Source organism: Ahaetulla prasina, chromosome 3, assembly GCF_028640845.1.
Source record: "Ahaetulla prasina isolate Xishuangbanna chromosome 3, ASM2864084v1, whole genome shotgun sequence".
Classification (NCBI taxonomy): domain Eukaryota; kingdom Metazoa; phylum Chordata; class Lepidosauria; order Squamata; family Colubridae; genus Ahaetulla; species Ahaetulla prasina.
The window spans coordinates 143,461,147-143,605,325 of record NC_080541.1 but is presented as its reverse complement, the minus strand read 5'-3'; the positions used below and the strand labels follow the sequence as shown (position 1 = coordinate 143,605,325).

Genomic DNA, 144,179 nt, shown 5'->3' with positions numbered 1-144,179 from the left:
TACTGTAATTATACCTCCCTCCCATCTTCCCTCCAAGAAGCTCAAGACATTATATGATTATTCCCCAATGTCAAAATGAGAATGTGACTTGTTTTCTTCATGTTCGGCCATAAATTGGCTTACAATCCTTAGTAGCTAAGCCCAAACCAAGCAAAGCACAATAGAGCTGAGCAGTTGGGGAAGTTACAAGTTGCAGCAGCAGCATTATTATCTATAAGAAATGAAGAACTAAGTCCCCAAATGTTTCTTTGCACTAATAGTAGGTCTAGAATCTGAAAAGTTTCAATATCCCAGCTCAAAAGAGGATTTGTAGAACATACTGCTTGGAGCACCTTTAATTTTACTTATGATTTATTGAATAAGCCTTAATAGCTGAGTTTACACAATACCCTAAGATCTGTATTGATACTTGACTTAGATAGACAATAAAAACATACACCTGCTGCCATATTTGCCTCCTGCACTTTCAATCTCAATCACAGACAGATTTTTCTAAGGCTTAGTTTGTTGTCCGGCAGTCATTCTAGCAAATAATCTGCTTTATTTTAGGAGAGCCACAGATCATGTTTAGAAAATAACATGAGGTAAGTGGTTTAGCATGTTGTACAAACTTGTTCTATGCCAAAACAAACTTACTAATTTTATAACTTATTATATACTGTACATGCACAACTGAAGGACACGTCTATATGTGGCTCCCAAACCTTTCAATGAAAAAGTTGTCACCAAACTGTAATGGTCAGAGTAGAAACGGATATAAATGATTAAATGATTGGTTTGAGAATAATCATATCAATTGTATTTAATCATAAATTTTAAATGAAATGATTTTTTCCTTCCTGTGTCACCCACTTATGACTTCCAGGATATCCTTCAAATATGAGATGAGACTGTACAACTGGAAAAATTATAAATTGCTGAGTCAGCTCCATATAATGAACTGGTCAATGACGGCTAATCTTGGTTTAAAGCAGCAGAAAAAGCTGTAGAACCTCATGGAGAATAAATGGATTATAGATGTTTCCAAAAAGGAACTGCAAAAAACATTCTGCAACTGTTTTTTTCTCTTTTAACTTTTTCTGAGAAAAGAAGCAGCAATCATGGTGAAAATGCACTGGAAGTTTGCAATCATCTTTACAAGTTTGGGACTGAGGCAGGATATTCCACAATAAAAATTTATCTAAAAGTACCTTTAAGCATACTTGGGACTGTGTATTTAGATGGCCAAAATATTGCAACAAAGATCTGAGCTCCACCGCTAAAGTAAATCTTAAGTAGATGTAAGATTTTGATTGGTAGGTATCTGTGGAATTAAATGTAATATTGGAAATCATCAAAGTGAATCTAATCATGTAACAGTCAAGCTGGATCTTGTGTAGCATGTTTTCACAGTGGTCCACTATCTCTAGTTGACTTAGAGGAAAACTTAGAGGACTTGTTTTTTCAACTGTGGAGTAAAAACACAGATTAATTTTAATCCTATTATTAACTTGTCTTCATGTTCAATCTGGTGGTGGAAACAAATTAACCTTGGTATCTTTATTAAAAATTCATCCTCATGTTTCCTAACAGTGGCGTGAAAATGTCCCACTAGGCCTTTCTAAAGGACGTATCCTCATGACATTGTGTTTCTTTTATCCCTACCTGATCACAAAGGCAACCTTCCACTGTTCCAGCTCAAAGTATTAATAATGTTTTCCCTCTTCTCCCTATACAGTGTTGGCCATGGATCTAGGATGCTTCAACAATGATGTAGTTGATAATCGGCTCAAGGACTGGAAACTGTCCAGTTCTGTTGCTCCTTTCAGACTGCTATGAGTTCCTGTTCTCTGGGCTTTGTTTTTGGGACTATTCTGTTTTTGTCAAATAAAGATCAGTTCTTTCAACCAGGTTATCCAGGGGTGAAATGCTACCGGTTCGCACCAGTTCAGGCAAACCAGTAGTGATAAAAACTACCGGTTCAGGTGAACAGGTAGTAAAAAAAAAAGCTACCAGTTTGGGCGAACCAGTAGTTAAAAAGCTATTGGTTCAGGTGAACCAATAGTTAAAAAAATGTACTGGTTCATCCAAACCAGTATTTCCGACAATCAGCTGTGCCGCACTGTTTATATTTGCTAGAAAGCAGGAAATCCTGCTTTCTAGTGAAGCTAAATCGCGCGGCATAGCTGTTCTCCCACCTTGCTGTTCTACTTACCTTTCCCAGCCTCCTCTGCGCAAAGCACATGTTTGGCGCGCACTGTACATACATGCGCAACATGCTTTTGGTGTGCATTACGCATGTGCGGGCAGAGAACTGGTGGCAATCTGCGGAGGATTTTACCACTGAGATTATCACCAGTATTTATCAGGTCTCCTACTGCTTGGAGCTACTGATGGGACTGGAGACCTGTGAACATAGAGCTGTAGGGCAGAGTAGGTAGAGTAAGTGGAGTAGCCAGTAGGGCAGAGTAGGTAGAGCTGGGGGCAGAGTCAAGAGAATAATCAGCTTAGAATTGTAAGGTTCCCACAATGGTCTAAGTCCAACCCCTCCTGAATTCCATTGACTCTTATCTAGCGCCAATTTAGTGATGATTGTTAGTTGAGTAGATTCTTGTCAATAAATCACTTTAACTGGAACTTAATGTGTGGTCCCGATTCTTCATACCTGACAGCTGGGGATAATGAGATAAAGGCAGGGGTGAAATGCTCCCAGTTCAGACTGGCTTGCGCAATCCGATAGCGATGGCGGCGGCTGGTTCGGAGGACCAGTAGCAAAAATCCCTGGTCCCGCCCCCCCTGGCTTTGCTGAGCTGCACCATCAGCACAGGTTTTTTTTTTACTTTTAAAAGCCAGCTTTTCTTCAGCCGAAACATGCCTTTAAAAGTAAAAAAAAGCCTTTGATCAGCTGAGATCAGCAGAGCTTTTAAACTTAAAAAAATTTTTAAAGTCTCTTCTGGCGATCTCACCTGAGTTCCTCATCAGCAGAACCTTACTTGTACTCTTACTTGTAGAAAACATGTTTTCTACAAGTAAGAGTAGAGATTCTAAGGCACTTACCTGATTACTGATGAACGCATGTCTCTTTTTCCAGCCCGAAAGCCCCAGTTTCATTTTCAGCCAGACAGAATCAATTGCTTAGCTAATCTATTTCCTTGGTGATCAACTAATGCTGGGTGGCTTTGCTGGCTGAGGAACTCTGGGAACTGAAGTCCACAATAAAATAAAATAAAATAATAAAATATTTGTGCAGCTTTCTGAGATTTGGTGTGTTTCTGTAGTGTTTCACTCTAACTACACAAACACAAAATCTCAGCTGTATGTGGCATTTTGTGTGAGTGTGTGTGTCAGTTGTGTGTTGTAAAGTATGAAAGTTGGTTTTTGAGCTTTTTGTGGCTGTGTGAAGTGCAGCTGCTTTTACATTGTGTGTGAGTCAGTTGTGTTGTGTTGTGTTGTGTGTGTGTAAAGTGTGAAAGTTGGTTTTTGGTACCTCTTATTGTTTTTTATACTTTGTTTATTATTTTTATTATTTATTGTTATTGGCCATGCCCACCCAGTCATTTGACCACCAAGCCACACCCACCATTAAGCCACGGCCACAGAACCGGTAGGGAAAATTTTTAGATTTCACCCCTGGATAAAGGCCCATGTCCAATCACCAGATGTCCAGGCTGCCAAAGGTCAAAGGGGTGGCAACAGAAGTAGAAGGAGGAATCACCAGAGCACAAATAACCTAGAACTGCTCCAAAGGATTGGAGACTTTCCTCACCACACAGCCAACTCAACAGCATCCAGCCCAGGGGTGAAATCTAAATTTTTTTGCTACCAGTTCTGTGGGTGTGGCTTGGTGGGCATGGCTTGATGGGGGGGGTCATGTGACTGGGTGGGTGTGGCTATGTAAACATGTGATTGGGGGATCAAAAAACAGAAACTCATAATGTCCTGCTGGACAGGGTTGGACTAGATGACCTCCAGGTCCCTTCCCGCCCTGGATTATCCTCTGAAGCTGCATCTAGTGCCTTCTTCCTTGCTCTCCTCCTTCCTTCCTTCCTTCCCTGCCTCCCTCCCTCCTTTCTCCCTCTCTCTCTCTCTCTCTCTCTCAAAAACGAACCCCCCCACACCCCGTTTTTCCTCCCAGCCTACATGAAGCCTGCTAGCCAAACCAAAAAAATGGAGGGGAGTCCGTTTTTCTTCCCTTCCTCCCTTTTGGCTAGCACCCAGCTGAGCCGCGCGATCATCTGAGGGTTTTTTTTTCTTTTAAAAGCTTTTTTTCGGCCGAAGAAAAAATATTTTTAAAAGTAAAAAAAAAACAACCCTCTGATGATCGCGCGGCTCAGCTGGGCATTGGGGGTGGCGGGGATTTTTGCTACCGGTTTTCCGAACCACCCGCCGCCATCGCTAGGGGATCAGGCGATCTAGTCCGAGCTGGGAGCATTTCACCCCTAATCCAGCACTTTGGGGAGATATTTAAATACATATATTTACATTGCTGTAAAACAGCAGGAAACAGCACTTGCAAAGTGACATAGGAAGAAACTCCTCATTTCACTTACAACTGATTCTTGATATCAGGTTTTTTTTTAGAATTATTTTTAAATGTGAGTTTAGCGCTCTTATGAAAGAACACTAAATCTGTGTTTATGAGTAGCCTGAAAAGCCAAAGTTCCTTTATTTTTTAAAAAGCTTTTTAAATTACTGTATCCACTTAGTGCAATTAATGCTTTTTAATTCTCCGTTTCAGAATTTTTTTCTTATATAGCTGTTTTCTTCTATGAAAATACATTCTTTAAAAACTTCATATTCTATTCAGTTTTCTAGCATTACAGCTTTGGTAATATTCAAGCAGTTGAAGTCTGATTGCATTTTGGCTAACCTAGTAACTGATATCTTAATTTGCTACACACAATATTGCAGGGTATCAAAATAAATTTACTGTTTTAGTCTAAGATAGATAAATTCCCATTTATACTCAGTAAGTGCACTGTCTTCAAACCACTAGTGGGTTATAAAGCATGGCAGAGTTATAAATATCAGGAAGTATTTTATACACCTGCATATGAGTGAATTCTAGGTTGTAAAGGTTGTTTTTGGTAGCATGATAAATAAGGTAGTGGTTTGTCATTACATGCATATTTATTTTACTGAATTAAAATGTTGATTATTATTACTGAATCTTACCCAAGCTGCCCTGAAAATATTAAATTTCACCAATGATGGCAAAGTAGCATTAAAAAAGAAGGTAAAGGAGTCCCTGCAGATTTCACTCTGCTAGTTATTGCCCATTGTAGGGGGTGATGCTCATCTCCGTTTCAAGGCCATTGAGCCAGTGCTGTTCAAAGACACTTCCGTGATCATATGGCCACCATGACATCATTAAACATTGTTGTCTTCCCATCGCAGTGGTACCTATTTATTTACTTGCGTTTGCATGCTTTCAAACTGCTAGGTTGGCAGGAGCTGAGGTGAGGACGGGAGCTCACCCCGTCACTTGAGCTTGGGTCTTGAACCTGGGCCAAGCCAAGCATCTTAACTGCTGAGTCACTGCGCCACCCTAGCAAAGTTGCATAGGTTGTATAATTATAATCAGCAGATATTCTGTTAGGCTTCATCCAACAGGTAGAACCTGAACCACTTAGACAAGCTTAGAAGATATCTAAGAACTTATGATCAATAATATTTATTGAAAAAGGTTAAGCCAAAATGATTTCAATAAACGCTGTGATTCAAGAAAAGCCCTCTGACTAGAAATTTTATTCAAACCCTCTTGAAACTTTTTTCCTTCCCATCCTGTGAAATGGCTTTTTTGCATCCTCTTTTGCATCTTTCTATCTCTTTTTGGTATGGTCAAATTCGCTTTTACCTTATTTTTCACTCACTGTGTGATAACTAGAGTAACATTTACACATGACATATACCACCGTACTGGATTTGTGCATTTTCCTGAGGTGCATGTATATGGTTGGTTGCTCAGATTCACATTTAAAAGTTACACGTGGAAGGTGGGGGGAATCCTGTGAATTTTTTTATTTTATTTACATTTATATCCCGCCCTTCTCCGAAGACTCAGGGAGGCTTACAGTGTGTAAGGCAATAGTCTCATTCTATTTGTATATTTACAAAGTCAACTTATTGCCCCCCCAACAATCTGGGTCCTCATTTTACCTACCTTATAAAGGATGGAAGGCTGAGTCAACCTTGGGCCTGGTGGGGCTTGAACCTGCAGTAATTGCAGGCTGCTGTGTTTTAATAACAGGCTTCTTACAGCCTGAGCCACCACGGCCCTGGTAATTGCTAATTTTACATTACCAATGTCAGGAAAGAGGAAGAAATCTCAGACATAGAAAAGTAGTCCTGTTAATAGTCTCATATTTTTCAACATTGGTGACATTTTTTTCCTAAGGAACAGGAACATATCCTTCAACCTGGGAATGTTATCAATGGGAAATCTTGAGTCACATTAATAAGGATTTCTGACTTCTAGCTGTGTAACATTAACAGAAACAAAATTATTATTTTTTCCCTGAATTATATTGCTGACATGAAGAACAGTAATGGTTCACAATGTAAAAGGACTGAATGGCCTTCCGCCTTTGGAACTAAAAGCATTTTTTTGTCATCCAAATTGTTTAATTAGAACAATTAATTGCCTCTGATTTCAGCTGGTAGGTTCTAGGATTCTACAAACAGGAAGCTTTCTGAAGCTTTTATACCATTATTATAATGAGAAGAATTTGTGCTGGATATCTTGGATGGGAAAAACAGAGAGACACAATCAACATCCTAGAGAAACCTTGACTTTTATTTGCAGGTTTTAATCAAGTTTCTTTTATGTCAGTTAATGGAAATTATATTTTGTATTACTGTTCCAGTGAATTGCACAAATATTGCTATATTAAAGGATCTGCTCAACCATCCCTCCTCTAAAATGAGTTCTTCCCCAGGGTCCAGGCAACCAGACTGAAGCACTGAAAATCGTGCTTTCACAGAACTAGGAAAATTAAGATTTGTCTCTTTATTAGTGTGTTGGGCCAAGATGGTAGCTCTTCCTCTCCAGTTGAGAGAATGCAAATTTGTTATTCAGTTATGTTTTGGAGTATGCATTTATTTGTTTGTCAATTTTGAATCCTGGCAACTACCTGAATTACTCCCTGCAATTTTCTTGGCAACATATTTGAAAGTGGTTTATGTATGAATACAGTTTGTTAATTTAGTTTTATATTATTTTTTATCTGGTTGGATTGTTTTTGATTTTTACAGAAGTCATAAATTATGAGTTGGATGGCCTTAAACATGGAAGGAAGGAAGGAAGGAAGGAAGGATTAAACAAATAAATACTCTATTTTTATTTTTAGAACTGCAGTACTAGAATTTAGTAGAAACCCACTTTGGATTATTTTAACTCCAATGTCAGTATCCTGAGTTTGCTTTCTTTGCTTCTCAGTAGACAGACTTAACAACTATATCTTTCTATCAGTGCTTGAATGTTTCAGTTTCTTCCAGAGTTCCTTCATCCTGTAATTGCATTTGAATGTATTAACATGAGAGTCACCATACCTGTTCAACTCTTGGCTTAGTTCTCTAGACCATCCACAAGGATCATGGTTTACATTCCCAACAAGATTCTTTATTACCACAATATTCCAGAAAAGATGAGGGACACACTGCCAGGAAAACAAGGCAGTAAGACAAATAAGGTAGTGATTCCATACAAGCTTCCTGGAGGGGAGAAAAAAGAAAAGGTCTTAAAAAGTTTTGTTCCAAAATGTAAACCAAGACTTTAGATTTGGTCCATTCCCATCCCCCTGCCCGAATGCCTGCATTGCATTTCCCTAAAACCACTGGTTGGGAAAATTAGATAACGTCATGAACCACACTATAACTTTGTCATAGACGTAACTTTATCTTAGGATAATTTACAGCCTTTCATCCAAATACCTGATTCTTTCTACTGTATATGTAGATAATAATGGGTTTTATTTACTTAATTACAAACTGAAAAGGAAATGTTTAATTAAAATAAACAAATTAAATCAAATCTTTTCTGCAACCCATTGTTTGGAAATATTTGAGATGTCATACACTATCAAACAATTTACTACACTGTCAAACTATTTACTAAGTCTGCACTACTATTAATCTTCTCATTGTTCCTATCACCCCTCTCCTCCCACTTATGACTGTATGACTGTAACCTTGTTGCTGGTATCCTTACAATTTATATTGACTGTTTCCTAATATGATTTGATTGCTTATTTGTACCCTATGACTATCATTAAGTGTTGTACCTTATGATTCTTGACGAATGAATTTTCTTTTAACTACACTGAGAGCATATGTACCAAGACAAATTCCTTGTGTGTCCAATCACACCTGGCCAATAAAGAATTTTATTTTATGTCTATCTTATTTTGCTTCTTTTGAATTGGCATGCTCCAGGTCCCATCAGTTAACCTCAGAGGCAGGGATTTTTCCTGTCATGGCTCCTACACTGCCCAAAATTTGTATGATCTTTATCCTGACCTTATTTGAGCAAGCTCTTAAAACTTGGTCCTGCATTAGAATGTGTTGTAGATCCTTTGTGGGATATCTGGATTGTTTGATTATTGTTTTTCTCCAGACTTTCTTTGCCGATTATATATTCTGTTTCTATTGTTTTTACTATTGTATCCTGAAAGCTTCCAAAATTGTACAGGTTGGGAGAGCCTATAATTCTATAAAATAAAATAATACTTCAGCTCCATAAAACTCTCAATTTCTGAACTTTTTTTATGGATTAGCAATCACTTCTCGGCAGAAAACAATGTACATGAACCAGAAATGGATATATAATTAATGGCTGTTTACATCACTTACTAAGGAGAGGCAGAATTTTTTAATTTATACTTATTTATTAGATTATATTATTATTTTATTTATATATTAGATTGGTTTAATCCTACCTTTATTACTTTTATAAGTAGTTTAAGGCAGTGAACACACATAATACTCCTTCCTCCTTCTCTTTCCCCAGTACAATAACCCTGTGAGACTGGTTACGCCGAGAGAGAGTGACTGGCTGAAAGTCACCCAGCCAGCTTTCAGGCCTAAAGTGGGATTACAATTCACAGTCTTCTGGCTTCTAGGCCAGCATCTTATCTGCTATAGCAATCTGGCTTTCATCAAATTAATTATTATCTTTAAAAATAAAAGCATTGTTTGCTTTGTTTCATGAAACTTACAGTTTTAGAGTCAAAAACTAGGAATGTGACAATTATAGCTTATGTGAGGAGGGACAATTGTTCTATTCTTCCCATGCATAACCACGGATGTAATATAAATAAATTGTATGGCCTTTAGAACGGGGGGGGGTTTCCCAACCCCCAGGACGCAGCCCACTACCGGGCCATGGCCTATTCGGAACTGGGCCAAGCGAGCAACTTGTGTGAGCAGCCACTCACAGCTCGACTTGCGCGAGTGGCAGGCTGGCGCTCACATGCCTGCATGCACATGCCGACTTGCACAGGTGATGGGCAAATGCACGTGCACACATGCATACAGCTCAACTTGTACTGCATGTGCATGCCCACCCACCACTTGCACAAGTTGAGCTGTGTGTGCACTGGCCCTCCAGTCGCACGAATCTGGTTCTCCTCCCCCAGCCGGGCTGCCAAGCTGCAATGGTTGGGGATCGCTGCTTTAGAATACAGAAGCAAAAAGGACAGGAAGTGAACTTCCCATTAACCTTAGAAGATTCAGATGATTGATGATTTGTTTAAAATCATACAATATTTCAGTTACATATATTAATTGTAGATCTGCCTCTTATGAAGGAACAATATCAGATTACAGATTCAATAACTATTGATCAAGCCTTAAGCAAGTAAGGCTAGAATTGAAAGTCCACAATATCTCAGATCTTGGTCTATGTAGGTGTTTTTTTTAGAATAGCTTGGTGCACATCCTATGTAATGAGAAGTACCAATGAGGCTCCTCAAATAATTTATTTTGCTCAGAATTTTAGCCAACAAATGAAGTCTCAAATGACTGGTAGAATGTAAGCAGAGGATATGGGACATTCAATTTTCATATTTCTCATACAGATGAAGTCCTCTCTCTCCCTGAAGGTGTTACCTAGTTTGGATAATGAAATGTCTACAAGAAAACAACAAGCTCAGGAAGCACTAAGGACCCCTCATTTTAACCCTGAGCTACAAATATTCTTCTTTATTGGAACTAGTTAAATCTTTAACATTCAATCAATCATATTTATATAGCCATTCATTTCCCAGAATGTGACTCTTGGCAATATACAATAAAATCATAAAATAACAGTATTAAAACACACTACCGTTATAAACATTGATCTAATATTTTAAAAGGTTGGGTGAAACTATTTGATATTATGAATAGTGGAGCCATCTCCTCAGATCACCATTCCCTTGAGATCTTCAGGCCTGTTGACACAGCCAAGTTTTGAGGAATTTCTGGAAGGATGTCAGAGAAAGTGACAATCTCATCTCAGGAAGGATGATGTTCCAATGGCAGCTCCCATGCCTCCTGGGTTCTGCTAGATCAGGGGTGTCAAACTCAAGGCCCGGGGGCCAGATCTGGCCCATGGGGTGCTTAGATCTGGCCTGCGGGGCTGCCCTGGAAACAGCAAAGGACCGGCCTGCGGTGCTTCTGCCAGTGAAAACGGGCTCCTGAGCTCCATTTTTGGCTGCCACAGCCTTCTGCAACCCTCTGCCAGTGAAAAGGGAGCTTGGGAGGGCCGCATGCCCGTTTTCACTGGCAGAAGGTTGTAGGAGGCCATGGCAGCTGAAAACGGAACTCAGGAGCCTGTTTCCACTGGCAGAGTGCTCGGGCCACCACAAGCACGCCCGACAGGAGTGACATCAAGCTGGCCATGACTACCCTGGCCCCCTGAGGTCAAACACAACCCTAACGCGTCCCTCAATGAAATCGAGTTTGACACCCCTGTTCTAGATGTAACACCTTAGTAGATAGGACCTGCAACACACTTCTGCCTGATCTGATGGGATGGGCAGATGTAATCAGGAAAAGTTTCTCAAGTAACCCAGCCCCATGCCAAGACGTTGAATTGGATTTGGAAGTAAACTGATAATATACTTGTGGAACAGACATATAAGGTATGCGATTTTAGGAGCATAGTGCTAGAATTGCTCATACCACTGCATATTGCATCTGCTGAAGCTTTCAGATACTCTTCTAGGGTAGCTCCATGTAGACTGCATTGCAATAGTTCAATAGTTCAATAGTCAAACTGGCAGCCCGCACCCACACCCATGCCCGGTTTAGCAAAGAGGTGGGGAGTCGCTATACGTCACGTGACGACGTCGTGATGTTTTGAGTTTGACACCCCTGGCCTAGGAGAAGAGCAGGGCATGAATGATCAGAGCCTCCCAATCAAGGAACAGGAACAATTGGCACACAACAGAACTGTGCAAAAGCCCCCCTAGGCCCTCCCTTTTCAAGCAGGAATCGCAGGTTTAGGAAGACCCCCAGGTTGTGAGGTGCATAAAAATGATCTCAAAAAGAGCACACACCACTGTTCTCGCATCTCTATGGTACAGCAAACGCTAAGCTGTGGTAAGTTATCCAAGAACTGGTCAGGCTCATTTCCTTCCTGTATTCTGAATCCTAGATTTTTCCACAAGAGGTGCTTCAAGTGTTGGATGGATTGTGATAGAAGGTTTTCCACTCTCCATTTTCTCTACTTGTAATCTCCTCTCCTGCTGTCTGCACCTTCAGTCTTTTAAGTGCCAGTTCCAGTTTCAAAGGGTTTCCTCCATTTTTTAAAAGATGTGTCTCCAGTTCTATTTTTTTTTCATTGTTCTACAGTTCCATTCTTTTCTTACTGCAACTACAGTATATCTCCATTTTTTTTAGTTCAAGAGAGGCAGTAAGTCCAACTGAATGACAGTCTCAGAGTTGGACATATATTGGCCCTCGAGATGCCTTCTGCTAACTGGGCATGCAAAGATTTTCTCATTCCCAACAGCATAAAGGACAACTATCTAAAGTTTTAAACACTAAACTAGTTATCTTGCCAAACCTAGAAGTTACAAAAAAAAAAAGAAGAAGAAGAAGAAGAAGCAAGTCTGCTAAAAACAATTTAGAAGAACGATAGCGAAAGCGGAGAAAGGCTGCCAAACTCTTTAAGGTCATTTAATAATATTTAATATAATAACAGAGTTGGAAGGGACCTTGGAGGGCTTCTAGTCCAACCCCCTGCCCAGGCAGGAAACCCTACACCATCTCAGACAGATGGTCATCCAACATTTTCTTAAAAATTTCCAGTGTTGGAGCATTCACAACTTCTGTAGACAAGTCGTTCCACTTATTAATTGTTCTAAATGTCAGGAAATTTCTCCTTATTTCTAAGTTGCTTCTCTCCTTGATTAGTTTCCACCCATTGCTTCTTGTTCTACCCTCAGGTGCTTTGGAGAACAGCCCGACTCCCTCTTCTTTGTGGCAACCCCTGAGATATTGGAACACTGCTATCATGTCTCCCCTAGTCCTTCTTTTTATTAAACTAGACATACCCAGTTCCTGCAACCGTTCTTCATATGTTTTAGCCTCCAGTCCCCTAATCATCTTTGTTGCTCTCCTCTGCACTCTTTCTAGAGTCTCAGCATCTTTTTTACATCACGGCGACCAAAACTGAATACAGTATTCCAAGTGTGGCCTTACCAAGGCATTATAAAGTGGCACTAACACTTCACGTGATCTTGATTCTGTCCCTCTGTTTATGCAGCCCAGAACTGTGTTGGCTTTTTTAGCAGCTGCTGCACATTGCTGGCTCATATCTAAATGGTTGTCTACTAGGACTCCAAGATCCCTCTCACAGGTACTACTATTGAGCAAGGTACCACATATATGGTACCTGTGCATTTTGTTTTTTTGCCTAAATGTAGAACCTATCTCTATCCTATGTAGAACCTACCTCTATTTACCTACCTCTATCCCAGGCACAAAACAACAGGTGCTTTGAAAAACATTTGAAGGAAAGATATTTTTTTTAAACTCTGGAATGTCTTATGTTGTTCACATAGTTTACCTTTGCCACCACGTAGTAGACCAGCTGAGCTCAGAAAAGAGAAGATGTTTAAAACATCCGCTCCCCAAAGACCTCTAGGCTACAAACCAGGTCGCTATCTCCTGCTTTGAGATAGTTAATTGCTAGTATCTGCTATCACATTTTTTCCCTGAAGCATTTCCCTTGGGATCCTTTCCATAAGCCCAGTGTGGGAAATAAGGCTTTTGCAGCCTAAGTCATTTTATATAACTAAAAAAATAAACATCAAAAAACCGGGGGGAGGGTCCCCTCCCAAATGCAATCTTCTATCCATATAATATACAGTCATATTGTATGTCCCTTCTTTCTCTCCCCCCCCCATATCACGGGAGTTCAATGAAATCTATTTTTAAAAACGATAAAAGCTTTTTATCCTTTGATTTCTAATATGCAAGCATTCAGTCTTGAAGGAGATATATACAGAGCCGCCTTAATAAAAGTGCTACTTCCGAATTAACTGAAAAAGAAAATAAGATGCAATGCTGCAATCATACCACAAGATGGTATCACATTAAATAATTTTTTAAAAAAGGAACTCGCTGTAAAAACTTTGCTGCAGGAATTCAGGTTTAGTCCAAATCGAGATTTTAAAGAGAAATAATTTACTTCTGCAGAAACTTAAATGTACATAAAGAGCTGGAATACACACACACTATAAAGGAATGTGGAGCTCACCTTGATGAAAGAATGGAGGAGCCATTAAAAGAAGAGAAACAATACTGTCTTGGGAAAGGGGAAAGTGTGAGAAACAGACTTAAAATAACCCCATCCTGATTCTGTTTGATACAAGAAGGAACAAAGGGAAATTTTCAGGGGTGCTATTCAGCAGGTTCTGACAGGTTCTGGAGAACTGGTAGCGGAAATGTTGAATAGTTTGGAGAACCGGCAAATACCACCTCTGGTTGGCCCCAGAGTGGGGTGGGAATGGAGATTTGGCAGTATCCTTCCCCTGCCACGCCCACCAAGCCACATCATGCCCACCAAGCCACAGAACCGGTAGTAAAAAAAATTAAATTCCACCGCTGGAAATTCTACACGCTTTCAAGACTTGTTATGATAGCAATCCTAAGAAGACTGAGCAGCTTTGGGTATTTGGACCAAATCTGGAGATAATTTCAAGTTTGACTTGGAGATGTGGCACATTCTCATTAAAGAGTGGTACACAATGTGGAGGTCTTCCGAGACACACACCTTCTACTGGATGGGCATGTGGCAGCTGTAGCCAGGATAGCCTGTGCCGAGCTTTTATTTGGTACACCAGTTGCTCCTCTTAAATTAGGGGGCCCTTCATTCAGTAACTCACACCCTGGTCACCTGGCTGCTACATGCACTCTACATGGGACTGCCTTTGTGAACCACCTGGAAGCTTCAGCTGATGCAGAATGCAGCAGCAAGAGCAGTGGCTTTTTACTAACACAAGTTTTTTGCTAAGTTGGAGAAAAAGTGCATTTGGATTAGTTGGGTGATTGGATCTCTGCGCAAGGAATACACATGGCTCCTGGAAAAGTACAATCCACACTTTCATGAAAGGTGTTGTCCCCAATTCAGGTCTGAGCCTGGTGCCAAGGCCAATGAAGGACGCCAGACACAAGGTGCAGGTTTTTGTTTCCTTTTATTGAAACACTCCAAGAAAAAGGTTCCTGGCCAAAATGCCAAGGAACCTCAAGCAATAGAATTTAAAAAGCTTTAAAAAGCAGAAGGTGGGATAAGGCGGGATATATGAGAAATTTTAGTAATGATCTAACAGTTATTCTATTGGTCTCTAAAGGTAAAGGTTCCTCTCGCACATACGTGCTAGTCGTTCCCGACTCTAGGGGGCGATGCTCATCTCCATTTCTAAGCCGAAGAGCCAGCACTGTCTGATGACAGTTCTGTGGTAATGTGCCGGCATAATTAAACACCGCTGTTACCTTCCCACCAAGGTGGTCCCTATTTTTCTACTTGCATTTTTACAACCTTTCGAACTGCTAGCTTGGCAGAAGCTGGGGCAAGTAATGGGAGCTAACTCCGTTACACGGCGCTAGGGATTTGAACTGCCGAACTGCCGACCTTTCTGATCGACAAGTTCAGCATCTTAGCCACTGAGCCACTGCTCATTGGTCTCTAACCGTCCCTATTCCTAAGCCTTGGCTAATAAATGCTATCTAATACACATTCTATTTGCTCCAGGCCATCACTATTCCTAACTTCTAACTAAGGTCTGAAAGATGCCTAACTCTTCGTTACTTTTATCAACTTTCTAACCACCCAGGATTGTTACAAGCATTGAACAAAGAATGTGAATAAGCATTCTTTGTTCTTGCCAGACAGATTCCACAATTACAGTGTTCCCAAGCCTCCGTCTTCTTTCAAGTGTATGCCATAACCTTGCTTTGTTTTAGCAGACAGACTATGAAAGGTACTGATAAATATAAAAGATATCAACGCAAATCCTCTCTCTCGACTTCTAAAAAAAGGACACAAATTCGGAGTGTCTACTAAAGAGCAATCAATTTTTCAGAACTTGAAAATCCTTCTACCTTCCTAGCCAATGCTCAGATGTGCAAACCCCACTTGTTTTGCAAATGGGTAACTTGTCCTTGGGAGCAGTGGTGAAATCCAATATTTTTTTACTACCAGTTCTGTGGGTGTGGCTTGGTGGGCATGGCAGGGGAAGGATACTGCAAAATCTGCATTCCGACCCCACTCCAGGGGAAGGATATTGCAACATCTCCATTCCCACCCCATTCTAGGGCTAGTCAGAAGTGGTATTTGCCAATTCTCTGAACTACTCAAAATTTCCACTACAGGTTCTCTAAACTGCTCAAAACTTACGCTACCGATTCTCCAGAACCTGTCAGAACCTGCCGGATTTTACCCCTGCTTTGGAGTCATTTTCTTCCAAAGGGTGAAAAGAATGGAAGACCTGCTTTGTGCATTTAATTTCAGACTTTATCTCCCAGCTGGAAAGGAGCTAGGACACCTTATGCAGCACAGTTGCATAATAAAAGTTCTAATAGCATCTCCAAGCACTCTTATTATATTCTAATTTTTTCCTAACCTATCTTGCTCATCATTTAGTACTGCAATAGACAAATCTAGGTTTATACCCAGCATGATGCTTCCTCTCCATTAAAAATGGTAGTATATACAGCTGGAATTCCATATTAAATTTACATGTTTATATTCTCCATTTTCCCCTTTATTTATATTCTACAAATACTGTAATTGTATCCCAATTCTTCAGTAGTTTAATGTAACTTCAGAATTCCAAATATAAACAACTATGAATGAAAAAATCTAAAATATCTTATTTTTAAAAATGTGTCCTGATTCTGTGGTAGCAAGAGTACATTACAATTAAAAATTACCCACAACTTTATAAAACAACTGAAAAAGCTCACTATCTTGTAATATCAGAATAGCTGAAATTATTACGCATTATGTGAGTTTAATAAAATGTTAAATGAAGCAAACAATGGAAAAATCAGCATGTTTTGCATAGTTAAAGGAATCTATTACCTACCAGAGATAAAACTGCTATAAAATATATGTACATCGTATAGAAAGATGATGTTTATTAAGTCTGGCTGGACAAATGAGAACTTCAAATTTCAATTTAAAAAAAGCAAAGTAGGTAGAAAATTTTACAACAATGTTGATGATAATGGTGATAATTATAACTCCATATGAATAATCTTTCAAGACATGCTAAACTAAAATAAGTTAATACGCTGAAGTAGTTGAGCAGTATTTCAACTGTCATGTTCAGAATGTGTTATAGAAAAATTCACCTAAGAAACACCATCAACTGGAAAGGATCCAATTAATTTTATTTTCCAAAGCTAGTACATTACAGTGACTAACTGCATTCTTGCAGGAAGACAAGTCAAGAACAATAGGATTATGTTACATAGGTCATATATAAAATGTTGATTGTGGACAGTTTGAGCATGTCTATTTGGGAATAGGAAATTCCATTAGAAAAAAATTGCTTTACAACTGCTAAGGAAAGAAGATAACTACAAAAGCGGACATGAGTATCCTTCACATAATACAGGTAGTCCTCAACTTAAAACCTATTGGTTAGTGTCCAAAGTTACAATGGACCCTTCCAAAGGTAAATTATTATTATTATTATTTATTTATTTATTATTTTATTAAATTTTTATACCGCCCTTCTCCCGAAGGACTCAGGGCGGTGTACAGCCAAGATAAAACACAAAACATATACAAGTTAAAACATTTAAAACCTAGCAAATTACAAAAAGGCTGAATATTAAAATTTAGTTTTAAAAATTTAAAAATATTAATAAAACCCCAAATTAAAATTTGACACTATTATGCCAGTCCCGCTTGAATAAATAGTTGTGTTTTGAGCTCACGACAGAAGGTCCGAAGATCAGGCACTTGACGTAAGCCAGGGGGAAGTTCGTTCCAGAGCGTCGGTGCCCCCACAGAGAAGGCCCTGCTCCTGGGGGCCGCCAGCCGACACTGTTTGGCAGACGGCACCCTGAGGAGACCCTCTCTGTGAGAGCGTACGGGTCGGTGGGAGGCATAAGGTAACAGCAGGCGGTCTTGTAAGTACCCGGGTCCTAAGCCATGGAGCGCTTTAAAGGTGGTAACCAAAATCTTGAAGCGCACCCGGAAAACCACAGGAAGCCAGTGCAGGCTACGGAGTAGTGGTGTTACGTGGGGGCCACGGCTCCCGTTACCACTGCGCAGCCGCATTCTGACTAACTGTAGCCTCCGGTGCACCTCAAGGGCAGCCCCATGTAGAGAGCATTGCAGTAATCCAACCTAGATGTAACCAGAGCGTGAGTGACTGTGCATAAGGCATCCCGGTCAAGGAAGGGACGAACTGGCGGACCAAGCGAACTTGGTAAAAGCCCTCCTGGAGACGGCCGCCAGATGTTCATCAAAGGACAGCCGTCCATCCAGGAGGACGCCAAGTTGCGAACCACCTCCTTTGGGGCCACTAACTCGCCCCCAACAGTCAGCCGCGGATGCAGCTGACTGTACCGGGGTGCCGGCATCCACAGCCACTCCGTCTTGGAGGGATTGAGCTTGAGTCTGTTTCTCCCCATCCAGACCCGTACAGCTTCCAGGCACCGGGACAGCACTTCGACCGCTTCGTTGGGGTGGTCCGGGGTGGAAAGGTACAGCTGAGTATCATCAGCGTACAGATGATAACTCACCCCGAAACCACTGATGACCTCACCCAGCGGCTTCATATAGATGTTGAACAGGGTAGGCGAGAGAATCGACCCCTGAGGCACCCCACAAGTGAGGCGCCTCGAGGACGACCTCTGCCCCCCCGTCAACACCGTCTGCGACCGGTCAGAGAGATAGGAGGAGAACCACCGATAAACGGTGCCCCCCACTCCCAATCCCTCCAACCGGCGCAGCAGGATACCATGGTCGATGGTATCAAAAGCCGCTGAGAGGTCTAATAGGACCAAGGCAGAGGAACAACCCCTGTCCCTGGCCCTCCAGAGGTCATCCACCAACGCGACCAAAGCCGTCTCCGTGCTATAACCGGGTCGGAAGCCGGACTGGAACGGGTCTAGATAGACAGTTTCCTCCAGGTGCTGAGGGAGCTGCCAAGCAACCATTATTTTCTACAACCTTCCCCACAAAGCGAAGGTTGGAGACTGGACGATAATTTCCCAAAATAGCTGGGTCCAGGGAAGGCTTCTTGAGGAGGGGTCTCACCACCGCCTCTTTCAAGGCGGCGGGGAAAACCCCTTCCACCAAAGAAGCATTTATAATCCCCTGGAGCCAGCCTCGTGTCACTTCCTGAGCAGCCAGCACTAACCAGGAAGGACACGGGTCCAGTAAACATGTAGTTGCATGTAACCTCCCCAGCAACCTGTCCACGTCCTCGAGAGCCACAGAATCAAACTCATCCCAAATAACATCAGCAAGACGTGTCTCTGTCATCTCAGTTGGATCGCCGCAGTCTTGGTCCAAACTATCCCGAAGCTGAACGATTTTATCGTATAGATAACCGTTAAACTCCTCAGCTCGTCCCTGTAAGGGGTCATCCCGTCCCTCTTGATGAAGGAGGAACGGGTCACCCAAACAAGGCGGCCGGGCGGTTATCTGCCGATACACTGTAAGCCGCCCTGAGTCTTCGGAGAAGGGCGGGGTATAAATGTAAACAAAAACAAAAAAAGTTTGACTTGGAGATGTGGCACATCCTCATTAAAGAGTGGTACACAATGTGGAGGTCTTCCTAGACACACACCTTCTACTGGATGGGCATGTGGCAGCTGTAGCCAGGATAGCCTGTGCTGAGCTTTTATTTGGTGCACCAGTTGCTCCTCTTAAATTAGGGGGCCCTTCATTCAGTGACTCACACCCTGGTCACCTGGCTGCTACATGCACTCTACATGGGACTGCCTTTGTGGACCACCTGGAAGCTTCAGCTGATGCAGAATGCAGCAGCAAGAGCAGTGGCTTTTTACTAACACAAGTTTTTTGCTAAGTTGGAGAAAAAGTGCATTTGGATTAGTTGGGTGATTGGATCTCTGCGCAAGGAATACACATGGCTCCTGGAAAAGTACAATCCACACTTTCATGAAAGGTGTTGCCCCCAATTCAGGTCTGAGCCTGGTGCCAAGGCCGATGAAGGACGCCAGACACAAAGGTGCAGGTTTTTGGTTCCTTTTATTGAAACACTCCAAGAAAAAGGTTCCTGGCCAAAATGCCAAGGAACCTCAAGCAATAGAATTTAAAAAGCTTTAAAAAGCAGAAGGTGGGATAAGGCGGGATATATGAGAAATTTTAGTAATGATCTAACAGTTATTCTATTGGTCTCTAAAGGTAAAGGTTCCTCTCGCACATACGTGCTAGTCGTTCCCGACTCTAGGGGGCGATGCTCATCTCCATTTCTAAGCCGAAGAGCCAGCACTGTCTGATGACAGTTCTGTGGTAATGTGCCGGCATAATTAAACACCGCTGTTACCTTCCCACCAAAGTGGTCCCTATTTTTCTACTTGCATTTTTACAATCTTTCGAACTGCTAGCTTGGCAGAAGCTGGGGCAAGTAATGGGAGCTAACTCCGTTACACGGCGCTAGGGATTTGAACTGCCGAATTGCCGACCTTTCTGATCGACAAGTTCAGCATCTTAGCTCAGCATCTTAGCCACTGAGCCACTGCTCATTGGTCTCTAACCGTCCCTATTCCTAAGCCTTGGCTAATAAATGCTATCTAATACACATTCTATTTGCTCCAGGCCATCACTATTCCTAACTTCTAACTAAGGTCTGAAAGATGCCTAACTCTTCGTTACTTTTATCAACTTTCTAACCACCCAGGATTGTTACAAGCATTGAACAAAGAATGTGAATAAGCATTCTTTGTTCTTGCCAGACAGATTCCACAATTACAGTGTTCCCAAGCCTCCGTCTTCTTTCAAGTGTATGCCATAACCTTGCTTTGTTTTAGCAGACAGACTATGAAAGGTACTGATAAATATAAAAGATATCAACGCAAATCCTCTCTCTCGACTTCTAAAAAAAGGACACAAATTCGGAGTGTCTACTAAAGAGCAATCAATTTTTCAGAACTTGAAAATCCTTCTACCTTCCTAGCCAATGCTCAGATGTGCAAACCCCGTTTGTTTTGCAAATGGGTAACTTGTCCTTGGGAGCAGTGGTGAAATCCAATATTTTTTTACTACCGGTTCTGTGGGTGTGGCTTGGTGGGCATGGCAGGGGAAGGATACTGCAAAATCTGCATTCCCACCCCACTCCAGGGGAAGGATATTGCAACATCTCCATTCCCACCCCATTCTGGGGCTAGTCAGAAGTGGTATTTGCCAATTCTCTGAACTACTCAAAATTTCCACTACAGGTTCTCTAAACTGCTCAAAACTTCCGCTACCGATTCTCCAGAACCTGTCAGAACCTGCTGGATTTTACCCCTGCTTGGGAGTCATTTTCTTCCAAAGGGTGAAAAGAATGGAAGACCTGCTTTGTGCATTTAATTTCAGACTTTATCTCCCAGCTGGAAAGGAGCTAGGACACCTTATGCAGCACAGTTGCATAATAAAAGTTCTAATAGCATCTCCAAGCACTCTTATTATATTCTAATTTTTTCCTAACCTATCTTGCTCATCATTTAGTACTGCAATAGACAAATCTAGGTTTATACCCAGCATGATGCTTCCTCTCCATTAAAAATGGTAGTATATACAGCTGGAATTCCATATTAAATTTACATGTTTATATTCTCCATTTTCCCCTTTATTTATATTCTACAAATACTGTAATTGTATCCCAATTCTTCAGTAGTTTAATGTAACTTCAGAATTCCAAATATAAACAACAATGAATGGAAAAATCTAAAATACCTTATTTTTAAAAATGTGTCCTGATTCTGTGGTAGCAAGAGTACATTACAATTAAAAATTACCCACAACTTTATAAAACAACTGAAAAAGCTCACTATCTTGTAACATCAGAATAGCTGAAATTATTACGCATTATGTGAGTTTAATAAAATGTTAAATGAAGCAAACAATGGAAAAATCAGCATGTTTTGCATAGTTAAAGGAATCTATTACCTACCAGAGATAAAACTGCTATAAAATATATGTACATCGTATAGAAAGATGATGTTTGTTAAGTCTGGCTGGACAAATGAGAACTTCAAATTTCAATTTAAAAAAAGCAAAGTAGGTAGAAAATTTTACAACAATGTTGATGATAATGGTGATAATTATAACTCCATATGAATAATCTTTCAAGACATGCTAAACTAAAATAACTTAATACGCTGAAGTAGTTGAACAGTATTTCAACTGTCATGTTCAGAATGTGTTATAGAAAAATTCACCTAAGAAACACCATCAACTGGAAAGGATCCAATTAATTTTATTTTCCAAAGCTAGTACATTACAGTGACTAACTGCATTCTTGCAAGAAGACAAGTCAAGAACAATAGGATTATGTTACATAGGTCATATATAAAATGTTGATTGTGGACAGTTTGAGCATGTCTATTTGGGAATAGGAAATTCCATTAGAAAAAAATTGCTTTACAACTGCTAAGGAAAGAAGATAACTACAAAAGCGGACATGAGTATCCTTCACATAATACAGGTAGTCCTCAACTTAAAACCTATTGGTTACTGTCCAAAGTTACAATGGACTCTTCCAAAGGTAAATTATTATTATTATTATTTATTTATTTTATTATTTATTTTATTATTTTATACCGCCTTCTCCCGAAGGACTCAGGGCGTGTACAGCCAAGATAAAACACAAAATATATACAATTAAAACATTTAAAACCTAGCAAATTACAAAAGGCTGATAATTAAAATTTAGTTTAAAAATTTAAAAATATTAATAAAACCCCAAATTAAAATTTGACACTATTATGCCAGTCCCGCTTGAATAAATAGGTGTGTTTTGAGCTCACGACGGAAGGTCCGAAGATCAGGCACTTGACGTAAGCCAGGGGGAAGTTCGTTCCAGAGCGTCGGTGCCCCCACAGAGAAGGCCCTGCTCCTGGGGGCCGCCAGCCGACACTGTTTGGCGGACGGCACCCTGAGGAGACCCTCTCTGTGAGAGCGTACGGGTCGGTGGGAGGCATAAGGTAACAGCAGGCGGTCTCGTAAGTACCCGGGTCCTAAGCCATGGAGCGCTTTAAAGGTGGTAACCAAAATCTTGAAGCGCACCCGGAAAACCACAGGAAGCCAGTGCAGGCTACGGAGTAGTGGTGTTACGTGGGAGCCACGAGCGGCTCCCGTTACCAGAATGCGGACTAACTGTAGCCTCCGGGTGCACCTCAAGGGCAGCCCCATGTAGACAGCATTGCAGTAATCCAACCTAGATATAACCAGAGCGTGAGTGACCGTGCATAAGGCATCCCGGTCAAGGAAGGGACGCAACTGGCGGACCAAGCGAACTTGGTAAAAGGCCCTCCTGGAGACGGCCGCCAGATGTTCATCAAAGGACAGCCGTCCATCCAGGAGGACGCCCAAGTTGCGAACCACCTCCTTTGGGGCCACTAACCATTAAATCCAGCTGACTGTACCGGGGTGCCGGCATCCACAGCCACTCCGTCTTGGAGGGATTGAGCTTGAGTCTGTTTCTCCCCATCCAGTCCCGTACAGCTTCCAGGCACCGGGACAGCACTTGACCGCTTCGTTGGGGTGGTCCGGGTGGAAAGTACAGCTGAGTATCATCAGCGTACAGATGATAACTCACCCGAAACCACTGATGACCTCACCCAGCGGCTTCATATAGATGTTGAACAGGGTAGGCGAGAGAATCGACCCTGAGGCACCCCACAAGTGAGGCGCCTCGAGGACGACCTCTGCCCCCGTCAACACCGTCTGCGACCGTCAGAGAGATAGGAGGAGAACCACCGATAAACGGTGCCCCCACTCCCAATCCCTCCAACCGGCGCAGCAGGATACCATGGTCGATGGTATCAAAAGCCGCTGAGAGGTCTAATAGGACCAAGGCAGAGGAACAACCCTGTCCCTGGCCCTCCAGAGGTCATCCACCAACGCGACCAAAGCCGTCTCCGTGCTATAACCGGGTCGGAAGCCGGACTGGAACGGGTCTAGATAGACAGTTTCCTCCAGGTGCTGGGGAGCTGCCATGCAACCATTATTTCTACAACCTTTGCCACAAAGCGAAGGTTGGAGACTGGACGATAATTTCCCAAAATAGCTGGGTCCAGGGAAGGCTTCTTGAGGAGGGGCCTCACCACCGCCTCTTTCAAGGCGGCGGGGAAAACCCCTTCCACCAAAGAAGCATTTATAACCCCCTGGAGCCAGCCTCGTGTCACTTCCTGAGCAGCCAGCACTAACCAGGAAGGACACGGGTCCAGTAAACATGTAGTCGCATGTAACCTCCCCAGCAACCTGTCCACGTCCTCGAGAGCCACAGAATCAAACTCATCCCAAATAACATCAGCAAGACGTGTCTCTGTCATCTCAGTTGGATCGCCGCAGTCTTGGTCCAAACTATCCCGAAGCTGAACGATTTTATCGTATAGATAACCGTTAAACTCCTCAGCTCGTCCCTGTAAGGGGTCATCCCGTCCCTCTTGATGGAGGAGGGAACGGGTCACCCGAAACAAGGCGGCCGGGCGGTTATCTGCCGATGCAATGAGGGTGGAAACGTAAGAACGTTTCGCCTCCTTCATTGCCACTAGGTAGGTCTTAGTAAAAGACCTCACTAGTGTCCGATCAGCCTCGGAACGGCTGGACCTCCAGGTGCTCTCTAGGCGTCTTCTCCGGCGTTTCATCTCTCTCAGCTCCTCGGAGAACCAGGGAGCCAATTGAGATCTACGCCGGGTCAGAGGCCGCAAAGGCACGACACGGTCCAAAGCCCCAGCCGCGGCCCGTTCCCAGGCCGCAACCAGTTCTTCAGTCGTGCCGTGGGTAAGATCCTCAGGAAACGGCCCAAGCTCCGTCAGGAACCTCTCCGGGTCCATCAGGCGCCTGGGACGGAACCAACGCATTGGTTCCGTCTCCCTGCGGTGGTGGGCGGCGGTCTGAAAGTCTAGGCGAAGAAGAAAATGATCTGACCATGACACCGGTTCCTTCACTATATCTCCTAAAACCAGATCATTAACCCACTGACCAGAGATAAAAATCAAATCTAGCGCCTCCCCCACTGTGTGTAGGGCCATCAGTTACTTGAATCAGGTCCAAGGCCGTCATGAAGGCCTGGAACTCCTGAACCACCGTTGATGACAAGCCGGCCGATGGCAAGTTGAAATCCCCGAAGACCATAAGTCTGGGAATCTCAACCGCCACGCCAGCAAGCACCTCTAGTAGCTCAGGTAGGGCTGTAGTCACGCAGCAAGGAGCCAGGTACGTGATCAACAGTCCCATCTGATTCCGATGGCCCCACTTCACAAGGAGGGATTCACAACCAGCTATCTGAGGAACAGTGGACTCCTCGGCTCCAGACTTTCTTTAATCACAACCGCCACCCCCCCACCCCTACCTTGGGCCCTCGGCTGATGAAATGCCCGGAAACCCGGAGGGCACAGTTCAACCAGGGGTACACCCCCTTCTGTGCCCAACCAGGTCTCCGTAATGCCCATAAAGTCCGCGGACTCCCTCTGAATGAGATCACAAATCAGGGGAGCCTTGTTAACCACGGACCGGGCATTGCAAAGCATCAGCCGAAGACCCAAACTCTGAGGGTCTTGACCATCCGGGGAACGAGTGAGGACTGGGGGGCCGGAGCACGTGATCGCTTTTAAACATCGAACACATGCTCCCAAAGAACGATACGGCCCCCTGCCTCCGCCATATCTGCCTCTCCCACTTACCGTACAGATGGAAAAACACTCTCTGCTCTGCACAATCCCCTCCCCCCTGTCTTCGGACCAACTAAAATAATGTCGTGAGCGCGCGCTGGGACTGGACATACTCTCGCCGACGGGTTCCCCACCCTCCCCCCCAACCCCTCCAACCCAAACCCGTCAGTTCCCACCCTCCCCTTAAAATTTCCATTAAAACTCCCCTTAAAAAACCAATTAAAACAATTAGTTAAAAATCCCCTGAGTCTCCTATTTTTGGCATGCCATCTCTCGGGGTTCCAAAACCCGTCCTCAAGATGGGCCCTCGATAATATGGGAGGCCAAACCCGCGAGAGAGGGGAATCTCGCAGGGCAAGAAGGTCAGCCGCTGTAAATGTCCGCATGATAAAAGTCCGGCAAGCAGACCCATCCTGGACCTGTCAAGATGAAAACTGACACACCAGTAATTCCGGGTGAAAGACAGACAAGATATAGTTCTTAGGCGGTGGATGAAAAACCGCCATTAATTAAGTCAGAGCACCAACCCCTCATATCCAATCCCGGGGGGTGGTCTATGGACAAAGGGAGGGGGAAAAGGATGAAGTCCTACAATAGTCAAGCTAGGATTGTCCAGGACCATCCTCAGTTCACCCAACTGGGGGCCAAAGATCTTCAGAGGGTCCCCTTGCAGCCAGCCCATGGGCGTCCTCTAAGATGATAAAAAGGCGCCCACATGGCCCGTGGTCGTCCTTCAAGTTGACAAAGAGGCCGAAGCACGCGCCTAATGGGCCGAGCCGCTCCACCGACGAGGCGTCTCTCTCCCAAAGTCCGAGGGGGGGGGCAAAGGACTCAAAAATTACAACTCAATTTCACAGTTATGACGGCCATACATTGCATTTTGGGTACTTGGCACCTGGCTCAGTTTTACGGCATCCTACAGTGACATGACTGCGATTTTTGATGTTTCTTTGAGAGTTTCAGGCATTTATTTCTAGCTTCTAGCAAAAAAGGCCCATTAGATAAAATTGATTTGATAATAAGTGCAGTATTCATTAAGTGACTTCTGTGAAAAATTAGGTGTGATCATGTGGTGACCCACAGAGCAACTGCAATGATTTATGACCATATTTCTCAGCTGTTATGGCCATAAGTCAAGGATTATCTATAAAAAGCATTATAGATCCATTCCTTGAAAGGCAACATACTGTAGTAGTTTTGATATAGAAGTTATACCAAGTCTTTATGTGTTATTCCCAAAAATAATCCCTGTATGGAAAGAGGCAGGAAAAATATTATTCCTATTGCCAAGACAGTCTTTCTTTTGGAATGTAAATAAAGATATGAAACAATTTATTGTTATTATGGAAAAAGAGTAAATTTCATCCTCCTCAGTCATAATACCTCTTCCCTTCCTTAAAGAAAAAAGTGACAAGTCACACTTTAAAAAACAAACAAACTGCATGATGTGTGTCTCTAGAATACAGGTCCCCAAACTCTTCTGCTCATCAACCCCGTCAAGAAGCTTCAAATTGTTCATTGACTCCCAAACATTTATTATAGGAAAATATTTAATAAGCACGTTAATTCATAGAATTATTATCAATCATTGCACAGTCAACCAGATGTTCAGACTGGGTTTGGCATTTTTGTCTTCCTATCGAGTTCTTACCAAGGTCCTGGGACAGGCAAATCTGGATGTTTGACAGTGTTACATATGATTGCAACATGGAAGCAGTTCCAAATAAAGACACTTTCTGCAATTGACTAATGGCAAATTGTTAATGCCTATGGTGTTCAAGTGGTGCGCCAGTTCAATGGTTCAATTGCTCCCGGTTCGGTTCAGTTCTATAGAACTGGTAGTAAAATTGGCGGGAGGCTCAGCCCACCTGCCATGATGTCATCATGGATGATCTGCGCATGCGCAGAAGCTTCTGTGCATGTGCGCTCACATTGTGAACCAATAGTAAAGGTAAGTAGAACCCACCCCTGCTCCAGTTGTTTTGGGACTGCACACAAGGCACCTATTACTATTGGTACTACCCTTGCTTGCCTTCGCCATAGTCATTCTATTTCTGTTTATAAGTCTTAGTATTTTGTTATCTTCTCCAGTTCTTTCTCTTCTATTCTGCTGTCTCCAGGGGCTTACCATATTATTATATTGTTGTTGTTGTTGTTGTTGTTGTTGTTGTTATTCATTAAACATGAAACTTAGTCAACTGAACATTTAAAAATGTATCACAAATATCATTGACTGGTGCTGATGATTGATACGGGTTGCTGCCAGCATCCTAGGTATCAACCAAGTATCTTCTTAAAATGTACGATTATTGTAGTATTATTATTATTATTATTATTATTATTATTATTATTATTATTATTATTATTATTATTATTATTATCAGATAGTCCAATCAATTCTTGGTGGTCAACGGATAGTTCAATCAACTCTTGGTGGTAACGGATAGTTCAATCAACTCTTGGTGGTCCAATCACTTTGGAGAACCCTGCTCAAGATAGAGGAGGAGAGGGCATTGGAAGTTGCCAGGAGAGCTTAAAGTTGGAAACAGAAAAGAATGGGGAAAGAAACACTCGAGCTGCGTGAAGTTGAAACAGCCTGGCTGTGATTACTGTAGTGCCTTGTGATATCAATTGTGATAATTTATTTATTTTATTTATTTATTTATTTTGTCACACAGTATATATAAGCATAAGCATGAAATAATTATACAATATATAAGCATATATATGAGTATGAGTATGTAATAACTATATTAATTGGATATAACGAAAGGAAACAATAGGACAGGAATGGTAGGTACGCTTGTGCTCTTATGCACGCCCCTTACAGACCTCTTAGGAATGGGGTGAGATCAATGGTAGATAGTTTTTGGTTGAAGCTTTGGGGATTTTGGGAAGAGACCACAGAGTCAGGTAGTATATTCCAAGCATTAACAACTCTGTTACTGAAGTCATATTTTCTGCAATCAAGATTGGAGTGGTTCACATTAAGCTTAAATCTATTGTGTGCTCGTGTATTGTTGCAATTGAAGCTGAAGTAGTCTTCAAGAGGAAGGACATTGTAATAGATGATTCTATGAGTTAAACTCAGGTCATGTCGAAGGTAGCGTAGTTCTAAATTTTCTAAACCCAGGATTTCAAGTCTGGTGGCATAAGGTATTTTGTTGTATTCGAAGGAGTGGAGTACTCTTCTTGTAAAATATTTCTGGACACGTTCAATTGTATTGATGTCAGAAATGTGGTATGGGTTCCAAACAGTCAAGCTGTATTCAAGAATTGGTCTAGCAAATGTTTTATATGCTCTGGTTAGTAGTGTAGTGTTTTTGGAGAAGAAGCTACGCAAGATTAGGTTTACAACTTTTAAGGCCTTTTTTGCGATGTAGTTACATTGGACTTTGTATTTTAGAAATATCGTACATATTTATAAGTATGTTGGGAGGATTAGTTATAGGCACAAACCTCCCAGTCAAGCAAAGAGACAAAGACAACTGATCTACTACTTCAAGTAGAGTCACACCAGGTTGTCATACCAGCTGACTATTTTATTCAATCAGCATAGGCAACCCTGATGCAAAGGCAGCCTTCCAGGGAGCCTGTGCTTGAGAGTTCACAACAGTCTCAGGCAGAGTTGTTGCAAGGCTGAGATCTGAAAAGGGGAAAGGAGATATTGATCCAGCAGCTCACAGCCAGGAATGGAAAATGTTTGAACCTAAGATCTAAGAACCCAGCCAGAGGTAAACCTGCAGGACATTTGGGGGGCTTTTGCAAGATCATATATGTAAGGAAGGCAATACACACAAGAAGACTTTTCTTACAGTTTGGGAATCCTGATTTCAGCTTCTTCTTCTTCTTTTTTTATCTGAACGTAATTCAGCTGGTAGATGCTAAGCTTATAGGGCTGAACTCAGCTTCCTCCCTAGAATCAAAGAGGCCAAGGTTTTTCTTGTCTTGAGAAGACAACTATTAGAATGTTTTTGCAGCTTTGGAATCTGAACCCAGAAGTGGTTGAGCAAAATAATAATAATAATAATAATAATAATAATAATAATAATAATAATAATAATAATAATAATAATAATAATAATAATAATAATAATAATACAGTTTATTGATATCGGTGTACCAGGAGATGCCAGAGTCAAAGAAAAAGAACTGGAAAAAATCATGAAATACCACGACCTGGCCATCGAAAGTATACGGCTATGGATGAAAATGTAACAGTGATACCCAGTGTCATCGGGGCACTTGGTACCATATCCAAGAATTTTATAAGATACATCAACAAATTGCAGCTTCCTGCAATAACACCAGCAGAACTGCAAAAAATTGTGCTACTTGGAACATCATACATCTTAAGAAGGTACTTGGCTGATACCTAGGATGCTGGCAGCAACCCATATCAAACATTAGCACCAGTCAATGGTATTTGTGATGTATTTTTGAATGTTCAGTTGATTGAGTTTCATTTTTAATGAATAAAGTAAATTATTATACACAGCAAACAAGATAACTATGCTGGATTTCATATCACAGATCACTAGTCGAACACTTCAATAATAATAATAACAACAACAACAACAACAACAACAAAACAACAACTATTATTATTATTATTATTATTATTATTATTATTATTATTATTATTATTATTATTATTATTATTATTATTTATTATTATTCCAGGGATCTCCAAATATTCCAGAAAGTAGAGTGTGATCAGTAGTCAGGATTTGGACAGGACAGGTAGGTTATAGCAAGGTTGAGACATCAGGAACTTACAGTATAAGAAAAATGGATATGAGAATATGCCAGCACTCAGAAAAGTATTTTCTGACTAAAAATATATATATATTACATTTTCCATTCAAAAGACAGCATTAGTCTAGACAAAGCCTGACCTTCTGACAAGCAAAGTCAATGGGGAAGCCAGACAATATAATATAATATAATATAATATAATATAATATAATATAATATAATATAATATAATATAATATAATAATAACAACAGAGTTGGAAGGACCTTGAGGCCTTCTAGTCCAACCCCCTGCCCAGGCAGGAAACCCTACACCATCTCAGTCAGATGGTTATCCAACATTTTCTTAAAAATTTCCAGCGTTGGAGCATTCACAACTTCTGCAGGCAAGTCGTTCCACTTATTAATTGTTCTAACTTTCAGGAAATTTCTCCTTAGTTCTAAGTTGCTTCTTTCCTTGATCAGTTTCCACCCATTGCTTCTTGTTCTACCCTCAGGTGCTTTGGAGAACAGCCCAACTCCCTCTTCTTTGTGGCAACCCCTGAGATATTGGAACACTGCTATCATGTCTCCCCTAGTCCTTCTTTTTTTATCTGAACGTAATTCAGCTGGTAGATGCTAAGCTTGTAGGGCTGAACTCAGCTTCCTCCCTGGAATCAAAGAGGCCAAGGTTTTTCTTGTCTTGAGAAGACTATTAGAATGTCTTTGCAGCTTTGGAATCTGAACCCAGAAGTGGTTGAGCAAAGTAATAATAATAATAATAATAATAATAATAATAATAATAATAATAATAATAATAATAATAATAATACAGTTTATTGATATCGGTGTACCAGGAGATGCCAAAGTCAAAGAAAAAGAACTTGAAAAAATCATGAAATATCGTGACCTGGTCATCAAAACTACACGGCTGTGGATGAAACATGTAACAACGATACCCATTGTCATCAGGGCACTTGGTACCATGTCCAAGAATTTTATAAGATACATCAACAAATTGCAGCATCCTGCAATAATACCAGCGGAACTGCAAAAAACTGTGCTACTTGGAACATCATACATCTTAAGAAGGTACTTGGCTGATACCTAGGATGCTGGCAGCAACCCGTATCAACCATTAGCCCCAGTCAATGACAATTGTGATGCATTTTTGAATGTTCAGTTGACTGAGTTTCACGTTTAATGAATAAAGTAAATTTATTATTATTATTTTATTTACACAAAATGACAGTATACACAGTAAATGAGATAACTATGCTGGATTTCGTATCACAGATCACTAGTCGAACACTTCAATAATAATAATAATAATAATAATAATAATAATAATAATAATAATAATAATAATAATAATAATATAATATTATTATTATTATTATTATTCCAGGGATCTCCAAATATTCCAGAAAGTAGAGTGTGATAAGTAGTCAGGATTTGGACAGGACAGGACAGGTAGGTTATAGCAAGGTTGAGACATCAGGAACTTACAGTATAAGAAAAATGGATATGAGAATATGCCAGCACTCAGAAAAGTATTTTCTGACTAAAAAATATATATATTACATTTTCCACTCAAAAGACAGCATTAGTCTAGACAAAGCCTGACCTTCTGACAAGCAAAGTCAATGGGGAAGCCAGACAATATAATATAATATAATATAATATAATATAATATAATATAATATAATATAATATAATATAATATAATATAATAATAACAACAGAGTTGGAAGGGACCTTGGAGGCCTTCTAGTCCAACCCCCTGCCCAGGCAGGAAACCCTACACCATCTCAGTCAGATGGTTATCCAACATTTTCTTAAAAATTTCCAGTGTTGGAGCATTCACAACTTCTGCAGGCAAGTCGTTCCACTTATTAATTGTTCTAACTGTCAGGAAATTTCTCCTTAGTTCTAAGTTGCTTCTTTCCTTGATCAGTTTCCACCCATTGCTTCTTGTTCTACCCTCAGGTGCTTTGGAGAACAGCCCAACTCCCTCTTCTTTGTGGCAACCTCTGAGATATTGGAACACTGCTATCATGTCTCCCCTAGTCCTTCTTTTTATTAAACTAGACATACCCAGTTCCTGCAACCGTTCTTCATATGTTTTAGCCTCCAGTCCCCTAATCATCTTTGTTGCTCTTCTCTGCACTCTTTCTAGAGTCTCAACATCTTTTTTACATCATGGCGACCAAAACTGGATGCAATATTCCAAGTGTGGCCTTACCAAGGCATTATAAAGTGGCACTAACACTTCACGTGATCTTGATTCTATCCCTCTGTTTATGCAGCCCAGAACTGTGTTGGCTTTTTTAGCAGCTGCTGCACACTGCTGGCTCATATCTAAATGGTTATCCACTAGGACTCCAAGATCCCTCTCACAGGTACTACTATTGAGCAAGGTACCACATATACGGTACCTGTGCATTTTGGTTTTTTTTGCCTAAATGTAGAACCTTACTTTTTTCACTGTTGAATTTCATTTTGTTAGATAGCGCCCAAAGTTCAAGTCTGTCAAGATCTTTCTGTAACTTGAGCCTATCTTCTGGAGTGTTGGCTATTCCTGCCAGCTTGGTGTCATCTGCAAATTTGATGAGTTCCCCATCTATCCCCTCGTCCAAGTCATTGATGAAGATGTTGAAGAGTACTGGGCCTAAAACAGAGCCTTGGGGTATTCCACTGCATACTTCCCTCCATGTTCATTTAACAACTGTGTTATTAACTTAACAGCTGCAATGATTCACTTAAGAACTGTGGCCAGAAAGGTTGCTAAACAGAGGCAACCCCCCCCACTTAACTATTGTCTTGCTTAGCAACAACATTTTGGGCTTAACGGTGGTCAAAAGTCGAGCACTGCCTATAATGTTGTCCTAAACATTATGTAGGATTGGACTAGATGAGTGTTTCTTGAAACTTGACAACTTTAAGATATGTTGATTTCAGTTCTCAGAATTCCATAGCCAAGATGTCCCTATGGGGCCCTTTAGGTCCAAAATTCCATGCCCCTATGCATCTCTTGATGGAAGCTATCTGTGGTCCCTTTTTTGCATCATCAAGCACATATATACAACAGCTTGTTTTAAAGCAATACATAAAATCTGAAGAAGATACACAAAATATAGGCTGATGCCTAAGGCACAATTACTGTACTGCAAAGCCTTATAACCTACTTTATGGATCAGAGATTTTGCCAACTCTCATTAAAACAATTGGAAAAACAACAACAAAAGCAAACGAGATCTGGATGTGTGTTTGAGAGGCAAAATCAGAGAACAATATAGTCTCAGGTTCATGAATGTTAAATGATTTATAATTGGGCTTGATTACTAGGCACAAACATCCTGGTACCGGAAAAAATTAAATCCACCAGATGGTCAATAAGTGAGTACATACACGTTTTAATTACCAAAGATGTTGAAAGAGGCTGGTGAATTTGTAGCACAGATAAAGAAAGAAGCAGAGCAGCAGAAGCCCGGTCTTAGGTCTGATGCAGAAAAGCAGGAGCAGAGGAACTGGCTGAAAGAACAGCCTACTCATATTTCTCTACAAATAACATGCCAGGTCTGAAGGAACAGATCACTTCAAAAGATGAGGAGCATTCTCATCCATCATTTATCAATGCTGCTTGCTGTCAGGGAGCTGTGGGTACCATTAAAGCTCTGTACTGTTAAAACTACTGTTGCTCTGTCTATCACAATCCAATGAAATCTATGGATAGGAATCAAAGTTAATGCAGTGGGCAGGGAGGGTGCTGAATTCAGATCAGAACTACCTTTAGAAGTATCAATCACATCCTGCATATTCGGTTTGATCAAACATGTTAACTAGCAGAGGTACTAAGGTAGCTTTTAATCAATTTGAACGAGGAAAAAGAGAGAAGAATCAGAAGAACCCCCGGCTGGATGCTAGTTTTCCTTTTAATTACATTATAATTTCCATGGATTATACCATATCTGAGCATGTACACACAGATTTGTGGCAAAGCCTACCTACTGCTATAGCAGAGGTGGGTTTCAGTGGGTTCTGACCAGTTCTGGAGAACCGGTAGCAGAAATTTTGAGTAGTTCGGAGAACCGGTGGTAAAAATTCTGATGGCCCCGCCCCCATCTATTCTCTGCCTCCAAGTCCCAGCTGATCAGGAAGAAATGGGGATTTTGCAGGAACCTTCCCCTGGATTGGGGAGGGAATGGAGATTTTACAGTATCTTTCCCCTGGAGTGGGGTGGGAATGGAAACTTTACAGTATCCTTTCCCTGCCACGCCTACCAAGCCACACCCACAGAACCGGTAGTAAAAAAAATTGAAACTCACCACCACGCTATAGGTAATTGCACTATCAAGCAGATAACAAAATGAAAAAGAAAAGTCAAAATAGTGGATAAATAATAACATTCCCCTATTTCAAGATCTGAAATGTTGTTACTGCTATCATAAAACAATAATAAAATACCTGTAAAAATTGAGCCTACCCAAGGTTATTCTTACTATATATAGTTTGCACAGATCTGCAGTCCAAAGCATATAATTTATATGGAAGAAGAGATCCGAAATGCTCTATGCATATCAAAATGTATATTAACATATTGCATAGTTTTTTTTAATCCTTATAAATTCAGCATCATCAACGACTAGGTGACTTTAGAAATTTAAATTATGAACAAATAATTCATGTCTCTTCAAAAAGACAAAATAGCTTCCCCAATTTCATGCCATTGTATTACAATGCCCAAAATTCGCACACAAATTTGGTCCATGTTTGGTAGCAATTATAGAAGTTTTTAATGCAACACATCAGTAGACTACTAGATATGGAAGGAAGATAGTTCAACAATTTCAGTTTGAGGAAAATAATAGAGATAGAAGTCCTCAAAAAAAGAGCCACCTGGAGTTGTCCCAAATAGTAAGCTGGGTGATATATAAATTTAATGAATGATAACAATAAATAATAAAAACATACAGATAGCCTGCAACAAATAAATGAAATATTCTATCCAAACCAAACTCGTCTCTCCATGACACTTATATTTTAAACGCAATTGCATTTTAGGCAACATTTTAACAACTTTATATTTTGTGCATAAAACCAATTGATCTTTGCTTACAGGCAAACATAAGGAAGACAGGCAAAAGTATTCTCTTTCGGTAGCAGCACTGTTTATGCTATACCAGTAGGAACAGGAACTTAAAGTCAGCTTAAAAGCCTACTTCTAATTTTCTGGTCTCTGTTTTTCAAGATTATTGAAAAGAAGTACAAATTAAGCCTCACAGAGTACTTCAGACTAAATTAAGGATTTGCAAAGATTTTCCACTGAGAAGAATAAATTACAGGTTTAGGAAAAAACTGCACTCGTTCTTTGAGCCAAGGGTTACCCTGGGCCTTGAAATAGAAGACCGAGATAAAAAAAAATAGAGCCGTCCAACAAAAGCTGTACTTAATTAAAACAATAGTTCAATGCATTAATTAAAATGGAATGTATTTAATTTAAAAGATTTAATTCTTTCATATTTAATAATTTCTGTGTTGGGTAACTTAAAAAGAACAATTCAATAGCAAATGTGGGAGAGCTCTGGGGCCATAGCTGAGGCTTTTGAGGGGATCATGTGGCTTTGTAGCCTCAGTTATGGGACTCTGATTTAGAGCTTAGAATACTGTACTAAGATGTATATAGTTATGGATCATCACTTGGCTATGGAAGATACTATAGCATGAGTCTGTTTTATCTATTTATCTATCATCTCTCTCCCCCCACTCTCTACAGATCCTCTCACTAACCTAGCTAAGAACAATCTAAAACTCCAAAAATGTTGATAAAGGTTGCATCTCACGCATAGTTCCAATTCCTTCATTTCAAATGTTCATATGTCTAGCCAAAGCTTTCATTGAACAGCTATTATGATGCATTAAAATTTCTGTTTCCATATGTTAAGTTCGGGCAATGAAGAGGCAGGAGACGGTACAAGTGACAACAGCTCTTTGGTTTATTGTGATCCCAGCCAAAAAGCAACAGGCAAAACCCCTCTTTAAATACTATTTTGGCTGAGGCTTCAACCAATCAGCAACGTGCTTGTTCCCGCCCAAACTTCCCTCCTAAAGTTTAAATACATTACACCATACGTGTATATGTTGTGAATTTTTGTGAAGAAGAAATATTGAGTAGATATATTCTGAATACCACAAAGCACTTCCTGTTCCAGATAATCCAGATAATTTTGTAATTGCATGCACCACTGCTGGAAGATTTGGAATGGGCCATTCCAAAGAAAATAAAAATGTTTTGGGGGGGGGGAATTCTAGTGTTGGATTGCTTTTTTTACATACATTCAGAGAAAAGCTGCTCCTTAAACAGATATGAATTTATTACTGGTTGATTTTAATGTCTAAGCAAAAAGAAGAAAAATATTAATCAGGCCAAATTATGGTCAGACTTTCCACAAAGTTGATAGAAAGCCAATTCATGGAGAGGCAGTGAATACATGTCTTCCATCCAGGCTTTCAGGTCAGCTACAGATTTTTCATCAATATAAAGTAAGATTTTTAGCAGCCTCCCAAACAGCAGAATCTAAAATTAACACCCCTTTAGTGACATTGTGATTCAATTGCTACATTCAATTGCTACATTTACGGTTTTTGACCCAAGTATGTCCTCATGGAATTTGTACTGATTTAATGATGAACTTTCATCACTTGGCACCTTGGCATTATATTTAAAAAGGAAGAGTCTACCTGTCCACAATCCATTTCATATACCTTGTAAATTATAATTTTTTTAAGAAACCATAATATATGCAGTTTAATATTGTCTAGCAAAAAACAAAACACCAAACGTTAGGACAGTCTTATTCTCTCGCCCCTTCTGTTCAACATCTATATGAAGCCGCTGGGTGAGATCATCAGTGGCTTCGGTGTGAGGTACCAGCTGTACGCTGATGACACCCAACTGTACTTTTCCACACCGGGCCACCCCAACGAAGCTATCGAAGTGCTGTCCCGGTGTTTGGAAGCCGTACGGGTCTGGATGGGGAGAAACAGGCCCAAGCTCAATCCCTCCAAGACAGAGTGGCTGTGGATGCCGGCATCCCGGTACAGTCAGCTGAGTCCACGGCTGACTGTTGGGGGCGAGTCATTGGCCCCGATGGAGAGGGTGCGCAACTTGGGCGTCCTCCTGGATGAACGGCTGTCTTTTGAAGATCATTTGACGGCCGTCTCCAGGAGAGCTTTTTACCAGGTTTGCCTGGTTCGCCAGTTGCGCCCCTTTCTAGACCGGGATGCCCTATGCACGGTCACTCACGCCCTCGTGACGTCTCGTCTGGATTACTGCAATGCTCTCTACATGGGGCTCCCCTTGAGGGGCATCCGGAGGCTTCAGTTAGTTCAGAATGCGGCTGCGCGGGTGATAGAGGGAGCCCCTCGTGGCTCCCATGTGACACCTCTCCTGCGCAGACTGCACTGGCTACCTGTGGCCTTCCGGGTGCGCTTCAAGGTCTTGGTAACTATCTTTAAAGCGCTCCATGGCATAGGGCCGGGCTATTTACGGGACCGCCTGCTGTTACCAAATACCTCTCACCGACCCGTGCGCTCTCACAGAGAGGGACTCCTCAGGGTGCCGTCAGCTAGGCAGTGCCGTCTGGCGACACCCAGGGGAAGGGCCTTCTCTGTGGGGGCTCCCACCATCTGGAACGAACTCCCCCCAGGACTTTGTCAACTTCCGGACCTCCGAACCTTCCGTCGCGAGCTTAAAACACATCTATTCATCTGCGCAGGACTGGATTAGATTTTAAATTTATATTGGTTTTAATGGGTTTTATTATTTATATTGTTCTTTTAAAAATTCGGCCATGTAGAATAAGTTTTTTAACTGTTATTTTATCCTGTATTTATATGTACTTTTTTACTTGCCTGTGAACCGCCCTGAGTCCCTAGGGAGATAGGGCGGTATACAAATGTGATAAATAAATAAATAAATAAATAAATATCTTTAGTGAATGGACCTTCTTCAGTCTTATGTTCCTAATAAGGTTGTTTTATTTCACTAAAATACCACAGAACACAAAAATGATGACTGCCATTCTCACCATAAGCTAACAGAAATAAAAACACATCTCCCGTAAGGGTAAAGGAGTCCCTGTGGATTTTACTCTGCTAGTCGTTGCCGCCTATAGGGGTAAGTGCTCATCTCTGTTTCACCTATCGTGCGCTTAAAACAACTCTAGGCCGTGTTTTCCCTTTATCCATTTCGAAAATATTTTAGTGTTGTTGTTTTTTGAAAGAAGCATTACAACTATATACAATCAACGCTTGCAAAAACAACAATAACAACAGCCATCTCCGGGAACGGAGATGAAAACACTTCCGACAAACGATTAGCAGAACGTTTCTGCCGTATTTTGAACTGCTTCGGCTCCCGTAATTCCCCTCCAGCTTCCTACAATACTGGAGAGGTTTGCCGAATGACGGCCTGGATATGGAATGGTCGTTTGGGGCAAAGCTGGGCGTCTCCGTCTTCTTTTTCCCTTTGCTGATTCTCTTCGTCCTGCGGTTCGTGAAGCGACGTCTTCCTGTCACTCCTAATGCTGATGTCAAACTCCTGGTGGTTGCCGGTTCTGGTAAGACAAAAAGTTAGAAACAGCCAATTACCGCGGGTTGCTGCGGCCATCCGGACTACATTACCCAAGAAGCAAAGCAAGCCGCTACAGCAAGGGGGCATTCTTGATGCTGAGAGCTGTGCTTGCTAGTTATGCTGGAAGTTGTAGTTTCTTCGAAGAAATTTTTGCTTGGAATTGAGTGTACCTGTTTAGAGAGGAATCGCGGGGGGGTGGGGTGGGGTTCTCCGGCTAATATTTTAGAGGCAGAATATCACGGCTCCATTCGTGATTTTAATTCTTAATTCCAATTGCTTAATTCTTCTTTGGCAATAATTGTTAATAGCCTGAGATTAGCATGACCCAGGGTAATCTAAACCTGGATGTCTCCTGTTTTAGACCACCCTTCTGGCTACACCAACTCTGGTTTTTGGTGTAGTCTGATGGAAATATTACAATGGCATCTTAGTAGAAGTATCTCTAACTACCTAAGTATTTGAAAAAGAATATTTCATACAACAACAACTGTTGACTTACAACAGTTCGTTTAGTGACAGTTCAAGGTTATAACAGCATTGAAAAATGTGACTTACGACCGTTTTTCACCCTTATGACCATTGCAGCATCCATGTGATCAAAATTCAGACACTTGGCAACTGATTCATATTTATGACCTTTTGCGACCTTCTGATAAACAAAGCCACTGGGGAAACCGGATTCACTTAACAGCCAGGTTACTAATTTATCAACTGCAGTGATTCACTTAACAACTGTGGCAGGAACGGTTGTAAAATGGAGCAAAACTCAACAAATGTCTCACGTAACAACAGAAATGTTAGGCTCAATTGTGGTCGTAAGTCAAGGACTATTTGTATAGCCACTTTTGAATTCCAGAGTGAGTTCTTGTCTGCTTTTTTTTCTTTGCTCTGCAGCCAAAATGATAAAACAACAAAGCTCCTTCCCCCTCCCATTGCCTTTCTCTTGAGGTTGGGAAGCAGGAAAACCTATAAGGAAAAGACAACCTACCTCTGCTCTCTTGCACTGAGACAGGGAGAATTTTCCACTAAGAAGCAGTGTTCTGACTAGTATTTGGTCCTCTTTTCTTGCTGGGGAGGAAAAAAAGCAGCTAGCTCTTTTATACTTGTTAGTAAAGTTCACACGTCATATCAAATATGGTTTGTTTGATTTAGATACAGCATACCTAAACTCAGAACTACCTTTTGTAAACCATGGTTTATGGTTTAGTTTGATGTCACACTAGGCCAATATAATTTACTCAAACTGGTTAAAACTGATCACAGCTTAGCACTACATGGGCACTGTCTCTTTGTAAAACAAATTATTTATTTATTTATTAGATTTTTATACCGCCCTTCTCCCGAAGGACTCAGGGCGGTGCACAGCCAAGTAAAAACAGCAAGCACATAGACAAAATTAAAAAACATATTAAAAAACTGATTATAAAGTGGTCAATTAAAATTAAAACTAAAGTAAAACAATCCTAAAACCCCACTTAAAATTTCCTCAAGCTAGCCCCGCACGGTGGAATAAGAAAGTCTTGAGCTCGCGTTTAAAGGACCGGAGGTCGGGGAGTTGACGCAACCCCGGAGACAACTCATTCCATAGGGCTGGAGCCCCCACAGAGAAGGCCCTCCCCCTGGGGGCTGCCAGTCGGCATTGTTTGACTGACGGCACCCTGAGGAAGCCCTCCCTATGGGAGCGCACAGGCTGATGGGAGGCTATAGGTGGCAGTAGGCGGTCCCGTAAGTAACCCGGTCCTGTGCCATGGAGCGCTTTAAAGGTGATAACCAGCACCTTGAATTGCACCTGGAAGACCACCGGCAACCAGTGCAGGCTGCACAGGAGCGGTGTTATATGGGAGCATCGCGGTGCCCCTTCAATTACCCGCACAGCCGCATTCTGGACCAGTTGGAGCCTCCTGGTGCTCTTCAAGGAGAGCCCCATGTAGAGAGCAGCTTAGTATGGGCATTCACATGCCCTGTCTCTTTGAATTGGCTAGTGTTCCACACCGCTTAGTAGTTGATGGTGGGTAAAGGGAAATCTGCTTTGCCACCTCTTGCTTTCTCTTCTTTTCTCTCCCTCCCACATAACAGTGAAATAAAACAGGTAAGTTGGTCATCCTCTCCATTTCCTTTGGTGCAGGCATTCTTAGTCCAGCCCTTCTGTTCCATTAGCCCAAGACAATATGTTAGCAAACAGAATTGGAGTGGAAAGCGACAGGTGAGTAACTGGAGACAGTGGCAACTATTACTTGCCTGGTCTTGTTGTTCTAGATTTCGTAGTGAACCACAAACTAACCAACTACATAGTTTAGCTTGCTGAACAAGCCCTTGTGGTTAGTTTATCGTTCAGTGGTCAAGGAAAGAAAGAATTGGGTTACAGTAATTAAGGAAACTATGTTTAAGTTAATTGTGGATAAGTATGGTTTGTAAAATCCAGCCAACAAAAGGTGTGAACAAAATCAACAGAATGAGAAAAATTCTTACTCTAAGTCTGTGGAACTTAAAGAAGTTAACTCTGTATTTTCAGGAGGACATACTACAGAAATCTTAAGGCTGCTTAACAGCCTCTCCAAGAAATATGCTCCCAGGCATTATGTTTTGGCTGATTCAGATAAGATGAGTGAAGAAAAAATCCGTTCTTTTGAACAGAAAAGAGCTGCAAAATACCCCGATTCCTCGGTGAGTTTTTATACCTATTTTTCTGATTGTTCATATTTTATTAAATAATAACGTCACATTTCCTGTTAAAATAGTCTTCCTTTTCCCAATTTTCATTGAAGTGCTATCCCTAAATTTTTCACTTTTCTCATTAACTTGGGGAGTTTTCCATGCAGGCCAGAGAAAGCTTCCCTGAGTACCTAAGTCCAGAGGAAGGGAGCTGGCTTTGAGATAACCTTGAAGCATCTGTATCCTCCAAACAAAACGACATAGAAAGGCAGAAGCAGCTGTCTTTCTAGAACGGGGTATCCAACCTCGGCAACTTTAAGACTTGTGGATGCTGGGTCCCCCATGGCTGATTGGGGAATTCTGGAGTTGAAGTCCACAAGTCTTAAAAGTTACCAATGCTGGACAACCTTGTTCTAAAAATTTGGCTGTGCCTTATATCTCTAATCCAGCGGTCACCAACTGGTGGTCTATGGACCACTGATGGTCCGTGAGAAAATTATGGTGGTCCACAGAAACATTATTTGCATTTTTTTTATATTGCACTAAATCAGGGGTCCTCAAACCATGGCCCCTGGGAAAGATAGGTGTAATGAATGTTTGGGTTGCTGCAGAGAGTCTCCCCCTTCTGGGTCTTTTTGTGTGGGCTGGAGGGAGACAGAAATTCCAACTTGAGGTCTGCTTCAGCCTCCTGGTGCGGGGCTTTGGGTAAAGGCTGGAGGGACGTGCTGCTGGTGATGAAGAATCAGAGGGCCTTGTTGCAGTAGGACTGCATCATGGCCTGGAACTGCCTGACCATCTCAGTCCACTGAGCCTCCAGGGGCCGGTCCCTGGCCTTGCACTCCCACAGATCTTCCCTCTGCTTGGAAAACCTATGCTCGTAGTCCTCAGTGAGATGCTTCTGCTGAGCCTCCTTCTCGGTCAGATCCAATTTGAACTGAGCTGTTTTGCCGACTCTTTCTCGTGGTGGCTGCTTAGCTCCGACAACTACTTCCTGTTGGAGCCCAAAGGAGCCTGGGTGGGCAGGTGAGGAGTGGCTGGGAGGGGAGGGTCGAATAGAGGCAAGTGAGGCGCCCTTTGATGTGAGTGACATTGAGTTGGCCATGACCACCTAGTCACATGACCACCTAGCCACGCCCATCCGGTCATTTGGCAGATCATATTAGTGGTCCGTGGGATTTAAAATTATGAATTTAGTGGTCCCTGAGGTCTGAAAGGTTGGTGACCCCCTGCTCTAATCTGTACTGTCTGCATTTATTGGAATGGGATATGTTTGATCTCTAGGCCAAATGGAGTGAGGTTTCGTATTTCTTCCCAAGTTTATGACTAGGGAGCATTTTCTTGAAAAGGTTGCTGCTGGATGTCATAAATCCTTTTCTCAAGCTGGGATCCCCTTTATGCTTCCACATTTCACTGTGCAGTGAAGCTTTCAATACACATGGTGACTATTTAAAATACTCTCTGACACCTAGAAGGTTGGGACATTTTAGAACAACCTAAGGGTGAAACTTCAAACAAACATGTTGAAGTTACATGCTTGAACCTGACTAATGGTATGTAGCCCTGTAGCATGCTTGCTTGAAAACAAATGTCCCTACCCCTGTTCCGAGCCAGACTATTTCTAGCATGGAACACGTGCCAAGCATAGATGTAGAGCTTCTGCTGACTCATCAGGGAGATGTTCTGATGATGTGTCAGAATGACCTTGGGAAACAGGAGGAAGACCCAAAGATGAGATTTACCTGTCTGATAAGAGCAATAGCAATAGCAATTATATACCACTTCACAGTGCTTTACAGCCCCTCTCTAAGCGGTTTACAGAGTCAGCACATTGCCCCCAACAATCTGGGTTCTCATTTTACTGACCTTGGAAGGATGGATGGATGAGTCAACTTTGAGCTGGTGAGGATCGAACTGCCAAACTGCTGGCAAGCTGGCAGTCAGTAGAAGTAGCCTGCAATACTGCATTTAACCACTGTGCCACCATAGTTCAGTCCACAGGTGGGAAGGGGGGGGGCGGGAAGCAAGGGAACCATTTTAGATTGGACACTGCCTAGTTTTCCAGAGACTAAAAATAGAACAGAGGCAAAATGCTTTTTCAGTCTTGCAAGATTCTGTTTCATGTAACCTTACAATAAAGATAGTTCTGAGGCTTCCTATCTGGACTACTTTATAGAGCAGTGATGGCGAGCCTTTTTGGCACCGAGTGCCGAAAAGGGAGTGCGCACTCATCTGGGGCATGACCAGGAAGAGGAGCTGCCCCAGGGGGCATGCGCACGCCAGAAAATGAACTTCCGGCCAGATAATGTGCACACGCTGATCAGCTAGCTGGGATGCATGCTCACGGCAAAAAATGGAAGACCAGCTTTTCCGGTTTCCAGCACTTCCCCACGCATAAAGGCCAGCTGATCGTCGTGTGCGCATGCGCACCAGAAACCCGGAAGAGGAACGGGTGACGCCGCGTGTGCCAGGCGATATGGCTCCACGTGCCACTTCAGGCACATGTGCCATAGGTTCGCCATCACATTTATAGGACTAACAGATATTTTACTATATAGCTAGCTGACAGTTATTAGAAAATAAGTAACACGTTTTTCTATTAATTATATTACTGAAATGAAGGGGAAAATAGTAAATAAAAGTTGGGTTCTGTAAGGAGAGATCCTCAGTTCCATCAGTCCATTTATTCAAAATAATTCCTTGGGCTTAATACGCTATAGTTCAAAGGTATATATTTTTTTAAAATCAAGCTGCTTGATGAATCCTGGGTCCTAATTAAAAAAAAAAGATTTCACAAGTCTGAGATCTGCTTGCCTTTCTTCTAGCAATTAAAAAAAAATGTTAAAAGTGGCATAGCCTAAGCATCAGAACAGATTAGTTAAGCTTTGGGGGTTTGCGATGTCTTGCATTGTTGAACTGACTCATGAATAATTTCCATTAATTGCTCATTACTTATTTGTCACTGTGTATTTAAGATCCTTGAGATAATCTATTAAACATATTCCGATACTATTTTTCTTAAAATTTCCAGACCAAAGTGAAACACTTGACAGGGCTTAAATTGCTCTGGGTTTGGGTTTGGGGGAACAGGATGGAGGGACTGTAGCCATAATCTTTTTTTTTTAATTGAAAAAGTTTTACAAAATTTCCCCCCCTTTCCCCTCTCCCCCCTTTCCCCCCTCCCCCCTCCCTTCACAAACCCCTCCCCGATTTCCCGGAACAAACACAAGGTATAGTAAAATTAAAACAAACATATACTAAAAAAATTTCCTTCCTAACTAAATTATAATCCTACAATTCTCACCAATTCCTAACCTCCCCCAAAACAATCAAAAATATGTAGCCATAATCTTTGATATGCTTCAATTTGTTTCCCAGTGGTATTGCATTATTCATGGGGAAGGGAAGGGAACTATTGGAAGTATTCCAAACCACAAGGTTGCAATCCTATATACATTTCTTGGAAATAATGTCCCTTTGAACTCAGTGAATCCAAGTAAACTATGTAGGATTATTCTCTGACTCTATTTGAACATCATGATTCACAAGATAAATTTGCATAATGTGCAAACCCAAAAAGCACCAGAGCACCAGAACAGGGGAGATCAGTTTCCAAACCAAAGCAACCTCCCATTTGTTTAGGGCTCAATTATCCTGTTCAGCCATAGGTATATAACAAAAATATGGGCTAACATAATGTGAACCCTCTCTTCGGACTGCTTTATATAGAGATAGATGCCTAGAATGCTTTCCCTCAAATAATACTTTTCTAGCCCTTCCAACTTCATTTTTTTGTTCTTTTGGATTACTCACCCTGGAGATACATAGAATATGCCTGCAATTACATTTCTGTCCTGGCATCATGATGCTTTTCTACTAGCAGTAAGATTGGTAGCCACATTTCAAAATTCTCCAGCCTGACGTTTCATGGAAGCACTAGACATCTATAATCCACAAACGTGATTATTAGCAGATGTTTAGCCCAGACTACTGTAACCTGATGAGTTTCAGATGAATTGAACTCCAACTGCTATAATCCTGTGGGTGAAGACTACATAAACCGATCCAACCCATTTGAAGAATGAACGATTGGGGAACTCCTGTGTATATTTATCCAGGCTGCTGGAATAGGATGTTACACAACACATTTCTAGTTTTGTACCTTATTCAATTCACATCCAAACTTGTTCTCCTTACAGCTTTGCCAGCACTTCTTTCTTACTTGAATTAGTATGGGACATAGCTAATTCCCAATTCTGCTTCTACAATAAAGATAAACTGGGAGGCTTGGAGATGGGTGGATTGAAGATACACACACACACACACACTTTTTAAAATCTCTTTCAGTGCAGAATTCATACTCTTTTCATTTCTTCCTTTTTATTTTTTTAACCGCCTAAGAGTAGCTCCACAACAAGAGAGATGGCAAATAAATTTAACAAATAAATAAAACATCAGAAAGAAGAATGGCGTTTAACTGATAGATAGCTTACTATGTGTATATTATTCTATTTTCTTTTAAGGTTGGGGTATCAAAAGGCCAAAAACATGAAAGCTATGTTTCTATGGGACTGACTTCTAAAGTTTCAATTTTTGCTGGAACATTTTTGTTTTTACTTTCTTTTGAGCAGGCATTGTCTCTGAAAATTGTCTTTGGTAGGATTTTGTACTGCATGAGACTGCTTTCCTTCTGCCACCCCAGTTCCTTGTCTAATCTAAATACTGTATTTTTCGGACTATAAGACGCTCCAGACCAGGGGTCCCCAACCTTTTGGACCTCAGGGACCACCAAGTTTATAATTTTAAATCCCACAGACCACTAATATGAATCCAGCGCACCGCTGGCTGAAGCGCCTGAACTCCCACTGACGGGATGGGGTCCTTCAGGCACTGTCCCTCCTCTCTCTTTCTCTCTCTCTCTCTCCCCCCTCTCTCTCCCACTCTCTCATTTTCTCTCTTTCTCTCTCTCCCACTCATTCTCTCTCATTTTTCTTTCTCCCCCCACTCTCTCTCTCTCTTTCTTCCCCTCTCTCCCACTCTCTCTCTCATTCTCTCTCATTTCTCTTTCTCTCTCCCCCCACTCTCTCTCTCTTTCTTCCCCCACTCACTTTCTTTCTTCCCCTCTTTCTGTCTCTCTCTCTCTCCCACACTTTCTCTCTCATTCTCTCTTTCTCCCCCCCCCCCGTTTCCCTCTCATTCCCTCTCCCCCTCCTCTCTCCCACTCATTCTCTCTCATTCTGACACTGAGACTCAAACTTACAGACAGGCCCCAAAATTTTGTGAGTTGAGAAAAGAAAAAAAAAGAAAAAAAAACACCAAGGAAATTTAAAAAGCAGGATCAAAAAGAGCACCAATAGCGAAGGGGCATGAAGAAGAAACGGGCAGTGCAAGTGGGATAAGAAAGGAGAATAAGAGAGAGGCAGGGAAAACACAGGGACGAAAACTAAACAAAAAGGAATGACATATAGCGAAGTAAGAAAGTGGGATAATATTATCAGGCAGATCTTCAGAGTTCACACCACATCCCTTAGTATCTTGAACTCTGTGAGCCATTGGTCTTTTCCCCTTTTCAAGTATATGATCTAGTCTTTCTTTAAAGTCACTAAGCAATCCGAGATCAGGGGTGAAATGTAAAATTTGTTACTACCGGTTCTGTGGGTGTGGCTTGGTGGTGGTGGTGGTGGAAATGTGACTGGGTGGCCATGGTCAACTTTTTTTTTTTAACTTTTAAAAGCATTTTTTAAAAATGCTTAAAAAAGGTTGCTTTACAAGAGGTTGTAAAAAAAGGCTTTAAAAGCTTGTGATGATCAGGCAACTCAGCTGGGATCGCCAGAGGAGCCTTTTAAAAACTTCTGTTTTTACAACCTCTTTGGCCAAAGAGGTTGTAGAAAAAAGCTTTTAAAGGGTTCTGACGATCCCAGCTGAGCCGCGTGATCATCAGAGGCTTTTTTTTTTACTTTTAAAAGCATTTTTTTCGGCTGAAGAAAAAATGCTTTTAAAAGTACAAAAAAAAAAAACCTCTGATGATCACGCGGCTCAGCGGGGGCCGGGGGGGCGGGGGGAGGCCAGGGATTTTTGCTACCGGTTCTCTGAACCACCTGCCGCCATCGCTACCAGATCGAGCGATCCAGTCCGAACCAGGAGCATTTCACCCTTGTCCGAGATGTCTTGGTGATTGGCTCTTATTCTTATCCAAAGTCTTTATTCTTTGTGCTTAATCTAAAAACGCTAGATCATTGGAATGTTGTCCTAAACAAAACGAATGGAAAATGTAGAAATTCTGATGAGAAAGAAAATGCCATACATCCTTATTTCCTAAGTCCAGTGTCCCTTTCGTAGACACAGATCCAAAGCAAAGATTGTGGGGTCCTTGGTGGTCTCTAAGCTTGGTGGTTTTCTTGCAGATTTTTCATTACCCAACTAGTTAGGGTAGTGAAAAATCTGCAAGAAAACCACCAAGCTCAGAGAGCACCAAGAACTCCACATTTCAACCCCGAGCTTCAAATATTCTCTTCTAAAGCAAAGATTTAAAGTAAGATATCAAACTAGGTTGAATATCTTGAGCTGTGGTGGCACAATGGTTAGAATGCAGTACTGCTGACTACTTCTGCTGACTGCTGGCTGCCAGCAAGCAGTTCAGCAGTTCAATTCTGCTACCAAATACCTCTCACCGACCCGTGCGCTCTCACAGAGAGGGTCTCCTCAGGGTGCCGTCAGCAAGGCAATGTCGTCTGGCGACGCCCAGGGCAAGGGCCTTCTCTGTGGGGGCTCCCACCCTTTGGAACGAACTTCCCCCCGGACTCCGCCAGCTTCCGGACCTTCGGACCTTCCGCCGCGGGCTTAAAACATATTTATTTAATTGTGCAGGACTGAGCTAGGTTTTAAATTCATGGGTTTTAATTGGGTTCTATTTGTATATTTTAATTAACGGGCTTTCAAATAAGTTTCTTAATTGTTTTTATTCTGTATTTATATTTATATGTTTTTAAATGCCTGTGAACCGCCCTGAGTCCTTCGGGAGATAGGGCGGTATATAAATACGATTAATAAATAAAAATAAAATAAAAAATTCACATCAGCTCAAGGCTGACTCAGGCTTTACTCTGTAAACTGCTTATATATAAAGCACTGTGAAGCGGTATATAAGTCTAAGTGCTACTGCTATCTTTCATACACTAGAATGGGTAGTCCACTGTCCTGAACACCAAACCTGAGTTTTCTACCTAATTTTATTGTCCAAATGGTTAAAAGGCAATTTAATTAATTTGCATTCTCACTCAATTTAGTAGCAGATTAAATAAAGTTCATGATTGGAAATGCAATCCCACATGTAGGAAATCCTATTTTAGAAGACTCATTTCATCTCCTTTCACACAAAAGACTAGATTAGATTTCCATGAATTAGATTGCTATCAGTAGCTACTAATATTGATGCTGTTGTGGCTTTCTAGAATCACAAGCAGCATGCTTTAAGTATCAGTTGCTCTACATCAACTATGGAAGTGACTAACGCCCATCTGTCTTCCTGAATTTGTTTTTTTTATTTATTAAACAAATTTGTATAACCACCCAACTCACACTCCGCAACTGCTTGACTACTGTCAAATACAAAATGCTAAATTACACTGCCTCTTGCCTCAGTTTACATAACAATAATCTAAATATTACCAGTCTAAATTGCAACTAAATCTAACATTTCCAGTCAACTATAGTTGGATACATGCTGCCACCTGCAGTAAATTGGGGGAAAATAAATTATTTTTGAAATTATTTTTAAACCAAACAAGTGAAGGAGTAATATGTGAAAACTACTTCATAATATGAATGCAAAAGTCTCTGTGTGAGGAATGCATGAATTGTTTAATTTTTTTTATTTAAAGCAATTGGGTTCTTTTTGGCCTAAACCAGGGCTGTCAAACTCCTGGCCCACTGCCAGATGCGTCACGCGCTGGCCACACCCATGGTTTAGCGAAAGGGGGGGAAGTCCCGACACGTCTTGTGACACCCTGGCCTAAACCCACCCATTTTTTAGTATAGCCCTTGGACTGCCACAAAAGCTAACACAGCCTCTTTTCCATGGGAATCAATATTTAAAGCAATTTAATGACAAATAGTTGAAATAGAATTGTATAACTATAAATGCAACATTCCGTTGATACAGGTAGTCCTTGACTTATGACTGGTCACTTAGTGACCTTCAAAGTTATGAAGGATTCCCATTAAAGCTACTTACGACTCAGTTCTGAACTTATGTCCAGGAACTTTCCCAATAGTCACATGACTGCATTTGGAGACCTCAGCAACTGGCTCATGTTTACAACTGTTTACAGCGGTCTACAGTCACATGGCTGCAATTTATGACATGTTTCCAGAAGTTGGTGTTTTACTTCAGGTTTCTGGAAAAAAATGCCCCATAGTGAACAATGGGTTTGTTTAACAATCATGATGTTTGCTTTAAGACCATCCCGTTTGCTTAACAACCACTACTAAAAAGGTGGTAAAATTGAGTCCGGTCATGTGATGACTGAGTTTACGACCATCACAAATTACGACTGTAGGGAAGCTGTAGGGAAGCTGCTTGCCCGTGTAGTACTGAAGAGGCTCCAGGTGCTTGCAGAGAGTGTCTATCCAGAATCCCAGTATGGATTTCGAGCCAACAGGTCCACTACTGACATGGTCTTTTCCCTTAGACAGTTGCAGGAGAAATGCAGGGAACAAAGACAGCCACTTTTCGTAGCCTCCATAGATCTTATGAAGGCTTTTGACTTGGTTAGTAGGGACGGCCTTTATAAAATTCCCCCAGGATTGGATGTCCTCCTCAACATCATCAGGTCCTTTTATGAGGAAATGAAGAGCACTATAGTTTTTGATGGCTTAACATTAGATTCCTTTGACATTCAAAGTGGAATGAAGCAAGACTGCGTCCTCGCACCAACTTTATTCAGGATCTTTTTTGCCGTCATGCTGAAACATGTTTTTGGAACTGCAACAGAGGGTATTTATCTCTGGATCAGATCAGACGGAAAACTTTAATCTCTCTAGTGTCTTTAGAGCAAAGTCTAAAGTCCAGCTGAAATGTTTACGGGATTTCCTCTTCACTGCCGATGCTGCCATTACTGCTTACTCTGCCGAAGATCTTCAACAACTTATAGACTGTTTTAGCAAGGCTTGCCAAGACTTTGGAGTAACAAAACAGCCTGAAAAAAACACAAGTCATGGGTCAGGACGTGGATTCATCTCCCTGCATTACAATCTCTGCACAAGAACTGGAGGTCGTCCATGACTTTGTGTACCTTGGCTCAACTATCTCCGACACTCTCTCTTTAGATACTGAGCTGAATAAAGTGGTCACCACATTTTCCAGACTTACAAAGAGAGTATGGCTTAATAAGCTGATGGAACATACAAAGATCCAGTCTATAGAGCCTGTGTCCTGAGCACACTTTTTTTTTGGTAAAAGTTTTTTTATTTTTTACAACAAACAAACATAAAAGCCTCTTCAATCCAGTTACAGTATGTCGGTGGGGTGGTTACACATCTCTTGTACAATTTCAAGATAATCATCTCTTTCATTCATCTAATCTTACATTGTCCAACTCTCTTACTCAATCAATCTTTAATTAAAGAATGGCTATAACATTTCATGCTCTCATTTCATGTTAATTTCCTCAAATTAGTATTTTATCTGATAACATTATTCATTCTATCTTCCTAGATCAATTTAATTCAGTTACTTCTCTTGATAACAACCTTTCTTAAATTTTTTCTAGCATATTTTTCCTTCTAACCATTGATAAAATAAATCCCATATTTTATACTATTGCTTATCTTCTTGTTCTCTGATTTCAAATGTCAATTTACACATTTCTGCACATTCCATTATCACATTCCATTATTAACACAATCCTAGCTGCTGTTGTAACATTCGCCATCAAATATTTTAATTCTCTACTGTATGTTTCAGGTATAATCCCCAACAGAAAAACTTCTGGCTTAAAGTCTATATGTTTTTTGATCATTTTCTCCAACCATGTGTGTATTTTAGTCCAATATCTTCTAGCTTCAATGCATGTCCACCACATATGGTCTGAGCACACTCTTGTACTGCAGTGAGTCTTGGACCCTTTACATACGGCAGGAGAGAAAGTTGAATACTTTTCATATGCTCTGTCTCTGACGTATTCTTGGCATTACCTAGCATGACAAAGTTCCAAATAGCGCAGTCTTGGAACGTGCTAGAATTTCTAGCATGTATACACTATTGAAACAACGACATCTACGCTGGCTTGGGCATGTTGTGAGAATGGCTGATGGTCGGATTCCGAAAGATCTCCTGTATGGAGAATTAGTGCAGGGAAAACGCCTCAGAGGGAGACCACAACTGCGATATAAGGATATCTGCAAGAGGGATCTAAAGGCCTTGGGAATGGACAATAACAACTGGGAAACCTTGACCTCTGATCGTTCAGCTTGGAAGCTACAGACGCAGCATGGCCTTCTCCAATTCGAAGAGACACTTGTTCAGCAGACTGAGGCAAAGAAGCAGTCCCGGAACCAGCGAAAACTGGAGGCTGGGCAGGGGACAGAATGTATCTGCCCTCAATGTGGAAAAGATTGCCACTCTCAAATTGGTCTTTTTAGTCACACTAGATGCTGTTTTAGGACCTTTTTCCAGAGCACAATACCATAGTCTTTTGAGACTGAAGGATGTATTTTACCTCTGAAAAGAACAAAAACATGAATAACAATCCCAAAAAAAAATACATTTTATGGAAGGCGCTGTCTCCAGAACAAGCTCTGAATGTTGATGGTCTTTTAAGTATCTTCTTCAGGAAGAACAACTTAATGAGCATGGTGCACCAGTCACATTTTCCTCTGACCAGCTGGAAATGATGTAGACAGAAGACCAGAGACCTGTCTCATGGGGCTGTCAGCTATGGTTATTCGGTTTCCTTAGGAACTTCCCTAGGCTAGATTTTGAGTAGTAAAAGATGGTTTTGTGGTTTCATCTGACAGTTATTATTGTATGTTTGATTCATTTTAGGTCTGATTGCAAAGATACAGAGTGTGTTTTGATGTGGTTCTGTTTTGTACTTATGGAATCTACCTGAAACAAATCTAAGATTAAACATTCATGCCAAGTAATATTCAAAGCTTGGCAGGTACTTCTAAGAGGGTATGAACTCAGAAGATGTAATTTCATATTGTTAGCCCAGAAATAGACTGAGAGATGTGGTGGCTTAGAGGTGAAGATGCTTCCTCACAATCAGGAGGCTGAGAGTTCAATCCTAGGCAACGACAGATGTTTCTCTATCAGGGCACAAAGAGAAAATACCTGCTATAAACTCCATATAGGCGTTAGGAAGGGCATCTGGCCAGTAAATGCACATCTCCAATCGCCTGACTCTACCGCAATAAAAGGGATAATAGGGTCATAAAAAAAACAACAAGATCTTAAACTCCCATTTTACAATAAATGCTCAGAGAGTTAGATGGGTAGATGCACAAGCAGACATGAATGTAGGTGAGTAGGGGGAGGAAGAGAGAAGAGGCTGCTGAAATGAAGAAAATTCAAGGTAACCCAGATTAGACTTTTATTGTCTGAAAGACTGAATTCAGTTCTGAAAACAAATTCTTAAACTCAGTGACCGCTCAGAGATAACCAAATAGTGTGTGTCTTTCTTTGGATGATTTGGGGATTACAGGAGGAAAAGGCTAGTCTTACTAACAATTGTCCACCAGATGGGGCACTTGATCTAGTGCTGTGTGAACTCAAAAAAGTGACTTGTTTTTAGTAACCTGGAGAGGCTGGTTGCATGCTAGCTACAGGAAAGGTCACAGCCTCCATGGCCCTACAGAAAATGAAATAGCCTACCAGAAAAACAAACATAGCTTCCTGCCAAGGAAGCCGTGGGAGTTATTGTAATAGGTTTCTGAGAAACAGAATCATAAAGTTGGAAGGAACTTTGGTGCAGGATAATTTTTTTTTAACCTGTGGAAATTAAACAAACAGCAGGATATACCAGCCTGGTCACTCCTTGTAGAGATAATACTGGTAGTTGCAAATAAGCTATTAAATATAAGATTGGTCTAGGCCAGTAATGGCTACTCTTTTTGCCACCGCGTGCCAGGAGGTGGGGGGGCTGGGGGGGTCACATGCGTGTGTGGCCACACCCGTAATTCTATGCGTCCCGCCTCCATGCATGTGACCCCCTCCCCTGTTTCTGGCATGCGATGGCCCGATAGGCCCATTTTTCTCTCTCACCTGGCTCCAGAGCCTCTCTATGAGTCTGGGGAGGTGAAACGGCCTCCCCACTCAGAGGCCCTCCGGAGGCCAGAAACGGCCCATTTGCCAACTTCCGGTTGGACAGGAAGTGATTTTTTTGCTGTCCCTAGCCTCCAGAGACTTCTAGAGGCTCTGGAGATTGGGAACAGCAAAAAATGTCACTTCCTGTCCAACCAGAAGTTGGCAAACAGGCAGTTACTGGCCTCTGGAAGGCCTCCGCGGGGAGTAGGGTGGGGAAGGCTGTTTTTGCCCTCTATCTGTCATAGAGAGGCTCTGGAGCCAGGTGAGAGAGAAAAACGGGCCTCCCCCCCGACCCTCTGGAGGCAGGAAACAGCCTGTTTCCCTACTTCTGGTGGGCCTAGAAGGCCGAAAAAGCTGAGCTCGCATGCCCACTGATATGGCTACGCATGCCACCTGTGGCACGCGTGCCACAGGTTCGCCATCACGGGTCTAGGCTGCCTAGCTCTATATTTCTCAAGGTCTTAACCAAAAGATTTTTCCTGAATGCTACTTTGAAGAAAGAAAAAGTCTTGGTCACAAGAAATTCAGCACGGATTATTATTTTAGTAACCCAAAAGGAAGATTTGTTTCTTTTTCAAAGAATTTACCTCCAAACTGGAAAGGTTGCCTTAAATTTGCTGAGATTCCTTCCCTTTTTTTTTTTTTTTGGGGGGGGGGGCTGGGGACCTTAAATGTGGATTCGTTCTCCTTTGGGTTTTTTGCAGACTTATCTCCCATGGTTCATGACAATTGGATGCTGGAATGCAGCGAAAATAAGCAGGAGCCCATTCAAGTTGGAATGTCTTCTTTATCTATCACTGTTTATATAGCCGAGAATTTTATGGTACAGGAATGATTCTTATCTGCAAATCTGTCAATTCTCCCCAGGAATTACAGTTCGCCCTCCATCGCATTCCCAGAAGTCGAGAGGTCCGTCAGTCCTGGAGCTCTTCACTGCTAACCACCATGCGTTCCTTATTTTATTCTCTTCCTTTGGCCTTCAGGCTCAACCCAGATGTGGTATGTAAAGTCACTGAAACAGTAAAGAAACTAGCCAGTTCCAATAGATGTGGCTAATTGAAAATAACAGATCTTTGGTACATGTAATCCTCAATTTATAACCACAGTTGGGTCCAAATTTTATGTTGTTAAGTGAAAAAAAATTTAAGTGAGTTTTGCCCCGTTTTATGGCTGTCCTTGGCACATTTGTTAAGTGAATTACTGCAGTTGTTAAATTAATAACATGATTGTTAAGTGAATCTGATTTCCCATTGACTTTGCTTGTCAGAAGGTCACAAAAGGCAATTACATGACCCAAGGACACTGCAACGGTCATAAATGTGAGTTATGTTGTCAAGCATTCAAATATAAATCATGTGACCATGGTGATGCTAAAACACTTGTGTGAAAAATGATCATAATTCACTTTTTTCCAGTGATGTTGTAACTTTGAACAGTCACTAAATGAACTGTTGTAAGTGGAGGACTACCTGTACTTATATGGATATATGTAGGACTTTTTTTTTTTTGCAAGATTTCCTTGACTGCTGTATTTCAGGCAGTGTGAACCATAGTTCGTCATGACAAGTACTAAGTCTGTACAGATCTTGGATTCGTACACAATTTTTGTTTGCCAGTTTTTATTTCTGTTTATATTTTACTATATGCTATCCAAATTAGGCAAACTATGGTCAGATTTAATTAATACAGTGGTTGAGGCTAGTTTTATATTAACCATTATTAATATTACCGTGGAAATGTTGATGCGTCTCATACACCAAATTCAGCCATTTTTGGCCTCCCAAAGCCCTGCCCTGCTTGTCTCATTTTTTGTGAAAAATTGGCTTGTTTTTCACAAAAACAGGGCACATCGAGGCTTTGGGAGGCCTGCAGAGTGCTCCTGTGGGCTGGGGAGGGCAAAAACACCCCCATTTTTACAAAAAGTGGGGCACGCAGAGGCTTTGGGAGGCCTGCGGAGTGCTCCTGTGAGCTGGGGAGGGCAAAAATGACCCCGTTTTGGCGAAAAACGGGCCTGTTTTTCGCAAAAATGGGACACACACAGGGTTTGGGAGGCTTGCAGAGTGCTCCTGGGGGCCAGGGAGGGCAAAAACTTTTTTTTTCTTGCTTACCTCTTCAAAATCTTGTTGTGTCTTATACACTGGTGCGTCTTATAGTCTACAAAATATGGTAACTACAATTTATGGTTTGATTTCACTGATGAACTGAATTAACAGCAGTCAGAAGGCTTACTGTTTATCTCTATTGCTAAAAACCTTGAAAGGGGAAGAAGGAAGTCAGTCCACACTAACCTGTGGTTTATAATGACTTGTATGGGCACTGCATTTTCCAATTGTTATTTATTTATTTCTCTTTTTTTCTGCCTATCTCATAGTTCAGGTAGCTCTGAAAAGCTTACAACAAATAAAATAAAAATTCAAATGATTATAAATACAAAAAGGGATTAAAATTAAAAAAAAAATAACACAAACTAAAAACAAGGAACAGAATATTATCTATTCTGTGTTTTCTTTTTGAAATTACTGTAATAGATTAACTTAAAATAAAACCAAATTTAAAAAATAAAAAAACCAAGAAAATTAGATAGATATCCTTATGAGCACTAAATCTTCATTTCTGTTTTAAATTTTTCAAATTAAAAAAAAAGTTTATTCAGTTGTAACTTCTGTTTTCATGATTGGCTGTTAATGATAAAGAACAGCTGGTAGTATTACCTCAGGTGACACATTATGAAAAAATGGACACTGCAGGATATCCCTGAATAATTATGAATCTCCTTTTTTCATCCTCTTCTCCTCCCACCCCTTCCAAGTTTGGTTTTAGATCAGCTGTGGAAGAACTCATAAAAGTAGGTTTTGCTATATTCCTGTATTTCCAAATTATAAATTATCACAGGACCATCTGTCTTCAGGAGGTTCCAGACCTTTTCCTCTTGCCTGTAGACTTGCCTATCCAGTGTGGAAAAGTGGAAGCAAATATACAGAAATAGCCAGAGCCCCAACCCATCCCTCTCCATGTCTCTTGGGAATTGCTTTCTCAACTCAACAACTGCAAAGCAAAGACATGGTTTTGTGAAACCAGCTCTGTTCTATTGGTTTCCTCTCTCTATATTGATTTTTTCCCCCTGTTCATTAAAGAGGAAGCAAAATACTTTAATTCTGATTTAAAAAGACACAATATGAGAAAAGTACATTACAGCATTGGCTTGTTACAGAGATCGTTTCATTTAATTAGTATTGACTCTATCGAGTTTTCATCATAGGAGAAATTGTCTGGAAAATCAAACAGGAAGCATCACTATGATAGGCAGAAAAGTTTAAAGAGAAGTAATTTAACTCTTTCTTAAAACAATATTTCGTTTACAGAATACTCTTGGGGCAGATGCAAGGAATAGTGACAAAGTTTGCTCACTGGTAACAGTTTAACTTTTATGCATTTTTTTTTTCATTTGAAATAGTGCCAAAAAAACGAACAAACCCCAACTTCAGAACAGTCTGCCTAATGTTACATGGACTTTGCACTGACATTTATTTTATGATTTTAAGAGGTATATAGCCACATAGTAAATCTGTATCTGTCGTTGTGGTAAATCACGGGTTTATCGAATTATTTTCACTTCAGTTAGTGAGTCAATCACACTCGGGGACCTAGTTTTAAATAGATAGTGCACTGGTTTGTGAGCTGAATGTGCTAGAAATCAGCCTGAGCTGCAGTTCATAAGCCATAATTAAATTTCTCTTCAACTATACTCTCTCAGGAGTGGGGAACCTATAGTTCTCCAGATGTTCTGGCACTGTTTTTTCTAATATCCGTCACTAATAGCCATGTTGACTGGGACTGCTAAGAGATGCAGTTGAGCCATATCACGAGATTGCAGGTTGACTACTCCATAGAACCATTCCATAGTTTAGATCAGGGGTGTAAAACTCAATTTCATTGAGGGCCGCATCAGGGTTGTGTTTGACCTTGGGGGCCAGGTGGGCATGGGCAGGATGGGCGTGGGCTGTGGTCGGTGCCTGTGGTGGCCCGAGCGCTCTTTCAGTGAAAACAGATCTTGGGAGGCTGCAATGGTCTCCTGCAACCCTCTGCCAGTGAAAACGGAGCTCGGGACGGCCGCGTGTGGCCCTCCTGAGCTCCTTTTTCACGGGAGAGGGTTGCAGGAGGCCGTTGCAGCCTCCCAAGATCCGTTTTCGCTGACAGAGGCATCGCAGGCTGGTCCTTTGCTGTTTCCAGGGCGGCCCTACAGGCCAGATCTAAGCACCCTGTGGGCCGGATTTGGCCCGCGGGCCTTGAGTTTGACACCCCTGGTTTAGATGGTAATTGTTGAGAGATGGGAAGAGAAACAGCGAGCAGAATCCAAAACACATCTGCTTCATTCATACTTCCCAGTTTAATGTATGATTAAGGGCAAGAGTTGACTTCTGAATGAAGCTGAAGCTACTTTCTTTCTTCTCCAAAAACTAGTTGCCTGATGTATTTATGATCGTAAGACAGTCAGAGTTACCCTGAGATAAGATGGGAGGCCAATACATTTTGTAAATAAATAGATAATAGTTTCTCTTAGGTGCAATAGAAAAGCATTCCCCACCATTTCTAGCTTTGCAAGGGGATGATTCCATGGGAGCAATGGGCCCACGACTTCCGCAGCCCCTGTTCCAAACGGCTCAAGGTGTGGTAGTGGGCCACGACCCACGGGTGGGGGACCCCTGCAATAGAAGATAACTATAGTGAGAACCTTGACAAGGACCATATTCCTTACCTCTGACCTTTAGAAGAGGGACAGGTCTCTCCAATTATTTGAATTAATTCTTACAAGAGGAATTTAAAATTAACTCAAAGGACTTTATGTAGCCCAAGACACATCTAGCTTGACATGCCCATCCCCACAATTTCTTTGCTTTCTCTTTCGTCTGTGAGAACAACGAAAACCTCTTGCCGCTAGATTAGGAAATCAATGCCTCTGTTCTAGGAGGCCATATCCATCAGCTAATGATTTTTGATTAAAAAAAAGAAATAATTAATTTGAAAGGTCAACTGATTTGCCTCATGAGAGACGTTAACTACTTCCTTTGAATCAAGTCTCTCTGGAGACAAGTCTCATAATAATGGAAGAAGAGAATTATGCAACATTTGATCAAACTTTCCCCAAACGATTTGCTGCATTAACTGTGTTTTCTTTAATCTCATTATCGTATAGTTTTATCAGAATCAGACCAGAGCCCTGGCTTTGATCTTAAAACAGCCTCCATAGCCTCATATATTAATCTGTCTTTGGGTGAGAGTGTATTTACAGAGCCACTAAAGCACCACATTCTTGGCAGACCACCAGGTCCCGTAGGTTTGCAAGCCTTTGGAGGAGAGAAACAAAAAGTCAGTGCTGAGTTGACAACATTTGTCAGAGATGCCTGCCAGGGAATTCAACAATTAAATGTTTAAAATAGGAAGTACCCAGAAAACCAACAGACAAATCCAAAATTACATAGCTGCCATGATGGAATTTATGGAGCTTTTCTGGCATTAATCAGCGTTGGCAGGATTATTTTCCTGTTCATGTTTCTACAATCTTGTTAATAAATGACAATGTAGGATTTTTGGGAATGCTTTTAAGGAGTTCCTTGTATGGATTAACAACTGATCTTGCAAATTCTTGGGTCCTCCCAAACTGCTTTTTTAACTGCAGCTGAGAAACCCTAGGAACCTGAGAAATGTTAGAAGGAGATAATAAATGAAATTTTCCATTGCTTTCACCTTTTAGGAATTGGGGGCAGAAAGCACAGGCCATCAGTTTGAGCTTTGCTGGTGGGCTAAGATAATTACATAAAGATAACCGCTAAAGTAAGCTGTTGCACCACCATGTTTGCGTTCCAAACACAATAGATTAGCAATATTTAATGATGTAAAGAAGATTGGTACACTTAGTATTTGTTTGTGTTTTAATTTTTAATTTTAATTTCATTGTTTTAAGCCAAAGCTTTCAATCACATTATGGCTTGGTACAATCAGGGAAGAGGGTCCTGGGGGATTCACAAGGGTTTGGGAGAATCTCTAGCTAAGATTCTGTACAGTTCGGAGAACCCCCAAATCTCACTCCTGGCTGGCCCCGCCCATCCTGCCCCACCCCTCCCAGGAGTCCCCCACGCGGCCTGTTTTGATGCAGGTAAGTGCAGGGCGCACATGGAGGCTTGGGGAGGGTGAGGCCCATTTCCGGCCTCCAGAGCCCAGAGAGGCCAGAGAGGCTCTGGAGCACAGAAGATAAATCTCAGGAGGTTTTTTATTTTTATTTTTAAAAAAACCCTAGAAAAATCTCATCAGAATTATACCGGAAATAACATTGGATTTACTTTTAAAATTAATTTCCTGGGTAGCCAAAGGTTCTTTTTTCTTCATTTCAGGAGGCACCAGGATGAAATCTCCGCTCCTCAATGAGGCAGGTGCTGCTATAATTACAAAGGATTTTTTTTAAGCTTAAAAAGATTTTTAAAATTCCCCCCAGCCACTTTATAAAATGTTAGAAAAGAAATGCCATCTCCATCTGTTCTTGCCGTATTTTGCTCCCTGGGAAGGGCAAACGCTAGCTAGGTGGATTTCATTTTGACTTAAGTGTTCATCCTGCCATGGATGTGCTAGCACCAAACAGCCCAGTTCTCTCCAGACATGATTTGGCGTAGAATTACTTTTAAACTCTTTTCTGGAGCCAGACATAGGCTCCAGAGAGTGAAGCAAGAAGTGGAAGAACCAGTGCTGTACGAAAGATTGTGTGCTTAAAATGTTGGCTGTCTATGTGCGTTGATGACATTTTTAATCATCTCAAGGGATCAGTTCTACTTCTTCTGTTTTCTTTTGTCTAATTCTTCCTATTTCATTGCTATGCCTGAGTAACAAGTCAGGCATGCATGGTGAGAGACAGAAATGGCCCAGAAGCCAGGATGATGGTGATATGATGATGATGATGATATAATCCTTATACTTAACATTTAACATATTTTAAAAGGATCCTAAATATTGAATCAACGGTGTTATGACAGCTTTGGCAGCTAGGCCAAACTGTAATTCCCACAAATGATTAGACACAGATGGATTCAGTGACGCTGTCAGAGGAAAAGGTACTTGGCTCTAGGCCTCCACCTAGGTTTATAATTTAGGCAAAATTTAACTTGAGGGCTTTCTATCTCTTAGTCTTTGTATACTTATTTTTTAAAAAATAATTTTAAAGAAATTCCTTCCATTTAGGGAATGCCTTTTCTTCCTTTTCTCCCTCCCTCATGTCCTTTTTTCTTCAAAAGAGCTTTTTAAATAACACGTGTGTATGTTTGCCACCCAATTTGCTACAATTCAAGAAAAGGTGATTTACTTGATTCTAATTTTCAGAGTTTCTCTTAGAAAAATTTCAAAGTTTCTCAAAACTTTCTTCAGGGTTTTCACACCTCATGTATCAGAAAAAAGTCTGGTAACACCTTTTCAGAATAACACAATTATGTTTTTTAATCAAATAGATTAGTCTGAAAAGATGCCATCAGATTTCTTCTAATTTTTGGCTACTGTAGACTAACACACTCTCCTCCTACAATGTCTGCCTTCATTAAGTGAAAGAGTAATGAAGTAAGGATTACATTTTGTCCTCTAAACTTTCATGGATTTCAGGCTTGTTTACAACCAGATGGGTAGAAATAGCCAGCTGACTTGAATCTGACAGCAATGACAATGATTAAGGATACAGCCAAGTCATTCAGACCACATGATTACTATATATCTTAAAAATATCAGTTTAGGTATTGTAAAATGGAAAGTTGAGGGAGGCATCCCCATATTTTTATATCCTACTTTTGGAGGTAAGTAAGCTACATGCCAAATTCATGTGCTTACAATCACGGTCACAGCTACGTTTTATTACAGAAACACGCAGACAGCAGAACTACATTAAAAGAGGTCTTTATTTCACTTAGCTAAGACTTTCCATTCTCTCTCTTCAGCTTTCAAAATGTCTTAAGTTCATGGCACTTCAGTAGCATGCTAGAACAGATAATGTGGCATTGTTCCTTTCTGTTACAATTCACATTAAGACGGTCCTTTCTTTTTAGTGGTAGGGTAAGACCAGTATTTGTTGTTGTTAGTTGCGAAGTCGTGTGCTAAGTTATATTCCAATATATTTTCACATTCTTGTGTCACATTTCTATTTTTTCCCCACATAGATATCTTAGATAGGTTGATTTTTTTTTAATTGAAAAAGCACAAATAGCACTTAGACTTATATACCATTTCACAGTATTTTACAGCCCTCTCTGAGCAGTTTACAGAGTCAGCATATTGCCCCCAACAATATGGGTCCTCATTTTACCGACCTCGGAAGGATGGAAGGCTGAGTCAACCTTAAGCTGGTGACGATCGAACTGCCGAACTGCTGGCAGCCAGCAGTCAGCAGAAGTAGCCTGCATTACTGTATTCTAACCACTGCATCACCACGGCTCTTGTTTATATTTATTAGAGGGAATGTCTTGTGTGAGATTCTTCCCAGAACATCTAGACCAGGGGTAGTCAACCTTTTTATACCTACCGCCCACTTTTGTATCTCTGTTAGTAGTAAAATTTTCTAACCGCCCACCGGTTCCACAGTAATGCGCTGTGTATCGTTGTCTGCGCATACCTCTCGTGCATCGTGGATTGGGTTTGCGGGGGGACACCAGCTACCAGCTCTGCTTGTCTGTTACAGGTGGGTGGTGTGAGGGGAGATACACGAGCTATTCTGGGACGAGGCTCTTGTTTGCGGTTGCACTATAGCGCCATTTAGTTTCACTTATATAACATGTACTAAACTTATGCACGGGCGATACAAATAGTATATTTTCAGAAATTTAAATTGTCACAGGGAATTTTATGAAAACCTAATGAAAATGTTTTTAAATAATGCTATGAATTTTTTTTAAAAAGTCAATTAAATTTAAAAAAAGGAAAGTGCTTCAGGGCTCCCACCCTCTGGAACGAGCTTCCCCCAGGACTTCGTCAACTTCCTGACCTTCGGACCTTCCGCCGCGAGCTTAAGACACATCTATTCATTTGCGCAGGACTGGACTAGGGTTTTAAATTTTTAAATGACTAAATTTTAACTTTGGTTTTAAATTGGGTTTTATTATTTATATCTTATTTTAAATATTTGGCCTTTATAATAAGTTTTTTAGATGAATGTTTTATTTTGTATATTTGTGTGTTTTTATATGGCTGTACACCGCCCTGAGTCCTTAGGGAGATAGGGCGGTATAGAAATACGAATAAATAAATAAATAATAAATAAATAAATAGTATCAGACAAAACCTCTACCGCCCACCATGAAAGCTGAAACGTCCACTAATGGGCAGTAGGGACCAAGTTGATTACCACTGATCTAGACAATACTTAAATTTTATATTTCTTTTTGTAGATGGGGCAGGAGCAAGTTGTGCTTTTTTTGAGAATGCACATTTGATATGTACAGTCAAATAATTCTGCGTTTATAAATCTTGTAACTGTAATTTTAATCACATTTTTATCTAATGCATGGATTTTCTCTGACATACTTGATTTTTTTCCCTTAACAGAAAAAAACCCCTATTTTTACTAACACGCAACATTTTGGCAGTAGTAGCCCAAGACGTAAAGGAAAGTCATCTGCCATTTCCTCCTGTTACTTCTCCCTATGACCTTTGGCAGACCCATCACTATTATGCCTGGGTCAGGCCAGCCAGCTGATTTCCTTATCATGTCACTGGAGAATATCATCAAAATAACTCATTGTGAGGTCGCTGTAGTCTGCACAAATTGAATTGCAACCTTCTAATGATTGTTGCTCTTACGTTGTTCTTCGCACAGTGACACATATTATGTGATCTGCTATGGTAGCAAGCCACTCAGGAGTTTTCCACTTTTTAGGAACAAAAGCATCTGTTCCAGATGTTTTCAGGAGCTTAACAATTTCAGTTTTGGCTGGAATCCAACACCTGACTTCTTCCATTGCCTGAAATTGGGAGACTATTAAATTGATTGCCTGTATGGAATAGAGAATAGAATAGAATTCTTTATTGGCCAAGTGTGATTGGACACACATGGCATTTGTCTTTGGTGCATATGCTCTCTGTGTACATAAAAAGAGAAGATACACTCGTCAAGAATCACTAGGCACAACACCCAGTGATAGTCATACGGTACAATAAGCAATCAAATCATACTAGGAAACCATCCATATCAATATAAATTGCAAGGATACAAGCAACAAAGTTATAGTCATGCAGTCACAAGTGGGAGGAGATGGACAACAGAAATGATGAGAAGACCAATAGCAATAGTAATAGTAATGCAATCTAATGTGGATAGTTTGACATCGTTGAAGGAATTGTTTAGCAGAGTGATGGTGTTCGGGGAAAAAACTGTTCTTGTATCTGGTTGTCTTGGTGTACAGTGCTCTATAGCGTCGTTTTGAGGGTAGGAGTTGAAACAATTTATGTCCAGGATGTGAGAGGTCTGTTATTATTTTCACAGCCCTCTTTTTGATTTGTGCAGTATACAGGTCCTCAATGGAAGGCAGGTTGGTAGTAATTGTTTTTTCTGCTGTTTCTGTTTTTTCTAATTATCCTGTGAAGTCTGTGTCTGTCTTCTTGGGTTGCAGAACCAAATCAGACAGTTATAGAGGTGCAGATGACAGACACTCTACTATGAGACAATGGCGTATAACAAAATGAGAAATAACTATGTGGGAGCTTCATTCCACCTAATTATAGAAATGATCTGTTCTAAATCCTGGTCTTTGACCATTGAATTGCATAGTTCAGAAAGTAAATTACCAGGGATACGGTTGCATTGGGGTTTCCATATTGGCTTGAGAAACACAGATTAAATAAGCTTGCATTACAATGCTAAGTGAACACATTCCTAATATCTAAACATATTACACAAAACCTGGACAAGCAGTCTTATCTATCGAGTATGGAAAAATACACATCCCAGGATCCTTTGTAGAGTTAGGAAATTATGGTTAAATCAGTGTAGGTTCTTGGGTTAGGTCAAAAACCTGACAAGAGCTGACATAGCATGATACTTTCAGCAAAGATGTCAGCCAGCATAAAAAGTTTGGTTTCTTCACATAGAAATTCCTTCAAACGTACTGGACATGTTTGTGGCAATAATAAGATTATGGGTAATTTTGAAAAAAATGTTCCTGTAGACTAAAGGAAACTCTGTAAGAATTTTATTAATTATGCTTAGTGGATCTATATTCCACTTTTCTGCCAATAAATGATTCTCAAATCCTTTGGTGTAAAAATGAAATTGGTATAATAATCATAAGGCATTATTAAAACTCCAGTGGTAAAACTTACCCTCTGTTAAGTAGGCAAGACCTTCTATAATAACTTAAATAAAGCAATTTTTTTGCCTGCTGATAAAAGGATCACAGTGGAAGCTACTATTTTACATTCCCTTATCAGGGAATTTGGGAACCAATGTTGAGCATTACTTAGAACTACAGGTGGGTTTCTGTAAAAGCTTCCACTCCTTTCTTCTCTACTCACACACACTGGCAGCCTGCTCTAATGAATCTTGTAATCCCAGCAAATTAGGAAATCAAAATTCCATTGGTGGAGGGACACAATCAGCTACAGTTCCCATTTTAAATGAGCATAATTTAAAGGAATTAAACAGTCCCATTGAAATTAGTGAGAAGTTTCATCATCTTTATTGAATTAAAATAAATTAGATAACCTGCACTAATTTGCAATATCAAAACATACAATACTGCACAATAATACAATAAAAACCTATATGAAGAATACAACAACTAATGCAGAAAACTATAAATACTGAGTCACTCATTTTGTCCTGGAGAAAATCTGTCTATGAGGTCATTAAGCTTTAACTCTGACTTGGTAACAGATAATCAATCACAAGTCATCTATCGATCTATCTATCTATCTATCTTTCTCTCTAGCTAGCTAGCTAGCCAGCTAGCTAGCTATCTAGCTAGCTATCATCTGTGTTTCCCCAAAAATAAGACCCTGTCTTATATTTTTTGAACCCTGAAATAAGCGCTTGGCCTTATTTTCAGGGAGGTCTTATTATTTTGGGATGCGTGGAGCAAGATGGGGCTTCTCTTGCTGTCTTATCTGATTTCCAGCTCTGTCTGCCTAACTCTAACCAAATGGAATGGCAGAGGAAATGTGATTAAATATTTTTGGGGAGGGCTTATTTTTGGGGAGGGCTTATTCTCAGAGGATGTCTTATTTTTGGAAAACATGGTATCTATTATAAAGCTCAGATATTTAATGTTGAAAGATGCAACCAGTTCACAGTCATTTTTCTATCTTATTCAGTTTATTAGTAATAATTATATAGTGTTTCTATTTTTACAGGGGCCAGGATTGAATTTTTATTTGACTATATTTTAATGCTGAACTTCTACTGAACCATTTAACCCAGTGCTACCATTTCAACCATCCCTGTAGCACACAAACATGACTAACTGCAGTTCTATGTGTGGTTTTGGCTCATTACCTTCCAGTACTTCCCTGCTGTCCCATGCTGTTTCAACTGGTTTTGTATAGGGCTCTCCTGAAGTACAGAGAAGCGAAGGCAACGATACGATCTCCAGAATTCAGAAAGTACACAGTGTGGCTAACAATTTTCTAAGCAAGGGTATCTGATCTTGTAAGAGAGAGCTGTGTGTTCTTTGTTTTGTCAACAATGGAAAGTGCATTCTTTTGAATGTTTGCTTTGGAAATATTTAGGCTTCCTTTGGCTAGATATTTTTTTAAGGGGAGGAGGGAGCAAGCAATATTTAATTTCTCTAAGCGTGGTCATAGTCTATCCAGCAACTGTGAATTGATTAGCCAAAAAAGCAGGGAGATAACAGTATAGTAGTAAGCAGGGGTGAAATCTACTTACCTTCCTTACCGGTCCAGAAGTGCATGCACCATGCGCGTGCACTTGCTTTGCTCGTGCACGCACACGTCACATGCACGCACAGACTTGCACATGCGCAAAACATTTTTTGCATGCGTAGAAGGTAAAAAAACGCATTGCTTCCTTATTAAAACCAGGAAGTAATGACACCCGGGCAGGTGGGCGGAGCTTTTCTCCGCCAACACTACCGGATCGCCGAACTACCGGCCACGACCACTACCGGATCGTGTGATCCGGGAGCATTTCACCCCTGGTAGTAAGATACCTTTCTATCTCCACAGTGCTCCGTTGGGGTCTGATACACTGCATTCTGCCTAGCATTCTGAGGTGTGACTGAAAGGAAGTTTCCTCTTATAATTGCTAAAATCCAACCAGTCTGTCCTCTTAGGCTTGTACCAAGTTCCTCTCCTCATCCCTTGAGCAAGAACTTTTAGAGGGGGACGCTCTGAGTAGCATGTTTTTTTGGCTTTCAGGCTTGGCAATGGTAATGTGCATGACTGAAAAGAAAATCTTAGATTAAAACGGCCCTTAATTTGATACATTTGACCGTACCCAGAGAACATGATCCTTTCCAGCTAAGAGCAAATGGTAGTTTAATACGTGTAGAAGGTCCCAGCTTTGGGAAGGGTGCAACAAAGCCAAAGCTGTCTGTTTATTTACAGCATGACTGAAGTATTAAAGCTTGCCCATCTGACTTATACCTACATTTGCTCTGATTTATATACAGCTGTTGAGTTTTTCCCTAAGGAAATCCATCTTGCTTCTCTTTCTATTATGCCTTAGTTTTGATTATCTTTCTGATGGTGATATGAACGGATAAACCACATACTGAGCAAGGCCTTCCTCATGCTAGAACAATATTCTTAACCTTTGCTCAACATGGGTACCGTATTTTTCGGAGTATAAGACGCACTGGAATATAAGACGCACCTTAGTTTTTGGGGAGGAAAATAAGAAAAAAGTTGATTGGCAGGTGGATTGGCCTCCCGGAATACCCCCAATCAGCTGTTCCCAGAGGTGAATTTTAGCAACAGGTTCCTTGGTTGTGAGCTCTGTGCCTTGCTTTTTTTTGCTTTCTTTTCTGCTTCTGAAAGCCTTCGAAACAGAGCTTCAGAAAAAAAGCCTCTGAAGCTGTGTTTGGGGGCTTCTTTTCTGAAGCTTCATTTCTGATGCTTTTTTCAGCCTCTGAAATCTCCGTTTGAGAAGCTTGGTGGGGGTACATTCGGAGTATATGATGTACCCAGATTTTCACCCTCTTTTTTTGGGGGGGGAAAAGGTGTGTCTTATACGCTGAAAAATACGGTAGTTATATAACCAGTCGCTTAACAAGTCATTTGGAGTTCTGATGGGTTCAAAATATTATTTATGACTCGTCTCCAACTGCCACGCCACCCCTGTGGTCATGTGATTCCATTTCAGGCACTTTTCCATTTCAGCTCACATTTATAACTGCTTGCAGTGTCCCCCAGTCATGTGATCGCGTGTTGCCATGGTTTTGTTTTGCTGCTTTCCAGCCCAAAATAACAAAAAATGCCCATTGGATAAGCTGGATTCAGACTTATGACTGTGTGATTTGCTTAAACACCACATGATTTGCTTAATGACCACATGATTCACTTAATTACAGTGATTCACTTAACAGCTGTCATAAAAATCAAGCCTGGTCAGTGATTCAACTTATAACTGCAACAACTTACAACCAAAATTCTTCACTCAATTGTGGTTGTAAATTGAAGACCACTTGTATGTATATTTATGACGTCTGCAACATTTATTCAGAACTTTTTCTAACATATTAATCTGTTCATTAATACCAGTGTAGAAAATGTAATATTAGTTGTGAATTTGCCTTGAACATTGTCACTTTAATAATCTGTATGTTTCCTGTTTGGTATTGTAAGCATTCATATACAGATAGGCCTTGACTTACAACAGTTCATTTAGTGACCATTTGAAGTTACAACGGCACTGAAAAAAGTGACTTATGACCATTTTTCACTCTTGTGACCATTGCAGCATCCCCATGGGTCATGTGATCAAAATGCAATTGTGCAACTGTTATAAATATGAGTCACTAATAAAGAAGAATAGTTGTAGCTCAGGGTTGACATGAGGGGTCCTTGGTGCTCTCTGAGCTTGCTTGTTTTCTTGCGAATCTTTCATTAGCTAGCACTGATGATGTAACCTACTCAGATAATGAAACGTTTGCAAGAAAACAAGCAAGCTCAAAGAGCACTAAAGACCCTTCACATCAGCCCTGAGCTACAAATATTCTCCTTTATTAGTGAATCATATTTATGATGGTTGCAGTGTCCTAGGGTCATGCGATCCCCTTTCATGACCTTTTGACAAGCAAAGTCAATGGGGAAACCAGATCCACTTAACAACCGTGTGACTAACTTAACAACTGCAGTGATTCACTTAACAACTGTGGCAAGAATGATCGCAAAATGGAACAAAACTCACTTAACAAATGTTTTGCTTAGCAACAGAAATTTTGGGGTTATTGTGGTCGTAAATCAAGGACTACCTGTAAAGTTCCCACAGGTGCAACTTTAAATGATCTTTCATAAAAAAATAATAAGAAAATCAATAAAATTGTCCCTTAGAAAAGACTGGATATCTACATAGACCTAGTCTTTTTGTTGCTCCTTCAATTACTCTTAAAGTAGTCTATAATTTGAATGCTATTAATATGGGATTATAGTTTGCAGCTGTGGAGAAGTCCTTGAGGAATCGAAACACTTGAGTTGGCATCTTAATTTCCTAATCTTCCAGCATTCCAGACTTCCTCTGTATGACCCTTTTCTCTTTTGTTTTTGAAGAGATAAGTTATAATTCTGTGGTTTGGTTCAAACAGTCCTCTATTTCGAGGTAGCTCCAGATCGTCATGCGAAGCACAAGAAAGAGTATGGAAGAGTAAGCCAAAGAAATTAAAAGCATGAAATGAGAAAAAAGGAACAGAAACTGAGGATTACCTGTACGCATGCATTTCTCTATACGTATAGTAGGCAGCCATTACATAACCTTGTCTTACTTTCTGCTCAACATTGAAGCATTTCGTTGAGACTTGTGGATGTTTTATTTCCATCATATTCTGCTTTTACTGCATTCAGCAGCTGATCTCCAACTGTATTGTCTCCAGCATTTTGATAATATACAGCCATTGCAGGGGTGAAATGCTCCCGGATCGGACCGGCTCATGCGATCCGGTAGCGATGGCGGCTGCTGGTTCGGAGGACCGGTAGCAAAAATCCCTGGCCCCACCCTCCCTGCCTCTGCTGAACCCTACCATCAGCAGAGGTTTTTTTTTTTTACTTTTAAAAGAAGGTTTTGCTTCAGCCGAAACATGTCTTTAAAAGTAAAAAAAAAGCCATTGAGGATCCCGCCCCTCAGCTGAGATCGGCAGAGACTTTAAACTTAAAAAAAAAAAAAATTAAAGTCTCCTCTGGCGATCTCACCTGAGTTCCTCATCAGCAGAACCTTACTTGTACTCTTATTTGTAGAAAACAAGAGTAGAGATTCTAAGGCACTTACCTGATTACTGATGAACGCATGGCCACAGCCCGAAAGCAGTTTCGGTTTCAGCCAGACTAGAATCAATTGCTTAGCTAATCTATTTCCTCGGTAATCAACTGGCTGGCTTTGCTGGCTGAGGAACTCTGGGATTTGAAGTCCAAAATAATAAAATAATAAAATAAAATAAAATAAAATAAAATTTGTGCAGCTTTCTGAGATTTGGTGTGTTTCTGTAGTGTTTCACTCTAACTACACAAACACACAAAATCTCAGAAAGCTGTATGTGGCATTTTGTGTGTGTGTGTGTGTCAGTTGTGTGTGTGTAAAGTGTGAAAGTTGGTTTTTGAGCTTTTTGTGGCTGTGTGAAGTGTGAAGTGCAGCTGCTTTTACATTGTGTGTGAGTCAGTTGTGTTGTGTTGTGTGTGTAAAGTGTGAAAGTTGGTTTTTGAGCTTTTTGTGGCTGTGTGAAGTGTGAAGTGCAGCTGCTTTTACATTGTGTGTGAGTCAGTTGTGTTGTGTTGTGTGTGTGTAAAGTGTGAAAGTTGGTTTTTGGTACCTCTTATTGTTTTTTATACTTTGTTTATTATTTTTATTATTTATTGTTATTGGCCATGCCCACCCAGTCATCTGACCACCAAGCCACGCCCACCAATTAAGCCACGCCCACAGAACCGGTAGGGAAAATTTTTAGATTTCACCCCTGAGCCATTCCTTTTGCCACATGCTTTCTCTAAATCAACTGACATACAGTAATGTTTCTTTCTCAATTACACAACTCTCAGTAACCTTCCAAAAATAGGAATCTGATGTACACAGCTATATACCCTCCATAAAAGTTGCACTGCAGTTCCCAAATTTTGCTCATTGCTGTCTCTTGTTCCCTTATAATTAGGATTCTACCAAAGATCATCCCAGGAATTCTTAACAAACGGTTTCTTCCTAGGTTTCACCTTCCCCATTAATGGTAAATGGCAGCCTAATCCTAAACTGCCTGCAATATTGCAGGTTCAAGTCCCACCAGGCCCAAGGTTGACTCAGCCTTCCATCCTTTATAAGGTAGGTAAAATGAGGACCCAGATTGTTGGGGGCCATAAATTTGACTTTGTATATAATATACAAATGGATGAAGACTATTGCTTAACACAGTGTAAGCCGCTCTGAGTCTTCGGAGAAGGGTGGGATATAAATGCAAATAAAAAAAATATGTTTATTTTGAGCTAAATTTCCTTTAAAATACATAGGATTTATTTGTACTGAGATTAGAATTTTAATGTCATCTGCTACCGCAGATGTAACTCTGAAATTTGACCCATTCTTTTTACTTGAGGTTACTTTGTTGTAAGCTCAATGCCACTCTTACCTGTAATAATCTTTAATTTCCACAGTAGGACTTGTTTTTCAAGTAAGCATATTTGTAACTGAGCTCTGTGTATCAGTCAGGGCAAAAACTAAAGATTCTTTTCTATTTAGGATGGATGTATGGAAGGAAGGATGGATGGATGGATTTATTTTCTGAAGTTACCAAAAAGCAGAAATGTCAACTATTTCTTTGTTCTTCAGAAGATCTGCTTTTAAGGATATGAAATTAAAGGACTTGTTTTAATTTGTAAAAACTTTTTTTTAAAATAGTGCACAGATGTGCAGGCAAATTTGCTATTAAAACTGTGGACTGATATCCATTGTGAAGTTATTTTCCAAGTTTGGATTCGAAATGGTTATTTTACATTCATACAAGGAGAAAAACTACTGTTTTATCACAAACAACTAAAAAAAAATGCCAATAACATTTTAAATTCTAACATCTTCCAGGGGAAAGAAAAGAATGGGCAGTCATTAAAAATTGGCAAAGAAACAAAAAATTATTTAAACAGCAACCCCACCCAGAGTACAGTGCAAGCATAATCAAAATTAACAATTAAAAAGTGATCAACAATTATTTATTTATTTATTTATTTATTTATTTATTTATTTATTTATTTATTTATTTATTTATTTATTTATTTATTTATTTATTTATTTATTTATTTATTTATTTATTTATTTATTTATTTATTTATTAGATTTTTATACTGCCCTTCTCCCGAAGGACTCAGGGCGGTTTACAGCCAATTAAAACAACATAAACATAGACAAAAATTAAAAACGTATTAAAAAACTGATTATAAGATGGCCTAATAGAATTAAAACTAAGATAAAACCATCATAAAACCCCCACTTAAAAATTTCCTCAGGCTAGCCCCGCACGGTGAAATAAAAAGGTCTTGAGCTCGCGTTTAAAAGACTGGATATGAATGTTAAAATAAAACTTTTTTATTAAAAAAAAAAAAAAAAGACCGGAGGTCAGGGAGTTGACGCAACCCCGGAGGCAACTCATTCCAAAGGGCAGGAGCCCCCACAGAGAAGACCCTCCCCCTGGGGGCCGCCAGTCGACATTGTTTGACTGATGGCATCCTGAGGAGGCCCTCCCTATGGGAGCGCACAGGCCGATGGGAGGCTGTAGGTGGCAGTAGGCGGTCCCGTAAGTAACCCGGTCCTGTGCCATGGAGCGCTTTAAATTAATATTAAGTATTAATATTAATTAATTAATTAATTAATTAATTAATATTTAAAATTAAGTAACCCAGTCCTGTGCCATGGAGCGCTTTATCTCCAATTAAAATTGGAGATAAAGCAATAATGTCGGTTATAACATGTTACATTTACAGTTATAGTATTAATATCATTTATGCAGAATAGAAGTACCAACTAGCATTAATATTGATCATCATGGCTGTATTGGCTGAGACAGTTGAGAGCCAGTTTGGTCTAGTGGTTAAAGTGCCAGGCGACAGAGGAGTTCTAGTCCTACCTTCAGCATGAAAGCTGGCTGGGTGACTTTAGGCCAGTCACACTCTCTCTCAGCCCAATTCACCTCACAGGATTGTTGTGGGAAAAAAATAGAAGGAGGAAGGAGCATTAGATATGTTTACCGCCTTACGTTATTTATAAAAATAATAAGCACAGAATTAAAAGTATTTCACATATGACTTAATGAATTCAGTCTAATTGGCTGGCTTCACTCGGTAATTATTGGTCACTATTTACATGGGATGCGTTCATATACAATACTAGATGAAAATATGATTGGCTAGTTTGTCGCTCAGCCAAAATGCAATGAATAAAAGAGATTAATATGTGCTTTCCTCTCTGCAAGCCATGTTGAAATTTATCTGCTAAAGCAAAGCAGTCTTCATCTCCTTAAATAGATTATCTTTCCATCAGAAATCTGCTGCTAAGGATGCCACCTCTGGGTGTGGGGGGTGGGATGGTCCACCCTTGCACTATTCCACAAATGTAAATGACAAATTTGTTCTTGGAGCCCAGACAAAGAGAGTCTGTAATAAAATTTTGGAGCCACTCAATCGGTGGCCTCTGCCTTATTTGATAGACCCTAAAATTAGGCATCCTCTAGGCCAGGGATCTTCAACTTTGGCAACTTTAAGACTTGTGGACTTCAACTCCCAGAATTCCACAAGTTTTAAAGTTGCCAAGGTTGGAGACCCCTGCTCTAGGCCGCTTTTCTTTTTGGCCTGCCCTACACATAAAAATTAAAACAATGCTGCCTAAACAGTAAATCTGATCTAAATTGATCAAAACTGATGAGTGTGGAATTGAGAGGGTAGGTGCATAACTCTCCTAATTTCTCATTTTTTTCCTCACACCTACAAAGTCATTTACTAACCTGCCTTTATTATTTTTATAAACAACTCAAGGCAGTGAACATATTTAATATTTCTTCTTCCTCCTGTTTTCTCCACAACAACAACAACAACAACCCTGTGTGGCCGGTAGGGCTGGGAGAGAGCGATTGGCCCAAAGCCATCCAGCTGGCTTTCATGGCTAAGGTGGGACTAGAACTCAGAGGCTCCCGATCTCTAGCCAGGCACCTTAAACACTAGATCAAATTGGCTCCCCAGTTTGGGATATGGACAATTAGTAGTCTCACTTTTGCTCTGGGACATCCATGTCCTCCCCACCACTCCACATGTTATCAAGACAGTCTATGTAGGACATTTGGATTTGTGTAAGACAGTAGGTATCCCTGAGGACATTTCAGAGTGGCTGGTCACACAATCTGAGAAAAGTCTTCAGTGACCTTAGCATAGCCAACAGCAATGGGTGGCTGCAGCTGTTTGCACACCCTATTTACAATGGAAATAGGATTTGACCAGTAAGCCATGAGCAATGAGAGATGACTGGTTCTGCTACTTTCAGTTTTTTAGTCCTATTTAGTGCGAGGATCAGATATTAAATGAACGCTTATTGCTCAACGTAGCTGACGGGTTAGTCACAACACTTGCAGTGCAAAGCAGGTTTTTATGAGTCTCATCTTCCTCCCAAGTATCATTGCACTTCCCTTAAAATATAAAAATACCTGTCTGCCTATCTGCTGGGGCATCTTTGCAAGGCTGCTAGAAAAACTCGTTTTTCTGCCTCACCAAAGAGGGTGAGAACTTTTGATTTCTCTAGAGTTGCTAGGATACCCTTGTTATGATAAATTGATTACCTCGGTGTCGCTGGTGTGGTGGCAGGAGAAGCAGACATCCTGTCCTTCTCCTTGTTCTTGAAGCTGCCAAACCCACCAGGGTTTAGAAGAGGACACAGCAAAACTAGCAGGCATCTGGGAAACACAGAATATAAAGCGGTGGGGTATAAGTACAGTAGAGAGACCCAGAAACTATTTGAGTTATTGGTGCTCAGGCTAGTTGGTATTTTTTATTTATTTATTTTTTATTTATTAGATTTTTGTCCTGCCTTCATTACTTTATAAGTTACCCAAGGCGGTGAACATACATATTACTCCTTCCTCCTCCTATTTTTCCCCACAATAACAACCAGAGGTGGTATTCAGCAGGTTCTGACCAGTTGTGGAGAACCGGTAGCGGAAACTTTGAGTAGTTCGGAGAACTGGTAAATATCTCCTCTGACTGGCCCCGCCCCCTTCTATTCTCTGCCTCCCATGTCCCAGCTGATTGGGAGGAAATGGAGATTTTGCAGTAACCTTTCCCTGGAGTGGGGTGGGAATGGAGACTTTACAGTATCCTTCCCCTGCCACACTCACCAAGCGACGTCCATAGAACCAGTAGTAAAAAAATTTGAATCCCACCACTGATTTAACAACCCTGTGAGGTGGGTTGGGTGGAGAGAGAGAATGACTGGCGTAAAGTCACCAGCCAGCTGGTTGTCGTGTCCCACTCCTCCGCTGACGGCCGGGTCAGGGAAATCCGAATCAGGCTTGCCTCTGCAGCTCTGCCCAAAGTCCTAGCAAAGTCCTCAGAGCAGGCAGGAGACCAGAAAGTGACTTCAGCAAGATAAGTTCGACTTTGCCTGACTCAGAGACTGCCAGAAAGCAGATCCTTTATATAGGCCATGGGGTGTGGCTCCATGACTCAGCACTCATTAAGGCCTGCCCCTCCCTTCCTTCTGTTGCCTCCGCCTATCTAGTCTTCTGATGCGAGGGTCACTCCAATCAGCAGCTGTTGGAAATAAACTTTCCTCAGGCTCACATGCTGTGGAGGAGGGGGAGGGGTCTAGCTGCTCCGTTTGCCTGGGCATGGAGCCAGGGCTGGGGCCGGGGGATGCTCCCTCTTCTGCAGCCTGCTTGGGCATGGAGCCAGGGCTGGGACCGGGAGGTGCCCCCTCCTCTTCAGCTTGTCTGGGCATGGAGCCAGGACTGGGGCCGGGAGGCATACATTCCTCCGTGTTCGGGAGCAGATAAGAAGGCCCCGGCTGCTGTGAGAGCGGGCAAGACACAACACTGGTATAGGATAGGGTGAAGGTATAGGATAGGGTGAAGGTATAGGATAGGGTGAAGGGACAGGCACCATATGCTAATTATTCTGATTTCTAGTCACATCAGAAGTTTAGTGTGACTGAAATGATGATTTTGGACCCTCCCATCTTATTTTCTGATTTTTCTTAAATGAGCTGATTTTTTTCTTGATGAGTTATTGCATCAGCTCACCGGTGCAAGAATGTCTGTCTCACATCCAGCAATTTTGTGCATTGTCTTATTACAGTTTGTATGTTCTATTTTTTTTTTTTTAAAGATCTTGTTGTGGGAGGTTTGGCTTCCACCCAACCACAGGTGTGTTATAGATACAGCACTTCTCTCAACGTAGTATTGTGTCTAGCCAAAGTGGCCTACGGTCAATGACAGCATCTATCCAGAGCTTTATGCTGATAAAAAAAAGTGCTTTGGGGCTGTGGAGGTGCAAGTAAAGCACAGGTTTGTTAAAGCATCCAGGGTTTTCCCCAGGATTGCACAGCTGCCTTGTTAGTCCAGAACAAGAAGCATTTCCAGACAGGTGTGACACACATTTCCCTATGCACCCCTAAGCACTTCCCCCCACCTTTTCAAATTTGCATTTATATTCAATTTGCATATCCCTACAAATACGTTATGTTTATGTTCAATATTTCTCAAGAACAATTTTAATTAGGGCAAAAACCCACACATATACACATACCAAAACATCTTCATAGAGCCAGTTTGGTCTAGTGGTTATGGCACCAGGCTAGAAAGCAGGAGACCAGGAATTCTAGTCCCGCCTTAGCCATGAAATCCAGCTACGTGATCTTGGGCCAGTCACTTTCTCTCTCTCTCTCCCCCCCCTCTCTCTCTCAGCCCAATTCGCCTCACAAGGCTGTTGTTATGAGGAAAATAGGAGGAGGAAGATAGGCTGAATATATTCACTACCGATTTGTAAAAATAGTAAGGGTGGGATTCAAATAAATAAATAAAATTGAGAGCCACTGAGGATTCTGAGCACAGCCAAAATATGAAAAGCAGGAAACAACTCGACGGAAAATCGCAGACAATGAAACATTCTCTACCGAAAATATTAGATCTGTGCTTACTAACTGGGGATTAGGGCCAGTGGTGATTTTGCTTTTAGACTTAGATTCTTGATTCTTGCCTTTGTATTGATTTAAATGCATGCTATATAGCAGGGGTCTCCAACCTTGGCAACTTTAAGCCTGGCGGACTTCAACTCCCAGAACTCCCCAGCCAGCAAAGACCCCTGATATATAGCATGCATTTAAATGTACAGTTTAAATGCTGCTTCATACAACTTGAGCTGCCATAATGGGCTTTTAGAAACAAGCATAGCCCTTTCCTAAAGTCTGAGAAACGTTTGGCCAGACTTGTATAAATATCCTAAGACCCACTGAAACTGGACATGCATAACTAATAGCAGGACTACATTTTAAGCAACCTAGCTGCATACACACCCAGCATTGTAGTTATTTTGCCACACTGATTCCTTTTTGGGAGTGTGTGTGTGTGGGGGACCCTTGTAAATTGAGCTGTGTCCTGTAGGCAAAGAAGGAATACAGAGATGTTTGTTAGGTGCCTTTGTGACACCCTGCCAGAATTCAGGCAATTAGTTGGCTACAAAGAGGTTCTGGCACGGAATGTGGAAATAGATTGTTGCGCTACCAGGATTTTGCTCACAAAGACCAGCCTCACGAATAGGCCTCTGCTCCAATGAAGACCTCAAGGCTTCCTTCAGCAAAATGGCCGGGCATTCAATCTTTGCTGGAAAGATATGGGAACAATGTCATTTTCCTGTTTCATTGCACTTCGGAACATCTAGAGAGCTTCAATTTGTAATTAAAACACACTGGATTTTTTTTTTTTTATCACCATGATGTGTCCGAAAACTGATGTTTTTCTTCCACGTTTAGCCTACTTGGCTGACATTTAATCCCTGCGAGGCTGGAAGCTCATGTTTTTTTTCACTGGAACCCATAAATGTCAGTTGAATACATTTGCTATATTCAGTAGACTGAAGCCGCTTTCATCTGGAGAGTGTTGAAGTTCATAATCTGCCATGGTTGGGGGCAAGGAATGAGGAAGGAAAAATGATTTTTGGTACTTTTCTCCGGCCTTCCAGGCTAGGATTAATACGTTGTACATTAAAGGGCTGTTTTGTCTCTTGGTTTTTAGGAAGCACTTTAGATGTTCATTTTTTTTGTATAAAATTCTGCTCTATCTCAAGGAGGTTGCGTAATTAATTATTTTGGAATCTTAGATGGCTCAACTCTTGTGGTGAACTCTTGTTCACCAAGGCTTACCCCTTAACGTTTTGGATTGCAATTTTAAACGTTCATACCTGTGGTCTATGCTGTGAATCACAAAGAATATAGGGCTTCAAGAGAAGACATGTGGATCAGTGATGGGTTTCAAGTTTTTTTTACTACAGGTTCGGTAGGCGTGGCATGACATGGCTTATGTGTGTGGCTTGGTAGGCATGGCAGGGGAAGGATACTGTAAAATCTCCATCCCCTCTCCACTCCAGGGGAAGGATACTGTAAAATCTCCATTCCCTCCCCACTCCAGGGGAAGGATACTGTAAAATCTCCATTCCCTCCCCACTCCAGGGGAAGGATACTGTAAAATCCTCATTCTCTCTCCACTCCAGGGAAAGGATACTGTAAAATCTCCATTCCCTCTCCACTCCAGGGGAAGGATACTATAAAATCCTCATTCCCTTTCCACTCCAGGGGAAGGATACTGTAAAATCTCCATTCCCACCCCACTCCAGGGGAAGGATACTGTAAAATCTCCATTTCCTCCCGATCAGCTGGGACTCGGGAGGCAGAGAATAGATGAGGGTGGGGCCAGTCAGAATTTTTACTACTGGTTCTCTGAACTGCTCAAAATTTCTGCTACAGGTTCTCCAGAACTGGTCAGAACCTGCTGAATGATGTGTAATTGTCTGTGTGTAGATGTTTTCACAATCTGTACATCCTCCTTGCACACTTAAGTCACCCACATGTACCTTAAAATGCGTTTTAGGAAATCAGGATCTGAAATTCAGAATTAGAATCTGGATATACTCAATGTTGTTACCAAAAGTCAAGCTGAGCTTGAAGGAGACTTGCCATGTGTATATAGAAGTTTTATTAAAAATAAGAACATCGCCTTGTAAATTTAATTAATTTAAATTTGCATCAATCTTCAGACTAGTCCTTCTGAAGATCAAAGGATATTCTTTTGTATTTATACACTCCCTGGACTTGTCACTACAGGTGAGTGTTACAAGAAAGATTCCTTTTGGTGTAAGAGCGAGAATACGTTTACCCAGGTAGTCCTTCCACCTTCAGTTTCTACATCTATGTTTGTAGAGTGTCGCTTTATTACTTGGGGTGCCTTCTCAGTCTATTTAAAAGATTTTCAGCTTTCAAAAGAAGAAAATACTAGTCATTTGGAAAAATATTTAGACAAGGTCCTGGAAAGCGGCAGTGGATTTTTTGGGATCTGAATTGCTAGAGCTGCTATTTTTCTGTATATATATATTTTGCTTATATGCTGGCAACTGAAGATGGGGTAGGAATAGTTGGAATACTTGCAGAGCAAGATCTGTCTCATGTTTTGTGCGATTTAGTCCAGGTATTGCCAGTTTCTTTTTCTTAGGATAGATTGTGAAAGTCATTCGGTAGTATGTTTAGGAGAAAATGTAATATAAAAGGTAAAGGTAAAGGTTCCCCTCGCACATATGTGCTAGTCGTTCCCAACTCTAGGAGGTGGTACTCATCTCCGTTTCAAAGCTGAAGAGCTAGCACTGTCCGAAGACGTCTCTATGGTCATGTGGCCGGCATGACTCAACGTCAGACACTATTACCTTCTCACCAAAGGTGGTCCTTATTTTTCTACTTGCATTTTTTACGTGCTTTCATACTGCTAGATTGGCAGAAGCTGGGACAAGCAACCGGAGCTCACCTCGTTATGCGGCACTTAGGGATTCGAACCGCTGAACTACCAACCTTTTGATCAATAAGCTCAGTGTCTTACCCACTAAGCCACCACCACTTAGAAAGGGTAAATAGCACAAAGAATTCTGAGATAATGCTCTGTTGAGTTAAAAATAATTCTCAGCTGTGCCTACAGAATAATAATTAATACTGTAGAATTCAGGAACTGTTCCCATTTATTTCCATTAGAGACTGTTATACAAGAGACTAAGGTAGACTTAAACCAGACCACTGCTGTTTTTCTTTCTAGCTATTTATCTCCCCCATGACCTATGAATGTAATTTTCTAAGGCCAAACTATAACAAATTCATGGATGACTCATGCTAACCACATTCTCAATTTCTCTTCTTCCCACAGAAATCTTGGATGGTCCCAACGCACCCTGTGCTTTCCCCTGCTTTTGTCAGAAAATATCGTAGGAGGAGAGAAGTGTTAGACTGTGGTGGAAAAAAAACCCCAGGCATCTGTGAATATTTTTCCCAACTAAAAAGGATATATTAAAAGGCATAAGCTTTTTGTGAGCTGCATCATCTGATGAAAAAAGCTGTAGCTCATAAAAACGTATGCCTTTCAATACATTTTGTTAGTTTATGTCAGCAAGCAACCAAATCCACTCGTGAAAGGTCCAAGTCAGCAACTTTATTGTATTGTTGCCTAAATTACAAGAATCTTCCCAAGCTGCTTGCCTTCCCTTGGGAACAACCAAAAAACGGTTATGCTTCTCCTAACTGCCCAAGGATTCAAGGCTAGTTCCCTGCTTGACCTCTCCTCTTCTCCTTGCCTGGCTGGTTGGAAAAGGGGCTACCAGACTCCTTCTGAGGGTCTGTTTTTCCTGATATTTTTTTTCAGAAATTCACACCCGTTAGGCTCTTATTGAGGGATACATTCTTCTTGTGTGTAAAAAGTTTTAGGAAGGCCAAGGGTGTTTTTTTAAAGCAGGGAAACATGTCACCCATCAAATCTTCAGAATTTATGAGAACACAGTTGCATATTAAGGGAACTGGATCTAGGAGCAGACATCGCATTCCATTTTAATCTGTTCACCGCCCCCCCTCCAAAAAATCTCTTCATTGAGTACATAATAACTTTGACCATCTGCCATGAAATCATGCTGTGTGATTAGAAAAGATTCGCTGCAGCGTTGTTGTTTATCTTTCTACAGTGCTTAATACTAATTTTCTTAGTTTTATTGTGTGCCCTCACCCACTTCTCTTTTTCCACATATGGTACTTTCCTCCTTTCAGCTAAATTCACAATATCTTTCTTTCTATAAGGGGACAGAATAGGATTTCTTTGCCTATCCCAAATTCCTTAGTATATCACTTTATGTTTCTTTCGGTAAAGAAGGGCAGCTTCCTTTTAAATCTTTCTTTTATGTGGGGTGTATAAAAGTACTCCTCAATTTCCAACCACAATTGGGAATCAGAATCTGATTGCTTGCCCAGCAAGAAGGTTGTTAAGTGATTTTATGCTTGATTTTATGACTTTTGGGGCGTGGTTTCTAAGTGAATTACTGCAATTATTAAGTGAATCGGCTTCCTCCATTGACTTTGCTTATCAGAAAGAGGCTGGGTAGGTTGCAAATGGCGATTACATGACCGCTGCAACCATTGTAATTACATGCCAGTTGCCAAGCACCCAAATTTTAATCACGATATCATGGGGATGCTGTGACAGTTGTAAGTATGAGGACTGGTCCCTTTTTTCAACGCAGTTGTAACTTTGAACTGTCGCTAAATTAACGGTTGCAAGTCGAGGACTTCCTGTACTCAGAAATAATTCATCAGGGATCAGAATGCAACTGAGATAAAAGATCTCAGTTGCATTCTGATCCCTGATGAATTATTTCTGAATTATTATTAAAAGGGATTTAAACACGACATGTCCTGGAGCAGGGGTGTCAAACTAGCGTTCTGCTGGCCGGATGCGTCACGCGTAGGCCACGCCCTCCCCAGCTCCAGGAATGGGAAAAATGTCGCAAAACGTCATATGAAGGCAATGTGATGCGGCAAGTTTGACACCTGTGTCCTACAGTAAATACGGACCACAGAAATGGCAACCACATATGCCTCAGAAAGGAGATTTGAATTTATTGAGGGAGAAGACAACCATCCCATGAAAAGCATTGGTGGAGAACTCAGCGGGTGGCAAAGAGCAATAAAAGGAGAGGTAACGTTCATTGGAGAGCTATTTATTGGGGGAAATGGCATTGAAAGGAAGCATTATTAAGGGGACAATACCATGAAAATATGAAAACATTCACAAAGCACTCAGTAGGGGAACTAAGAGTCAGTGGGAAATAGCATTGAAAGGAAACGCAGCTTTCATTGGGAAATAGCATTTAAAACAATAAGCAGTATTGAGGGGTGGAAGTGAACAGCCCTGGGGGGTAACAGTGGAACAGCCTGTACGGTCCACTTTTAATAGGAAGGGAGAATCCAATGCATGTTCTGTATTGCAGTAGAGAGGGAAGGAGAGAGCCAAGTGTGATTTTTTTTGGAGAAGCCAACGAAGGGAGACGTACAAATGTCTTAAATGTGGGGGGTTGGGAGTTCAGAAGAAGGGGTGCGGAAAATGGGGACCGAGGACCTTGTGTTATGTAACAGATCAGGGGTAATGGAAGAAGACGACCATAAGGAAAGACAGTCAATTAGAAAGGAAGAAGGAAGCGAAAAGACAGGTGTTCCTTTTATGGTGCAAAGATTTTGAGAATTAGTAATGAATGTGGCCTCCAGACATTTGCAAGAGGAGGAGGAGAAGGAAGGAGGTCTTTAGAGTACTTATCTCTTCCTCTGAGTCAACTTAGTACTCTCCTTGCCTTCCTGAACTACAGAATCTATGAGTTTGGATTAGTTCGGGGAGAAGATATTGGTACATTGCTCCTTTTATCTAATCTGGATCCAACTGATGAGACAAAATCAGCTACTACTTCTAGGCTGTGGAGTCTAATTAAGCTGCATCTGCCCTAGGAAGGATGTACTTCTGAAGTGTAAGGAAGCATAGGAAGGAAGCAATCAAGGCGGGAAGGTTTAAATGACTATCTTGAAGATGAAACTGCTTATCCAACTCATTGGGAAATCAGAGCAGGCCTCTGCCCATAGTGACCTGCCTCAGTTCCAGGCAATTAAGGAGTGCGAACCTCAGGCTGCTCAGAGAATTAATAACAGTAACAGAGTTGGAAGGGACCTTGGAAGTCATGTAGTCCAACCCCCTGCTCACACAGGAGACCTGTACTAGTGATTCAAACTGCCAACCTTTCTGATTGACAAGCTCAGTGTCTTAGTCACTGAGCCACCTAGTCAGGCTCTGAGGTTATTCCAGTTCCCTGGAATAAATCAAGTTTGCAAGGAGGAAATAAACGCAAGACCTTGCCTCCCCCCAGCTTCTACATTTATCTCACGTAACTTCAACTAAAGCACGAGGTTTCTTTCTTCCTGGTTGTCCAAAAAGTTGGATTTTTTTTAAACTGTGTTTCCCAATGTGAGTTATTCAGAAGGGCAGTGAATCATCTCCTCACTTAAGCCAAAGTACATAAAAGGCATCCCAGTTCTGATTGGCTGACAAATCTGCATTGGCCTGCTTATTCAAGATGATGATCACTGATTAAATCTGATCCAGGCACCTTTTCAACTTAATGCTAAAGTGCGTCTTTCCAATGTTTAAACTTTACTCATATGTCGACATTACCTTTTTTTTTCCTTTGTATTTTGTGTTAAATCTGGATTCATTCCGAATGTACTATGCATATCTACTATATCTACTTGTTGCTAATATATTTTTAAAGATTTCTGGAAGGTTTGATGTGCCCCCTTTTTCTTTTCTTTTTAGGTGCTGTGTAATGGTCCAGGAACGTGTGTCCCCATATGTCTATCTGCCTTTTTACTCAAAATACTGGGACTAAAGAAAATAATCATTGTGTATGTTGAGAGCATCTGCCGTGTTGAAAATCTATCTCTGTCAGGAAAAATTCTTTACTACTTTTCAGATTACTTCATTGTCCAGTGGCCTGCTCTAAAACAAAAATATCCCAAATCTCTCTATTTTGGAAGAATAGTGTGACATGCTACGAAGAAATACAACTAGTGCCAGTATGACCACTAAACATTTTTGGGACTCTGAATTTCTTTCAAGTTAGACCTCATGGTAAACAGACTGTATGTGTGTGCCATCCAAGGTCACATGGTTGGCACCCTGGAAATACTGTTGCTTTGTTGCTACTTCCTAAATCTGTGATGTATTTTTTTTATCCCCTCAAATCTTGACTGCTATATATATTTATTTTTGTACTCTACTATAATTGCTTTTTTAATTGTTTTTATTATTGCCATCCAGAGTCACTTATCTGAGATGGGCAGCTGTAGAAATTTAAAAAAATAAGGATGAATCGATTAATATGACACCAGTACTGATGTGTATGACATGGCATTAAAATATGAAAACAAAGCTTGGTATGTGATGTGAACTGAACTAGCATCTCAGAATTGAGAAATTACTGCTACTTTCCCATTTCTTACTCTTGACTAAACTTTTTCCCCACAAAATTTACAAACTTTTGACAACAATAGTTAAGATGGCAGTATACAGTCCCATTGAGCTTTATATGGAAAAAGTCAATTGAGAAGATGCTAGTTGGAGCAAATAAGAGATTCTTCCTGCCAATTATCCCTTTTTCCCTCCAGAATAGTACTATGTTTTAAGATTCAGATCATACAACCTCATTTCAGAGGCCAATGAGATAGATGTGTGTGAGAGAGACTCTTGTTCTGGTATAACAGTGTTCGTTTCTTGTACTCGAGCAATAAAATAGAGGTGGTCTTCAACTTAACCATAGTTTATATAGTTATCGTTCAAAGTTAAAATGGCACTGAAAAAAATGACTTATGACCATTGTTCACATTTATGAGCATTGCAGCATCCCCAAGGTCATGTAATTCACATTTGGATGCTTGACAACTGATTCACATTTATGGCAGTCACATGGTCTGTGACTTTCTGACAAGCAAAGTCAATGGGGAAACCAGATTCACTTAACAACCCTGTTAACTCATTTAAGAAAAGGAAGGGATTCACTTAACGAATGCGGCGAGAAAAGTCGTAAAATGGGGCAAAACTCACTTAGTGAGTTTAGTGAATTTCTCACTTAGCAACATAAATTTTGGGCTCCCCTGTCGTAAGTTGAGGACTACCGTATCTGCTGACTATTTTAAGCATGAAGGAAACAATCAAATCAACTTGGGCCCCACCAAAGTTTTTACTCTGCTGCTGCTTTCCCAAAACTCAAAACTATCTGCTATCCTTTCCTTTTTATCTTTTGGCCTAGCAGAGTGGGGTCCTGTGATTTAAATCAGGGGTCTCCAATCTTGGCAACTTTAAGCCTGGAGGACTTCAACTCCCAGAATTTTCTGGGAGTTAAAGTCCGCCAAGCTTAAAGTTGCCAAGGTTGGAGACCCCTGATTTAAAGTGTAGTTCTTAAAGCCTTGCCTTGAATTGGTAAGAAATAAAAGAAATACTGGATGCCACAAACAGAAGCTTCATTTGTTCTCAGGGAAGACAGATTTTCCAAGCTAAGCATTAAATCTTTTTCACCGTGTTAAATTTCAGGACAAGATACTTTCATCAGATAAGTGACAAGATTTTCTTTTTTTTTTTTTAGCAGCCCCATGTGTAAATACTTAAATGACGGTTAGCAATGCCAAAAGAGGAGTGGGGATGAGAGAGAAATGCAAGAAAAATACTACTTTGTCAGCAAAGATGAGTTTAGTGTATTTAGGTTTTGTTTGTTTAATACTTCCAGACATGTGGGTTAGTACTTGAAATCCTTTCCCTTAAACCAGAAATGGCATTAAATATCAAACACTATTGAGAAGAATAGATTTCAGAGGAGACTGGATTTTCTGAAATGTGTTGTTAGTTGTCTGAGATTGTTAGGCAAATTCTAGTCCAATATTATTCTGTGTATATAGCACACTAAAACCCCACTATTCTGTACATAAAGCACTGAAAACATATCAGTCATCGGTATACAGCATTACGTAAGCAGACCGATTTAGCAGAAACACAAACATTGGAGAAAATAACAGAAAGAAAAACAAATGTGTTACGTGATCCATCTATGGAGCCAAACAATAGTCTTAAGGTCTGTATCTACACAAGCTTGCTACTCTTACTTCCTTCTCCAATTCTTTTGATTTGAGCTAGACAGACAGTTTCAAAGTGTGTCTGCATTTTACCCATGTGATCAAATCAAGATGTGTACTGAAAAAATATGCGTTTCTAGTATGCCAACTTGATGCTTTCAGATGTTTGTGTGAAACTGGCAGGAGAATTTAGGACATTTTCTAAAGGCTTTCCTTAGTTTGATTGCAAAGTTAAGTTTAATATCCCATGAGACCAGCTTCCGATTTTTTTGAGCAGCTCCATTTTCATTTTAACAGAAAAAGTGGAAATTGACATAATTCTGATGGCACCATAGTAATCAAATTTGGCTTGGCAAAGTCTTCTGATGACACTGACTTTTCAAACACAAAGAATAACAGACATATATTTCTGAATCTTGTGGAGAGGAGGTAACTAAACAGTTGAATGGAATTCAGCTAGGGCCAGTAGTGTAACAATCTCTTTCCAAGTGTGTCTTATGGAATAGTACGACTGAAGCAATCAACTCAGTAATCTCCAGATATTGTGGATTTCCAGCCCCATCAGTTCTCCACTAGCCTGGTCAATGGCTGTTTGATCTGTAGTTCAGTCTGGTCTGCATTGTATTGCATATTTCTAACCATGTTATCCCATAACCCCTAAACAATGTATACTGTATGCATAGAATTTGAGTTTATATCTAATTCTGAGACTGCTGCAGTTGTCTTGGAATCCTGTAATTTTCTTAGCAAGGTTTTTCAGCTGTGGTTTGACATTACCTTCTTCCTAGGGTTGAGAAAGTGTGACTGGCCCAAGGTCACCCAGCTGGCTTTGTTTCCCAGGTGAGACTAGAACTCACGGTCTCTCCATTTCCAGCCTGATGCCTTAACTGCCACACCAAACTGGCCCTTTATTATGTGGTAACCAGAACTCAAATTAGACTCATGGGAATTTTTTCATCTTTTTAACCAATGAGTTCACAGAATTATATTATGTCATGTGTATCCCAGTGCAATGCATACATCTGTGCAAATATGTTTCCTCTGGCTTCAGTAGAATTTATTTTCAAATATGTGATTGTAGAACTTCATTTTTATTCCAGATTCTAAAAATTTGAAATTACCATTGAATTGTAGGGAATTCTATGAGATTTGATAATTTTAAATAAAATATTTGCCATTTTTCCATCTTTCCTTTTTTAAGCTAAAGTACATAGTTTTTGTTCATTCTCAGTTTATCTACACAACAATCTTGTGAGGTAGGTAAGGCAGATGGATGGTAATTAATTGTGATGATTGAGCCAGGATTTAAACCTTTCTTAGCCTCAGTCTAATCCATGAACACAAATAATTTTCAGGGCTGTAAATTTAGATAAATATCACTTAATTTTATCTCTCCAATAAATTTTCCTATCTGAGCTGTTTTCTTCATTGCCAGTTTTTGGTTTTGGTGGGCAGTTTGCTGAGATGTGAGGTAATGAAATATTAATTAATAGTTTAGCTGGATCAGAACCATTTTTGCAGTGTGCTTCACCAATGAATTCCTTGCGAAAACTAACGTATTTTATTGAAAGCAACTTTGTGGAATATCTGTGAAGGGCTAAATAACCATGGAAATGACCTGACCTCTAGTTTTGACTCATGTGTTCTAGCTTTTTGCCCAGTGGCTCAGATGAAGGTTAAAGTATCAGGACTTTTTGTAGAACTGTATATTGTTTAGTAAATAAGGAATATCATCCACTGATTGTTATGACTGAAGCTCTTTCAGTTCCTAGGAGCATTCATTTATGAGGCAAATTTACTGCTACTTAATGTATTCTGCAGTCTAAAAAATTCCTCTCCTATACAACAACCTTTTTCTGCTCAATGCCCACCAGATCATTTGGACCAATATGTTCACCATTCCAAATTAGCATGGCAATTGCATATAGTAGGCATTTTTAAGTTTTTCATGTGACCAAGGGGCCATGAGGCACTATGACAGCTGCAACTTTGCAGAATGATACTAAATTCCCTTTATTTAGAATTATAATTTGGAAACATTACTGAAAAAAAGTGGTTGTAACCACTGTAGTTCTGAGGAAATATTTCAAGCTTGGAACCCCTTCTTAGAATCTTCTGCCCATTGATTGTTGCCCTACTCTTGGGTGTTACAGAGAATAAATCCACAACCTCTTCCCTATGACAACCCTTCAAGTACTGGGAGATGGTTATAATTTCTCTTAGCTTTAAGATTAGGTTTAGGGTTAAGCTAAACTATACTTTTAACTGTTGTCCATAAAAGTTTGGCTCCAGATCCACCATTATCATTGTTGGTCTTCTCTGCACTATTTCCAGCTCCTTGGCTTCCTTGTCTTGTGGCAACCAAAACTGGATACAGTAATCCAGGCATAATCTGACCAGTGTAGCATAAAAGCAGAATTACCACTTTTTGTGGTCTTGATATTACACCTCTACTAATTCAGCCTAAATTTGTGTTGATCCTTTGGGCAGTTGTAATACACTGCTGGCTTACCTGTGATCTATCAGGACATCCAGATTTTTTTCACAAATACTATTGAGAATCACGTAACCAGATGTAACTTTATATCCGATTTTTCCTATCTCAATGCAGAGCCCTGCCTTTCTTGCCACTGAATGCAATATTCAAATCTTTCAAATTCGTTTTGAACCTTGGTCATATCTTCTGACGTTTTAGCTTTCTCCCCCAGCTTTGGGCCATCTGCAAATTCAATCCCAGCCAGGGGTGGGATTCAAAAATGGTGGGCGTGGCCATGGTGGGTGTGGCCTCCTCGGCCTCCTGCACCATGGCAGGGGGGCTTGCCCTCCCCAGGCTCCAGAGGCTTTCCTCAAGCCTCCAGAAGTGCTAAAACAGCCGCTTCTGGGCTCTGGAGGCCCTCCGGAGGCAGGAAACGGGCCCGTTTCCAGACTTGTGGAACTCCTGAGGCCCGTTTTTCACCCTCCCAGAGCCTCCGCGTGGGCCCTGCACTTACCTGATATCCAAAACGGGCCATGTGGACACTCAGGAGGGGCGGGGTGGGCGGGGCCAGCCAGTCATTGCAACTACTGATTCGGCGAACCAGATGTAAAATTAGCATCCAGTTTGTCTGAACCACTCCGAACTGGCTGAATCCCATCCGATCCCAGCCAAACATTCCTGAAAAACACATCCCTCTTTTCATTCCTAGCCTATAACTGAAGCCAGCTGACCTTATTTTTTTCTGTTCCATGCAGAAGGCATGATATCTATCATTTTTTTAAACACAAAGCTTTCTATACGTATGGCCCACGTCACTTTACAATGATGACAAGAACGATATCGCCTCAGCATCTATTTACTTCTTTTAGTGCTGTGTCTTTCCAGTTGCTTACTTAATTTACTTCCATTTACATGGCCATCCATTTCAAATTCATGATCCTGGACAGCTAAACAATATTTTAAAACAGCATAAAAACATAAACCCATGAACATAAAATCAATGAAAAATAACATCATAGATGTAATCCACATCCGAGGAGGTTAAAAACCACCAACACAAATCGGCACAACTATTGGATGGAATCTCTCTGGATCGCAAGGCCTAATGACTTCCATCCATGGTCACTTTGTTTTGTCCTGCTGGGCTGATTTGACACTAGAAGAGAGCAGAAGGCCCATATTGCTAGAGAAAGCATTGGACGGGGACCCTAAAGCAAACAAAACATTCTGACAGATGGCTAAAACCACCGCTCTAGCTGTCAAAACTTGCCTCCTCCCCCAATCCCAGTCCACATTAATGGGAATGATTGAATTTTTTTTTAATCCCAGCAGCTGGGAATTCCACCAATTCTCTGCACCATAACTTGCCCTGCAAGTTAACTTGCTGGCCTCGTTACCAAAGCAGAGTAGAGTTTCCTGCCTAGGCAGGGGGTTGGATTAGAAGACCTCCAAGGTCCCTTCCAACTCTATTATTCTATCCTATTCTATTCTAGAAACACAAGCAAATTTAGGCTGGCCTATTTTATGTTATCTCATGGACTGAAATAAATCTTACTAACTGTCCGAATGTGTTTTAAATAGGGTTTAAATAGGATTCTTTTTTTTTTTAACTATGTAAATGAATCAGAAACTAAGGACAATTTGCATTTCTGACAAGGCAGCAAATAGGAGAAACTGGACGGCTAGGCCTAACTGTTTCAATGCATGGGTTCAACTGTTGAACAAACACAGCTACACAAGTTCACATAGAAACCATGAGTTGCAAGGAACAATGACGAGGGTTCACAGAACATACTGTATTAAAGCCAAGTTCACATCAAGGCTTGTTTGAAATCAGCTACTGATTTACCCGATTGCAAAATATCACCTTGCTTGGAATGCTGGTCAGTGCTTCCTGGCTCTACACCCGGTTATCTGCATCCCTGTTTGGTTAAAACCGGTTATTTCAGAGGTTTCGCAAACTTGGGAGACTGTGGGCAATCCCTTTCAATTGGCAGGAATTCTGTCCTAATGCCACCCTCGGGGCTTCTGAACTAAAGCCAGTATCTTCTCCCCCCATCGCTAAGGCTTCAGCAGCCTGACCCTATATTCAACTGGCCTCCTGCTTTAGATGCCCAATCATGCCTGCAGCTACTGAGAAAGAAAATAGTTTGGTTGCAGAAAGTGCAGATATTGCATTTCCCCCCCCCCACTCTAGCTCAGAGTGAATTTTACATTTCATGGAATAACAGTGACTTTCAACCTGTCATATATGCTGCTCTGATTTTTCAATCAATGGCCAAACAGATACACAAACTTTGTCCTGAAAGTACAGATGGAAGAAGCGGCGCTGACAATTCATTTCAATTCTTCTTCTCTGGAATATATAGTTGTTTCAGGATTGGACTGCCTAAGCAAGGCAGCCGTTGATCTTTATGCTCCCCCACTGGGGGAAGCAGCAACCGACTGGAAATATTTTCTACCATTTTGTGGCACAGAAGTGAAGGTGATGGCAATATCAGTTGCACAGGATTGAGGAAGGATTGAGGAATGGTAGGGTGGATTAACCCAAAGCAAAACCAGGAGGTGTGAATTCTGCAAATCACAGGATCTCCAAGATGATGGTTCCACAAGAGCCATATGGGTGGAGAGGCGAGTTGTGGGGAAGCAGTTGGGACTACAGCTCTAAACTTTTTCAACCTCATTGTCCTCACTTCATTAGTAGATTAAAGTAGTAGAGCAGGGATCCCCAACCCCTGATCCATGGAGTGGCACTGGGCGGTGGCATGCCAGAAACCAGGCTATGCAAGCAAGCAAAGTTCCATCCATGGAATGCAGGCAGCACATAAAACCACGCCCTCCCCTATCCGTGGAAAAATCTCTCCATGGAACTGGTCCCTGGTGCCCAAAAGATTGGGGGTTGCTGGAGTAGAGGAAGGGACCAAGTCAGGAGATCCTTTCTTGCTCCTTCCTTTTTATATTTATATTATATTTATTTATTTATTTGTCACAACAGTATACATAAGCATAAGCATGAAATAACTATATGATATATAAGCATATATAGAATCATAAGTATGTAATAACTATATGAAATTGGATACAATCAAAGGGAACATTAGGACAGGAACAGTAGGCATGTTGGTGCTCTTATGCACGCCCCTTACAGACCTCTTAGGAATAGGGTGAGGTCAATAGTAGATAGTTTTTAGTTAAAGTTTTGGGGATTTTGGGAAGAGACAACAGAGTCTGGTAGTGCATTCCAGGCATTAACAACTCTGTTTCTGAAGTCATATTTTCTGCAGTCAACACTGGAGCGGTTCACATTAAGCTTAAATCTATTGTGTGCTCGTGTATTGTTGCGATTGAAGCTGAAGTAGTCTTCAACAGGAAGGACATTGTAATCAGATGATTCTATGAGTTAAACTCAGGTCATGTCGAAGGCGGCGGAGTTCTAAATTTTCTAAACCCAGGATTTCAAGTCTGGTGGCATAAGGTATTTTGTTGTAATTAGAGGAGTGGAGAACTCTTCTTGTAAAATATTTCTGGACACGCTCAATTGTATTAATGTCAGAAATGAGGTATGGGTTCCAGACAGGCGAGCTGTATTCAAGAATTGGTCTAGCAAATGTTTTATATGCTCTGGTTAGTAGTGTAGTGTTTCTGGAGAAGAAGCTACGCAAGATTAAGTGTACAACTCTTAAAGCCTTTTTTGCAATGTAGTTGCAGTGGGCTTTGGCACTTAGATCATTTGATATGAAAACTCCACGGTCTTTAACGGGGTAGGGGGTCATCTATAAGGTATCACTGCAAAGGAAAAGTTGGAAACCAGGCATGCATACATGCATTTCACAGTTACCACAAGAAATGTGGGTGGAGGAGTGAGATACATTACATAAAAATCCAGATCCTTGAACAACTTGGAGGCAGGGTGGTGTAGAAACACAGTGCAGTTTGAGACACTGGCTTACTAAATTATACAGGAAAATATATTTTTCACCTTCTATAATCATGCTCTGTCAAAGGGTGTACACTACGCAACTTGATTGTCCCTAGCAGGGCTGCCCAGGGCACGTTTTTTTAATTCATAAAGTCAAAACCAGACTTTGATCAGCGCTTCAGTTTCACAGGTAGGTACCTTACTCACAATTTTTTAAACAGGTTTTTTTGGAATTAAAGGAAATGACTGGGACTTGTTTCAGCATGTTTAACATTTGCTCTTGAAGATCTCTGATATTTCAGTGCATTAGCATTTTACCCAAAACTGAGAAAATGTTTCATTATCAGTAAGATAGTCAAGCTTTACGAATGGAACCAGCTGCTTCACATCAAGGAGCAGCCAGGGCCATCAATAATCTAAAGTAATAGCTGTGCAAACACACCAACAAATTGTAATTCAGAGAGAAATTACCTTAACCTAGCTTTGATTAGGATGACCCAGTTGCCGCTGAAACCACAAATCGCAAGAGGACTTCTGGCTTTAGACCCACAAAAGGTCATGATGTTAATTTCTGTTAAAACTGGAGAGAGGATCTGGGAGCTCTTCAAATATTGCTGAAATAGCACTGCTTGCATCTCACCATTGGCTGTACTGTCTGGCTGCTATCAGGAGCTCTAATCAGCGACAATTGATACTCTTAACTATTTAGGTTGTATAAAATATCATTTCTTTTAATCTTTTGGCACAGAAGAAGTGGAAAAATTAGCATTCATCCCATTATTTTCCAAGTCTGCCTCTGTTTTTGGTCAAAGAATACAAAGGTTATTTTAAATGAAAATGCATTCCTTTGTTGAAATCAATACCAAAGAATATAGCTATTGTGATATATGATAGGAATAGTCAATAAAGTAATTAGCATAGTATTAATTGAACTCAGAAAGCATGGGTTAACATCTGAAATTAGCTGAATGGCCTTGGAGGCTTAATTAGCAAACTCACAAGAATGGTTTTTTCTTAGCACGGTCAACCAACCATTTACCAAACAAGCCATTTTAATTCTCATTGTTGCTTTCCTCATAGGTTTCAGCAGGTTCTGACCAGTTCTGGAGAACGGGTAGTGGAAATTTTGAGTAGTTCAGAGAACTGGTAAATACCACCTCTGATTGGCTCCGCCCCCATCTATTCTCTGCCTCCCGAGTCCCAGCTGATGGGGAGGAAGTGGGGATTTTGCAGTAACCTTCCCCTGGAGTGGGGAGGGAATGGAGATTTTACAATATTCTTCCCCTGACACGCCCACCAAGCCATGGCATGCCCAAGCCACACCCACAGAACCGATAGTAAAAAAAATTGAAACCCACCACTGATCACAACTGATAGCAAGTATAAGACTCTAGTAGAGTCCAAGGCATAGAGGCAATCTAACAGATCAATAATATTTTTTTAAAAACCCACACCCTTTGGTTTGCTGTGAAAAAAATCCCCGTTTGGCTCCCTCTGCAACTCCCTGTTCTCATGTAGGTGTGACACAACTTGATTCTTCAACAAACCAAGAACTTCTGCTTTAAACTTGGCTTTTCATTGTCTTGTTCTCAGAAGTAAAACCAGGTGATTCTAGATCTTAGATTTAATATTCTCACTGCAGAACAGAGGGGATTTAAATAATCAGATATACTGCTTCAGCCATGGAAAGCCTTTTCTCTGTGATTTACAACTACTTTAAACACAGTGTTAGAACAACACAAAATAGAAATGCCAGGAAGAGCTTGAGTTTGCAGTAGGAACTCAAGAATAAAAGTTAATTTCTGCTGCTCCAGTGTGAAACATATGATTATTTTTTTTCATAGCTCACTCAGTAAGGGTAGCGTTTAAACAATGATCTGCTGAACAAACTGTACTATCCTGGTGTTCATACAGCACTAAAAGTATTAACTGCTCTTGGCACCAGCATGCCCATGTTGGCCACCTGATGATGCAGTTGCTAATATCTTTGTCATTTCCTGTAGTCAAGGTGGTCATTTGGAAGACAGGATTCACAATGGGCACCCTAGGCTCCGAGGTTCAACCCTTAAGGCACCAATTTTGCTTCGCAAGACAACAAACAATATCAGCAACTAGCTTCCGTTTCCAAATGGAACCACAGTCCAGTGAACTGGAATTTGTTCATTTTTATAGGGCAAAAGAGACTGTTCTACAGTAACCATACCATGGCTTATTCGGTGCCATTTCTTTCTCTACCTTAACAGATACTTCACGTGTTAAACTATCCCAGTTTAAATAGCTGCTTCAGAGACCCAGAAAGAAAGATGCTTCAAAGCAGGGGTGAAATCTGAAGAACCGACAGCGGAAATTTTGAGTAGTTCAGAGAACTGGCAAATACCACCTATGGCTGGTCCCAGAGTGGGGTGGGAATGGAGATTTTGCAATATCCCTCCCCAGGAATGGAGATTTTGCAGTATCCTTCCCCTGCCACACCCACCAAGCCATGCCCACAGAACCGGTAGTAAAAAAAATTGAATTTCACCACTGCTTCAAAGTAATTGATCGTGAAAAGTCGTCTCAAACCAATGATTTTGTCTTGAGGAAACTCTGTTCTGTAAGTAGCTAAATAATAGAGCTGTTTCGGACTAAACATGCCAACAAAGCCAGATTTGGGCCTTCAGGCTTTTGTTGAAAATTGATCCAGATAGCAGAGATTTATTAGAAACTAGATGCTTTCAAGTGAGGCTTTTATCCCGATACTACCCTGACTCAATGACAGAATGATATGAGGGACCATAACCCTCATATGTTGTGTCATTCTCTGCTGACAGCAGCCCCACCCTGACATTTTCTAACATTTTTGCTGTCATTTTTGTTCCCAGGAGGAAAAAGGTAGAAAAGTTTGATTAACTACAGACTGGTTAATGTTATGTTATGAGCTATGAAGCAGTAGCCACCATCTTACTGCAACAAGCCTTGTTTTCCTTCATGAGTTTCCATAGTGATTTATAAATGTAAATATATAAATATATATCATTGGTATAGCAATGACATTGCTATACCAATCTCAACTATGTGACTCGCAGTTTTAAATAAAAATTGTATACTGTATAACTCATATTGCCACAGTGATGACTAAGAAATGCTTAAGACACCATGGGATACTACTCATATAGGTAATATCCCATGGTGTCTTAAAGCAAATATTTTCATATTTGGTGGACTTGTAAGAATATTAAGGCTTTTTGGATAAGAATTTGGTGGATTTTACAAAATGTTTTGAAAAAGAAGATAAAGTTCCTGCCACAATTTTTCCTGTTGGGAATTATCATGGATTGTACAGTAATTGAGACTAAACTGATTTTAAATCTAATAACAGCGGCAAGATTACTGATAGGACAGTATTGGAAGAAAAAAGAAGTACCTACAATAGAAGAATGGATATTGAAAGTTGCCAATCTGGCTGAGATGGCAAAAATCTCAGCCTTTTTGAGAGACAATACGCAAGAAAGATATTTAAATGAATGGAAAAAATGGATCGACTATTTTCAAAACAGATATCAGACTAAGAGTTATCAGACTGCCTTTGAATGATTAGAATGTATTATTTCTGATTGTTTTGGGGGAGATTAGGAATTGATGAGAATTGTAGGAGTATAATTGAGTTAGGAGGGAAAATTTTTTAGCATAAGTTTGTTTTATTTTTGACTATACCTTGTGTTTGTTCTGGGAAGTCGGGGGAGGGGGTTTGTGAAGGGGGGAGGGGGATAGGGGGAGTGGGGAAAGGGGGGGGAAAGTTTTGTAAAACTTTTTCAATTAAAAAAAAAGTCATCACTGTGGCAATATGAGTTATACAATATATAATTTTTTATTCTAAAACTGCCAGAGTCACATAGTTGAGATTGGTATAGCAATGTCATTGATATAATAATGTAATAATGCAATGTAATATAATACAATATGTACAATAGCAAGCCTCAACTTACAAGCATTTATTTAGTGACTGTTCAAACTTACAAAAGCACTGAAACAAGTGACTTGTGACCAGTTTCCGTACTTATGACCATTGCAGCAAACCCAACACTACAGGATCAAAATTCAGATGCTTAGCAACTAGCATGTATTTATGCAGTTGCACTGTCCCGGGGTCATGTGATCACCATTTGTAATCTTTCCAGTTGGCTTCTGACAAGCAGTTAATGGGGGAAACCAGATTAACTTAATGACTACATGATTCACTTAACAACAGTAGTGATTCACTTAACAACTGTGGCAAAAAAGATTGTAACATGGGGCAGAGCTCACTTAACAATTGCCTCACTTAACACAAATGTTGAGTTCAATTGTGATAGTAAGTTGAGCATTACCTGTAAGCATATCGTATTATATCATATATCATATAAAACATATGGTATTATGGCAATGTATTTTAATGATTCATTGCCTTTACATGGGCTGGGGAAAATTATAAAACATTTCTGGTGAGAAAACAGACAAATGGTGGAATGCTGGCTGTTTTAACCTACTTTTTTATCAATCTGACCCTAATTTTGATATTTCCATTACTTTTTAAGTGCTCAAAACATTTTCTCATTTATGCTAGATCAGGGCTGTCAAACTCCCAGCCCATGGGCCAGTGCGTCACACACTGGCCACGCCCACACCTGGTTTAGCGAAGGGGGAAAAATCCCGATACATCACATGGCGACGATGTGATGATGTGAGTTTGACACCCCTGTGCTAGATTAATTCAATACTTGACTTTATTTTCTTTTCGGGGAGTTACTTCTGACTAAAAACATATTCGACTGAACTGTAAAAAACAAATCAAAATAGGATTATATAGATAAGACTATCCACATCCATTGCCTTGAAATACAGGAAATATTAAGAGCAACAAGTCCTTCACAAGGCTCTATTTGTGCTTTGGCTAAATATACTGACGGCATCAAGACAGATAATGAAAGTACTCTGAATTACATTTTAAGGGCAGCTTTCTTGATAAGAGGTTGAAGGACTTCAACAAGGGCTGTTGCACAAGCTCTTCACAACAATCCAAGTATTGCCAGGGATGTTCAGTTTAGATTCTACCCCAGTCTTGTCTTAAAAATCCTAAATTCCACCACTGTGTCTGAATGGCATTAAATTACTGTAAAATTATAATCTGCTTTGTGGCAAGCCTTCTAGGGCAAAAAGAGAACTTGGAGAATGGTCTCACCAATTTCCTCTCTGACATTGTTTTTTGTATGTTATGAGTTGATTTTCATCCTTCTCTTGTTTTACTGTTGATTTCTTAATGGAAATATATTGAGATAAATGAACGGCTACATATACAATCAATTAATTAAATGACAATTGGACGAAGGGCTTTTAACAAAACATGTGTGGTGTAAGTTTAATCATTCCCCATTTAATTAATATTAGGGACTTACTGCTTTCTCTGTAAGATCCCCAGAGCTATTTCAGTAGCCCAATAAGCTGAAACATAACTTAATTTCTTCTCCCACAGGGAGAAAAACTCAACACAGTTTTTTCTCATTCAAGGCCAATGTTCCAACTAGTCATTTAAAAGAAGTTAACTATCTGCTTAGAAAAAGCTTTCATTATTTTATCAAGCCTAAAACAACTATTCATTATAAGCAATTATACAATGTTTGAGCCCATAAAAAGCTAAGTCACCTTCAGTTAATAATTTTTTTAATAGTTCAGTTTTTGTTGCATGTGTTTTTTCAGACTCCTTTTTGTTCCTCCATCCTAAAGAACCACTAGCAGAAATTACTAGATTCTATTGTAAATAATGATTTTTAGAGAAGCTAGCACTGCAGAATTTGCATTCTGTTATAAATTAATCCAGATATAGCAAACACTTAGTGGCTGACCCTGGTATGTAAGATAAATCAAGGTTAATCACTGGATTATCTGATTTTGGCAAAAATCACAATAAAAGGAAACCACAAACAAATTTAATTACTATACTGAAACAGACCGTAGCCTATCAGTCTGTGAAGCACTATCAGCCCCTAATTATAGTGCCAAGTAGAAGTAATTTAGATAGCCAAACTGAAACTTTCCATTTTTATTCAAGCAAAAGTTTGGATAGGAAAGTCTTATTCAGTATAAATAGTGGCATGCAGTTTGTTGTTCGGTTAAGTAAAATAATAGGACCAAACTATTGCTGCTTGGCAATAATATCTAATGCAGCATCCAGAAATATATCAGTTCAATCTGCATTTGCTCCCTTGTAAGAAAAAGATTCCAGTCACAAATTAACCCGAGAAAATAAAATACTAGTGGAGAGTGAGCAGCTGCAGTACTCCCAACGTCAACTCTAATGTATACTCTTTGTGCCTCACCTGGGAAGTAGCTACAGCATTATTCTTTTAAAAACAAAATAAGAAATCCTTCCAAACTCACTAGTAATACTCATTAGTATTATTTTAGGTAGAATTTTCTATTGATTTAGCAATTAATATTTCCTGCTCTTATCATAATACTGTCCAACTACTGTGCTAAAGTTTGCAGATGATTCAACAGTCATTGGTTTCGTTCAAGATGATAGTGAGTCTGCCTATAGATGAGAAATAGATCAGCTGGCCCTGTGGTGCAGCCGAAACAATCTGGAGCTGAACACTCTTAAAACTGTAGAGATGATAGTAGGTTTTAGAAGAAGCTCTCCTACACTTCTTACAATATTAGGCAACACAATATCAACTGTAGAGACTTTCAAGTGTCTAGGTTCTATTATCTCCAAGGAAATGGTCACCTAACGTTAGAACCATCATTAAAAAGGCACAACAAAGAATGGTCTTCCTGCGTCAACTCGGAAAGCTCAGATTGCCCAAGGATCTGTTGATACAGTTCTACAGAGGAATTACTGAGTCTGTCATTTGTACCACAATAATTATCTGGTTTGGCACAGCAACAAAGAGGACAGGTACAAACTTCAGTGGATAGTTAGGACTGCTGAAAAAACAATTGCAACCAGCCTGCCTTCCATCAAGGATCTGTATACTGCATGAATCAGAAAGAGGGCTGAGAAAATACCTACAGACCCCACACATCCTGGACATCTATTTCTACATCTCCCGTCTGTATGCGTCCAATCACACTTGGCCAATAAAGAATTCTATTCTATTCCTATTCTATTCTATTCTGTTCTAATTCTATTCTATTCACTGTTTGGTGTCATGCATTGTAACTGCTTGCAAACTATACTAGTATAGATATTCCTCAATTTACGAACAACATGGAACTTGCCCTGTCACTAAGTTATGACAGGCATAAAGTGAATCATCATGTGACCAATCCCCATTTTATGTCTTGTTATGATGGTTGTTAAGCAAATCCATTGTTCGCTAAGGCTATTTTTGCCAAAACCCAGAAATGAACACTGCTTTTCAGGTAAACTATTGTAAAGTATGGTCACACGACCATGGGACACTGCAAACGGTGTAAATGCAGGCCAATGATGAAACAACCAAAATGTGGTCACATGACTGCATGGGGGGCCAACCACTGTAGCTTCAGAACTAGGTCAGAAATACTTTTTGAAGGGTCCTTCATAACTTTGCACATTTGCTAAGCATAATTATATTGGGCAAAATCTTAATCTTCATAATATTCTGCACTACAATTTGTCCACTGTGCTGTAAGAAAAAGAAAAAATCCAATGCAATCAACGTTAATCAGAGGAGCTCAGCAATAGAAGAGATCCAATGTATCACTGACTTTCAGCTAGATAGCCTCCTTGAGGAAGGTGCAGCACAATCAGCAATTAATATTGTGGCATCTTTAACAGATTACAGCATAAATCTTTGTGGACTATATTGCGGTAGGTTGGCGAGATCACTCAATTTGTTAATTATTTTGCTTTGCCAGCCTTAAAACCATTTGAAGACTACAACCATGGACTACAAATGGGATTCTCTCACATGGTGGTAAATACTGTGTGAACTTAAGCTGTGGTAGAATTATTTTGCACTTTTGTAAAAATGTGTTCCCCTGGTTGAGTTGTGCCCACCGGGTTTCCGTGCATTTCATCAGCCGAGGGCCCAAGGTAGGGGTGGGGGGGTGGCGGTTGTGATTAAGGAAAGCCTAGAGCCGAGGGAGTCCACTGTGTCTCAGATAGCTGGTTGTGAATCCCTCCTTGTGAAGTGGGGCCATAGGAATCAGATGGGTCTGTTGATCACGTACCTGGCTCCTTGCTGCGTGACTACAGCCCTACCTGAGCTGCTGGAGATGCTTGCCGAGGTGGCAGTTGGGATTCCCAGACTCCTGGTCATGGGAGATTTCAACTTGCCATCGGCCGGCTTGTCGTCAACGGCAGTTCAGGAGTTCCTGGCTTCCATGACGGCCATGGACCTGATTCAAGTAACTGATGGCCCTACACACACGGGGGGAGGCACACTAGACTTGATCTTTATCTCTGGACAGTGGATTAATGATCTGGAATTAGGAGATTTAGTGACAGAACCGGTGTCATGGTCAGATCATTTCTCCTTCGCCTAGACTTTCGGACCGCCGCTCACCACCGCAGGGAGACGGAGCCAATGCGTTGGTTCCGTCCCAGGCGCCTGATGGACCGGAGAGGTTCCAGGCGGAGCTTGGGCGTTTCCTGAGGATCTTGCCCACGGCACGACTGAAGAACTAGTTGCGGCCTGGGAGCGGGCGCGGCTGGGGCTTTGGACCGTGTCGTGCCTTTGCGACCTCTGACCCGGCGTAGATCTCACTTGGCTCCATGGTTCTCTGAGGAGCTGAGGGAGATGAAAGCGCGGAGAAGGCGCCTAGAGAGCACCTGGAGGTCTAGCCGTTCCGAGGCTGATCGGACACTAGTGAGGTCTTTTACTAAGACCTATCTAGTGGCAATGAGGAGGCAAGCGTTCTCGTTTCCTCCCTCATTGCATCGACGAATAACCGCCCAGCCGCCCTGTTCGGGTGACCCGTTCCTCCTTCGCCAGGAGGCGGGATGACCCCTGCAGGGACGGGCTGAGGAGTTTAACGGTTATCTATACGATAAAATCGTTCAACCGGGATAGTTTAGACCAAAATTGCAATGGTCCAGATGGGATGGAGGAGGCACGTCTTGTTGAGGTAGTTTGGGATGAGTTTGAGTCTGTGGCTCTCGAGGGCGTGGACAGGTTGCTGGGAAGGTTACATGCGACCACATGTTTACTGGACCCGTGTCCTTCCTGGCTGGTGCTGGCTACTCAGGAAGTGACACGAGGCTGGCTCAGGGAATTATAAATGCTTCGTTGATGGAAGGGTTTTCCTGCCGCCTTGAAAGAGGCGGTGGTGAGACCCTCCTCAAGAAGCCTTCCTGGACCCAGCTATTTTGGGTAACTATCGTCCAGTCTCAACCTTCGCTTTGTGGCGAAGGTTGTAGAAATGGTTGCGTGGCAGCTTCCCAGTACCTGGATGAAGCTGTCTATCTAGACCCGTTCAGTCCGGCTTCGGTCCGGTCACAGCACGGAGACAGCTTTGGTCGCGTTGGTGGATGACCTCTGGAGGGCCAGGGACAGGGGTGTTCCTCTGCCTTGGTCCTATTAGATCTCTCAGCGGCTTTCGATACCATCGATCATGGTATCCTGCTGCGCGGTTGGAGGATTGGGAGTGGGAGGCACCGTTTATCGGTGGTTCTCCTCCTATCTCTCCGACGATGCATGAGCAGTGTTGACAGGGGCAGAGGTGGGCGCGGGCGCCTCACTTGTGGGGTGCCTCGGGGTCGATTCTATCGCCCCTCCTGTTCAACATCTATATGAAACCGCTGGGCGAGGTCATCAGTGGTTTTGGGGTGAGTTATCATCTGTGCGCTGACGATCGCGGCTGTACTTTTCCACCCCGGACCACCCCAGCGAAGCTGTCGAAGTGCTGTCCCGGTGTTTGGAAGCCGTGCGGGTCTGGATGGGGAGAAACAGACTCAGCTCAATCCCTCCAAGGCGGAGTGGCTGTGGATGCGGCACCCGGTTCAGTCAGCTGCAGCTGCAGCTGGCTGTGAAGCGGTTATTGGCCCCAACGGAGAGGGTGCGCAACTTGGGTGTCCTCTTGGATGGGCGGCTGTCGTTTGGCGATCATTTGGCGGCCGTCTCCAAGAGGGCCTTCCACCAAGTTAAGCAGTGCGCCAGTTCGCCTTCCTTGACCGGGATGCCTTATGCACGGTCACTCATGCCCTCGTAACTTCCGCCTGGATTATTGCAATGCTCTCTACATGGGGCTGCCCTTGAAGTGCACCGGAGGCTGCAGTTAGTCAGAATGCAGCTGCGCGGGTAATAGTGGGAGCAACTCGTTGCTCCCATGTAACACCACTCCTGCGCAGTCTGCACTGGCTTCCTGTGGTCTTCCGGGTGCGCTTTAAGATTTTGGTCACCACCTTTAAAGCGCTCCATGGCTTAGGACCCGGGTACTTACGGGACCGCCTGCTGTTACCGTTTGCCTCCCACCGACCCGTACGCTCTCACAGAGAGGGCCTTCTCAGGGTGCCGTCCGCCAAACAATGTCGGCTGGCGGCCCCCAGGAGTAGGGCCTTCTCTGTGGGAGCTCCCACGCTCTGGAATGAGCTTCCCCCTGGTTTACGTCAAGTACCTGATCTTCGGACCTTTCGCAGTGAGCTGAAAACGCACTTATTTATTCAAGCGGGACTGGCTTAAAATTTTATTGGGTTAAAATTTTATTGGGTTATTTATATTTTAATATTTTAATTCGTTTTAAATTTGGCCATTTTATAATATGCTTGTTTTAATTTCTTTTAATATTGATATTGTGATTTTTTACTTGGCTGTACACCGCCCTGAGTCCTTCGGGAGAAGGGCGGTATAGAAATTGAATAAAATAAATAAATAAATAAATAAATAAAATGCCTTTGGCTACGGACATAGTAAAACTATTTGATGTGTCCACAGTCAATTTAGTCTATTATCCTGAGATCTGTGTTCTGGCAGAAAAAGAGATTTAGATTGATTTGTTCTATGTACCATTTGTTTGCTTTCTTAGCTCCATAGCATTTTCCATCACCAAAATTCAGAATCCTCAATATTTTTTCTATCATCCAAAAAAAAAAGTCAATTACTTTAATTGACACATTCCCCCCTTTCATTTCTATCTGCAGCCACTAACCACAGTTTATATATTTGAACTTTGCAACAATCATTAGTAATTATAGTTATTTCTATTTGAGTCCTAAAAATCATACCTGGAAGTCTAAATCAGGAATAGCTCACTGCTTTAATTAGGCTTCTATTGTGGATATATACTATCAATTATACCATTAAGCATGTTCTTCCATTTTTATCTACCAGTCTGATGTTGTAAGTAAGGTATCCATGTTGTGCTATGTTTATTGTTGCTACAATCAACATATATCTTGGTCAATTGTAGCCCAAAAAAAAAAAAGTCTGTACTTTCAAATGTTATTTTTAATTTTTTAAAAAACTTTTGATGTTTTTCTTTCTAATACTTTCGGATTTTTTTTTACCATGACCACAAGGTGTGGTAAAATATTCCTTCATTGTTATGGCATTTCCAACATTGTTTTTTTGCTTCGTTTATCTTAGCAATCGTAGATGGGGCTATATACCATCTATAGTACATTTTATACTATTTCCCCCTAAATTGTAGCTGGAGCAAACATTCTTTATTTTTTTCCAAATGCTTTTGATTGGTTCACTAAAATTATTTCTCTCAAATTTTGCATCACAAAAAGCATCATACTGTTTTTAATTTGTTCTGTCTCTGGGTCATATTCAGCAACAATTTATACACTATAAATGGTACAAATTATATAAATTTTATATAATATTTTGTTTTGTATAAACATTTCAAAGCCAGTTTGGTCTAATGGTTAAGGCACCAGGCTAGAAAATAGGAGGCTGTGAGTTCAAGTCCCACCTCAGGCATGAAAGCCAGATGGCTGACTTTGGGCCAGTCACTCTCTCTCAGCCCAACCCACTCACAGGGTTGTTGTTGTAGTAGAGAAAATAGGAGGAAGAAAATGGCATTAGATATGTTTGGCAGCTTATCTGTAAAAATAATAAAGGCAGGATACAAATACATCAATAATAATCAATAAAATAATCAATAAAAATTCTGTCATCTTTTTCAAAGTTTCTTTTTTTTTGAGATCATTTTTTAATTTTTCCAGCTAGTAAATTCAATAAGCACAGTAAACTACTACTTTTATTGTGTGCAGTTCCTGATGTGTCTTTAATCTGTTTCTTAAATCCAGATATATCGTCTTAGCATACATACTTTAATCTTTTTTACTTAAATTATCCTTGAAAACCATTTGTTAGTGAGGCTGGAGGTTAAATTGTCTGACTTATTCTTGCTTTTAAAAAGAATTCATTTTTTAATAGGACTTACTGCATGTACTTTCAAATTCTTTTCTTTCGTTTCTTCCTACCACAGAATCCATGACAAATCTATTAATTTGACCTGCCTCTTCTTTTAATAACATTCCGTTCTTCAGAGATTTTATCTGTTCTGTTATCCATGATAGGCATCTCTCTCTAGAGTACAATCTTGGATTGGAGGTGGCTAGTCCACCTCTTTTTTTCTTTTTTTTAAAAAATCCTGTAGAATTTTATGTCTTCCTTTTATTGGGGCTTTTTCCCGTTCTCCATATGAATCTGTCGCTTGTTCTTTATAGCAATTCTGCAAGTTTTTGTCTGAAATTGGAAATGGTGCTATTTGGAATAGAAAGTTCATTTGAGGTAATATATTCATTTTTATGATTGCATTAAGTCCTAGCCAGGAAAGTTTCAGACCTCTCCATATTTTGAGAACTTTCTTTCTTTCCATCATTTGTTGTCATCGCTTTGAAATATATCTTTATTGCTTCCTGTCAGATGGGAGTTCTTGGTTAACCGAGAGTCTTTCGTTATGTCACATCACAGGTTTGTTTTTTTCACAGCATTTTCTTCAACAGAGGTTAAGTGCCTTAGTTTTCTTTTCATTAATTTTGAATCCAGGAAAGCAACCAGTCATTAATTACTTGTTATTAGCTGTCCTGCAGAGCTCTGTGATTGCATTGTTCTTAATACTATAGAACCAGCATAACGTTTTCACTTTATATTTTTCTCCTTGGATTTTAATCAGGTTTTTTTTTAAAAAAAAATCCTGTTTGCAAGGACTTGAAAGCAATTACAGATAGTAAGGGACAGAGTGGGCACTATTATACTTTACATATTGGGAAACTTGCAGAGAATATCTCTTTCACTATAATCTTCAGAATTTATTGTTGATATGCATTCTCCTCCCAGGCTTTAAATTCTTCTGTGGTTTCATTTTTTTAAAAAACCTTCAGTAAAATAACTTTTCCAAATCGTCAGAACCTTTTTCTTTGTCCAAACGTATTGTTGCCTTGTTTTTCTTATTAATATAGTCTAGTGACCTATCCTGGCAGCTGAACAAACATAAAAGCACAAATACCACTCACCATTGTGTGCTACCTCGCTCTCCCCCCCCCCCACGCACATATTGGAAGTAGTTCTATGGGTGTTTATTCAAACCCGCTCCCCAAACAGGTCTTGAGAAAGCACCCCTGTTGCATGGGTCCGGATTCCAAGCTCAGTACAGCAAGAGTCACTGGGTAACTGAGTCCAATGGACACAGACAAAGTCCAAGAAAGCAATCCAGGAGTTGAACAGGCCAGGTTACAGGGCACAAGTACATAAGGCACAGAACTGGGCACATTGCTCCAGCAACACTCAAGCCCTCAGGGCAAGGTTAGGTAGACAACGTTGGTGCAGCCCTTCCTAAGTGAGGTTGCCTCCTCCCGAGTTATCTAGCTGACCAGTGTTGTGCCTGTCTCCTCTCTGCTCTACGTGTCTTTGGATCAGGAGGAAGTGTGGACTCCACCTCCCCATTGCTAACCGTTGTATAGAGGTCACAATTGTATTCTTGACACTTATCCAGAAGTTGGTACTCTGCAAAAATGTTCACCTCTGTGGAAGCCAATATGACTGGGACTGCAAGACCAGCTCCGGATGATTTAGAACTCTTGCAACAACTTTTTTTTCCTGCAATAGAGAGCAGAGATATTTCTTGGTGGTTGTCACATACGATGGATCCATCTGTAAGTTCTTGAAGAATGGATCCTTGTTTCCAGAATGATGGGAATAACAGTAAGTTTTTCTAGTCAATTTATTTCATGTTTCGCTGTATTGGGCTTTCCCAAGTACATTCTTCTTATTCTTATGTAATTGCCTTTTACTGCAGGTCAACTTGGGGTCCCAAAGATTTTTATCTATTCATGTCATAAACACCAATAATATTCTGAAAGATCCTCAGCTTTTCTTCAGTAGCATGTTGAATGCCGCATGACCTAAGGCAGAGGTGTCAAACTTGATTTCATTGAGGGCTGCATCAGGGTTGTGTTTGACCTTGGGGGACCAATGTGGGAGTGGTCAGGGTGGGCGTGGCCAGCATGACATCACTCATATCAGGGGCACCTGTAGTGGCCCAAGCGCTCTGCCAGTGAAAACGGGTGCCTGAACTCCATTTTCAGCTGTGATGGCCTCCTGCAACCCTCTGCCAGCAAAAACAGAGCTCGGGAGGGCCACGCATGGCCCTTGCAAGCTGTTTTCAGTGGCAGAGGGACTATGGATCAGTCCTTCATTATTTTCAGGGCAGCCCTGCAGGCCAGATCTAAGCACCCCGTATGCCGCATCTGGCCCCCGGGCCTTGAGTTTGACACCCCTGACCTAAGGGGCCTACGATCTAGCATTATATCATTAGTTATTTATCTTGTCTGCCCATGTGCTTTTCTTGATCAGATACAGGAGTGGTTAACCCCTGCCTTCTCCTGTACAGTATGAAACATTACCTTTACTGTTGTCATTGAAATGACCGTTCATTTACAGCTTCTTCTTAGAGCACTGCAGTCAACATAAATGCAAAGTTGCTTTAGCTGGGCTATTCATACCTTGAATGACCCTGCTGGGATTAAATAGTCTTTGCATAAACAGGTGACATTCTTTGCTCATCCCTCCAAGGAACATTCACCTACCAGGATAAGGCATCACAATAGGAGTTGAGGAGTTAAGATTACATATAGCACCTTTTAATGGTCATATACTTTATCCAAATACAGTACTTCAGAGCACCTCTCTTTATGTTTAACAATCCCCATGCCCCACATGATTTTCTTCATTTATAGACTGTCTAAATCAGTGGTAGTCAACCTGGTCCCTACTGCCCAATAGAGGGCGTTCCAGCTTTCATGGTGGGCGGTAGGGGTTTTGTCCAATACTGAAGCACTTTCTTTTTTTTAAATTTAATTGACTTTTTAAAAAAATTTCATAGCATTATTTAAAAACATTTTCATTAAGTTTTCATAAAATTCCCCGTGACAATTTAAATTTATAAAAATATACTATTTGTATTGCCCGCACATAAGTTTAGTTCACGTTACGTAAGTGAAACTAAATGGCGCTATAGTGTGACTGCAAACAAAAGAGCCTCATCCCAGAATAGCTCGCGCATCTCTCCCCATACCACCCAGCTGTAACTGACAAGCAGAGTTGGTAGCCTGCGCCCCCCCCCCAAAACTCAATCCACGATGTGCGAGAGGCATGTGTAGACAACGATACACGGTACACTACTATGGAACCGGTGGGCGGTTAGAAAATGTTACTACTAACAGAGATACAAAAGTGGGCGGTAGGTATAAAAAGGATGACTACCCCTGGTCTAAATGATAGAAATAAACCGGAACTATGACACTTTGAAACAAAGTGCTATAGTTAAACTCACTCTTTCTTTTTAAGAATGCTTTTCAGCCTGCAAATTTATTTTAAAAGCACTCTTGGAAAACAAAAATCATAGGGAGCTGAAATTTAGGTCTCTGTTTAAAAATGCAGGTAGCAGAAATTATCCAACAAGATAATAGATGATGGTCAGCAGGAATCTTCTAGTTCTGGTACTTAGTGATTCACCAGTTCCATGATGGTAGCCATGTTGTGTGGGTTGTGTGCTCTCCAGAGTTAAAACGTGACCTAAAAATTGTCGACTTTTGGCTTAGTATGATTTGGGTTACGTCACTTTTTTTTTTAAATTTGGCCTTTCAAGTTAAGAGTTTTATAAGTGAAAAGAATCCAAAACAAACAGGATGGTGAAGTCTAAAATTATTCCAACTGAGCACATTACAATAGTGGAATCCAAGTAAAAGTCCCTCTTTAAAACTACATTTGTGATGAACTGAATACTTTGCTATCAGAAGACTGTTCTCCTCCTCCTCCTCCTCCATCTCTCTGGCATCCAGGTGAACAAGACTTTACATATTACAGACAAATACTCCTGATCTAATATTTTCAGATATGATAGAAACAAAATACTAAACGCTGCACTCTTCTAAGTTCTATGTTGAGTCTATCTGGGTCTTCCTGATTAAACAGGAAAGTGAAATAAGAGAAAGGAAAACCAATGAGCTTCAGCCCTTTTCTTGCAACAATTCAGTTCAGTCTCTCCTTGAAATGTCATTCCACATCTTTTTTCCATGTTTCACAGTCACATTTCAGAAGACTCCAAAATAACAATAAGAACATTTCCTAAAGTTTTACCATAAAGGCCCAGCCAATCACCAAAACAAATTCAAATAAAGTTAGCATTCCATGGAAACACATGGAAACTCAAATAAACTTAGAATTCCATGTAAAAATACAACCACCCACACACCTACACTCATAAAAACCAAAACTAGGTAAGGAGACATTTTTGGCCTTGAGTTTTTTCTCCAAAGGCTATATATAAAATTTATTCACATACAAGACATTTTATGGCAGCTGACCAACAGGACTTTTTTTTAAATTTTTGACAAACAAAATCCACTAAACTACATTTATCCAAATTGTATGTATCTAAGAGAGGCAGCAACAGTCAGTTATGGGATGGATTTCTGTGTGTTACAGAAACCCTGCTAAAAGGACAAAAAGAAATAGCTATATCTTATTTATAAACCCATAATTCCTATGATCCAGACAAAGGACAGCCTAAATATAGTGGGATTTACATGTATTGTGTGGGCTTAGTTTATATACAAATATTGTATAAGTTGCAAAAAAAAAGCTAAGTATTGATCCAGTTGAGAAATTTTTAAAAAGATTCTATCCCTTTTACAGCATATGTTAAAAATTAGTGGCCATTTCATGATTCTTAAAACAAAGTTTCCTGCGCGTTATTTTTCCATAATGTTGCTACAAAATTCTGAACAGCAAGTAATTCCTTCCTGCTTTCTTTGATGTTTGTCTCTTCCTTGGCAGAAGCGCTAAGCAAACTCCCTTCCAGTCATTAACAACTGCCAATTCTCCCTTCAACTACCCTGAGGCTCCAATGATCCAAATGTACAGCTTTCAATATGTTTCCATAATAACTTTTGCCAGTTATCCATAAGAAAAAGTTATCTTCTATTCAACTGTACCATCTTTCTCCCAGCAACATCCCAAACTTTTGAACAGCCCCTTCATCTACAATACAGCCTTTGTTAAATGTATCCCATATGGCTTTAGTTTATAATATGAATTTGAAGGAATGATTGCTTCAAAAGATAGAGAAATAGAGATAGAAGAGAGGGGGGGATAGATAGATAGACAAGATACTGTAGATAGATAGATATAGATATGGATGGTCCGACACATATATTGGTGGATGCATGGTTAAAAGGGAATGAAGCACTTTATAACCAAGGCCAAAAAATATTTCAGATGTTTCATTACATCCTGTGCATTTTAATGATTTCAAATGACTTTCCCATGAGTTGCATTTAGGATCAGGATAACGAACAACCATTATTTTAATCTTTGACTGCTTTCCCCCATCAAGGGCCCTCCAGTTTGATGCAACACTCCAACAACCATCGTTCCCAGCCCACTTAGCCAGGCAAGCCACTCAGGGTAGTAGGGCTAACAGCCTAGCACCCCGAGCCCCGTTTAGGAAGTGCGGTGTTGCAGCGCACCCATCCTTCAGCGAGTGATTAACCTGGCGCACCGAGAAAGCTGCGATTGGTAAATTGGAGCGGGCTGTAATAAACGGATTTATTTGACACAGGGTTAATGAACGGGCTTCCATGACTTAAGCCAGCATTATCAGAGGTTTAATGTAGAGCTCACGCGGGCGAAACGATTAGTAGTAGCAACTGGCCGGTCCTTTGAAGGCTTTTCCCAGGACTCCAAAAGCGGGAGACGCGGCAAGCGGAGCGAGGGTTCGCCTGCCCTCCCGGGTGCTCCTCCCTCGGCCGGGAGAGGAATGCCTGTTGTTGGGCTTGGAGAAGGGGCGCCAAGGCTGCTCTAGGGGCCGGGGCGGGACTAGAAGTTTCGGAGGCCGTCTAAGCCGCAGCGGGCGCCGTCAGCCAGCTTGGCCCCACGTCCCTCCCTCCTTCTCCAGCCCGGCCCGCCCTCGCGCGCTCGCTCGCTCGCGCCCCACTGGCAGCCCGGAGCATCCAGTCGAGGCGCAGACAGGAGAGCTTCAGCCGCGTCCCCACTTCGGGCACCGACACCGACCCGGCGCCGTTGCCGTCGCCGCCATGACCCACTTTAACAAGGGCCCTTCTTACGGACTCTCCGCCGAGGTGAAGAATAAGGTAAAGCACCGGCGAGGTGGAGAAGGAAAACGCCGCGGTCAAAGCTCGCTCGCCCGCCCGCCAGTCAGCCAGCCAGCTCCGCGGCTGGCTTTCTCTCCCGCTTTGTTTGCGCCGCGGAGGGGAAGGCGTGGGATGGAGGCAGGCGCGGGAAGAGTTGAGGGAGGGAGGGAAGGGGGCCCTGGCTGCGCTTCCCTGCGCGCTCCGTTGCGAGGGGGGGGGATTGGAGTCCGGCTCCCGTGCCCACCCCCCACCCCTCTCTTTTCCCACATAGTTTAAGCTTTTGGAAACCCTACTCCTGTTCGCAGCGTCTTCGATTTTCCCCGCCTCTTCCATGAGCCCCCCCCTCCCCGCGCTCCATTGTTTGGTTTAAGTGGGGTGGGGGCGCAAAGAAAGGGGGGCTTCAGAGGAAGGTGTTTATCACGTCCCTAACCTGGGCCTTAAAAGAAATTGGCTGTTTCGATGGGGTGGGTGGTGGGTAGGAGGAAAATAGGGAACCATCCCGGTCTTATCCCGTGGACTGGAACCTCGGTGAGAAATGCCCCTCGCCTCTTAACTCGGTTTATGAGGAAACGTTCACCGCAGACGCTGAGGTACGCGGCCCGGAGTCATAGCCAATGCAGAAAGAAAAAAAACAACACCAAATCAAACCCTGGTCTTTGAGGCTTCCACTCCTGAACACGAACACACACACACACACACACACAAATGGGCTCCCTTGTCTCTTACCTCCCCCTTCCCCCCCCTCCCCACAGAAACACTGCCGGTCTTTCTCGTTTGCTAGACGTTCTCCCTAGCTTATGAGTAAGCCTGTGGGGCTTACTCATAAGCTAGGACCAGGCGCACCTTTCTCGTAAAAGATCCAAGACACCCAATAGCTTTCCCCCCCCACCTTTCCTCCCCGCTTCGTCTTGCCCGGTCTCTTAGTGGAATGCATAATGCGCTCCCCGCGTCGTCCTCTACATAAGAAAATTACGCCTACCCCGCGATTCTCTTGGCGTCCCCTGGGTCGCCAGCCCCCCTCCCCCTCCTTTACTCGGCCTTCTCTTCCGACCCTCCCCACCGCCCGCTTTCTCTCTCTCTGTGTGTGTATGTGTGTGCAGAGAAGGGATTAGGGTTAGGGTCTTCCCTCCCTGTGAGGTTTCTCTTGGCTTGAGCGGCGTTCCTCTATTGCGGATCGCTTTTCCTCGCCACTTCTGCATGGGCTGGAGGAGACCTGTTCGTCGCTTGCCGGGTTGACCTGAGCGTGGCGGGGCGGGGAGGAGGAGTGGTGGGGGGGGGAGGCCTTCTGCTTCCCTTTAAACTTTTTCTTCTTGGCCTCTGCGCTGCCTTCCTCTCGGAGTGGAAAAGTACTTTCCCAGAAAGGGAAGGCGGGGAGAAAGAGAGAGAGAGAGAAAAAAAAAGGGGGGGCTTTCTCTCCCGTCCCCTCCTTTCTTTCCAACTACTGCAGATGCCGAGGGTTAATAGCAGTCCGGCGAACCGCTGAAGGACAAGCTCCGATTCCTGGAAAGAAGAGAGACAAAGGCAGCGAAATGCTTGCTGCCCGGTAGCTTTCCCGCCCCCCCTCTTTTTGCTCGGGATTTGTGCACTCTTGAGACGGACTTGACAAACGGGGGTGGGTTGGGGAAGCCCCCCTCCTCCCTCGTTTGGAGGACTGCCTCTCCTGCTGCTTGCCTGTGGGACCCACCCAAGCTCGGGAGATGGCGGCAGCGGGGGGAGCGGGAGGTGCTCCCAGCCTACGTGGCTCCGATCTAAGCGCTGCTAGCGAGCGCCAGCCGAGGATGGCGCGTTGGGGGAAAAGACGGGTGCGCCGCCAATAGAGTAGGGTGGTTGTTGTAAACTAGTAGAGCAGATCTGCAGACAACAGCAGGACACTGAGCATCCTGCTTCCGCCCCCCGCCCCCCCGCACTGTAACTCATTTAAATCCTTTCATCGTAGCCTGCTAGTTTAAGAATTTTTTAAAAAAAAACAACCCTTGCACTTTTATTTGATATGTTGCCTAATTTATATTCATTTCCTGTCTTACGCAGTCATATTTTCCCAGATAACAGTGATGTACTGATTCAGGAATTGGAGCCTGTTCTCAGGGTTTTAAAAGGAACCCTTCCATCCTAAATAGAACATATAGGAAAAGGTAGTGAAACTTGGCAGATCTACCGGCTCTGTCATGTTAATTTGCTGAACCTCTTTGCTCTGCCAAACAGATGAGAAGTGTCACCTAAATCTCCCTCCCCTCCCAACACTTCCAGCTCAAAACCCCAGCACATTCCAATTGCATTACATCATAGGGTATTGGGGAGAGACCAGCCAATCCATGTGGGTGTTGTGCACAGAATATTCATTGTCTCCATACTGCTGCTCTGAAGTCCAAAGTGGTGGGGAAGGATGGGGGGAAGATACACACAAAGGAAGCTTCTGCGGCTTGGGTTTAAGTTTCTCTTAAGTCTCCTGGGAAATGGAGTATTGTGAGATATTCCCACTCTTCCTCTGGAAAAAAGTGCAGTGGTGGTACCTAATTCCTACATTGTAACATACTCCTGTTGTAACAGCAAGGTGACCGGATGCATAGAACAGTATGAATTTCACAAAACTTTTTTAATGTTACAAAATGCAAGTCTTTGGTGATAAAGCAGAAAACTCAAAAAATACTTATTTTATGGTTCTCCAATACTGCTTGATCCATCTTGTTTTAATCTTGGACCACCCAATTCTGTGTATTTTTACTTGTAATTAAATCCCAGTTATTTCAGTGGGGCTTCCTCCAAAATAAGTGTGGATAATACTCCTTCCTAACTAAACATCCCCCTATAGTCTAGGATCAGCTGTTTTTGTTCTTGGCCTTTTGCTTTCTGGGCTACCTGTTGGAACAAACATCACTTCTGCTATTGCAAACTTTTAAGATGATTAATTATGTCGCTTAAGTTTTTACCATTGCAAATAAAATGGGTTTGTTTCAAATAAACAAAATATATTCCAAAATATAATGTATTTTCAATGATTAGTAATGTAGTCTAATAAACCTTTAATTGAAAAATAATTTATTCATTGGCATGTATTGGAAAAGGAAAGGTGTGTGCACTCAAAACACTTCTTAAAGGTTAATTCACTTCTGAGAATTAACTGAGCGTTCTTTATTATTATGTGCAGGAGATTCCTCATACATAAAACATTTAGAAAATGATATATGTAGTGATATATTTCTCCTTTAAACCTAGGCATAGAAATTCAAAACAGCTACTACAAGAAATATAAAATAGAAGCAGGTCAAAAATAGACCAATCCATAAAGTCTTTCTCTACTGTAGACAGATGGACAGATAGCAGAGTTAGGACAACTGCTTAGAAGAAAGTAGAGTAGTTCAAGGTTTCTCTTTTTTAATTTGTAGGGATGGGCATGATAAAAGAGCTAGAAAGGCTTTCTTATGGTCTATTCTAGATGCTTTACCACTCAATTGTATGCCCTATTTTCTTCAACAGAATTTAATTGTAAGATTAATATGGTTGGCAAACGCATCACTATATTTAAATATAATTTTTAATAATGCATGTTTATGTTTAATAATTATAAAATATTGAAATAAGAAAGCATAGTATGCAATAACGAATTTTCTTGTCCCTGCTTGAAAGTAGAAAACAACTTTTAATCAGCACATCCCAATATTTTTACTGGCATATAAACCCTAACTGAAGTCTTCTCATAACTGAAGAATAGTTTGCTATTTGACATAAAGCGCTACAATCTTAAGAAATTTAACTGGTTGTGCCATTCTGACAATATTTGTTGCATTAAGTAACGTTAGATATTTTGTATAATTTTTGGTTTTGAATAAGATTTTTGATAAAGTAAGAACTATGTATTCATGCAGGAACATTTTAAACTGCTTATTGCATTTAAACTATGCCTTTTCATATTTTAAGTTCACTCCTAAAGAGATTTAGTTGATCTCTTCATTTCAATGGAATTTATTCTAAGACGAATTTTGAATCCCAGAGCAAATGGACTTAGAAATAAATTTGTTACATGTCAAGAGAACTTAGAAGCAGGTGTGCAAGTACCTATAGTCTTAGTGGAATTTATCTTTTTAATTTGTTAATGCCTATGCATATGATATTGATCTTATTCAAGTTAGTTTCTAATAAAATACAATAGTGCAAAATCATGGAAAATGGGAAAAAACCATCAAGTTATTGAGGAGTGATAACTACATCCTCTCAAACTCCTTTTAACAGAAAATGATGTCTAAGTAGACAAAATTCCTGCCTCTTTATCCATTTGTAAAGAGGATAAATGTATATGCTAAAGCAATAGTATGTATAAATCGAAGAATAATTTGGAAAAAAATCCTTAAGCCAATGCAGACTGCAGTGTGCAGAAATCATTACTTTCAGTAACAGCCAGAACCCCTCTGTTAAACAGTTGCATGAACAACTAATAACTGCTGTGATATGTAATTTGCAGAATAGTTTGGCTAGGGCTGGTTAACAATGGTTTACTGTAGCTCTAGGAACACTTCACTAATCTCTCTCTCTCTCTCTCTCTCACACACACACACACTCACCCAAACACACACACAAAAATGATACAGTAGATTACAAAACAGAAAGGTTTTCAAAAACCCTTTCCAAACATCTCCTAACTTTAATAATTTGGAAATTCAGTTTGAAATATTGTTACAAGGATATTCATTTGAAGTATGGTTATGGTAATATAATGTTAGGCCAAGAAAATCAGCTTGTCCAAGCTATTCTTCCCTAGAAAAATTGCCAGTAATTTTTTTTTGGTGAGGTGAGGGGGAATGAGTCCTAGTTGTGCTTCCTGTTATATGGAGCAGCCTTCCTCCAGCAATTAGATAAGTCTTTGACTATCTTCCAGAAAATGTTGAAAACAGAGTTTTTCCACAATAGAATGACGTCATCTCTGTGTTTTTGTTGATGAAGCTCTATTATATTTATTTTGATTTGAACTATAATATAATTATATTGCTGTCTCCTGTGGGTATTTTTATTTTCTTGATGTATAAATGTAATTGTTGCTAATTGTCAGGAGTCCAAGGAAATTGTGGCAGTTTGCAAGGTTGATAAATAAAAATAATAATTTTCTGATATAACATGAAATATATGTGCAGGTCAATAAAATACCCAGTACATTAAAATATTTAAACTAGGAAATAGTTTCCTATAATATTAAACTAGGAAATACATATAATGTTGTATAATTACATAACTGAGTTTTTTTTCTTCAGAATAACCCTTTCTAAATAATAGGGATGTTAGGGAAAGTATTTGCTAGCAACTTATGAGGGCTTTCTAGGCTCTCTAACATTTTTTCAGTTGAATCCATATATTTAAGTAGCAATAGCAATAGCACTTAGACTTATATACCACTTTACAGTGCTTTACAGCCCTCTCTAAGTGGTTTACAGAGTCAGCATATTTGCCCCCAACGGTTTAGGTCCTCATTTTACCCACCTCGGATGGATGGAAGGCTGAATCAAGCTTGAGCCTGGTAGGATTTGAACTGCCAAACTGCAGGCAATCAGCAATCTGCAGAAGTAGCCTGCAGTACTGCACTCTAGCCACTGCACCACCAAGTACTCTGTTGAGTGGTGTAATATACAATATTTGGACAATTATGTAGTTTTCTCTTGTTTTTATATGTCATACTTGAAGCATCCTCCTTGATGATTATAAAACCAAATATCAAAAATAATTGTAGAACTAAAAGGGATTTAAAGTCTAATGGTCCATTTCAACTGTATTATAATGTACAGTGAATAGAGAGCATCTCATAAATAAATGGAGTGAGAGGTTCGTACCAGGAAACATCCCACAGTATTTGCTTGATTGAATAATAAAGGAGTGTCTTCCAATATTATTATAATAGGGCTCTAGAAGGACCATGTAGCTTGCTTGTGGTTGGATGATTAACCAAAAGAAGCTGAGACTAGATTATATCAGTTTAGGAAGTTACCTGTCCTAAATTGTTTCCAATTTAGGAAATTGAATCCAGAAAATTGAATTCTACTTGCAGAACTTCTTAAAAGAGCTTTTCAACCTAAAAAAAAAAATATTGTCAGGATCGTGTATTGTACTTCTTCTTTGTTCTTTAACTGAGAAAATAGCCAAGCCCAGGCACTGAGAGGCCACTAGGTCTCTTTTCATACTCCACTCCAACACATACATTTTGCCAAGCGGCCAGCTCTTCAAAATTTATGAAAAGTTATTTTGGTATTGAGATACTGATCTGGGGTATTTTGTTTTACAATTTGTCTTTTCTATATGATTCTGTAACTTAACAAGTTCCAAGTCTGTACATGTTGGCCATTTTCAGAGGGAAGGAGCAAAAATTATATTATACTAACTGCATGTTGTTCTCATTTAGGAAACATTAGCACTTAGACTTATATGCCGCTTCACAGTGCTTTACAGCCCTCTCTAAATGGTTTACAGAGTCGGCATATTGCCCCCAACAATCTGGGTCCTCATTTTACTGACCTTGGAAGGATGGAAGGTGGAGTCAATCTTGAACTGGTCAGGATTGAACTCCCAGCTGTGGGCAGAGTTAGCCTGCAATGTTGCATTCTAACCACTGCACCATCAGAATATCCCCTATCCCCCACCCCCCTCAAACCTGGATGTTGTTCCGATTTAGGAGTAAATAATCTTGCAGTGTCCAAACCAGACCATGACCATTTCCCCCTCCAAACAAAAAACTAATGAACTAAATATATTAATTTAATAATTATTTATTTTACTCCAGTCAATTGGTTTCCTTTTTATGATTGTTTTTCTGTGCCTGATACTAGGACTGGAAGTACTGTAGCACCCATTATGTGTAGAGTACTGATCTCATCAGAACATGTCTAAATAAATTTTCCAGGTTTAAATCTTGTCTTCTGAAGTCAGTACTGAGTAGGACATAAGAAATTGATTATAATGAGTGGTTGACTCCAACTGGAAGATTCATAAGATTCAAGTCACCAGTCAGTCATGAAATTTACTGAATGGCTTTGGGCTAGGATAAGAGGATAAAATTAGAGTGAGAATATTATATGTGTTGCTTTTAATTCCTAAGGAAAGGCAGGATATAAACACAACAAATCAATTAGCTCATTAGAGAGCCCAGATTATATCCTTCTTGGACATGCCTCAAGAACTTGCAATTACATAAACTGTCCTCTGGCTAGAACTGCTCTTAACAGTATTAATTAACTGCTGTCCTATTACAGATAAGCTGCATCACATTTTTGTCACTCCCGTGTAAAGGGAATAAATAACTATTCTTGTAGTTTCAAATGTGCATTTAAGGCCTAGTAGTGATAACCTTTTGTAGTTTTCAGCTTCACATCCATATATATTTACCCCTGGAAAGATCTTTGCTCAGACTAGAGTTCTAAAGGTATCTTGGTTTGTTCCCACTCAAAACAAGAGAAAACAGAATAACAGAATTGGAAGGGACCTTTCAGGTCTTCTAGTCCAACCCCCTGCTCAAAAAAAAACAGAATAGAAAATGGACTTTCAAGACCCCAATTGGATTCTGAAACAGTTTCACAAATTCATGTCCCAAAAAAAGTTGCTTCTGGAAGAGGGAGTAGTGAAGAAGGACCAGTGATTCACTTGTATAAGAAAGAAATTTCTTTATATACTTCAATCTCAAGGAGGAAGAATGCAGAAACAACACTATGAGGGGTGATCATAAGCAGTCATGATGATAATTATTAGTAATCTTTTCTTCCCATGGATTTTAAGTACAGTAGCTGACTATTCAAAAGGCCAATGTGAGCATAAGATCTGAATCAAAAATCATAGTATGTATTTCACTAAGGAAATTGGGAAAGGAGTGGGTGTTAACTTGATTTTACTTGTTTACCTCAGATTTATTTATGGCATACAGTGTCAGAAAAATCTACAATGCTAGACATTATGCAGTCTTGACAGCGTAAATCGCTGCCCCGCAGGGGGAAAACTAGCTTATCCCAGCTGACTAGCGATACTCGGTTCCTGGCTCTTCCGGGCTCCTCCACTAGTCCCTCCTTGCTTTGCATTGCATTGCCTCGTGTCCAGCCAAGTCCAGTGCTAGCTTTCACTCTCCACACACACAAACACAGCTAGGGTTTTCCCAGCGAAATAGAACCCAAATATCTACTCACAATATTGCATACTTTCGAACTGCTGGGTGTGCAGGAGCTGCGGAGCGAGCAGCAGGAGTTCACCCCTTCTTGAGCTGGGCTCAAACCATTGGAGTGCAGACCATTTCTGGCCACAGTTCCAAGGTCATTAAGCCTCTGCGCCACCCCATCCCCTAGGACTACAGAAAGTAGCCATTAAAGACAGTATCTCTTCCCTCAAAAGGCACTATGTAGATTCTGAAAAGTACAAAATGAAGACAACAAGGAAGCATTTTCCAATTATCCCTTGGAATGACATATCCTTTGGGGATTACAGGGGCTCTGTGCTTAATGTGTAGCTTACAGGTCTGATGTCTACTGGGTGGGAGAAAAAGGGGTGGGCGCTCCCATAGTTTGCAAACCCCTATAATAAGAAGTGAAGCTTCTGTTACAGCAATCAACTAGCAAATCTTAATTCGGTTCTCTTCATTTCCTATAAAGTAGCGGCTTTTGCACTATCTTCTCTTAAGCCAGTGAAACCCATCAAGCTTCAAACTAAGAGGGTGTAGAGGTAGCCTTCAACGTACAGCAGTAATCGAGCCCAGAACTGCGGACCATAGTCATAAGTTGAGGCATTATGTCACTAGAACCATTTTTTAAACATTTTTTTTGCAGCAGTCATTAAGCAAATGCATTTTTTCCAATGGGAATATCCCCACCCCCCCACCCCGAAATTGGAAGTAAATGCATGAAACTGGCCAAAAAAAAGCATTGCAAATTGTGGCAACGTGACTGTGAGACAATGTAAACGGTTATAAAGATGAGCCAGTTCTCAAGTGCCCCGGATGCAGTCATGTGACCACATGGAGACTGCAGTGTATGTAGCTTCAAAAATGGGTTACGGGTAGGCAGAAGTGGGCTGCGCTTTCTTTAACAAAGGGTTCACTGGTTGTGAACATGCATGTGCGCTTGCTTCGCTCGCATGCGCCCCTTTGGGAGAGAAACGGAGCTTCAAATAGGCTCCTAATCAGCTCAGGCAGCTCAGGTGAGCTAAGTAAGTTATAAATGGATAGCATAGAACCATGGGGGGGAGGGCAGCCAGGATTAGAGCTAAGGATTCGCTCGAACCCTTGAGACCATGCAGCAGCCCACCACTGCGAGTAGCTCTGGGGAGATCTATTGTAACTTTGAATAGTTGTTAAGTGAAGAGTCATAAGCTGAGGATTATCTGTAGTTCATTCCAAAACCAACAGTTACTTGACTTTGTTTTGGATAGGAGATACCAACAGAGAATAGTATGCTTGTTTTGTAATCAAGCATGTGTAGACAGCTACACTGATTCCCAGCACTCCCTCTGATATAAACCAGAGAGGTAGGTTTTTAAACCTCTAAACATTTGGACTCGGTTTATGTATAACATACCCTAAAAGAAAGAAACTGTCAATAAGAGCTAAAAAAAAGGGAATGTATTCTGTCAAAATGAGTGTCAACCCATCACTGGCTCAGTTAAATTATTGGTTTTACTTCTACTTGGTGATAGTCACTAGCACTTGATTAATGTGGCCACCATGCTGCAGCTGACTCAGTGGATTACAAATTATACACACCTAAGATATAAGTATACACTTATTTTACACAACAGCAATTGTAATTTGTAGTTATCAAGATAATTATGTGGTCGCCTACATGCTGTAGTGTTCCTAAGCGCATTTGCGGTGCATCTGCATATTAAATTAATCACATTTAAATTTACATAGATCCATTCTGTAGTAGTTTTTTCTGTGTTGTTGAAGAGAGACACACAATTTACCATATTTTTCAGACTATGCACAGAGGAGGAAAACAAGAAAAAACACCACAAATACTGCCACAATATTCGCTCTATAAGATGCACAGACATTTTCGTCTTACTTTTTTTTGAGCGGGGGGGAAGTGCATTTTATAGTCTGAAAAATGCAGTACTTGATATACGTTTCTGAATTGTAGGAAAATTATCCCTCTTGAATTGGATTCTTTTGAGTAGCAGTCCTATCTATATCTGTTTATGCAATCCATTTATTCTGGTTTCCGAAAAGATGGCAATGGGTATGTCTAGTTTTCATATTTTCAGTGTAGCTTCAATATAGAAATTTCAAAAGAATCTCAAAATTAATAGAATGTACAAAATGTTTTAAAAAAGGCATATCTCAAATAAAACGTTACTTCCAAAGTCATGATGTTGCTTGACTACAGGAGCTGAAACACACAGTACCGTTACACTAATTTAAAAATAATAATTAAATGTAATATTTTTTTAAAAAAAATATTTAATAATTTATGTAAATTAATAAAATCTATTCTGCCTTGTTCCAGTAGCTCGTTTATGTTCTTTATATTGCAACATTAAAATCATAGACCCACTTCTGTATTTGTTTCATTCCTATTATATGAGCCAAAGCATCATGGCCAGCTTCTCCTCTGTCCCCCAGTGTACTTCCTCATCCAGTCCAATGAAGTGTTCTTTTCTTGTGTTATTAAACTCAAAAATAAGGGTGAGAAGATCCATGATGTATAGTGTTTAAGGTACTGAACAGGATTAAGGAGGCAGAGGATTAGCTCTCCCTCTCAGCTATGACTTTTGGGGATATTCTTAGTCAAGGATATTTCACAAGATTGTTGTTGTAGATAAAAGTCAGAAGTTGTTATTGGAGGTTTTTAAGAAGAGACTGGACAGCCATTTGTCTGAAATGGTATAGGGCAGTGTTGGCGAAAAAACCGGAAGAGCAGCTCCCCAGCACGCATGTGTGGGAGCGCCGGAAACTGGAAGAGCAGTTCCCCGGTGTGCATGCACATGCCAGGAAGCTCACCTGGTCTTCTGGTTTTTGGCATGCATGTGCATGTGAACACCACCTGGCTAGGTGCGCATGTGCACTCTGGAAACCAGAAGCTCAGCTTCCCAGCACGCACATCCGCACCAGGGAGCTGCTCTTCTGGTTTCCGGCACTCCCAGGTGCGAAAACCAGCTGGCCGGTGCGCAGGAACCCGGAAGAGCAACGGGCGACAGCTGGCGTGCCCAGAGAGATGGCTCTGTGTGCCTAATTCTATTATTATTTTCTATTCTATTCACAAAAAGAGATCTCCACGAATCCTCCTTTATAAAAGACATTGTGATATAATTCTAAAAATAATCATATTTTTAGAATTATTTAATAATAAAACATAAGAGTTGGAAGAATTCAACTACTTTTCCCTGTTTTTATGGTATCTCGACTAATTGTAATAAAGATATACCACTAGATGTTTTTCAGTTGATTCCTATGAACAACGTTATTAGAATTTTGTGCCATTTATCCAAGTTTGTTTTTCTTATTTGCCTTTTTCTTTGATACAGTTTTATTTATTTGGGTACTGATGGCATTGCTAAGTCTTATGTGGAACCTTCATTTACTTTCTTTCTAAAACAAATGCAACCTTAGATATTAATTTTTTAAAGTTTATTATAGGGTTTGAGAGGTTTTTTAATGGTCTGACTAATCCACCAGTATATTGGTGAAGTACTTTTTATTCTGTCAAACCTGAGACTGAAAATAATACTACCCCTCCCTCCTTTAAGAGTCACATTAAATGCAAGCTGCTTTATTGATTTGGTTCATTAAGGAAGTACAATCTTTTTCTAGGGCTTATTTAAAAGCTTGAAAGAGACCTACTCTAATGAGTACTGGGGAAATGCTATGTTTATAAAAGAAAGTCTAAAGAAATACTTTCAAATCATTTTCAAAGAGTGCCCACTGCCCAGCCTTATAGCCTGAAATATTTTAACAATAATAATGCTTTCAGGTTTGTATTTCTTCTATTATATTGCTACATATTTATGTATTTGGGAAAAGGAATGATTAGTGTCTAGTACAGGGATTGCAAACCTATGACATGTATGTCACTGATGACATGTTAGGCAGGGGTGGTATTCATTTACCTTCGCTACCAATTCATAAATGTGAGTGTGCACTCTCGCACGTGCCACCTCCGCAGAGCCTTCCATACATACGCAGAGCGTCAAAAATGGAATGTAATGATGTCCGAGCGGGTGGGTGGAGCCTCCAGCAGCAGCCGCTACCAGTTTTCCCAAACTGGATGGAACCGGCTGAATACCACCACTAACGCTAGGCTTCAGTAATCCTCTGGAAGTCATGCGAGAAAAGACCCTGCTCTTCTGCAACCTTTGAAGCCCCCCCCAAAAAAAACATGCGAGAATGGGACTTGTTTCCTGTTCTTTTTTGGAGACTACAAGGCCACAAAAAATCATTTTCTGAAGTTTCCATGCCTCACGCAATCAAGAACTGCCTCAGACAGGTACATTATTTACAATTGTTTAAGTATTTATTTATTAAATAATAAATTTGAACAATTTATTACTCTTTATTGTCAATTGTTTCCTCCCTCTCTGTCTCTGTCTCTGTCTCTCTCTCTCTCCCTCTCTCTCTCTCTCCCTCCCTCCCTCTCTCTTCTTGTCAGTAAGTGAGTGAGAGAGACAGAGATGGTAGTAGAGTCAAGGAAGGCATTTTCTGAATTTTTGACACACTGAATACAAAAGATTCTCCATCATTGGTCTAGTTTAAGTACCAACTCTTTTTAAAAACTGAATTGCTTACACTTGACCAGTCTAAACCTATAGGCCAGCAATGCTGAGGGAATATTAGTTTTTTTTTTGGTGTGCAAATTGACACTTTTTCATTATTAACTGAGGTAGATTAGTTATGAGGTACTGTAGAAGAGAGGTGTTGAACTGTTTGTGGCCAAGGATATTGCTTGATATTTATGGGGAAGTCAATGGCCTCACTGTGAGTAGAGTCATATCACCCAAAAAAGTAGTTTGTTCCTTTTCAGTGATTTTGGGACTTTTATTTGTTTGGGTTGGATTTTTTTTCTCTCTCTCTCAATATACCTATTTTGGGTTTTATACTGCATTTATTTATTTCTCATCCCAAAATTATTTTTAAAATGGTTTAATTGGTTTTCAACATTCATGATTAGGGAAGTCACCATGATGGGAACTCAGAAATATAGTTTTATTAATATATTGTATTATTTTAATTTAATTTAATTTAATTCATTTTATTAACAAGTCTTCATCTATATTTCTTTCTCTTGCTTGTGCATCATAAATATGCCATCTTAATGAAAGCATGTTCTGCACAATATGTTCTTCCATATTTTGCGTGTAGTATTCAATAACCTCACTTTTTTTTTTTTTTGTTTACATTTATACCCCGCCCTTCTCCGAAGACTCGGGGCGGCTTACAGTGTATAAGGCAATAGTCTCATTCTATTTGTATATTTTTTACAAAGTCAACTTATTGCCCCCCCAACAATCTGGGTCCTCATTTTACCTACCTTATAAAGGATGGAAGGCTGAGTCAACCTTGGGCCGGGCTCGAACCTGCAGTAATTGCAGGCTACTGTGTTCTTAATAACAGGCTTTTACCAGCGTGAGCTAAACCGGCCCCTAAATTATTACTTGAAGGGCAGTAATAATTTAGTAGATGTAAAATTAGTAAAGGATAGGAAGCCCTGAGAAAAACCTGGAGCCAGATGATCCGAAAGCTGAATTATTAAATCTTGTATAACATAACTGGGATGGAAAACACTATTTTTTTGGAGAAAATTTCTAATATTTTTAAAAAATCCACTAAGTTACTAACTTAGTGGCATTTATTATGATGTTGAAAAGTAAAATTCAGAAACATGTTGCTTTAAATCTGATGTCTTGTGTTATATTTGTAAGGAAGGCTTAGACTAAAGTATTGATGGGCAACAGGGAGGTGATTGGACAAAAATAGCTAAAATGGAAAACGGATTGATGGGGGAAGATTAGAGGTTATTTTGGCCAACACCAAATCAAAGGGATTAGATGGTCTAGTTCTTATTGTTTTAACTCAGTTGAATGTGCAAAGATTTTACATTTTGTTGAATGTATTGGTTAAATTGAATGGTCAAAGCATCTGCGTGTTTTTCCTAACTCATGTTTAATTTTCAAAGCCATCATCTGTAGTTAATACTTGAAGATAATAATGGGATGCATTTTGTTTTTTAGTGTCCCATTTGGCAAAATCATGTTTTAAAGTTATCAAATGATCTGATCTTGGAGATTCCTATATTTGATTGTCAAACAGTGATTGCTGGTTTGTTGCTGATATAACGAATAGCAGCCTTAATTTTGATTAGATGTTAGCTTTATAAGAAATTGTCATCTTTGCATCTGAAGAGAAGGAAAGAACTGAATTCAGACGTATAGCTCATATGTTCAATTTTTATTTAAATAATGATTTTGTGCATATTTTTACGGTCAGTGTGATTTATTATGTCATAGTAATCATTTTTGGGAGCCAAAATGACAGGTTTTCATTTTAGAAGCATAGATTCTTCCTGTGCCCTCTTTCACTACTTGTGTTTTGTATCGTCTTCCCAAAATTTCCAGTGCTAATGGGTGTTAACCACTTATTGATGGGTGATATGGAAGAACATATGCTTGAAACTTTATGAAAAGTTGCTGTTGAATGGATCTCCTCCAATTATTTTTAACAATCATTCTGGAATGCAGTCTTAGAGATGAGATTTGAGATATAGAGATCTCACCTCAAATGCTTTCCATATTTGGTGGGCACACATACTACACACAGAGAGATTCCATCCAGCTGCTTGGCACTTTTACAAGAGAAGATTGTTGTTCACATTATGTTCCTTTTGCACACACAAATTAACAGTGTTAAAGTTGCCATATAACCAGTTACATGGCAACTAGCTCATGTTTTTGGTAGGATTATTTTGACCCCTAGCTCTTTTGGATATCTTTCCAGTTGTCATTTGAGGACAATTGACCCAAAATTGTACGAGAAAAAAATAAAGGGAAAAGTCTGAGATGTCATAGTTCAGTATACTGAAATATAATATAGAAAGTGGTTTTTCCGTCAATATTTCTAGGCTGTGGTTGACATTTAGATATGGAAGCATTTGTCTCTAGAGAGAAAGCAGAGTCCAGCTAAGCCTGGGAAACTCAAAAGTTGAAGAAACGAATAAAAAGTAGTTTTATTTTTTCTTAGGCACTTTTAAAAAAGGAAGAAGGCAGATCTATTTTTCCTTTAGATTAAAGTCATGTTGTGTGTTGCTGATTATACCAGTCCTGGAGATTTGCACTGGTTTATATACTCCTTATTAGATTTTGTGGCTGGATTGAATCAGAGAAAGAACAGTTTCTATTAACATATATTTTCACTGAAATATTTAAAAAATGTCACTGAATTCAGTTCTTTTGCAAATGTTATCAGATACCAATTGGCTTAAATGTTTTTTACAAAGTTTGGAATGGTACTGTATGGTACTGTATGTCTGGCAGCTTTTAGGTGAACTAAATGGGTAGCATTAATAATAATTTATTAAATTTATATGCCACCTGACTTCCATTAACCTTGGGTGGGTTAAAATTGTTAAAACATTTAAAAACAAAGAACAATGCAAAAAACATAAAAATAGCACAAGAAAAACAACAGCAACAATGGTGAAGAAAACAAATCCGGTCTGGACAAAAAAGAAAGAAAGGAGCATTAGTTGGGAGGCAGTAACACGCAGGATTGTACGGCAAGGGTTTAGCGGAGTCAGAAGGAGACAGCCAAAGCAGTGCCCCATTTCAAATGCTATATATTGACTGATATTTAATATAAGGTATAACAATTTCATAGCATTTCTCATGTATCAGTATCATGTCATGTATTAGTATCTAGGCAAAAAAATACAGGTAGTCCTTGACTTACGACAAAAACTGAACCCAAAATTTACATTTTAAGTGAGACATTAGTTAAGTGAATTTAGCCCCATTTTATGACCTTTCTAGTCACAGTTGTTAAGTGAATCATTGCAGTTGTTAAGTTAGTAACACGGTTGTTAAGTGAATCTGGAATCCCCATTGACTTTGCTTGTCGCAAAAGCTGTTCATGTGACCCCAGGGACACTGGAACCATCGATAATATGAACCAGTTGCCAAGCATCCAATACTGCAATGTCCTAAGTGTGAAAAATGGTCATAAGTCACCTTTTTCCAATACCATTGTAATTTTGAACAGTCACTAAACGGACTGCTGTAAATCGAGGATTACCTGTAGCCATCCACAAGTAGTTTAGGACAGCCAAAACCTGGGCATCCACTGGATGATACTAGAAAAGATTCAGAAAAAGCTGTAACTCTTCGTTGCCATTTTAAAAAAAGATTCTGTAGATCTTTTGCAGTACAGTTCCAACATAATTAGCAAACAAGCTTTGTGGGATCAAATACCGTAATCTCTTCTATGAGCTAAATCACTAATTACCTGTCATTGTGCACTAACTGTATCTGCCTGCAATGCAGCATTTAATATGCAAACTAATTGATGTTTTTTGGTTTTTTTAGCCCGGCAGAATCATAACTTAGTTAGAGCACATACTTCATCAAACTTTTAATAAAGTCTCTGAGTGCTTCATTTGAGGGAAAAAAAAGAAATAAAGCTGGATATAATACAGTTTAAGGGTTTACAATATCAAACAAAGCAAGAGTTGAGTGCATAACTTTTTTAGCTACTAATTAGTACTATTGTGCATATTTAATATACTCAAATGATGTCACTAGCACACATGATTTTCTGTATTTAGCAGACATTCGGGAGTAATGGACACTTGCTTTATGTATCTCTGAATGGTCTGGTAAAGCAAAAAATTATTGTATTTTCAGATAAGTTCTCTAAAATACTTTTATCACTAGAGATAATGAAGAATTCTTCAAATACAAAACATTCTGGCTTGAAGGTGGCCACTTTTGAGTTTTCCAAGGATGAAATAAAACAGTTAGGAGTGGTCTTGTCCTTGTTTTTGATTGAAATTGATTGAATGACTGATAAAGGCTTTGAAAGAAACGAAGCGGTTAAATATATGGCTAGATTGGAGAAGGCGGCTTACAGTTCCATGCTTGCCAATCTGGCTGACAGAAGATACCTGTTAAAAGTAACTGCAGCTTTAGCAACTTCATGGGAAAGTTAGAATTTATGTGGGGGGGGGAAGGGATGGATGGAGGGAGGGAGGGAGGGAGGGAGGGATGGGCTTCAAGTATTGTGGTGTGATGTTTTTTTCCTCTCAGGGAGATAGTGCAAAGATGTTTGCATCAGTGGTGAAATCCAATTTTTTTTACTACCGGTTCGGTGGGTGTGGCTTGGTGGGCGTAGCAGGGGAAGGATACTGCAAACTCACCATTCCCTCCCCTCTGGGGGGGAAGGATATTGCAAAATCTGCATTCCCATCCCACTCTGGGGCCAGCCAGAGGTGGTATTTGCTGGTTCTCCAAACTACTCAAAAGTTCCTCTACCAGTTCTCCAGAACCTGTCAGAACCTGCTGGATTTCACCCATGGTTTGCATGCATATAATTCACACTCAAGTGTTGCTGGTATTACTAAGACTGTGTATGTGCAGAGTTACTAGAGTGTTGGTTAAATATTTGAAATGCATGTGACATCTCTGCATGCTTTTGCGTTAATTGGATATTGAGCTTCAGAGTACATTAAAATACAATGAAATACATAATGAATAGGACTGGTTTATTGAGATGCATTAATAGAAATGAATATTAAAGTGACTAGCTTGTTTTGTAATCTGCTAGCTGAATAACCCAAAGGGTTTGCCTACGCTCTGTTGAGAAGGTGGGGAAGGAAAGATTGAGAACAGTTTCTAACCCAAACAGATGATTTCAATAAATGAAAGCAGAACTATATTAATATTATTGTTTTCTGTGGGGGTTATTTTGGTGTTCAGAAATGTTTTTAAAATAATCCCTCCAAATTTTATGATTTGCATGATTTGCAATGGACTACAGTTCTACCTACTTTTTCACCTAGGGTGAAAACAATGAAGCTGTAACTTACCCAAATTCCTATTTCTTCATACGGAACTCAAAATCATCTTCCCAGTTTTTGTGAGGTAGACACAATCCTATGAACGGAACTAAATATGTTCAGCTTAAAGAAGAGAAGAGGGTGGGGTGGGGGATAAAAGGAGACATGGTAGCTGTTGTGTCTTGCCCGCCCTCAGAGCAGCCGGGGCCTTCTTACCTGCTCCCGAACACTGAGGAATGTATGCCTCCCGGCCCAAGTCCTGGCTCCATGCCCACACAAACTGCAGAAGAAGGAGCATCTCCCGGCCCCAGCCCTGACTCCATGCCCAGGCAAACGGAGCAGCTAGACCCCTCCCCCTCCTCCACAGCATGTGAGCCTGAGGAGGGTTTATTCCCAACAGCTGCTGATTGGTGTGACCCTCGCATCAGAAGGCTGGATAGGCGGAGGCAACAGAAGGATGGGAGGGGCAGGCCTTAATGAGTGCTGAGTCATGGAGCCACACCCCATGGCCTATATAAAGGATCTGCTTTCTGGCAGTCTCTGAGTCAGGCAAAAGTCGAACTTATCTTGCTGAAGTCACTTACTGGTCTCCTGCCTGCTCTGAGGACTTTGCTAGGACTTTGGGCAGAGCTGCAGAGGCAAGCCTGATTCGGATTTCCCTGACCCGGCCGTCAGCGGAGGAGTGGGACACGACAGTAGCAGTCTCCCAATACTTAGCTATCAGTGGTAGGAGGGTGTGGATTTATTCTCTGTAGCACTTGGGGGTAGAACAAAAACCAGCGGGTAGAAATTTTCCAGAGATCCAAGCTCAAAATAAGGAATAGTTTCCCAATCACAAGAGCTATTAAACCATGAAATAGACTGCCTTCTGGAGTTGTGGGCGCTCCATCGCTGAAGATTTTCAAATAATGGACAGTCATTTGTCTGTGCAGGGCAGTGGGTTGATTAGAAGATTTCCTAAGTGGGTTTGATTCTGTGGTTTGGGTTGGCTGATCTTGAAATAAGTGAAGAAAATTTTGACTTGGTTAATCCCACCAAAAATTCAGGGCTGTAGAGTAGAAAAATCCTAGAAAGAGTTAGTACTTAATCACTTCCATATTGTTGCCAAGTACACAAGTTGGACATACCCAGCTTGTCACTAGGAATTCAGCTTTAAGAGCTGAATTTAAGAGTTTAATTTTTTTAATGAGAAGATTAACTAAATATGCTGACTACAACAGGGCAGCTCTAGTGTATCTTATCTGTGACTATTGCCAATAAAGTGGAATTATGTAGATTTCAATAGAAGAGAATATTTTTAGCTCAGAATTAAATTGAGTGCTCCTTGGTACTCTCTGAGCTTGGTTGTTTTCTTGCAGATATTTCATTACCCCCAGGTACCATCATCAGTGCTAGAAGGGAATACAATTTGCTCTATGACAGAGAGCAAGCCCCATTCTTCTAGCACTGATGATGTTACCTAGTTCAACAGTGAAATGTCTACAAGAAAAAAACAAAACTCGGAGAGCACCAAAGACCTCATGCAGATTTATTTTGCTTGTCTTTTATAAAAAATACAATCATGTCATAATAATTACATTTACAAGGGCTTCAGCTTAAATCATACCTGCACGCCAGCTGTTGAAGTTACCAAACATTTTCTATCATTGTCCCTGCTTAGCATATGTGATCTGCTTTTTGACAGGCATTTAAACAACATTGATTTGAAATTTGGATTCCTTACAGCAGGGATGTCCAAACTTGGCCCCTGGAAGGGTGGTGGACTTCAACTCCCAGAATTCTCCAACTAGCAACTTGCTTAAATTTATAGCTCATGCTGGCTGGGGAATTCTGGGAGTTGAAGTCCACCACTCTCCAAAGGGCCAAGTTTGGACACCCCTGCCTTACAGAATGACAATCATTTAAGTCTAAATTGAATAGAAATAAATATAGTTTCAATTAAATATAATTCTGCAAACAGATAGGCTGTTCTAATTTTGTATGAACAAATAATTGAATAGCACTACCTGCATAATTCTTGGAGGCTCTTAAAAGAAACATGTTTGTTAATTTTTCCTAATCTAATCTAGTTTGGTAGCAATGAAGACAAAATAAACTCAGAATTTGCTGATCTTGAGCTTTCAGACATTGCAAATTTTCTCAGTTGTCTGAGATTACGTAAAATCCATTTATACTCATTACCCCTACTCAGACCTTCACAGTGACCCCTGAGAGGAGAGAGAAATAGGGCTATGTCTACAGTGTGGTATATCTTGCTTATTCTGTTTGCCAATTGTGTAAAACAGGAGTGAACAACCTGTGGTCCTATGTACTTTTTTCTTTCAACCTCAAATCACTCTTTAATTGTGCAGAAAACTGGCAACAAAATTTTCCGCCATCTTGAAAAGAAATTTACTGGAGTCATATAGTGGGTGCCTAAAAATAGGTCTGTCACACAAGGAATCCCTCCCACCCGATGATCCCTGAAGCTATGCCCACATAGAGGGTGTACTCCTACCCACATCTATTTTAAATTTGATCTTTGGCCACCAAAACTGCACCTTCTGTTGTTGCATATCTACAACAATATCCAAATAGAGCCTTTTCTGACTTCTACAGGATACAATAGGAATCAGGGAGAGCAGCTTCATTCTACTTCCCTTTTCCTCATTATATTCGCTATACATACACAACAGGCTTGAAATACCTTTATGTATGTTGTTGCAATCATAAAATTTAAAAGCAATGAAAAATGGAATTTCAGGTTTTGCTCTCTCCCTCCCATAGAAATATGACATGTAAGCAACCCATAAATTGGAATGCCATTTAGGAGAGACATTCACTAATTTATTGAGGGAACTTTCCCCTCGTTTTCCATCTTATATTGAATCATGAATAAATATGTCATCCTCCTGAAGATGATGTAATCCCATACTATATTTCTTATTTGCAGATTAAGCTTCTTGGTAACTTTATGATCACATCCAGGGGTGAAATGCTCCCAATTCAGACTGGATCACCCGATCCGGTAGCAATCTTGGCTGGTGGTTCAGAGAACCGGTAGCAATCGCAGTGCGAGGCTCTGCCCATCCACCCGGCTGTTGTTACTTCCTAGTGTTAACCAGGAAGTAACGTGTTTTGCACCCTCTGCACATGCGCAGAAAGGTTCTGCGCATGCACAGAGGGTGCGTGTGCACATATGATGCGCAGGGCGTGTACTTCCGAATCAGTAAAGAAGGTAAGTAGATTTCACCCCGATCACATCCATTCAATATATCTGGAAATATACTGAAATGCCAGTATAATTATTTTTAAAAAAAATCTTGTGCATGTATATGCAGCATCCGTATATTGGTTGTGACAAATAATATATTTGGAAGAATGTTTGAGTTAGGTGGGACAAGTATTGAGAAATTTAGCATATATGTTGTCATGACATAACAACATGTCAAAACAGCAAACAAGTAACTAAAGACAAGATGAGCATAATGGGAATGGATGACTTGGATGTTATGTTGAAATTTCAAAGACAAAGCAGCAGCTTAATAATAATAAAAAACACATCTTAACGCCTACACAATTATTTTGTGTACATTGGAATCTCCGAAGCTGTAATGTATGCAATGAGAAAATTTTAAAAAATGAGCAAAGTTTCACAACACAGCTTATCTGATGTTTTATTGGAATTACTATATAAATCCTTTAAAAACATTTCAGCAATATTGTAGAAAACAAATTCATATATAAAATGAAAATACATATTTGCAGCTTTTGATAGCATTCCATATGTTTAACTCAACATTATCTTTATTTTTTATGTTTAATTCATATTATTGTAATTTGATAGTTATGAGCCACCTTAAGTCATTGAGAGTCAGATGGCATACCAATTTGTTAAACTATTGTTGCTGTTATTGTTGCTCCATATGTTTAACTCAACATTATCTTTATTTTTTATGTTTAATTCATATTATTGTAATTTGATAGTTATGAGCCACCTAAAGTCATTGAGAGTCAGATGACATACCAATTTGCTAAACTACTATTGTTGCTGTTATTGTTGCTCCTGTTGCTGGAACACTGGAGATAAAATGCATCTCAAGGCAATAAGCATGTTATTCCATAATAAAAATACTGAAATTCAGATGCATACCAAACTAGCAAAATGAACACTGAAAAACAAATTCATTTTTCCAATAGGTAGGAGAGTATGTAAGTAAATAAATAGGGATAGAATTGATTACTGGGTTTGCTTTACTACTAACCTGATGAAAATATGCTCTTTGTAGTCTTCAGTATAGAATTAATATCCTTCAACATGCCTCTTGTGTTGACATTCTCTTTTAGCTCTGTATCTCTTTTATTTAAAAGATTCCAAGCTGATAAAAAATGAGCTCAAAGTATATTTTTAAAGACACTGATTTATAAAAGAATTATACAGTAAGGTTCTGTATTACCCTCAAGACAGAAACAGATATTCATTGACTATGAATGCGTTTTTTTAGTTTCTATGTTCACCCTTTATGTATTCACTGACATTTTTTGTCCCATATCTGTGAATGTAGAGAAAAGGCTGGTAATGGTTCCCTTTAAAAGAAAAAAGTGATTTCAAGATCAGCTGTAGCGAATGCAATAAATAAGAAGTGAATTACTTGTGGGACTTAAATATGAACAACTGGCTGGCTTGTTCTATGCAAAATATAGGAGGGTACAGTTATAATGAAATGTTTTGAGTATAATGATGTGGCTGTAATTTACTCCCACAGAAATCTTGAGTAGTGGAGAAGTAGAAGGTTTCTTGGTTCCAGTGAAAATCCATTTTGTCTATGCAGTACACTGAGGAAGAGATTTTGTTAGAAAGAAGCTTAAGTATGATAGCTCTTTGATTACTTAACATTTTAATTGAATTTTTTTTTGTTGCTTAGACACTGGCCATAAACCTAAATTCAAACTTTTTAGTTTGCCGTGGAGAACGCATCTCAATTTGGGAGTAAGTTGACAGAATTGCCAAGAGCAAAAGGTGTTGATTGCTATTATGCACATACCTCAATTGTGCATTAAATTAAGGATGTGCATTTTAATTTATGATAATTTCAAGGTGGGATAGCAAAATCTTAATTAAATTGAAAGGTTTTTCCAGTGGGATAGATATGCTGTGCCCAATTCTTATTAATTAGAAGCAACCGCCCTATCTGTGAACTCATTAGGGGATCTTCTAATTTGCTTAATTCAACTTTTCGCCAGCTATAGAAAAAAATATCAGTCCTGAGCCATCACAACTTCCCAACAGCCATGATATTCAGTCATGATGTTTGGAACAGTATTTGATTGTCACAGTGGTTTGCAGTGACATTTTTCTTGCATTTGGCAGGTGTATTTTTTTTTTAAAGCAATAAAATTCTTTTTTCACTTTTCAAAATGGTCTCCTACATTATTGTTTTTTCTCGTGGCCCAAGCTTTGCATTGCCAGAAATAGAAAGTCCTGTTCTGCATCCATTGTGCCTGGTATAGACTGTCAGCAGTTTGTTTGTTTTACTTATTGAAAACCTGCTGTGTTCTGGGCCTAGTCTTGTACAGCAGGATGTGATTTAATTGCCTTTCTTCTGTTTGCTTGTTTGTTTTTTTGCTGCCTGCTATGGTGCTTTTCCTTAGTGTATTGCAGGGGTCTGCAAACTTGGCTCTTTTAAGACATGTGGACTTCAACTCCCAGAGTTCCTCAGCCAGCAAACCTGGCTGAGGAACTCTGGGAGTTGAAGTCCACATGTCTTAAAAGAGCCAAATTTGCAGATCCCTGGTGTATTATAATGATCCTGGTAGCTAGGAAGGCAAATCGTTATTACAGTACTATTCAAATTCTTAGCCAATAATCATGTTTTGTCCAGTTTTCAATCAATTTAAAGCAGATGTTTAGGTTTTAAGTTCTGTAATGTTGTTTAGCCTCATTGAAAGTGTAGAAAGGAATCATTCTTTCTAAATACAGTAATTATTGCTCTCAAATGTGGTTGAAGTCAGATAAATATTGATTCTAGAGTCTATATTCTAGAATTGTGAGTAATCTCAATTTTTTCTTCTGAGCACTGCCTTGATAGTCACTGGAAAGGGGTTACAAATTTCCACTCTGTTTTTGATACAAACCATCTTTATACCTGAATGCTTTGTAATCATCTGTTGTTTTCTCTCCCCATTGTTTCTATGCAGAAAAATAGAGGTTTTTGAAGTTAGGCTAAGAGTCTTACGTAGCAGCAGAATGGCAGATATTTGTCATTAATTTAATTCAGTTTAAGATTGGAACTGCTTATCCAAATAGCCACTTCCGATTTATGCTCGCCGTCAACTGTCAAAGCCATAGCAAGAAAATATATGGGTTTCATTTGATAGTGGTTTTTATTTCATTTTATTTGAAGATGGTGCTCATAGAACCTCTTGAGAATAGGACAGATGCTTTTCCCTTGGTGAGAGGAACAAATCAGAGCCTCTGGTTTTGCATATTAAGCTAAATACACCACAGGCAAAGCCATATATGTTTATTAGTCATGCTTGCTTGTGACAAGTTCCTCTGGGTATATTCAGAAGAGTTTATATCAGCATAATGCAGACTGGTTCATTATCATACAGTCTAGAAAACCTGATTAAGAATGACGTGCAAGGGAAGAATGATATGTGATGTTTTAAACTCTTAGAAGAAAATCACATAAATTCTAAAATATCCAGAGACATTAATACTTTCCCCCTTTTATTTTGTAGATTGCTTTGAAATATGATCCACAGGTAGAAGAAGATCTCCGCAACTGGATTGAAGAAGTTACTGGAATGAGCATTGGCCCAAATTTCCAGCTGGGCTTAAAGGACGGCATTATACTATGCGAGTAAGCAATGCTTTTAAAATTCTCCTTCAAGTAGATCTGTTTAAGCCTAAAACAGCAGCTGTTGGGCATAAATCAAAATTTATAGTTTCCATTTTTAAAATGTTATGTACACATGTCTGTGTCTTAGAAAGGCTATATATGTTTTCCAGAGATCTGTATATTACGTAATTGTTGAAAGTGCAGGTTTGAAGAACTGGAACCTACCAAAATAACTCTGTAGCTCTTAAAAACAACAGAATACTCCTTTATAACTGTCTCTTCAGCTGAATTAACATTATCAACATTTCATGCATTTTTTGTTCTCTATGAAATAAGCTTGCCTGTTACTAAAATATCCTATAATTTTCATGTCAGGTTTTTAAAAATTGGAACTTCAAGAAACTTCTTATATTTTGCATACAGGAAAATGCAGTATAATGGTTGAACAAAATTATAAGGTAGCTAGTCCATGGAAAATGTGAAACTTAATGCAGTTTGTACCTAAGATCATGTTCTTGTATGAAAAAAACATAAAATACCATTGATAGCAGGATTAACACTTTTTTTTAGCGTGCTATTAAAATTTAGATTATAGCTTTGTAAAAAGAAAGAAAATAGAAAAAGGCCTTTTACTTCATCACTTTTGCAGGCTTATCAACAAACTCCAGCCAGGATCAATAAAGAAAATAAACCAGTCCAAGTTAAACTGGCACCAGGTAAGCTATGTTTTATTTTCTATTTGTTTTTTCTTTAAGAAGAATTGTAATGAATAAAAGTTAATGGCCAGTGGTTTTCAAAAAGAGACTCATTGAAGTTTTATTTTTCAGGAACCACTAATGGTTTACAGACAGTATTAACTACTGTAAGCACTAATGTTAGAGTGACAGAATTATGATTTTAGTAATTAGACTGTATCATCCCTGTACATTTATTTCCCACAAATAGAAAAGCAAGGAGGAAGATAGTTCTTAAGAAAAATCAGAGAAGCAGAAGTTCTGTTAAAAGCTTTCTTGAGATAGGAGAAATTTCTATCTCTTGGCAATTTTTCTCTAAATTTTCATAGCTCAAGGAATCTAATACTATGCCCTCACTTTCCAAATAGGGGGGCTCTGTAGTAGTACAAGAATGAAAATCAATAACTGCATCTCTTTTAAATTAGAAATTTGCCCCATTTTTCAAAGGAAATGATTTTTCACATTATATGTATCAGGAACAATTAAATGGATGAATACCTACATCCAACAAAATAAACCTCCAAATACAACAGAAGCTGAAGCAAAATTATTTTTTACAACAGTGGTATAAATATTATGGGATCATATTAGCTGGACACTTTTTTATTTATTTATTTAAAGTTATTCAACTTTAAAATCAAAGTTGAATAAAATAAAATTACACTGTTCTGATATCATGTTAAATCAGTGAAATTTTTTTTTTTTTGCATTTATATCCCGCCCTTCTCCGAAGACTCAGGGCGGCTTACACTATGTCAAGCAATAGTCTTCATCCATTTGTATATTATATACAAAGTCAACTTATTGCCCCCAACAATCTGGGTCCTCATTTTACCTACCTTATAAAGGATGGAAGGCTGAGTCAACCTTGGGCCTGGTGGGACTTGAACCTGCAGTAATTGCAAGCAGCTGCTGTTAATAACAGACTGTCTTAGCAGTCTGAGCCACCAGATTCTCTTCCTGTTTTCTGTTATGCTTGACTTTCAAGTTTCATTTAAGTGCCCTTTTCCTCAATTAAAAATATCTTATTTACAGATATGTGTGCCTAAATCGTAACTATTATTAAAAACAGCCAGAACAGTGATTTGAAGGAGGATGCTGGCAGGTAGCATTTCTCCCATCGATGTGAATTCCACCTAATTTGGCCTTTCTCAAACAATAGCCCTCCACAATTATTGGTACCAAGTAATGTATATCTCCACTTTAAGTAAACAAACGTTAACGAGTTGTAAGAGTGTGACTTCTTACATTTGTTTTTAGCTGGAGAACATTGGAAATTTTATCAAGGCCATTCAACAATATGGCATGAAACCACATGATATTTTTGAAGCAAATGATCTCTTTGAGAATGGAAATATGACCCAAGTTCAAACTTCATTGGTGGCACTTGCAGGCTTGGTAAGTACATTAATCCATGGAGTCCAACACACAATTTATCATCCTTAGGAAATAACAAATCTTATAACAGTGGTTCACATCATTTGTTGTCTAAATTATAGAACAGGCATGCCCATGAATTTCATAATTTGAGTTTGTATTATGGCGCCTTAAGTTAATTCATTAAGTTAATGAATCCCATGAATTTGTCTGCACAACAATCATTACTTTACCATGTAACATCAACAAAGCAATAGGTCAAAATGTCAAATCAAGAATCTGATCATTGATTTTGAATAAACATGACAAACTTTCATTCTTTCACAGGAGCGGACAATCATACAAAAGCCACGCCTTACTTACTGAAATTGGCTCTTGTGAGAGCAGGGTGTTTGGGGGGCATTTGCATGATACCATCGTTCTGTCATCATTGCAATTTGTTATAAACACCACTATATTGGATATTTGTATCTTAATAAGTGATTAGAGAAAAGTACAAGAAATACTGAGGGGGGGGGTCCGTGGTGCTCTCTGAACTTGGTTATTTTCTTGCAAACATTTCATTACCCAAACTAGATAACATCATCAGTGCTAAATAAGGAGGGGTGTTTGTTCTCAGTTGATATTCTAGTGGCTTGCCCTGTCAGTGTTGATGGGAGAGGCTTTGGAGGTTCTTTGGTTGGGCTTTTTACTGTTAGCTTGTTTGGCAGTTCCTTGATTTGGGTATTGTTTACTTCTTGATTGTTGGTCTGAGGTTAATCAAGATTTATCAATACTTTTGTTTGGGGTATTGGATAATATAAACTGAGAGCAAATCCCACTCCTTACTAGCACTGATGATGTTAACTAATTTGAATGATTAAACATCTGCAAGAACACAATCAAGCTCAGAGAGCACTGAGGATGCCTCATTTCAACCCCGAGCTACAAATACTTTCTTTTATTAAAAGTACAAGAAATACTAAATGTAATTTTAACCTATGTTTAGGCAAAAACCAAAGGATTCCACACTACAATTGATATTGGTGTTAAATATGCAGAAAAGCAAGCGAGAAGTTTTGATGCTGGAAAACTCAAGGCTGGACAAAGTGTGATTGGTTTGCAGGTAAGCAAAAAGGATAAAAGATACTAAATTAATATGCAGAGAAAGTTTTTCGGATGTAATTGCCTATGATTTATACCGTAGTCCAAAAAGAAGTAATGAGATTTACATTACCACGGAGCAGTTCTCCAATAGTTCCAAGTTGAACTACTTTTAGACTATACTTGGCAATAAGGCAACTTTTTATTTTAAAGATGCTCCAGGTACATTTTTCACCTCAGAAAAGACAAGCCATTATAAAGCAGCAGTTTATTCCAGCATAGGCTGTTTTAGATGAGGCCTTCTAGATGAAATTAGGAATCCAAAGTTATGGGTGTTAATGCTACTATTACTATAAAATTACAACAATAGAATCTTGCAAGTCCAACACCCCCTTTATCTTCATGAGAACTTTGGGTCATGTCTGAGGCACTTCCCTGAATTGTATTTCTGCTCTATACTCAAATTTCTGTCATCTGGACTGTTATCTTGGTTGTTGCTTCCTCCTCTTCCTCAAGGTTATTCCTTATGCTAGTTGCATTTACAATGATGTTTACCCAGATATTAGACTCTTTGCATATGTAAGATTTGGGAGTGGGTGGTGGTGGGGAGAGCAGAAGATGCAAGCTGTGGTGACAAGGAGACAGTTGGCTACTCCAACATGGCTTTTGCTTCATATCAGATCTATAGATATTACAAAAATATATCTGAAATAGATTTTGCCATAATTTGGAAAAAATTCCAACATCATAACAGAGACGTGGATGTTGATGGTTTTTTGATTTGGTATCATTAGGTAATGTTTGCCCATGAATTACCATTTTTGTGAGCTGCCAAACATGGGAGGTGGCATAGTCCATAAGTCTAACTAAGCTAAGCTAAACGTAACTAAAGCCAAGAATGTTAACTGTACCAAGGAACAGAAAAGCTAATGGTGTAAGAGTTTGAGTTAGAGGTGAGAACATCCTGAAATTTTAAGATGGTGGATAAGGTAAGGGGCAGTTTTTGTTTCTGGGCAGTATATCTTGTTCTAGGCCTCATTAAAAAAAAACAGGTTGGGTTTAGTCTATTTTGTCTTTTAATTTTTTATATATTTGGCATCCATGATGATATTTTTTGTATCTATTACTGCATGTACATGTTCTGTTTTCACTGATTTTTTTTCATACAGGGGTTTTGCCTTGTTTTTTTATAAATATCCATCACATGTTTTTGCATAATCAGTTTCTGTTAAATAAATTTTTGGGCAAGGCAAGTATTTCAGTATCATGGACCTTACTTCATACTTAAGTGGTCAGTAGAGGGGGCGTGCATAAGTTCACTAATGTGCCTATCGTCCCTGTCATTGTATTTTTATTTTCTTTTATTCTTGTTCTCGTTTTTGTTCGACAAATTCTAATGAATGAATGAATAATTTGGGACTGCAAGCCTTACCCTCCATCCTAAAGTCAAGTTCCTTGGCTTCGGTTCTTTTAGCTATATAGATAGTGCTCAACTTAACAGCAGTTCATTTAGTGACCAAAGTTACAACGGCCCTCAAAAAAGTGACTTATGACCAACTTTCACACTTACGACTGTTGCAGCATCCCCATGGTCACGTGATTTACATTCAGATGCTTGACAACTGGTTCATATTTATGATGGTTGCAGTGTCTGGGGTCATGTGACAATCTTTTGCAACCTTCTGACAAGCAAAGTCACTGGGGAAGCCAGATTCACTTAACAAACGTGTTACTAACCTAACAATTGCAGTGATTCACTTAACAAATGTGGCAAGAAAAGTCATAAAATGGGGAAAAACTTAACAAATTTCTCACTTAGCAACATAAATTCCGGGCGTAACTGTGGTCATAAATTGAGGACTACCTGTACCACTTCACTCTCTGTAATTGATGCTTATTTGGATATTAGTCATACATATCACAACAAACATTTGAGGGTTTTTTTTTCTTTTAAATTGTATTCTCTAATTGATTGTAGATGGGGACTAACAAATGTGCTAGCCAGGCAGGAATGACAGCTTATGGAACTAGGAGACATCTCTATGATCCAAAGATGCAAACAGACAAGCCATTTGACCAGACAACAATTAGCCTGCAGATGGGGACTAATAAAGGAGCCAGTCAGGTAAGGAATGTCTACTTTCTGATCTAGATTTCCAAACCTTCTCTTCAGAATTGTATTTAATAGTCTAATTATTGGAACAGACTGACTCTGGTTAGTCTCAGTGTGTTTTTTATCCTTCAGTTAAATCTTGGGAAAAAGTAGAATATTCTGAAGGCTTTTCTTTGTATTCTTTACATTATACCATTAAGTACTGAAGTAACAAGAGTCCTAACAAATTAGTTTCCCCATGTTCTGTGTAGAACTATGGAACAACACTGTTTAATGAACTTTAGTTTTACGGTATTTGACATGGATCCTAGCTGTAGTATTTAAAGACACAGTGGTAGCTTGGTACTTGTCGTTAACTGGTTTTGAGTGGTGCGATGGGTACTAAAAACGAGCACCAAACAAACAATGTGACTTACCACATGACCCTTTGAATTTCCTATCTGTCCCTCTTCCTATGTCTTCAGCGGCCTTTCCAGCATGGCTGACTTCCTATCTGCCGTCTTCAGACATCCCCTGCTTCCTTTTGCAAAGACCTTCCTAGCATGGCCAACTTCCTGTCCGTTCTCCGCAGCCGTCCCCCTCTTCCGATCATAGAGTGTCAAGTAGCAAACAAACAATGAGTACTGGGACATTTTCGCATCAAAATGCGTTGAGTACCAAATCCAACGAGTTTTGAAGCAGTCGAGTACCAAGGTACCACTGTAGTCCTCAACTTACAATTGGGGGCCCAACTCTCAGTCAGAGTAAAATAAGATGTCACAGGATTGCTTCACTCAATGACCACAATCTTAGCACTCCCTGTTGTGGTCATTAAGTAATCTTGCAGATTGTTAAGCTGAGTCCCAGGTAAGGAATGTGGTATGCCTTGCGAAGGTGGGAGAGGCCTGTCGCAGGCCGCTTGTGTTTCTCCTCTCAGGAGCTGAAAAACCTCCTGCTGAAACCTAAGCAGAACTTTTAGCCCAAAGGGACAAATCATGTACAACCTGAACTGGTTCAAGATCTTCTCCACCCTGCAGAGGCACCTCACATGCCTTACCTTACTGCCTTGCATCTCCACTCTGGAGCTGAAAATCCTCCCTACCAACCAAGCAGGATTTTCAACCCAAATGCAGAGATTTGTGCACATCCTGGGCTGGGCTTCCCCCACCCAGAAGCACCCACATTCCTTATCTTAACATGCTGCCTCTCCAGTCAAGGACTAAAAATCTTGCTTGGATTTCAGCTCGCTTTTCTCTCAGAGAGCTGGCTGAAAGAGCCCCTGTAGGATTTCAGCTCTGTGTCTGTTTGGATTTGGTGTGGAGGTTTTCAGCCAGCTCCCAGAGACAAGAGGAAGTCTTCTTGGCAAGTGGCAGCAACTTGCATTGACTTTCTGGGGAAACCAGAGAAGTTTGCAAACGACAGTCACATGGTCACAGTGTGCTTGGCAACCAATCAGAAGTGCCAATAGAGTTCCAGGCACTTAGATTGTGATCATGTGATCAGGAAAGCGACGCGGTAGAACGTTTAGTGATTGTTAGAGAAGCATGTAAAGCTCCCTTTCTGGGGCCATCATTAATTTGAATCAACCTTAAGTGGAGAGTCTTAAGTATTAACTATATTACTAGTAGTTACTATAATCCCTGAAATATTTTTGTATTTGTTTTTTAGGCAGGGATGCCTGCACCAGGAACAAGGCGAGACATCTATGACCAGAAGGTCACATTACAGCCCATTGATAACACTACAATTTCACTACAAATGGGCACCAACAAAGTAGCTTCACAGAAGGGGATGAGTGTATATGGGCTTGGACGGCAAGTGTATGATCCTAAGTATTGTGCTGCACCAACAGAACCTGTCATTCATAATGGAAGCCAAGGAACGGGAACTAATGGATCAGAAATCAGTGATAGTGATTATCAGGCAGAATATCCAGATGACTATCACGGCGAATACCAAGATGAATATCAGAGAGATTACCACGGTCAATACAGTGACCATGGCATTGATTACTAGATTTGCCTCAAAAGCTCAGTATTAGTTTATTATTTTATTCAAGAAAAACGAAACTAGCCTTGTGGAATTGTTACCCATCCTTTACACATTATGCTTCATGTACTTAAGGAAATATTGCCTTACATAACATTCCTTTTTCCTTTCTTTGCCCTTTTCTTCTCTAGTTGCCTTTAGTGCTGTAACATTTGCAGTCTACAGCATAACCAATTAACAGCATATGAAGTAAAAAGGAATACTGTGAAAGGGAACTTCTCGTATACAGCCAAGTCTTTTAATAATAAGGAACTATGCATTTTTTTTACAATCTTGTTCTGAAATAGGCATCTTACATACTATACCAAGCTTTTCCTTTTAAACTTTTTTATTTACAGCTCCATTCTGTGGAAGACTGTAAATGCTTTTATTCATTAAGTTAATTCTGGACCATACCATCAAAATAAAGTTAATAGTTAAATAGTTAAAAATGTTGGTTTTGTACTTGCTTGCTTATCTCCTGAAGTCATAGTAGAAATAATAAATGTGCATTTGTGATTGTGTATGTTTCATCATAATGTCTAAATTCACCAAAATTCTAGGAAAAGCTTTCTTTTTTAGAAGGGAACTAGTATTAAATTCTGAGCCCACAAAAATCTTTACATTTTGAAGGTCATTGACTTTATTTTCTGTGCCATATATCCATGTAGAATTGCCTTTCCTTTGAATTGTATTTATTGCCACATTTCTCATCATCAACTGATCTTGTTGTATTTTTTATAAATAAATATTGTTTTCTTGAAGATGTAGAACATGTATTATTAAAAAAACAAATGCTAGTCATAGAAGTTATCAAGGAGTCAGATGGAGACAAGCAACTTCAAAATCAAATTAAGTAAAATTATAACAAAGTAGTAGAAGGCAACTGCCTACACCATGGGTGTCAAACTTGCGGTGTCACGTGATTGTTTCACGATGTTTTTTCCCTTCACAGAGCTGGGGTGGCTGTGGTCTCTGTGATGCATCCGGCTCGTGGACCACCAGTTTGACACCCCTGGCCTACAGTAAGGCATTCAACATGAAAACTAGAAAAGTAGAAATTCTATGTTGTTA

General features: G+C 40.3%; 1 protein-coding gene across 3 annotated transcripts; it reads left to right on the top strand.

The window, feature by feature from the left end:
- Nucleotides 1-38,183: 38,183 nt before the first annotated feature.
- On the top strand, nucleotides 38,184-143,869 carry CNN3 (calponin 3). Of its 3 annotated transcripts, XM_058176105.1 has the most exons (9): nucleotides 38,515-38,688; nucleotides 41,215-41,366; nucleotides 54,526-54,657; nucleotides 135,691-135,812; nucleotides 136,441-136,507; nucleotides 137,786-137,923; nucleotides 138,891-139,007; nucleotides 140,964-141,110; nucleotides 142,746-143,869. In XM_058176105.1, exons 1-9 carry the CDS (start codon nucleotides 38,547-38,549, stop codon nucleotides 143,091-143,093), a joined length of 1,365 nt encoding a protein of 454 aa, XP_058032088.1. In that variant the 5' UTR covers nucleotides 38,515-38,546; the 3' UTR covers nucleotides 143,094-143,869. The 3 variants fall into 3 exon arrangements, with proteins under 3 accessions (XP_058032090.1, XP_058032088.1, XP_058032089.1); XM_058176106.1 differs by lacking the exons at nucleotides 38,515-38,688; nucleotides 41,215-41,366; nucleotides 54,526-54,657 and adding an exon at nucleotides 110,794-110,977; XM_058176107.1 differs by lacking the exons at nucleotides 135,691-135,812; nucleotides 136,441-136,507; nucleotides 137,786-137,923; ... (1 more) ...; nucleotides 140,964-141,110; nucleotides 142,746-143,869 and adding an exon at nucleotides 83,727-84,341 and having other exon boundaries at nucleotides 38,184-38,688.
- Nucleotides 143,870-144,179: the final 310 nt, after the last annotated feature.

Excerpts from the sequence above, each read along its gene's own strand:
- CNN3 (XM_058176105.1), top strand. The coding sequence starts at position 38,547 with ATGGAATGGTCGTTTGGGGCAAAGCTGGGCGTCTCCGTCTTCTTTTTC. Across the intron at positions 38,689-41,214 it reads CCTGGTGGTTGCCGGTTCTG|GAGGACATACTACAGAAATC; the intron begins GTAAGACAAAAA and ends CTGTATTTTCAG. Across the intron at positions 137,924-138,890 it reads TGGTGGCACTTGCAGGCTTG|GCAAAAACCAAAGGATTCCA; the intron begins GTAAGTACATTA and ends ACCTATGTTTAG.